The 117845-nt window shown below is 51.3% G+C and overlaps 5 protein-coding genes and 1 long non-coding RNA gene across 11 annotated transcripts; 3 read left to right on the top strand and 3 right to left on the bottom strand.

Moving 5' to 3' along the window:
• Positions 1–11437: 11437 nt before the first annotated feature.
• On the bottom strand, positions 11438–16517 carry LOC308547872. The gene is made up of 6 exons (XR_013997563.1): positions 16439–16517; positions 16150–16352; positions 15433–15621; positions 13038–13141; positions 11851–12055; positions 11438–11736 (listed from the first exon to the last, which is right to left on the bottom strand). It is a non-coding gene; the product is annotated as an uncharacterized lncRNA (long non-coding RNA).
• A 12264-nt stretch (positions 16518–28781) lies between these two features.
• Positions 28782–41966, top strand: ACP7 (acid phosphatase 7, tartrate resistant (putative); the record flags this gene model as incomplete). The annotated part of the gene is made up of 12 exons (XM_081118485.1): positions 28782–28902; positions 34039–34239; positions 34543–34725; positions 35606–35729; positions 35957–36019; positions 36121–36235; positions 36339–36446; positions 36539–36596; positions 36685–36752; positions 36836–36907; positions 39854–39991; positions 41081–41966. The coding sequence occupies 12 exons, from the start codon at positions 28782–28784 to the stop codon at positions 41144–41146; spliced, it is 1317 nt and encodes a 438-aa protein (XP_080974611.1). The 3' UTR covers positions 41147–41966.
• An 8726-nt stretch (positions 41967–50692) lies between these two features.
• Positions 50693–87781, top strand: PAK4 (p21 (RAC1) activated kinase 4). Of its 6 annotated transcripts, none has more exons than XM_081118712.1 (11): positions 50693–50845; positions 77512–77619; positions 78163–78236; positions 79101–79316; positions 82188–82646; positions 82863–83300; positions 83934–84067; positions 84212–84338; positions 85389–85514; positions 86232–86366; positions 86792–87781. In XM_081118712.1, the coding sequence occupies exons 4-11, from the start codon at positions 79113–79115 to the stop codon at positions 86945–86947; spliced, it is 1779 nt and encodes a 592-aa protein (XP_080974838.1). In that variant the 5' UTR covers positions 50693–50845; positions 77512–77619; positions 78163–78236; positions 79101–79112; the 3' UTR covers positions 86948–87781. The 6 variants fall into 6 exon arrangements, with proteins under 6 accessions (XP_080974838.1, XP_080974839.1, XP_080974837.1 ...); XM_081118714.1 differs by having other exon boundaries at positions 50712–50845; positions 82188–82376; XM_081118713.1 differs by lacking the exon at positions 77512–77619 and having other exon boundaries at positions 50706–50845; positions 82188–82376.
• A 7260-nt stretch (positions 87782–95041) lies between these two features.
• Positions 95042–98065, top strand: NCCRP1 (NCCRP1, F-box associated domain containing). The gene is made up of 6 exons (XM_081119112.1): positions 95042–95394; positions 95878–95940; positions 96029–96080; positions 96726–96821; positions 97314–97452; positions 97577–98065. The coding sequence occupies exons 1-6, from the start codon at positions 95079–95081 to the stop codon at positions 97715–97717; spliced, it is 807 nt and encodes a 268-aa protein (XP_080975238.1). The 5' UTR covers positions 95042–95078; the 3' UTR covers positions 97718–98065.
• Positions 98066–99070: 1005 nt separating this feature from the next.
• LOC308548080 (syncollin-like) lies at positions 99071–100342 on the bottom strand (the record flags this gene model as incomplete). The annotated part of the gene is made up of 2 exons (XM_081119092.1): positions 99071–99108; positions 99948–100342. The coding sequence occupies 2 exons, from the start codon at positions 100340–100342 to the stop codon at positions 99099–99101; spliced, it is 405 nt and encodes a 134-aa protein (XP_080975218.1). The 3' UTR covers positions 99071–99098.
• A 6088-nt stretch (positions 100343–106430) lies between these two features.
• Positions 106431–112672, bottom strand: LOC308548034 (interferon lambda-3-like; the record flags this gene model as incomplete). Its single annotated transcript, XM_081119050.1, has 8 exons — positions 106431–106529; positions 106622–106705; positions 106809–106952; positions 107227–107304; positions 107605–107786; positions 111339–111594; positions 112221–112390; positions 112645–112672. 8 exons carry the CDS (start codon positions 112670–112672, stop codon positions 106431–106433), a joined length of 1041 nt encoding a protein of 346 aa, XP_080975176.1.
• Between the last annotated feature and the right edge of the window lie 5173 nt (positions 112673–117845).

The following is a 117845-nucleotide window of genomic DNA, read 5'->3' as shown; positions in this document are numbered from 1 at the left end:
GGCCCGATGGAAGAAGCGCTTGGATGAAATTCCCATCCACGTGTATTTTCAGTGTGTCCCTGGCGTAGATTCTCAGAGACTCGGACCCCCGAGGGAGAACTCTGAACCTTCCTCTTTGGCTGTGCCTAGAGAAAAGCAATGTAGAAATCAAAGAACCAGTTATTTGAGAGAGGCAACATCAAACTACTAGTTTTTAAATAGTTTAACTGCTTCTGGATCAGCAGAGTACTGATTATCTTTCCCCAAGCTGAAAGTGCTGCATCGATTACCATTTTCTGGGCATGACCTATTATGCCCATGGCTCCAGCCTGGAAAATAATTACCTAGGAAAAGCAAAATCTTTATCAGTGGCTTCCAAGTATTCCACAGAAGCCCACAGTTCTACTACGGGTTCCCCTTTTTAGAAAGCAGTCCTTGAAAGGTACCATTAATAGTCATTAACGCATTGGCAGGTGTTGTTCAGTGGTTAGACCCTCAGTCTGCACACTGAAGGGCCTTGGGTTGGATTCCTTGTCAAGGGCAGGTAGCTGGGTTGCAGGTTCTATCTGCGGTCCCCTCCTGGCGAGTGTGGGAGGCAACCAATCCATGTGTCTCTCTCACATCAGTGTTTCTCTTTCTCTCTCTTTCCATCTCTCCCTCCCTCCCTTCCACTCTATGTAAAATCAGTGGAAAAGTATCTTCAGGTCAGGACTAATGCACACACACACATAGTCATTACCGTGTACAATAAGCCCACTGTGATATGATTTATAATAAAAAATATATATTTGGTCTTCATCACTATTCCTGGCACAGAGCTCCTGATGGTAGCAATAAAGGTGTCTTTTGGAAAGGCCCCAGGTAACCTAAGTTTGGGGGCTGGTTGCCTGGGGGCTCAACCAAGTGATTAGAGGGTTAGAACTTTCCATCCCACCCACTCCCAACCCTAACCTCAGAGAAACGGAGAGGGGCTGGAGGTGAAACAAAGGGCAATGATTTAATCGATTATGACTCTATAAGAAAACCTCCATGAAAACCCAAAGAACAGGGTTTGAAGAGCTTCTGGGTTGGTGAACACATGGAGATTGGGGGAGAGTGGCATGCTCAGGGAGGTTATGGAAGTTCTGAGCCCTTTCCCAATAAGCCCTACACATCTGGCTGTTACTGAGTTATATCCTTTTATAATAAACAAATAATATGGTTAAGTTAAAAAAAAAAAAAGCAGCCCAGGCCTGTTCTTAAATTGAAACTTTAAAGCACACATCCTATTTTTTTTTGAAAGATTTTTTATTGACTTTTTTAGAGAGAGAGGAAGGGAGAGGGAGAGCGAGAGAGAAATATCGATGTGAGAGGGAAACATCTATTGGCTGCTGACTGCATGTCCCCACCTGGGATCAAACCTGCAACCCCAGGCATGTGCCCGACCTGGAATCAAACCGGCAACCTTTCCATGCTTGGGAAAACGCCCCACCAGCCAAGCCACCCTGGCCAGGGCACCACACATCCTACTTTAAAAGCCTCCCCACTCCCCTAAGTTGTAGACAGAATTAATCTGAAGGTTCGGTACCAGTAAAAATGGGGTCACGACCCATTTCTCCTTTGACTTCTGCCCTTGGCCCTTCGAAGTTCCTTCTGATTGTCCTAGATTGCCCAAGGGACCTCAAATGACTGATCTTAGACACCCCAGAGCCAAGTCTGAATTCCAGGCCTCCCACACCTAGCAAATCGTTGCCAGCCGGTTCCCCCAGCCGTCGCTCACATCAGGCACTGTGCTAAATGCTTTATGTGTATGACCCCAAGGACACCTCTCCTGGGAAACTGAGGCCCAGAGATACTTACTCTGCAGATGCAGTGCAAGCTGCTTGCTTTGGGGGGTCACACCACGATAAAGGATTTGAGCATGGGGTCTCCAGGTCCCCTTTGTTTAAAAACATAAGCAAAGCACCACAGCGCCACGGTGAGGACGGCGTGATATCTTAGTGCGCTTGCCGAGGAAACGGTGCCACTCATTTCTAAAAACTGCCTTTTGAAGCATTTTCTATTGCAGGTTGTGAAATTATTGTGTTATTGGTGGAGTTTTTAGTGTAGATCTACACACAGTCCCTTATATGAAAGGCTTAGGGATAGATGGTTTGTTTCTGTTTTTTGTTTTTTGTTTTTTAAATTTTAGAATACTTCAATATTCCCAGCAGAGTGGGCAGCACTTCATTATCACATGATACCTCTGCTTCAAAGCTTATGTAGAGAGGAGAACACAGTTATAAATAACCCGAGATCAGTTCAGCCAGATCTGACTGCTTAAATAATTTGAGGGGGTTCTAACTTGTGAAGAAAGGTTATGTTTGTGGATAAGAGATTATATTGCTGCCAGTGCGATGATTTTTTAAAAATTGATATTACTTATTATTAAGCACCTGCTGTGAGTCAGACTACATAGAATCTGTACATTCACAGGAACTAAATGATTTATTTCAACAAAAATACCTGTGCATTACAGATAAATTAGGAAAAACACAGGGGTCCCCAATAAAATAAATAACTGGATCGTGAAAGGATGCTAAAACCATTGGTGAAAGGTTTCGGGGGAACAGTCCAGAATTAACACTCAGCAGATGACTTATTCATTGCAAAGAGAAAAATTGTACCTACCTAGTGTGTGTGAGGGGGTGCTTTCTGGCAGACACCCTCTTCTTAACTACGTGGTCAGACAGCATCCCCAATTGTGGGACAGCTTGATATCAAGTGTCTCTTGATATGACACTATAGGAAGTACACAAAATTGCCTACGTGGAATTCTTTTTTTAAAAAAAAGTTTTTATTGATTTTAGAGAGAGGAAGGGAGAGGGAGAGATAGAAACATGGATGCCATAGATCAGCTGCCTCCTGCACACCCCCTACTGGGGACTGAGCCTGAAACCCAGGCCTGTGCCCTGACCTGGAATCGAACGAACGACCTCCTGGTGCATGGCCGATGCTCAAACAACGGAGCCACACCGGCTGGGCAAATTCTCTCTCTCTCCTTCTCTCTCTTTCAAATTAAATCTCTATTTAAAAATGACAAAACAATCAGGCTTTGAAAATGGGGGATATACCCAAAATAACTAGCCAGGACTTCTCAAAAAAAGTCATGTGAAAAACAAAAAGAGACCAAGGAGACATAACAACCAGATACAGTTCATGACCTCACTGGGGTCCTGAATGGGCTGTTTGCGTTGGGCGCGCTCTTGCTCGCATCTCAGGGCTGCTTTTCCTTTTCTGTCTGGTGCTCTTTGCTTGTTCCTTGCCATCCTCAAATGAGGGACAAGCCTGCAGGTGACAGGAGTGTGGTTCCTGCTATAAATGTTGCACTGTTTTCCCTCCAGGCCTCTGCCCTGAGTCGGAGCATGAATGGGAGCTTTGTGCCTGGCTGTGGGCTTGCCCACCGGCTGGCTTCACATGCGGGTGGGTGAAAGGCCAGGAGCCCCACTCTGGCTGCCCATCCCTTCCTCCGCAGTGCCAGAATAGGACTGGCTTTTTTCAGAAGCCAGTACCCACCCTAGTTACCACCTCAAGCTGTCAGAGAGCTGGATCTCTTTAGGGAACTGCCCTTCATCCTTGTTTTCCTGTGTGTGAATGTTGGGTGCCCTGGGCCCTGGGGGATGGGGTGGGAAAGAATGCAGGAGGCCTGGACAGACAATTATCCCAGCTTGTCTTGACTATATTTTCTCACTCCTGCCTACTCCCTACAACTCAGGTGGTGCTGGGCTCCCTCTTCCCTGCAGCCCCCTCCAGAATGCAATGACCTCTTCTGATTCATGTCCCCAAGCCTCTGGTAGACTTGTCTACCAGAAATGTATTGGAATCTCTCAAGTGTGGATGGTCTCTAGTAGGCTGAATAACTATCCCCCAGATATCCATGGCCTAGTCCTTGGAACTTGTGAATGTGACCTTACAGGGCAAAAGGGACTTTGCAGTTGTGATTGAGTTAAGGATCTTGAGCTGGGGAGACTGTCCTGGATTTTCTGGGTGCATCCTGAATATATAATCACATGGTCCTTATAGAGGGAGACAGGAGGGGGAGGGGTCAGTCAGAGGGATGGCAATGTGATGACCGAGCAGAATAAAGGTGGCCACTAGAAGCTGAAAAAGGCCAGGACTCGAATCCTCCACTCAGCAGCTCCAAAAGTAACCAACCCTGCCAACACCTTGACGTTAGCCCACTGAAACTGATTTTGGATGGTAAAAGAATAAATTTTGTTGTTTTAAGCCATTAAGTTTATGGTAACTTGTTACAGCAGCAGCAGGGAACTAAGACTATCTCCTTCCCAAGCTCTTTGCCATTGTCAGCTGATTTCCTTTTTGATTCCATTACTTTATACAAATGAGAGTGTGTAAGTGTCCTGTGGAGTGCTAAGGCGGTGGGCTCTGGGGTCACCTTATCTTCCGGTGACACCTCCGATTACTGAGTGACCTGAGGTAAGTCACTTTATTGTGTGGCTATGTCATCAGTTTCCTTAAGGAATGGTGGTCAGGTTGGACAATGCAGAAGTCAGGGCCTGGCAGCCTCCAGTTTACATCACAGATATATTCTTTTTAGCTTTCAGTGTTTTAAATTTCTCTTTGTATTTATTTTGAATCAGATAATATATTTACATTGGGTAAAAATGTAAAAGTATGGCCCTGACCGGTGTGGCTCAGCTGGTTGGGCGTCATCCTGTACATCGGAGGGTTTGATTCCTGGTCAGGGCATGTGCCAGGGTTTCAGCTCCATCCCTGGGGGGGGGGACATGGGAGGGAGCCGATCCATGGTTCAATTTCACATCGATGTTTCTCTCTCTCCCTCTCCCTTTCTCTAAAGATCAATTGAAAGTATTTTTTAAAAATTTAAGTATGAAAAGGTGTCCAGGGCTAATCTCTCCTCTACCACTGTCCTCAGCTGTCCCAGCTTTTCCCTCCATTCTCTGACACGTTCTGGCAGAGGTGTTTTATACACAGCAAGGAATTTCACACACACACACACTTCAAACAAACAACGACATATCATACACTCGATGCTGACACTTTGCTTTGCCCATTTACTGTGTTTTGCTGGTCTTCCCACATCACTGTGTAAACCTTCCTTATTCCCCTCAGCAGCCGCACAGATCTCCATTGTATAAATGCACCTGGTGTTTTCCTCTGGTCCCTTACTGATGGCAATATAGGGTACATCCAGTATTTGTTATTACAAACAGTGCTGCCATATACGTGTGTCATCAGAGTAGACATTTCTAGAAGTGGATCTGCCGGGTCACAAGGTATGCGTGTGGCTAGAATTTTTTAAAGGAACAGCAGCGAGTGCTGCTGAGGCTGTGGAGACACTGGCGCCCTCCCACGCTGCTCGGGGGAATGGAAAATGGTGCAGCTGCTTTGGAAAGCAGTCTGGCGGTTCCTCAGAGTTGAACTTAGAGTTACCTACATGACCCACAATTTCACTCCTAGGTAGACACTGAAGAGAAATGGAAACATATGTCCACCCCAGAACTGGTACACAAATGTTCATAGCAGTATTATTCATAGTAGCCAAAAGTAGGAAACAACCAAAATGTCCATAAATGAACAGACATATCCACACAATGGAATTATTCAGCCAAAAAAAAAAGAAATGAAGCATACAGATCCACGCTACAACATGGATGAACCTTGCAAACATTATAAGTTAAAGGAGCCAGATACAAAAGGGCACATCTTGTACTGATTTCATTTATATGGAATGACTAGGATTAGACAAATTCATAGAAACAGAAAGTAGATTAGTGGTTGCCAGGGGCTGGGGGAATTACAGAGAATGGGGTGATGAGAATGTTCTGGAATTCGATAGTGGTGATAATTGTACAACATTGTAGATATACTAGAAACTGCTGAGTCATACACTTTAAAATGATTTAAAATTCCATGTGAATTATATATCCATAAAAAAGTGATATTTTAGAAAAGGTATATGCAGAAAATCTTAGTTGCAAAATTACCCATTACTCACCAGAAATGTGCGTGAGCAGCCCTTTCTCCACGCTGCTAGACTCCCTAACAACCATGGGACTCGTGTGCGGACAGGAATACTAACTAACCTTTATTCTTTGACAAAATCATCAAACAGTGATTCTTTGAAATCAGATTTTCGTAACCATTTAAACACTCATCCCAAAGGCAATCACTTAAACCCTTCACGAATCTAACAGCAGCTGCTTGCAAACATTGTAAGGTCCTTAACAAATACTCAAAGCAGTCGTATGATAGTATAATGGTGATAAAACTAGTTCCTTGTAGCACTGACACATGTCCCAAATGTGCTGACGCCATGGATTTGGATTTGTGTCTTTATTATTGCTATTTCCATTTGTAGTCTGTCCTGCAGGGAGCATCATCTGACCCGCCCAACATAAAGAAAGACTCGGTTACTGCCTCAGAGCTGCTGGGGTTTTAGGTGGAGGTGACGAGACCAGTCATGAGACCGGGGAGCTCTGAAGTAGTCGTTACTCAGAGACTGTCCTAGAGATTGGCCCGGACCAGCAGGTGGGTTTCGCTGATGGCCAGGCTGTGCCCTCCTCTCAGGGTCACTTGCGGGCCTAGTGTCTTCTCACAGGGCGCAGGCCGGCCGGCCTACTCCGAGCTCTTTGTTCTGAGCAGGACCGGACTTGTTTCTATCTAGTTAAATCCAAAGCCTTTTGTCAGTGTGGCTTAATAAAGCCCTAGCTTTCCTTTGCTGGGGTAAAAGAGATACAACACATATGCCAATTTAGCCCTTTTTAAGTGTAAGATGTCATAGTATTAATTGCATTCGGAATTCGTTGCAAGTGTCACCCTTCTGTCCTAAATGTTACATCACTTCAAATGGAAACTCTACCCATTCAGCTTCATCCCCATTCCCTCCTCCCCCGACTCCAGCCCCCGCAACCGCTCATCCACTTTCTGTCTCTGCGAATTTGCCTCCTCTAGATATTTCATATAAGGGGAATCTTACAATATGTGTTCCTCTGTGTCTGGTTATTTCACATGGCATAATGTTTCAAGTTTCACCCATGTGACAGCATGTGTCAGCACTTCATTCCTTCTTACGGATGAGCAAGGTTCCATGGAACGAATGTGCTGTATTTTATGTATTCATTCATCATGTGTTATGGGATGTTTGGGTTGTGGCCACCTTTTGGCTACTGTGGATAAAGCTGCTATAAACATGCACTTACAGGGATCTGCTTCAGCCCCTGTTTTCAATTCTTCTGGCTCTGTATACCCCCAGGAGTGGAATGGCCGGTCATACGGTTGTGGTAATTCTATGCTTAATTGTTTGAGGGCCAACCAAACCATTTCCCACAGAGGCTGCACCATTTTGCATTCCTACCAGCAATGCACAAGGGCTCCAACTTCTCCACATCCTCACCACCACTTATTTCCCATCATCATCATTATTATTAATTATTGCCACCTATTAGGTGTGAAGTGGTATACAACCAACCCCAACCTTTATTTTCCCCAGCCATTAAGACCTGAAATATCAAAACCCTACACGTTTGCCGACTCAGTGTATCACCAAATGTTTTAAATCTTTGCCTGAGTGGTGGAACGTGGTCCCTCGCCAGTCTTATTTGCATTTCTCCTGTGAGGAGGAAGATGACCATCTTCTCTGTGTTTAAGAACCACTGGCATTTCCTTCCCATGATTTGTCTGTTAATCAAGCTTCGCCCACCTTTTTGCAGTTACTGGTTATGTGCTTTTTTAAATGGTGTATTGGTTGCAAACATGGGAAAACCACAGGAGCGACGTCACATTAAAATATGATTTTTCAGCCCTGGCCGGTATGGCTCAGTGGTTGGAGCATCGCCCTCCCACTGAAGGGTTGTGGGTTCGATTCCCCAGCCCTGGTTGGGGTACCAGTCGATGTGTCTCTCTCACATCGATGTTTCTCTCTCTTCCTCTCCCTCCATCCCTTCTGCTCTCTCTAAAAATCAATGGAAAAAATAGTCTTAGGTGAGGATTAACAACAACATCAACAATAAAATACCTAATTTTTCAGCTTCTCTTGGAAATGGAAAGGCCAGCTAGGCCTGGCCCACACTCAAATGATAGGGAGTGGCTGTGAGTAAGGACACAGTCTCCTGCTGTCATGGTCCCCACCCTGAGCTGTGTCTAGCACCGTTTCTTGGGAAAATCAATAATTTACACTGACAAGGGGGGTGGCTTCCACATACCAACAAAGGACAGTGTCTGAGTGAGTGTTCTGGGGCCACTGGGGCAGGCATATGTGCACAGAGAAGACTGATTACTTCATGTTTTAAGTTAACCTTCAATGTATTAAAACTACCAATCAAGAACACCATCCTCCTTAAGCTTCAAAGCTCAACTTCCAAATATTATTCTATTTATAAATCTAGTAAATTCAAACAGTCACTTTCAGGGCGGTCTTTGATTAATGTTCAACCAACTCCAGTTTCAGCAGCTTGCCAGCCCATGTAGAATCTTAGTTAATTAAATTTCCTTAAATGTTCTGCTTTCACAAATTTAAATTGTTCCATTTTCTTCAGAAACTCAGCAGAAGCTTCTGAGGAGGTACACCTTCCCAAGTACTTAACTCTTCTAATAAATTACAGGAGTATCAAGATCCTTTAAACATTCCAGGGCCATTTAGTCATTTAGAAAAATTCTCTTTCACGTTCCCATGAAAAATTACAAGTCTAAAATAATGAGTGACTCAATTACGCACTTTATGCTGGAAGACTTCCATTTACAGGATAAATTTGTCATATTTTCTCCTATGCCAAATTCTCTTAACCATTGCAAATAGTACTCTAAATACCAATATCCTAGACGTCTTAAACATAACACAAAGGTATTAATTCTGTGGGTTTGGTTGACTTTCTTTTTCTATGTAATTGTATGCCTTCCTTAAAACCAGGCATTAAAAGGCACTCTCAAGGAAAATTTTACTAGCAAGGTGAAGTTAATCCTGGGCCAGAGATGTGGGATTGGAAGGTGAGCTCTGACTTTCTAGTTATGACAAAAGAGCCTCTTTTAAGTAGCTACCATAAAAAAGGGGCTTCATGGCTACCGTATGTGGGTGTCTGGCCTGCGCCCCAGGTCGGGTGGAGCATTGCACACGCGTGTACCATTCACAGCCAGTGAAATCAGAGCTAGCCTGTGGGCTGCCCGCCGCTACAGCTGGCCTGGCGTCAGCTGGTCTGTGGACCGCCCCCCTCTCTTCTGTGTTCTTCCCGAGGCTCGCTGTCTGGCCTGCCCACAATCCCTGGAGACGGTTAAATGACATCCAGTGTGTGGATGGCACAGCCCATTATCACTTTGCCTGCCTGTGCTCCCGGCCAGGCTAAAGTAGGGGCTGTGACCCAACAATAAACGGGGAGGTCTCGGAGGGTTCCCTAGGGCACTGGGGATCTAGAGATTGTCCCTGGGATGGATCGTGTCAGTGGAACTCGGGGAGGGTACAACCAGCCTAGAGTTGACAAGCCTGGGCAGCAGGGTGTGGGGCAGCTGGGCTTAACTTCTTAAACACCCCAGAGGCCCTGTGTCCTGGAGGAGGGGAGGGGAGGGGCCCACTTGGGGGCAGATCAGATAACAGGCTCTGATGGTGGGGGGCAGGGGGCTGGAGGCCCAGACCTGCCCCTTTCACATGCACAGACATGAGCCCAGGGAAGCAGTTCAGGTTCTCACCTGGGATGAGTTTGCCCAGAGAGAGGCAACCCTACTGTGTGCGGCACCTACTACGTGCCAGGTGCTCTTCTTCAGTCCTGCTGTTGTAGAGTAGAGGTAAGCAAGTCATAGCCCAGATGAGAGGGGATCCTGCCCGGGACCAGAACCGGGTGGCGGCAGAAGTGGGGCGGCTTCTGCATATGTTTTGAAGGAAAGAAACAGGATACGCTGTGGGATTGGATGTGGTGGGAGAGAGGGAGAGAGGAGTGAGGACAAGGCCAAGGTCTTGGATCTGAGCGGCTGGTTAAATGAAGGGACCTTTTCCTGAAGATGGCCTAAGGAAGAGGTTCAGAGGGGTGTCACATCCGTTCTTCCCAGGCAAGTGCTGGGAACTTCAAGGCACAATGTCTTCCTATATGTTGTGGCCATAATCTGAGTAAGGAATACCTTTTCCATGACGACCACTACACATGTAAGTAGACAGAATATTTTGCAGCCATATTTACCCAATCTATGTGCAGGGTACTCTGATAAATCAGCTTGGGGTGTTTTTTTTTTAAAGGGAGAGTGGAAGGGAGGGAGAGAGGGGGAAGGAGTGAGAGAAACATTGATGTGAGAGAGACACATCGATTGGTTGCCTCCTGCATGTGCCCCGACTGGGGCTGGGGATTGAGCCTGCAACCGAGGTACATGGCCTTGATCAGAAATTGAACCTGCCACCCTTTGGTAAGTGGGCCAAAGCTCTAACCACTGAGCCACACTGGCTGGGCCATAAATGCAATTCTTAACCAGAAGATGTAGAAAAATGTGAGCGAGAATTTTTCTGGTCATGTTACATGGTCATGTTTGGAATTTCCTAGTGTAAATGCAGAACACATCTTCTGCCCAGGTGTTTCTTATTTTACATTCTTCAGAACACCATCCCTGCAGTCCTAGAGTCTTTCAACCTTGACCATGCCCTTGCCTCCCACACACCGCCCCCAGTGAGGAAAAAGGAAGCGAAATGAGTTGTCTCATGTCCTCCTGCATCTAGCACAGCCCAAGACTGGCCTGGGGGACCATGTTGCTGCGCACCGCCTGGAGGGCTCATGGGGTTGCAGAGTCATAGTCTCGACAGCACTGGGAGGAAAGTCTTTTACCATTTGCCGAGTATGGAGAAGACACTGGCCAGTCCTTTAAGAACCTGTTGTCTCTTCCTGGCAGCAGGAGTTACAGGCCATGAATAATAATAGTTTCTGGAGTAGAAATGCAGGGATCATCACAGATAACAGAGAAAGAAGTTGGCATCCGCTCTTTGAAGGGACATGGCCTCATTGTAAATTCAAATTTACTAAATAATTAGCCTCCGCATTGAAAATTGGGGAAAGCGTAATTCTCAGATAATAAGCCATTTAGATGAGAAGAACTCGCTGAGCATTTATAATCTGTATTTTGATCAGGAAGCATATGGTGAATTTTGATGATGCTTTATTTAGGCTAGTAAAGAAAAAACCTAGATTTTTCCTGCCTACCCGGGGAAAACCCTGTTTTCCCCACTGTGTTTCTCCTTTGAGTCTCCTTTACTTTTTCACACAGAACACTTCACTTCTGATACTTTGGCCACCAAATGCGTGGGTGTTTTCCCCACCGGGAGCAATTCTCCGCTGACACCATCTACCCAGAACTAAGCGTCAGATCCATAGGTTAAGGGCTGAGTCCCACAAACTGCCCACCTGTGCTTCTGACCAACTGACTATGCATCGGACACGCCCAAGGCCACCTCCTCGGGTTCCATTAAGTTGCTAGAGCGGCTCACAGAACTCAGGGACACACATTTACCAGTTTATTAAAGATAAAGGACACAGGTGAAGGGATACAGAGGGTGAGGTCTGGAGGGTCCTGAGCACAGGAGCTCTGTCCCCGTGGGCCTGGGGTTCGTCACCCACCTGCAAGCTCTCCAAACTGCTTATTACATTACAGAGGTTTCCTCGCCTGGGCACAAGCAACATAAACTCCATTTCCAGGCCCTCCCCACTCTGGAGAAGGAAGGAGGGGTGAAAATTCCAAGTTTCCAAGCGAGGCTTGGTCTTTCTGGTGACCAGTCCCCATCCAGGAGCCATCCTGGGGTCAAAGACCAAAAATTAGAACATTAGATGCTCTTAGTGTTCTTATCACTTAGCAAATTACAAGAGTTTCAAGAACCCTGGGGCAGGAACTGGGGGCAGAAAAAGACACCTGTGTCACCCCCACCCCGCCCTGGGGTGCAGTGGGCTGGAGGCAGGCAGCTGATGTCCCAGAACCCGAACTTGTCCCGTGTTTCCGGGTGAGGCGTCCAAAGTCAGCATGCCAGCCCTGTTTGGGCAGCTGGCCGGTGGGAGCCATCAGCTTGCCAGGCTGCTCATCTGGAGCTGGGGTGCAGCAGCAGGGCCCTGGGACCACCCTGTTAGGACAAAAGGCTTCGAATTTTTCAGGGCTTCTGGAGGATCCCATGCAAAAGTGGGGGAGGGTGGGGAGGGGCAGGGCCTTCGAGGACATCTTAAAGGAAAGAAGCAGGATGGGACCCACACGGGGCCTGGTTGAAATTCGGGGTAACCTGCCCTGACAGCACTGCAGCCCTGGCTTGGAGAATGTTGAGGAAAGTGCTGCAGAGGGCAGGGCCCCCACTTCCCACTCTAATAGAGGAGGCTCCTGGTGGGGTATGAGAGACAGTGAAAAGTCCAGGTCAACTCCAAGGTTTCGGGTCCAAGGACAGAAGAGAATGTGTTGCCACTGACTGAGCCGGGAAGTATGAGGGGGAAGCGGGTGGGGCAGGGTGGGGAGATCAGGACTCAATTTTGGGGAAACCGAGGCTCAGAAAAGTTAAGCCCAAAGACGCAGCAGTGTAAGGATGTGAACAGATTGTGTCTCGTCACCCCAGGAGACACTGCCTGTCCCAACCCCACGTGAAGTACCATTTAAAGCATTTTTGATACAACAGGCCTTGTGCTGTGCATGTTTTACAAATGATCTGTTAGTCTTCCCAACAATGGGCATTCTGATCTCCTTTTAGGGGAAACAAAAGAGGCTCAGGAAAGATCTTGCATGAAGCCCCAGACTAAGGAGGTGGTGGAGATCAGTGGGCCTGGAATCCAAACCCACATGTGTGCTCCCAGAACCATTTCTCCCCTTCTGTCCTGGGCCGGTTTTTCCTGAGTTTCCCTCCTTCCCTCCCTCTGGGAGTCAGAGAGCTGAGGGACCTCATCTTTGCCTCCCCAGGAGCCACAAGGTCTCGTTCCTGCTCTTTTATTTGCAGGCAGCCTTGATTGGCCCTGACCATCATGTTTACTATTACTACCTACCCTTTCTATGGCCCTGACCCTGCTCTGTTTTCCTCGGAAGCCTCCATAGGCTTCTCCCCAGCTGCCCTTCATGGTCTCACTTACCCAGCTCCTGGGCATGGCCACCTTCCCAGGCTTCCACTGCACCTGTGCTCTAGGGCGGCTGGTCAAGTTGGTGACTTCAAACAGAAATTCATTGTCCCACTGTTCTGTTAGCCAGAAGTCCAAAATGAGCTTCACTGGGCTAGAGACAAGTATCAGCATGGCTGCATTCTTTCTAGGGGCCCTAAGGGAAAATTCAGTCCTTGACTCTTCCAGCGGCTGGCACTCCTTGGCTTGTGGCCGCATCACTTCAGTCTCTGCCTCCGACATCACATTGCCTCCTCCTCTTCTGAGTGTAACCTCTGTCTGCCTCTCATTTATAAGGACACTTGTGGTAGCATTTAGGACCTGTGGGGATTATCCAGGAAAATCTCCCCATCTCAAGATCCTTAACTTCATCACACCTGTAAAGATCCTTTCTCCATATGTGGGGGGGGGGATCATTTGCACCTTGGCTGGGTGGCTCTGTTGCTTGGATTGTTGTCCCATAAACCAAAAGGTTACGGGTTCGATTTCCAGTCAGGGCATGTACCTTTGATTCCCAATCGGGGTGCATACGGGAGGCAACTGATTGCTGTTTCTCTCTCACATCTATGTTTCTCTCTCTTCCTCTCTCTCTCAAATCAGTAAACCTGTCTTCAGATGAGGGTAAAAAAATCATTTTCTCTCTACCCTTCTGAGTTCTTGTCTGACACCCCTCCTCTAATAAGAGATTAACAAGAGAAAAACACACAAAAGTTTATTAACATGTACACCTCACTCACACCTGGGAGAGACCCAGGGAAGCAGAGTAACTCCCCAGGTGGCCCAAGCCACCACCTTAAATATCATCTCCATCTAAAAACAAAAGGATGGGTGGATGGGAGGCAGTTTTGGGAGGTTACCAAGAAAAGCAGGGCAAACAATGGGTAAGTTGTTTGTAGATTTAAGTGGGTGCCTCCTCCATTGATAAAATTCTCTGGTGGTTTACAGTCTTCTGTCTCTTCCTGGGACAGAGAAGGAGGCACCCTTACCAAGGGCGATTTCATTACAGGTGTCCTTTAGAAAAGGGTAACTTCTACCCTGGTTTCAGAGCTTCTCCTGTGTCCACAGTTTCTCAGAATGATCAGCTCAAAATAATTCCTACACCCAAGAGGCATATTTTACGGTGGTGTATTCTGCTGCCCTTCAAATATAAGACAACATTCATAGTTCCAGAGTTTGGGACCTGGATATATATTTAGTCCCTGACTGGTAGTTCACAATAGGTAGAGGCACAACAGTTACTTAAATTGCCACCTTTGGTCACCTGTCATTTACAGGGTCAGCTCCAGTCCACGCTGGTCTCCTTGTTGACCAAGGAAAAAGGCCATTGCCAATCAAGGCTGCCTGCTTCCTTGTTCTTATTTCTGTTTTCTCCCTGAAGCTCCCCTGAAGTGCAAGGGCCTCTTGGTACAGAGCAAACTCTCCTGGCTTGCCATGGGCTAGATGGTACAGTGGGTACTGGGGAGCCCAGCACATGTCCACCTCAGCAAAGGTAACGGACTGGCATGTGGGAAAGCCTGTTGTGGATGTCAGACACTGTGGAGGTCTCCCCACATCCCTCCAACCTCTTCTCTGGTGAGGAGCCCCCCAGGGGTCAGTTCTGATTAGGCTGATCGGTGAACCACATCTCCTTTGGCAGTTATTGGTTCAGGTATGGGCATCAGGTCTAGTTTTAGCCAATGGGGTGCAAAGGGAAGTTTGCTGGGAGGAGGGGGTCCAGGAAAATGTAGAAAAAAAGGATCACAGATCTAAGAGGGTTTGTGGTTTTCTAGAAGGACATGGAACGAATGAGGAAGGACACCTGCAAGTTGAATGACAACCACACTCCCATTCCTTGAGAGGTGACAGACACAAAAGAGGGAAGTAAAAGACAACGGGTTTCTTTTAGGATCATAAATCATGGGGCCAGCTGGTAAAATTTTACAATGTTGGGAAATAGTGTGGGCTGTTGACTTGGCAATCAAGCCACAGATTAGCCACCGTTTTGTAGAGCTGTCTGCAAAGGTTCTGATGGCACACTCTTGAGGGGATCATAGTATTGGTCCACAATGAAGAAAACACAGGAATCTATCATGTGGATTGAGATCTTAGATTTTCTCTAAATGGAGGTCTACCCAACACGTAGATCCTTCTATTAAGTCACCAGAATATGCCACCCCAAAATATGCACCTTTGGCACATCGATTATTTTAGCTAAAGGCCATTGAGAACCAGCAGACACAGGAAAAGTGCTAAAACACGGCACAAGTTTTCCTTTTGTAAAGTGTAAAATTTAATAAAGGAAAACCTTGCTAAAATGGAGTTGGGAGGCCAGAAGGGGAGTTCTCATGCCCTACCAGTCATGGACAATTACCCCAAACAGGAAAAGGCTTACCTTGCATATCCAACAGGAAGATGTTTTCTACTTTGCTACCCCCAGCAGGAGGAAGATTTTCTCCTTGCCAGCCAACAGCTCAGCCAATGAGGGACTGTCACAACTCAGTCAATGACAAGCCACTACATTGGAACTCCCGGTTCCTCCAATGGACCATTGGTAGCGGCCCTCCCATCTCTCTTCTTTCCTCTACAGAAGAACACACCTCTCCTTTGATCTCCAGACCTGCCTAAGGTTTTGCCATAGCTCGCATGCCCCAAATTGCTATTCTCTACTGTTCCCCAAAAACCCATTTTTGCTGGTAACGTAACTAATTGTTTTACTTTTTAGGTCAACAAAAGGAAATTTACATTTATAATGGAAATTTTCATTTGTAGAAGGTCTCCCTCTCCTTACCAGGAACAGGAGGTCTCTTAAGAGCTCTCATCAATGGAGAAGGCAGGACCTCAATCCGTATAATAAACCTTATTAAACAATCTTTTTTGGCCATACCTTTCTCGGTCAACTTCCCTTAACTTGCCTCCCCCGTCCCCCAAAGGCCCAAACTCCTTTTCCTTTGTTTCAACCCAAGACGATATATAAAGCTGAGTTCAAACCACTCCTTTGGCTTACTCATCAATGAGCGTGTCCAAGTGCACATGTGCGACGCACGTGCTACTAAACTTCTGTTCGTTTTTCTCGTTAATCTGTCTTTACAGTGTAATTTACAGGGCTCACCTGGAGAACCTCCGATGGGTAAAGGAAAAGATTTTTTCCGGCCCCTACACTTTGCAAAGTAACACTCATCATGTTCCCAAATAAGGGGGATGTTTTCCATTCTCTCGCCGGGGGGAGAAGCAGGGGAAGAACATTTCTGCCCTTCACGGTTCCCCAGGAGGAGGAAGGATGGTTCACTGGAGCTCATCCCTGCGCTTCTAATCCTGCCAGAGAGAAGCTTACATTTCAGAGAGTAAGTTCAATTTGGGGGGATTGGGAAGCCCGCTGTGACCACCCATTTAAGCCTTACCAACAAGCAGAACTTCGAATCTCTGTCTGTGTGGTTTCTGGGTCGACTTCTCTAATGGTACATGACACCGAGCAGTCACATGTCTCTGTCAGAAGCATCAAAGAGACATTTACATGATTCAAAGTCAGCTGCAACTCAGAAAACGTCTGCTGAGGTAGCACGTGCGGGTAATGCTCACCCTCCCGTTTCTCAATGCCCGTGGGAGCCTGGGGGTGGGGGTGGTGGCTGTGGAGGACTGGGGTAAGCTGTGGAATGCGAGAGGCCGCAGTTCAAGTCCAGGCTCTGCCACTGACTGGCTATGTGATATGGACAAGCTACCTAATCTCCCTGAACTCAGTTTCCTCATCTGTCAAGTGGAAATGACTAATAATGAAACCTATTTCCTGTGCTGTGAGCACTCAGTGAGATAAGAAATATAAAATGCTTTGAGTGCCTTGAAATCAATAAGCCTGGGAGGAGAGAGAGACAAGTTAGGTGACTCCCTGAGGAAATACTCAGACAAAGCCAGAATGTGGGACACTAGAAAGAGCAGCCATCCTGGACTTCTACAGAAAGTCACTATCATCGAAAATAAAATTATGTCGATGTGGGAAACTCTTCTAAACTCCAGTGGACTAAAGGAGCATAACAACCGAGACCATGTCTAAATCTTGATTGAACCGTGACTGGAAAAACTTAGGAAGGAAGGGAGCGAGGGAGCAAAGGGAAATAAAAGCCACTGTAAAAGACAATCTTGAGACCATTAAGGAAATCTGAGATGGACTGAGTAGAAGATAACACAGGATTCCGTGGGATAATGGCAGCCCAAATGAGTAGGAGAGTGACCTGATTCTAAGAGGTGTGCTTGGGTACTTAGGGTGAACAGTCATCGAGTCTGCAACTTACTCTCAAATGGTTCAGAAAAAAACAAGGACAAGACAAATAGGCCTTGAAATTGATGACGTGGATTTGGAGAGGCACTTAAAACAAAAGCGAGAAAGAAGAAAAGAGCCAAACTCAGCCAGCGTTGCCTGTGGACGGTACTGCGTTGTGAATCCTACACAAGGTATATTAGACTTTCAATTAAATAACAGACGCAGAGATGTGTGTGTGCCGGGTTGTGATGTGAATACACTTCTGATTCTGAACTGTAGGCAAGGAAGTTTGAAAACCACACTCTAAAATAGGAGTCACTGCCCTAGCCTGTTTGGCTCAGTGGTTAGAGCCTTGGCCCACAGACTGAAGGGTCCCAGGTTGGATTCTGGCCAAGGGCACGTACCTCGGTTGCAGGCTCGATCCCGGGCCCCGAAGGCAACCAGTAGATGTGTCTCTTTCACATCGATGTTTCTCTCTCCCTCTCTCTCCCTTCCAATCTCTTTGAAAAGCAATGGAAAAAATACCCTGGCACCCAGCCGGGCGTGGCTCAGTGGTTGAGCGCCGACCTAGGATCCAGGCGATCGGGGTTTGATTCCTGGTTAAGGCACATGCCCCGGTTGCGGGCTAGATTCCCAGTCGGGGGCGTGCAGGAGGCAGCCGATCAATGACTCTCTCATCATTGATGTTTCTATCTCTCCCTCTCCCTCTCCTTTCCTCTCTCTGAAGTCAATAAGGATATATTTAAAAACAAAATACCCTCAGATGAAGATTAAAAAAAAATAAAAATGATAATAAAATAAGAGTCACTGGATGTTCAAAACGATCAGCTGTCCTTCAACACAATACCCACTCAGGGCAAAGGTTTCAAATGGTGGGACCTGTCACATAGTTTTCTTGATAATTTCTGATTCTTTTACAGCAGCGTTATTGAATGTGATCCCATCATCCTGGCCTTGCCCAAGAAGCCTGCCAATCAGGAGCTTGTGTTTGTAAGAGGATTAAATGTGGTAGCTTTAGTTCTCATAACAGGAATCACAGGGGAGGGAGAGAAAGGGCAGTGGGCTAAGAAATCTAAATCTTCTTTTTTTTTGAAGACTAGCTTATTGATTTTTAGAGGGACAGGAAAGGAGAGAGAGAAACACCGATGTGAGAGTGCATCGTTAATCGGCTGCCTCCTGCACGCCCCCACTGGGGATCGAGCCTGCAACCTGGGCATGTGCCCTTGACTGGAAATCGAACTGGCAACCTCCTGGTGCACAGGACTATGCCCAACAAACTGAGCCACACTGACCAGGCTAAATCTTCATCTTTTATAGAGAATATAAAAATTTCATCTATTCAGAATTAACACTAATAAAATGGGAACAATACAAATCATATCATACACTAAGGGCCAATTTTCCTAATATGTATACAAATTTCCCACAACTCAAGAAGGAGCAATCCTATAGGGGAAAAAAATGCACAGAGAATATGACAGATAGCTCCTAGAAAAGGAAATAAATGTGACTCTTCAATATATGAGAAGATAGAAGATATGACTTAAAATAAATACCCTGAATTCTATAGCCAGCCAAACTATCAATCAAGGAAGTTGAAGACATTTTCCGGTGTGCAAACTCTCAAAAATTGACTTCCTGAGAAACCTTCCTTAAGAAGCTACAGGATGTGCTCCACCAAAATGAGAGCATCACCAAGAAAGAGGAAGGATTGGGGGATCCAACACATGACAGAAGTGAGGGGAATCCCCAGGGTGATGCAAATCTCAGCATGCCAGCTGGGTATCAAGGTTAGAGGTCAACCAGTCCAAATAGGTTCATGTAACTCAAGGGATAGTCATGTTGAGGGCTGTCAGCACCAGCAAGCCAACTGCCATTGTACTGTTTTGGTTTTAATCTGAGGAGATAATGGCTGGGGGTAGGTGAACAGCATTCTGTCTGTACTTGACTTGTCTTGATCATGATGAAGACCCTGTTTTCCCTCCATGACTGGCTGCTGGATCCACTGAGGATGCTCACTTCTCCTCCAGTAAATACACTGCTTGGCTCCCACTTGTGAGAGAGCTTGTAGGAGGCTGGAGTGTTCTCAGAGGTGGAAAACATACAGCTGAACACATTTCTGCTGGCCATGCAGAACGTGGCCCACATTTCAGCCCTGACAGTTACTCTCATTTGTGGTTAGCCATGTGCTTTCTAGGATTTACTCATGCCCTTGCCGCCCACTCAGTTCACCAGAAGGGGTTTGTGTAGATGCTCAGGTAAGCTGATATCAGGTTGTGACCTGGATACGGCCCAGCTTATCCTCTCCCAGGGACTTCTACTTAAGAGTGGCCAGCCTGCCTTTTCCTAACACAGATAGATGGTCCTTGCTCTCTAACTGGTTTTTAAAAACTCAACCATATAGTGGAAAACAGGTAAAATCTAAATAAAGTCTGTAGTCTAATTAATAATATTGTACCAACAAAAATTGTTTAGTTTTGCCAAATGTACCATGGTTTTGTAAGATGCTAACATTAGGGGAAACAGGGCGAGGGGTATATTGGAACTTTCTGTACTATCTTTGCAGCTTTTCTGTAAATCTAAAATGATTCCAAAATAAAAATGTTAAAAAGTAACCTCTGCCCAGCCAGCATGGTTCAGTGGTTGAGTGTCGACCTATGAACCAGGAGGTCACAGTTCGATTTCTGGTCAGGGCACATACCCAGGTTGCGGGCTTGATCCCCAAGAGGGGCATGCAGGAGGCAGCAATCAATGACTTTCATCATTGATGTTTCTCTCTCCCTCTCCCTTGCTCTCTCTGAAAAATCAATAAAAAAATATATTTTTTTAAAAAGTGCATATCCCATGGACACAGACAATAGTGTGGTGAAGGTCTGGGGCGGGGGATGGGTACAGGGTAGAAGGGATCAGGGGGGGGGGAAGGGGACATCTGTAATTCTTTCAGCAATAAAGACAATTTTTTAAAAAAAGTAACCTCAACCATGACATGTAATGGTTACAGGAGACTTGGTGGGCACCAGGCAGTGCTAAGGCACTGATAACAATCTGGTTCCTTACGTAGGTGCTAAATGTACAGGTTTTTAAGTTGTTATTCAGCAAGCTGTATGTATGGGCTTTATACTCTGTTCTATGTTGTATGAAACATAATACAATATTTGGATAATATTACGCAATGCCTAGTTGTAATCCACTACCATTAATGACACTCCCAGCCAGAGTGAACACACACGTCACAGCATTCAATTCTGTGTTCTTGGGAAAATTCTCCCCTCCAAAACAAAACCCTAATGGCTATTCCACTTGGTGAGCTTGTGTTTCATGTTTTTCTTGTTCCTTCTCATAGTACGAACATCTTTCTCACAGTAAATGTCACCCTAGATATAATAATGTGTATATTTAAGAATCCTAAATGCAAGCCAACCATGCTCAGTGGTGTTGTCTTTGTTCTCAGATTTTAACCTCAACTCAAGCTTTATCCAGACCACTGTTCAGTGATCAACTCCAATGTTTGGGAAAACCAAGCCATCTGTGTGGTGACTTACCCAGAGGCAGGAACTTTATGCTTGATTTTCCTCATCTGTGAAATTGGTATAATAAAATCCCTACCTCACAGCCTTGTTACGAGGGTATATAAAGCACTAATAATGGCACTGGGAACCCACTGATTGCCCTAGAAATGTTTGTGTGTTTTTTTAAAAGACATATGAAGAGCTTTTTAAAAGGTGATTTTAATAACACCTGATTTTAACTCTTACATATTGACGTACAATCCTCCCCCATCCTCAACATGACTCCAACAGAAAATGTAGCCAAACTACAGTACAATAAATAGTTGGGCAAATACTGAAGAGAGCTTACATTTGTTGAGGGCCTACTCTGTCCCAGGCTTCAACCCTGGATCTTGTAGAGCCACCATTCCCACCTCATGATTGGACAGTGTTGGGAGATGCTACTGGACTTGAGGCCTGAAATCTAGGATGTGATGGCCGATGACTCTGTGCAGAGGGATGGAGACAGTGGAGCCCAGTGGTTAAGGCGGGAGGCACAAGGCCCTGGGGATGAATTCCAGCTCTCCTGCTTATTAAGTGTGATCTCAGGTAAGCGAGCTCAGTTTCCTCTTCTAGAAAGTGAGGGTATGAGGGGGGGTGTATGGAATCCACATAGTCACACTCATGGTACCTGACACATAGTGAGTGCCCAACTGACTGTGGACATGATTATGAGGATGAGACCTCAGGTGGGAGGGAGACTAAGTGTCCAAGGGGGCTGCCCTGGGTCTGTCATAGGAAGCTGCCATATCCAAGATGGTGAATCACTTTTCCTTCCTGCCATAGTTTGAGGCAGGGTGGAATCTCCCAGGAGGTGAGCTGTGCCCTGGGCATGCCCCTCACCTTCGGTGGCTCACAGGTCCCTGACATGTGACACCATAATCAGGATGATGTCATGGAGCCCAAATGTTGGGATGAGAGGAAATGGTTCTCTGACTGCCTTTTCCTCTCAATCTCAAATTCCTGGACCCAGCACTTAGCTGGGTTCCTTCTGAAGCAGCGGGCCCTTGGGCGTGGGCACTGGCCGTGTAACTCCCAGTTAAGAAGGTGGTATGGAAGTCAAGAGTGGGTTCATGCTTTCCATAGTCAGTAGGACTCATTCATGCATTCAATCGTTTAATAAATCTTTATTGTGCACCTACATGTGCCAGACAGACAAGCTCCCTGCCTTCCCGAAGTTGACGGTTTAGTGGGGAAGTTAGACGATAAACATAACAGATGTGCTTTCTCCACATATCTGTATATTCCTCTATTCATCCATCAGTCCATTTAATTTTCTTATAATGAATTTCAAAATCTTGAAATTTTTTTTGGTTTTTATTAATTTTAGAGAGAGAGAAAGGGGAAGGAATAGAGAGAGAGAGAAACATCGATAGACTGCCTCGCTGAGGACTGAGCCCCAACCCCAGCATGTGTCCTGACCGGGAATCGAACCAGTGACCTCTTGGTTCATGGGTCAATAGTCAACCACTGAGCAACACCAGCTGGCCTGAAATCTTTTTATTGTATTTTGAGGATTCAGTTTACACTAAGCACCATTTTTAGCACTGTTTTTAGTTCATTACATCCATTCATTCATGGAATTCTCATAGCGGTTCCCTGAAACATGTCAAGGATGCAATGTGATATATTATCCCCATTTTACAGATGAGGAAGTTGAGGCACAGAGAAGCAAAGGAATTTTAGCTACTAAAGTTTGGAGTTGGGTTTGCACTCAAGCCATCTGGCTCCAAAGCCTTGGCTTTTGTCCCTCATGCCATCTCTCTTTGCCTCAGAATGGGTGAAGTATGCCCCCAATGGAATATCATGCAGTGTAGAAGAATGTTTAGGAGAGTCCAGTAAAAATAACACTGGGCTATGGTATGATCATGATTTGACACAGATCCTGCATCTAAGAAAAAAACAACGCTCCAAGGAGGGGCACTCACTGTTACCAGAGGTAGCTTAGGGGTAAATGGACACTGAGTGATTAAATGAAATCCTTTGTTAATAATTGCAGCTACTACTAATTGAGCTCTTTGTGCCCCACCCTGTATTACAGGTTTTACATGCTGTATCTTTCCAAGCACTGTGAGGTAGGCACTGCTATACCCAATTTATAGATTAAGACACTGAGGTTAAGAAGGGCAGGACTCGCCCAAGGTTCCCCAACCAAGTGGCAGAACCAGGATTCAAATCCAGGCTGGTCAGTTCCCTGAACCATTCATCTCTTTGGCTCTTTCTACTTTCTTATTTTTCAGTAATAAGATAATATTTCTTTCATTATGGAAAAATACATTTTTACAAAGAAGTTTCGCCTGGCCAGGTATGGCTCAGTGATTGAGCATTGCCCCATGCATTGAAAGGTTGCCAGTTCCTATCTCGGTCAAGTCTCCATCCCCAGTAGGAGGTGTGCAGAAGGCAGCCAATCAATGTTTCGCTCTCACATCTCTATTTCTCTCTCTCCTTTCCTCTCTTTTTAAAAATCAATTTTTAAAAAGCTATTAATATTCTGAAATAAGATGTAAAAGTAACTAACCTTAAGGAAAAAATTGAGAAATTGGACTACTCTAAAGTTAAGATCTACTGTGCATTAAAAAATGTCATTAAGAGAGTGAAAAGGCAAGCCATAGAGTAGAAGATGTGTATAGTATATACAACTAACAAATGGCTGGTGTCCAGATATATAAAGAACAAGTCCATTTAAAAAATGGACAACCCAATAGAAAATCGGGCAAGACACTTGAACAAGCACATCATGAAAAAGGGTGCCCAAAAGGCCAACGTGCACGTGAAAAGGTGTTCAATTCTATTACTCATCAGGGAAATGCAAATTAAAACTACAATGAGCTACCACTACACACCCAACAGAACAGTTAAAATTAAAATGTCTGACATGGTCAAGTGTTGGCGAGAATGTGGAGCAATGGAAATGCCCTAACATGGCTGGAAGGAGAAGAAAGTATTACAACCACTTGGGAAAGCTTTTGATTGTAACTACTAAACATTAACACACACACACACTATGACCCAGCCAGTCTACTCCTGCCTTCATACCCCAAAGAAATGTGTATATGTATATATGTTCATTTATGTTGTGAATGTACTAGAACAGAACATGTACCAGCATGTTAGAGCAAAGAGCCAACAAATGGAAACAATTCAAATTCTCATTAACAGGTGGTATGTAAATAAATTGCAGTGTCCTTCCACAGTGGACTGCACTCAGCAATGGGAAGGAATAGACATTATTAACCCAAATGTCACTCTCTTAATGACATTTTTTAATGCACAGTAGATCTTAACTTTAGAGTAGTCCAATTTCTCAATTTTTTCCTTAAGGTTAGTTACTTTTACATCATATTTCAGAATATTAATAGCTTTTTATTAATATTAATTGCATTTCACAATCATAATGTTGAGTGAAAAAAGCCAGGCACAAGAGTTCATACTGTATAATTCTGTTAACATCGTGTGGAAAGTAGGAAAATGAAACCCCTGTGTACAGGGAGGCATACTTAAACCTAAACCAGGTAAAAGTCAGTAAAGTGGGGACCTTCACAGGGAGAAAGTAGTGCCTGGCAGGAGGCAGGAGGGGCCCAAGGAAAGCTGGTAAGATTTGTCTCTTCACCTGGGTGGTGAAGACACAAGTGTGTTCCCTTCGTCATAATTCATTAAGTGGAACATTTATATTTGAGATACTTTTCTGTTTGTGTGTCATATTTTATAATAAAAAAGATTTGAATAATATAAACATGACTTTGAAAAGTGGGTTCATCATAGCCTTAACTTACAAACTGGACAAACTAGATGTCTTAGGTACAGTAAATAACTGGAAGGGATGTGCGTGGTATTTGCTCTGTTTAGGTACTGTTCTAAGAGGTTTATAGCTCCTGCCTTATCATTATTATTTTTGTTAGCCCTCACCCGAGGATTTTTTTCCCATTGCTTTTTAGAGAGAGTGGAAGGGAGGGGGAGAGAGAAACATCAACGTGAGAGAGACACATCGATTGGTTGCCACTCACACCAGCCACAACCTGGGAGGAGATGAACTTGCAACCTAGGTACGTGCCCTTGACAGGGAATTGAACCTGTGACCCTTTGGTGCACAGGCCAATGCTCTGACCACTGAGCTACACCAGCCCGGGCACTCCTACCCTATTTAATCCTCACAACAACACTTTGAGGTAGTTACTATTATTATCTGCACTTAACAGATGGGGCCACTGAGGCATAGTGAGGCATGCTCAAGCTAGAACTAAACATAGGCCATCTATTCCTAGAGTATATGCTCTGCTCGCCACCACCAGAGTGGACTAAAGAGTGGAATAAAAAACAGAGAAGTGGAAGTATATTTCTCAAAACACAAAGGTATCTAAAAAGAGAAACTAGAAATAGTTTGATGGCTGTCCTGAGAGTAGGGGAGGGGCCGTAAGCGAGCTGTGAGCCTCACCCACCATGATTCCAGTGGGGCTTTTTAACCTGCGTGGTGCATGCAACTCAGGGTTGTGTGAACTTGGGTGGGAAAAACAATGACCTCTTTGCTTTTCGTTGTTGCTAATCCTCACCTGAGGATATTTTTCCCATTGATTTTTTTTTTCTTTAGAGAGAGTGGGAGAGACGGAGGGAGGGGTAGAGACACACATGCACCCTGGGGCAGGGAATGAACGGGCAACCCAAGTACATGCCCTTAACTGGTAATGGAACCTGAGACCCTGGGGTGCACTGGCTGATGCTCTAAACACTGAGCATGCTGGCCCGGGCGACCTCTTTGCTTTTACTATCCTTTAACTCAGCAGTCCTCAAAATGTAGCTTGGGAAACCCTGTGAGTCCCCAAGACCTGTTTCAGGGGTTAATGAGGTCAAAACTATTTCATAATAATAATAATAATATGTGTTTGTCCGTTTCACTCTCCAAAGCCTATCTGACCAGTGCTAATGGAACCTACGCATGTGTGTTCTTATGTTTTTAAACTTTTCAGTTTCCTTTCTTTATTTTTATTTCAAAATTTAAATTATAGTTGACATACGATAATATATTAGTTTCAGGTGTACAGCATAGTTTAGTTGGTCAATATTAATATTAGTACCCAAATATACAAAAGCTCTTCGGGGTCCTCGATTATTTGTAAGTGGGCAGAGTTTGGCTGCCTGTGCAGTAGCCTTCTCTCTGTCCCGCTGCTTCACTAAGAAACTCTCTCACTTTAAACTTAAAAACAAGCCAAAAAAAAAAAGGGGGGGTGAAGACTGAGAACTGCTGATGTAATTGCAATTTAGCAGTCTCTGGGGGGGGGGGACTCGGGACGTGCCGGGGGACGGATGGGAACAGACCAGGGGACTATCAGCAGCCTGGCTTTGTCATGAGAAGAAACCACAGGTGTTTTCAAATCCCGTACAGTCACCGCAGGACTCCCAAACATCTACGCACTCATCAAAACTTCTAAATTACCATAATTTTGGACCTGTCACTAGGTCTTGAATTTAATGCATCAAGAAAGAAGAACATACTATGTTGTACACCTGAAACTAATGCAAAATAATATTGAACGTAGCCCTGCCTGGGTTGTTCAGTGGTTAGAGCATCAGTTGGCGGACTGAAGGGTCCCGGGTTCGATTGTGACCAAGGGCACATAGCTCGGTTGCAGGCTGGATTCCAGGCTCAATCTGGCCCCATAGGGGTGCATGCAGGAGGCAACCAATGGGAGGCAACCAATCCATGTACATCTTTCACATCATGTTTCTCTCCCTCCCTCCCTCCCTCCCTCCCTCCCTCCCTCCCTCCCTCCCTCCCTCCCTCCCTCCCTCCCTCCCTCCCTTCCACACTCTCTGAAAAGCAATGGGGGGAAAATCCTCAGGTGAGGTTTAAATATATATATATATATCTTGAATGTAAATTGTCATTGAAAAGAAAGCAGCATATAATTCAACTATAGTAGTGTTTTAAAAGTTAAATGAAGAATAAACTCAAATGTAAAAGCTCAAAAGAAAAAAAAGCACATACATTACTGTGTCACATATTTGTTTTAAAATATTTGTGCATCTGTAATTCAGACATTTCCTGCTGCTCCAAGAACCCCCCAAGCATATTTTGTGGCAAGTCACTCAGAACCTTCCACCAGCGCCCAAAGCTTTACAAATTCCCACTTGCTTCCTCCTAGAGCCCAGGGCAGTTTCTGGAGTTCACGCATTAGTAGAAATAACAGCTGATCCTTAGGCAGCTCTCGCTCTGGGCCAGGCCTCATCCTGGGCATGCAATTTCATGTGTCAACTGGTTTAATCCTCACAACAGCCCATGGGGCAGGTACCATCATCACCTTCATTTTACAGGCAAAGAATCCCAGACCCATCGAGGTCGGGGAACCGGCCTAGGGCGCAGCTCAGAAGCAGCACCGCCGTTCCTGCATTTCGATTTTGTGTTTTCTGCATGCCGAGCGGGGGTGGGGTGGGGGTGGGGGGTGATGGTGGGGGGTGGGTGTCTGGGGAGGAATCAGTGGGCTTAGCTTGCAGAGGGAGGGAGGGAGGGAGGGAGGGAGGGAGGCAGAAGGACCTGCGAGGAAGATGAAGCCGGGGCGACGAGAAGGGGCCCCCCCTGGCTCGCAGGCGCTGGTGCCAGCACACCTCGGTACCGAGGGATCCGGCCGGGCCAGGGTGGGGGGTCGGGGTCCGTACCCTGGGGGCTCCGCAGTTGTGGGGTGGGGCGCCTGGGGGACGGCGCAGCCTTACCGTCCCGGCGCTCACCTGGTGGCCGGCTTGGAGGCGGCGGCAGTGGCGGTGGCGGCGTAGCAAATCTTTCTGGGTCTCCCTTCTCACGCCCCGCCCTGGGGGCGGGGGGGGGGCGGTGGGCGTGAGGCGCCCAGGACCGGCCGGACCTGTGGGACCCGGGGCCCCGGCTGTCTGCGGCGCCTGTCACCTGGAGAAGGCAGGTCCTTCCGGGGGCTGGGACGGCTGTGGGCGGCGGGATGCCTCGGCCCGAGCCTGCAAACTCATAAATACCGCAGCCACACTGGTGGCCGGAGACGCGCGCGGGCAGCTGGCGCCCTCGAGGGTGAGCCGGGGACCGGGAGGGCGCCCCCGCCCCAGCTCCCGGCTGTGCCCGGCAGGTCCTCGGGGAGCTGGAGACCTAACTGGAGCCGGCAGGGAAGGGCTGCGGAGGAGGCGGGTGGGTATGCAGGTGGAGATGGGGTGGGGATGGAGATTGGGGTCCCAGAGGCGGGATGGGATGCTGGTGGGGGGGTGGCAGAGGGGACGGGGCGCTCCGAGCAGGGTGGACCTGGGGACGGGATGGAGGGTCGAGGTCACCAAGGCCAAAATGGACGCGGAAGGACGGGGTCCCCGAGGGCTGGGCGGATGCCAGGGATGCAGGGAATCGGGCAGAAGAAACTGGGGTCACTAGAAGCAGGATGGAATGCTGGGGGTGGGGTTGCCAAAGGGAACTTCCTGATGAGCCCCTCCCCCCCACCTCTTGTGCTGGGAGTGAGCTGCGGCCGAGCCAGGGCTCGAGCCCGGGGCCAGGTCCCAACCTGGGCTCCATCACCTCGGAGCCGTGCACCTGAATCACTGGGTTGCTAATTCTCCTAACCTGTGATAAGGGCTGCCGCTCGCGGTGCCACCGCCCGCCGGAATGCTGCGAGGCTCCCCCGAGCTAATCTATGCAAAGTGCTCAGGCCCAGGGAGGCCCAGGGAGGCCCAGGGAGGCCCAGGGAGGCCCAGGGAGGCTCCGAGAGGCTGGCTGCTCCTGCTCCTTAGAGACCAGTTTTTGTTTGTTTGCTCTCCAGCATCTGGGTAACCAGCCCCTGGAAGACCTCCCCTCCACCCGCCTCGCTCCTAGTGACATCCTGAGGTCGCCTGGTCCACCTGCACTCTCCACCCTCCCAGCCCCTCCTACTGTCCCTGAGGGGCTCTGACCTTCTGCGGCCCCCAGTCCCCTTCCCCTCCCCTCCCCCTCGCTGCCCCGCCCCCACCATGTGCTCCTTTCATCCATGCTGGTTCTGTTGCTCTCTGCTGCTGTTTTTCTCCCTGGGAGTCCAGGGGATCCCAAAGGATCCCAGCGCTGCCCCGGAGCAAGTCCACCTGTCCTACTCCGGTAAGTGTCTGTGACCCCTCCCAGGGCATTTCCCAGCGAAGCCCATTGGGTTGCGGGCTCAGGAATCCCACCCTGGTTGCTGGCTCTTCCTGAGCCTCAGTTGTTTGGCTCTGTTAAATGGGGATTACAAGCAGTGGTGCATCTGGCTGTGTGGGATGATCCTGGTGCCCAGCCTGTAGTAAGTGCTCTCCAGAGGGGGCTGCTATTGCTCTTGCTCATTGTGTCCCCATAAAGCTGCCTCCTGATCCCTGATCATGAGGTGGTGGTGCCCTGGGTATTGAGACCTTGGACCATGGACCCTTTGCACCCACACTCCCGGGGTTTGAACCTCAGCTTTGCTAACTACCTGCTGTGTGACCTTGGGCAAGTGACTTAACTTCTCTGAACCATGGGATAATAGTGTGACTTCATAGCGAGCAATAAATGAGATGTTACCTGTGAAGTGGCTTGGTGTGTAGCAGGCTGTGTGTGATCCAGAGATCATAGCTGTCCTGTGGCCCACAAAAATGACAGTCACATGTGTTTGTCTCAGGGCCCCTTAGAGCAGCTAAAGGTACTGAGAACCTCAAAGAGCTTTACTTTATGTGAGTTGTATCCATAGCATTTGCCATATTAGAAACCAAAACTGAGGCATTTGGAAATATTTATTGTCATTGAAAATGCACAAGAATAAACCCATTCTGCATTAAGGTAAATGACATTTTTCATGAAAAATAACTACACTGTACAGAGAGAAGAAATCTAATGAGAAGAGTGGCCTTGAGTTACATCTTTTTAAGTCGCTTTAATGTCTGGAGACCGCTAGGCCGCCTCACACCTGCTGCTGCCTCAGTCTGTTTCAATATGCTGCTCTGGAGGATACATACGGAGATTTGGTCTCACACAGACATGTGGTTGAAACAGAAGAGGATTTTAAAAGGGGTTTCAAATAATTGTGGCTATTTCTTTTTGCACCACAACTCAACCCTCCCTCCCTCCCTCCCTCCCTCCCTCCCTCCCTCCCTCCCTTCCTTCTTTCCCTTCCTTCCTTCCCTCCCTTCCTAATTATTTTAGCTTTTTATTTTGAAATAATTCTAGACTTACAGAAAAGTTGCAAAGATAGTACAGTTCCTGTACATCCTTCACCCAGCTTCCCTTAATGTTAATCTCTTATGCATCCATGGTACCATTGCCAAGCTAAGAAATTAACATTAGTATCATATTACTAACTAAGTCATGGATTTATTTTTATTTTTTGTTTTTTGGATTTTACTGGTTTTTGCACTGATGTCTTTATTCTAATCCAGGATCCACCACGTGTCTAGTCCCCTCCTATTTGGGTCTCTTCCTCAATTTTTCTTCATTTTTTTGTGTCGTTGACACTTTGAAGGAAGACAGCTTCTTAAGATTAGTTGCATTGTGGAATCGGAAACTGCGTGAATGAACTGGCTTTGGCACTTGCTGACCCAGTGACCTTGGACCAGGCACTTTGCCTGGAGACCTCTGTAAAAGGGACAACAATAAAATCCGTCTCACGGAGCTGCTGTGAAAATCCAGAGATCACAGCTGTCCTGTGGCCCACAAAAATGACGGTAGCGAATATACTCTTTGACTAAGTGCTTCAGATAGGTAACTCAATTAACCTTATTTTGGACCTTAAGCTGTAGGTACTGTTGTTACTCCCATTACACGAAAGAGTAAACTGAGGCTCATAGAGATGAAGAGCCTGACCCAAGCTCACACAACCTGGAATTTGAACCCAAGCAATTCAAGAGCCATGGTATTTGTTCTAAAACTTTAAGTTTTGTATGAATTTCAGATTTAACAAATTTTGCAAAAATATGACAGTTTCTATATCCCCCTTTTCCAGTCTCTTCTAATGTTAACATCTTACCTAACCAGGGCACTGTTATTTATACCAGTCACATTAGTGCAATGTTATTAACTAAACTGCAGATTTTGTTTGGACTTCACCAGTTTTTCCGTTGATTTAATTATTTAACATTTAGTTTTCATGTCTCCTTAGTCTCCTCCAATCTCCAGTTTCTCAGTCTTTCCTTACCTTTTGTGATTTTGACATTTTTGAGTACTGAGCAGTTATTTGTAGGATATCCCTCATGTTGGGTTTGTCTGATACTTCTCATGACTGGAACTAAGTTATGTGTCTTTCTGGCAAAATGACAAAGATGGGATGTCGTGTCCTTCCTAATGCCTGATGGTGACATGGCTTATGGCTGTTACTGATGATGTTGACCGTCAATGCTTAGTTCCTGGGTTTCTCCATCGCACAGTTTTTGTTCTTTAAATATCCTGGGGAAGATTCCTTGAGACTACAAAAATCGTGTTTCTTTGGAAACTTTTGCCCGCTAATATTAGTACCCATCGGTGAATCTTGTCTGCAACAATTATTAGTGTGATGTTCGCCTACTTGTGATTTTGTAATCTCCTAATTCTCTCTTTCCATCTAATTCAAATTTTACTCTAAGGAAAGGCTGTCCCTCCCTCCTCCATTTATTCATTTATTCGATTACTCATTTATCTCACAGGTGTTTATTTTATTCCATGGGTTAAAATCCTGTACTATCGTTATTTTGTGGCTCAACTTGTCCCTGACCTGGTCTTTTGCAATTCCTTCAGATTGGCTTCTGTGTTCTTTTAACAAAACCCCATCATTTTCTGAGCACTTCTTCACTATCTGGCCCCACAAATCATTCCAGGCTCATCCTGGATATTTCCTGCCCAGCTCTGGAATCGACAGCTTCTCCAGAGAGCCCTGATTCCTTCCATTGGAGAATGGGTAATTAGAAACCAAGATCTGAGCACTAGGTGCGCTCATTGCTACTGAGGAGACCTGTTTCTTGGCCCTCACAAATGGAGCTAGGCCACACACGTGTGTACGTTTATAAGCACATGCCACGTCTGTGTTCTGTCTTTCTGTATATATATTAAATACCATGGGATCGTACCGATACCTGCGATTTCAGTCCACCTTCAAGGGTTTACTTTTGCCTTCTTTCGTTGTTTGTAACCCTTTTCTCCAACACTGAGGACCCAGCTCAATACGCTGTCTACAACACACTTACCTACTTGCTCCGTGCTAGTATAGGCATGAAATGGTTTCAGAACTGTTCATCCGCATCCCTGGAGAACACCTACTGGATGACGGCACTTATGTGCAATAATTTTTCTCTGTTATCGTACAGTGCCCAGTCAAGACCTATTTCCCAAGGTTACTTTCCTTCCCCACCCCTTCAGCACGGTTACTTTATTCATTTTTTTAAAAATAGTTATATCCATTTGTTAGTGTTTATATTCCATGCTAGCTTCTCCCCACATCCTGGGTAGTTTTGTTAGTTCATTTTTCATTTGTATGAAGGAGATATGAAACATGGTTATAGTTCTAGGAGTCAGAATTTTTATACAAAAAAGATAGACTCAGAGAGGCATCCTCCCTCCTCATTCCCACTACCCCATTTCTCCTTTTTTCTACCTCTTTCTTTCCCATCGGTGGATGGGAAAAGAAACTAATGAAACTAATCCACCTCATGAAACTAATCCATCTCTTTAGTTTCTGGTATATCCTCCCTGTATTTCTTTTGTACAAACAGGCGTATCCTCGTGTATTTTCTTATATCTTCTTCCATGAAGAGTAGCTGACTCTATATACTCTTGTATAGTTTACTTTTTTAATTTAACTGTTTGTACTGGACATCATTCCATATCCTAGAGTTCATAGAGCTTGTCTTCTTTCTTTTTGATAGCTGCATAGTGCTCCACTGTATGCACATTGTAGAGTTTTATTCAGTCATTCTCCTAGGTATGGTCGTTTCTGATGTTTCTGGTATTTTGCCATTGCTCACAGTGAGGTCATGAGTAACCTTGTGCACGTGCGTTTTCATGTTGCTGGAGGAAGAACCCTTGCTCTTAACATTGCATTATACCTCATGATATTTTTTATATATTTTTATTGATTTTAGAGAAAGAGGAAGGGAGAGGGAGAGAGAGGTAGAAACATCAACGAGAGAGAAATATCAACACTGGTTGGCTACCCCTGTACGCCCCCCACCGGGCATGTGCCCTGCACTGGGAATCGCACCAACAACTTCCTGGTTGCAAGGGTTGATGCTCAACCACTGAGCCACACCAGCCAGGCCCTCATGATATTTTTAAAACCTTGATTTGGTTACTAACATTTAAGAATTTGGAGCAATCACTTAGAAGTCTGGATTTTTATATCTACCTATATATGCTCCTGGAGACATAAAAACCTCCATATAAAGATTTGATTTAGGGACTGACAGATTTGGTGGCACTGGGCCTGCTTCCTGCATGGCAGGTATCCTCAGAGCTGAGCGATGGCTGCCCCTTTTAGACCGTGCAGGGTCTGCAGTTTGCCACCCCCCACACAACTCCCTACTGCCTAACTCTTTACAGCTGGCCTTTTCCCTCATTTATATTACCTAGCTGGCCTCTAGACATCTGATCACCCTTAATGATCATGTATGTAAAATGTTTGGCACAAGGCCTGCACATAGTAAGTAATAATAATAATAATATCCATTCACTCATAGAACCCTAACTGTGCTAGGGACTGTTTCAAGTGCTTTACTTATATTTATTTATTTTTTTATTTTATTTTATTTATTTATTTTTTTAAATATTTTTTTAATTGATTTCAGAGAGAGGAAGGGAGAAGTAAAGAGAGATAGAAACATCAGTGATGAGAGAGAATCACTGATCGGCTGCCTCCTGCACTCCCCCCTACTGGGGATCAAGCCCAAAACCCAGGCATATTCCCTGACCAGGAATCAAACTGTGACCTCCTGGTTCATGGGTTGACCACTGAGCCACATCGGCCGGGCTTTACTTATATTTATTAATCTATGCCTCATAACAACTCCATAGAGTAGATATTATTATTATTCCATTTGACAGATAAGGAAACTGAGGCTCAGAGAGGCAGTGACTTGCCCAAGGAAAACACAGATTGGAAATGGCAGAGCTGGGATTGAACTTGGGAAGTTCCACAGACTTTGTCCTTAACTAATGAGTCTTCAGGAGCTGTTAATCATTGCCTCCCCCTCTGCCCCCCTGCACATCCCTCCCTGCCCTGCCCAGGCCTCACTGTCCAGCCCCATTGTGTTCCTTTCTGCCCAGGTGAGCCAGGCTCCATGACTGTCACCTGGACCACGTGGGTCCCAACCAGCTCTGAAGTACAGTTCGGGCTGCAGTTATCCGGGCCCCTGCCCCTCCAGGCCCAGGGCACCTTCAGCCCCTTTGTGGACGGGGGCATTCTCCGGCGGAAGCTCTACATCCACCGCGTCACGCTGCGGGGGCTGCTGCCAGGGGTCCAGTATGGTGAGAGGGGTCCCAGGCCCAGGTGAGGGGGGAATGGAAAGAGGAGTGGGGTATGGATTAGAAGCTGCCACTGGCAGGCGGCTCAGGCTGGCTGGTAATGCCTCTGCTTATCTGCAAGCCTATTATCTGAGACCCTGGGATAAAAATGGAAGGTGCTGGGGACCTGGGGTGAGATGGACAGAAGGGACATGGGTCAGGCCTCTTCAACTCCCTACCTCCTCCCCCTACTAAATGAAAATGGGTGGGGGCGGAGGAGACATACTGGGGGCCCCCAGCTGACTGTGGCCTTTCCCTTCCCCCCAGTTTACCGCTGTGGCAGTACTAGGGGCTGGAGCCGTCGGTTCCGCTTCAGGGCCCTAAGGAATGGGCCCCACTGGAGCCCACGTCTGGCTGTGTTTGGGGACATGGGGACAGACAACCCGAAGTCCCTACCCCGGCTGCGCAGGGACACTCAGCAGGGCATGTACGATGCTGTTCTCCATGTGGGTGAGGCATTGGCAAGGGTGTGCCTGGAGGTATGAGGGGGGGGAGCTTGCTGGGAAGCAAAGCCAGGACAGTGGAGGGGCCTGGGGCAGGGGCCGGTGTGGTTCTGAAAGGACTGGGGATGAGACTGGCCGTGGAGATGGTGTCTGGTTGCTGGACAGCCCAGGTTAAATCCCAGCTCCCCTCCCTTAGAGCTACGTGCACTGGTTATCTCCTCTGAGTTATCAGAGCTAAGACGAGTTCAGAATTCATAGGACTGTTGTGATGACTAAGTTGACACTACCTGGAATGTTGTAAGTGTCAGTTATTACCATGCTGTTGCGACTCGAGGGAACAGGAGCCAGATGGGAGGTGAAGATTGGGGCTGCTATGGTTCAAAGCCACAGACTCTGGAAGTGGACTCCTAGGGCTGATTCCTGAATATTCACTAACCTGCTCTGTGACCTTGGGGCAAGCACTTAACCTCTCTGGGCCTCAGTTTTTCCACCTGAAATGGGATAATAACAATAACACCCACCTCAGAGGGTGTTTTAAAGATTCAGATGATGAAGCATGTAAAGCATCTGGAACTGGAACTGGTGTAAAACCAGTACCAGACTACATTAGGCTTAATGGTGTTGCTCCGGGAGGGCTCAGGATGGTGCGGGCAGAGATGGAGGCCGCTGTGATCAGAGCACAGGGGACTAGCATGGTCCTGTGGGGGTCTCAGGGCCAGAGGTTCAGGAAACACTTCAAGTGGGCGTGAAGTAGGGATCAGAGAACTGGGATGGCTTGGAGGCAGAGGTTGCCCAGCCCACACCTGAGCAATCAGGTCTCTCAATTCTGGTGAAAGCAGAGCTGGGTCTGGGTCCTCACTCTCCCTGCCCCCTCTGGTCCCCCCCAGGAGACTTTGCCTACAACATGGATCAGGACAACGCTCGCGTTGGTGACGAGTTCATGCGGCTCATTGAACCTGTGGCTGCCAGCCTCCCGTACATGACGTGCCCAGGGAATCATGAGGAGCGCTAGTGAGGACCAGGGGCTTCGGGGTGGGCCCAGGTGCGGCCAGTGAGAACAGACGTGTCCTTCTTAGTGTCTCACCTTAGTCCCTCATGCTTCAGCAGCCCATGTGTGGTAGTGAGAGGAAAGGAGAGGAGGGATGGGTGGGAGCCAGACTTGACCTCAGGGTCCTCGGGAGATGGGGTGGGCAGGGCACCCAGGCCCTCCCCCCACCCTTTCACTTCCTTTTCTCCAGCAACTTCTCTAACTACAAGGCTCGCTTCAGCATGCCAGGGAACAACGAGGGGCTGTGGTACAGGTAACCTGGGGAGCGGAGGGCTGGGGGGCTGACTTCCCTCCCCTGAAGAATGGGAGATGAGCGCAGACCCCATCTCTGATCCATGCCCTTTGACCCCTCAGCTGGGACCTGGGCCCTGCGCATATCATCTCCTTCTCCACCGAGGTCTATTTCTACCTCCATTACGGCAAACACATGGTAGAGAGTCAGTTTCACTGGCTGGAGAGAGACCTCCAGGTAACCTGGGTGGGGGTCCCCCATCACCTCTTGGCCCTGCCTCCCCTCCCCTCCCCTCCCCTCCCCACCCACCCTCTCCTCTCACTCGGGGCCTTCTCTCCAGAAAGCCAATAAGAACAGGGCAGCTCGGCCGTGGATCATCACCATGGGTCACCGGCCCATGTACTGCTCCAACGCCGATGTGGATGACTGCACGTGGCATGAAAGCAGGGTGAAGACCCTCCCCAGGGCAGGGTGCTGGGAGCCAGGTGGGGGTCTGCCTGAGTCACTCCCTCACTCCTTGTCGTCCCCCCCCCCCCCCAGGTTCGAAAAGGCCTCTACGGCAAGTTATTTGGATTAGAGGATCTTTTCTACAAATACGGTAAGTGACTGGGGGGGGGCAGTCCCCATCTCCAGGTCCCACCCTCCACCTGCATTCAGGGGCCTGATCCCCACTTGCTCTGTCTCAGGAGTCGACCTGCAGCTGTGGGCTCATGAGCACTCGTATGAACGGCTGTGGCCAATTTACAACTACCAGGTGAGGCCCAGGGAGGCCGAGGGCTGTCAGACCCTCTGTTCTGGTCCGGTATGACTCACCCCTCTCCTTTGCCCCCTTCCCAGGTATTTAACGGCAGCCAAGAGATGCCCTACACCAACCCTCGAGGCCCTGTACACATCATCACAGGATCCGCTGTGAGCAGGGCGGGGAAGGGTGCCTCTGGCTTCCCTCTTCTTGCTCTTTATTGAGGGTCAAACTTGTGCCAGCCGGGGTTCTGTGTGCTTCATATGACCACTCTCACTAACTCAACCCTAGAGCTTATGTACACCTAGCAACATGCCCATTGTACAGATGTGAAAACAGAGGTTCAGGCAGTAAATTCCTCATTCGAAGTCACAAGTTCAATAGGTGGCAGGGGTTGTGGGTGCTCGCCCTGGGTCGACTGATGGATTCCTGGGCAGAGGGCTTGTTGTTATTATTCTTGTAACTAAACTCCAGACTTTATTCACATTTCACCCCCTTTCTCACCAATGGCCTATTTCTTTCCCAGAAGCCCACATTGTATTTAGATGTCTTCTTAGTTTCCTCCAACCCGGGACAGTTCCTCAGTCTATCCTGTCTTTCATCTTTCACATATTTGCAGACCTTGTGTTTTGCAGAATGCCCTCAGTTTAGGTTTATTTGACATTCTCTTGGGCTGAGACTTGGGTTATGCATTTTGGGCAAGACGATCACAGCAGTGATGTCGAGTCCCCTCAGCGCATCATTCCAGGGAGTACGTGATGCAAGAGTGTCTCTCCCCTGGAGGTGTTTTTCTGAATCATCAGCTTAAGGAGGTGTCTGCCGGGCTCTCCACCATAAAGTTATTATAACTTCCCTTTTAAGTAATAAATATCTTGTGGGAGATCCTTTTAGACCATGCAAGTGTCCTGTTTCTCCTCGAGCTTTCACCCATGAATTTTTGACTGGCAGTAGGTCTTGCCTGCAACAGTGAACACTGTGGTGTTCTCCTGGGAGCTTCTACTTCCCTCACTCCTGGGCTTATTAGAAGCCTCTTGCAAGGAAGAGCTGTCCCTCTGCCGCCTTTATTTGGTTGGTTAGTTATTGATCTATACTGATGTGGACTCATGGGGAATTATTTTATTCTGTGGGCTATGATCCAATGCTTTTGTCTATGTTGATGCTCAGGGTGCTTGCTCTGGCCCCTGGGAACTCTTCAGGTCGGTCCCCTGCCGCTTCGATGTGCGCACTTCCTTACTCTTTGGCACTGCAAGGTGCTCGGCATCTTCCTGTGGTTTTCTTGCCCCCACCTCGGAATCAATCACTTCTGCAAGCAGAGAAGGCTCATTTATTATTATTATTTTTTAATCTTCACCCAAGAATATTTTTTCCATTGTTTTTGAGAGAGAGTGGAAAGGAGAGAGAGAGAAACATTGATGTGAGAGAGATACATCGATTGGTGGCCTCCCGTATGTGCCCTGACTGGGGCTGGGGATCGAGACTATAGCCGAGGTAGGTGTCCTTGACTGGAATCGGACCCGAGACCCTTCAAGCTGCAGGCTGACACTCTAACCACTGATCCAAACTGGCGAGGCCTAACCACACTTGTTTTAATCTCTCTGTCTCTCTCTGTATATATTTTTTAATTATTATTTTCAGATCCAATGAAGAGTAAGTTGCAGAAGTTATGCCCTTTCCCCCCTCTGTCCGTATTTCCTAAAAAACAAGGACATTATCTTATCTCTTATCTACAGTATAATCAAATTCAAGTAGTTAACCTTGATAATATGCCATTATTATCTACAGATCTCATTCCGATTTAGCCAGTTGTCCCATTCATGTCCTTTAAATCAAAGCAAAGAATTTTTTTTCTGGCCCAGGATCCAGTCTAAGATCACATGTTCTATTTTGGTGTCTTGTCTCTTGCGCTTCTTTAATCAGAAACATTTCCCCACTCCGTCTTCATTCTTCCTGACCTTGAAAATTTTGAAGAGTACAGCAAAATCGTGCAGAATATCCCTCAGTTTGGGTTTGTTTGATGTTTGCTCAGATTAGATGGAAGTTAACACCTTTGTGGTAAAAATACACAAAAATGATACCATGTTCTCTCTCAGGGCATCCTCCCAGGAGGCACGTGGTATCTCTTTAAGCCTCAGTTTCCCATGTGGATGTGGTAGGGATCTGTCTCATTACTGATGTTCACTCTGATCACTTGGTTAAGGTGGTGTCTGCGGCCTCTCCACCATAGTTACTTGCTTCCCTTTTACAATTAACAGGTGTCTCCTGGAGAGATACTTTGAGGCTATGCAAATATCCTCTTACACCTCAGACTTTCACCACTAGTTTTACCATCTATTGATAATTCTTGCTTCAATCAGTTATTATCATGGTGGCTGCAAAACGGTGATTTTTTGCGCTCCCTCATTCGCTGGCGTATTCTCCTGTAAGGATGAGCACTGCCTCTGCCCCAGGCATTGGTGATTTTAAAAAGTCTACTTGGAGTGTCTACTGTGCGGCGAGGGCTAAGACCCCCCGATTTCTTCTATCCTGCAATTGTGTTTTCCCTTTAATGACGTGTCCTGGCCTCTTTCTGTATTATGCTGCTTTGTGATGCTTGTGCTACAACCTACTTAACTGATGGGCATTTGGGTGGCTTCCAGCTCATGGCTTTCACAGAAAATGCTGCTGTGGACAGTCTCATATGGCCATGCACTTTCTAGAAGGCCTGGGTACAGGAAGCCTGGCTGGGTGAAAACACTCAAGTGTGAGCATTATTGAGGTCAAGTCTTTTTTTTTTTTTAAATATATCTTTATTGATTTCAGAGAGGAAGGGAGAGGGAGAGAGAGAAAGAGAAACATCAATGATGAGAGTCCTTGATCGGCTGCCTCCTGCACGCCCCAGACTGGGGATCGAGCCCACAACCCGGGCATGTGCCCTGACCGGGAATCGAACCCCAATCTCCTGGATCCTAAGTTGATGCTAAATCGCTGAGCCACACCTGGCTGGGCTTGAGGTCAAGTCTTAACTGACTTTGTCTCCCTTGGGGACAGCAGGGTCCCGGCTGGCAGGTTGTTTCTGCTCCTCTGCGGGTCCTCCACCTGCCCCAGCCCCCCCGGGTCTGAACGGTTGTCCCCCGCAGGGCTGCGAGGAGCGACTGACCCGCTTCACCCTCTTCCCTCGGCCTTGGAGCGCCGTGCGGGTGAAGGAGTACGGCTACACGCGGCTACACATCCTCAACGGGACTCACGTCCACATCCAGCAGGTGTCCGATGACCAGGTCAGTGAGGGTGCCCGCGTCACCAGCCTGAGTGGCCAGGCTCAGCGTGCTCTGGAGCCGAGGATTCTGGAGCCAGGGATCCTGCCTCTGCTACTTACCAGCTAGGTGACCTCAAGCAACTTCATTTTGAGCCACAGTTTTCCTATCTGCCAAATGGAGACGTTTCATAGTTTCTACCTCACAGGATTATATGGGGGTTAAGTTAATTATTATATATAAAGTGCTTAGAACAGCTTCTAAAATGTGGTAAATTCTGTAGCTATTTATCAACATGAAGCAAGGGGAAGAAAAAGCTGGATGCTGGGAGGTGGGTAAGGGAAGCCAATACCATGTGGGCGGTCCAGGTGGCTTAAGGTTCAGTGGACCCAAATAAGCATGACACACATTTCTTTATTTTTGCCATTGTAATTTTAAAATAATGATAATCACTATGATTTGTTGAGCACGTATTATGTACCAGATGCTGGGCTAGACACTATATATATTTAGTAGCACTTTAATCACAACAATGCCATGGAGAGGATTTTCTTTCCATTTTACAGATGAGAGAACTGAGGCTCCGAAAGAGGAAGTAATTTTCCCCGGGGTCACACAGCCAGGGGGTGGCAAACCTGGGATCTGACCCCAAAGACCATGCTCTTTTTGTTACAAGTAATTACCATTTGTTGAATGGCACATGCACCAGGGCTGGGCTTTTGTGTGTATTATTTTTTTCAGTCCTCCCTGTTTATAGAGCATGGAAGTTTGGCTCAGAGTCGGTTCATGTGCTTAAGGCCACACACAGGGTGGCTGCACTGGGATTAAAGCCAGGTTTGTCTGACTCCAGGGTTTGCGTTCCAATAGCAAGAACCTATATGTACACAGGCCTTGCCAAATAGCTCACCTCATTCCCACAACACCTATGAGACAGGTACTATTACTATCATCCCCACCTTGCAGATAAGGGAAATGGAGGAATGGAGGCTCAGAGATCTGGCAACTTGCCCGAAGTCACACAGCACATCAGAGACAAACCTGGAATTTGTACACAGGCTACCTGACGCCAGAGTCTAGGCTTTCAGTCCTTATGTCTGTTTTTGTTCCTTGTAGGATGGGAAGATTGTGGATGACGTGTGGGTGGTGAGACCCCTGCTCCACCGGATGATGTACCTCTAGGGATGGGGCAGCTCAGAGCCTTGCCACCTTGGCTTGTATAACCGGACACTACCCAGGCCCGGCTGGGGGGTCAGGGCGGGCCTCGACTCCCCTGCCTTCCTGAGGACCCCTGTGGGTGAACGCAGCCCTGAGGGAGCTGGGCAGCTCTCCCCTCCTGGAGAGGTGGGGGGTCCTGGGGCTGTGTTGGAGGGCAGTTGTGGACAGACAGACACACAGGTGGGTGGCACCGCCCTGCCCTGCTGCATAGCACTGACTGGGCGGGGTGCCCACAGGGCCTCGGGAATAAAGAGGCTTATGGCTGCGGCTCCGGGGACTCTGCACTTCTGCTGGGGATGCCCGCTGGGGCGCCCCCCATCGTGCTTGTGGGGGGCGAGAGGCATCGCCAGCCCCTAGTGGGCAAGGTGGGCACGGCTGTCATGACACCACTGTCCAGCAGGTGGCGACAGTGACTTTCTCCCCCTAGGCCAGCCCTCAGTGCGCCAAAAGCCAAAAAGTGCTAAGGACTGTCTGTCCCTTTGTGCCACAGTGTCCCAGCCTGGCACTGCCTTATCCTGGAAGCTGAGAAGTGCTAACTCACCCGCCTCCCAGCTGGGGTGGCCGATAAGCCTTAGGTGCTCACAGCCCTGCGTTTGCTCCCCCCTTTTCCCTCCTTCCCGTTTCCCATCTTCCTTTCATTTATTGACTGTTATTTATTCAGCACCTACCATGTGCCAGACCCTGTTCTCAGTACTGGGAGACAGCCATGAACAGGATAGAGACCTCTGCCCTAGTGGAGCTGACGTTCTATCCAGGTGACAGACTGCAAACCCAATAAATAAGTAAAATATATAATGGTGTCACTGTTTAGTGATAAGTGCTCCGAAAAAGCAGGGAAAGGGAGGGAGAGTAGGGGAGGATGTCTGAGGCAGGAGCCACACGAGGAACCACGTGGCCAGTGTTCGGGCAGAGAAACAGCCAATGCAAAGGTCCTGAGACAGAAATGTGCCTACCCTGTCAGAGGATCAGTGGGGAGGCCAGTGTGCCCAGAGCAGAGAGAATGAAGGAGAGATGGGGGCAGGGAGGTGATGGGGCAGGTTGTGTGGGGCCTTGTGGGCCACAGGGAGGACTTCCTCCTCTATCCTGAGTGAGATGGAGCCACGGGAGGCCTCCCCCGAGGAAGCCCAGGATTTCCAGCTCTGCTGACCTCACATCTGCTCTTCCACTGTGTGGACACTGGCAGCCTCCTCATATCTATTCCCACCCACTCCCCTCGGCCCAAGGCACACTGGCTCCAGCAGTTTCTTCTTTTTAACCTTATTTTTATTGTTGACACTATTACAGATGTTCCCATCCCCCCCTTTGCCCACTTCCACCCAGCCCCTGCCCCCCTTCCCTCTGGCCATCACCTCGAGGTTGTCTAGGGCTATGGATTGTGCATATATGTTCTTTAACTAATCCCTTCACCTTCCTTAAGCCAGTCCCGCTCCACCTCCCCTCTGACAGCCGTCAGTCTGTTCCATTTGTCCATGCCTCTGGTTCTGTTTTGTTCGTCAGTTTATCTTGAACCACTCCAAGCTCCTTCTCGCTGTGGGGCCTGTGTGACTGGGTCTTTGTCCTTTGAGTCCCCTCTCCCCTGCTCATCCCAGGCAGGCACCTTCTCAGCCTCAGGTCCCAGCCTTTCCTGACAACCCAGCTAAAAGAACCACAGTCACTCTGTCCCACCCTGTTTACTTCGTTTCTAGCTCTTAGCCTTGGACAATTCTCTCATTGATTTGTTAACTGCTCATTGTTAATCTGCCTGGCTGGGCTGGGGCTCTGTGAGGGCCCCAAGGCCATCTTGTTCATTCCTGGGTCTTTCACCTCCACCAACCCCTCCCAGACCTTTCTCGGACTGGGTTAGGATCCTGCCCCCCTCACCCATTTCAGCCCAGCCCTTTCTGGGCCGGCACTGTCTGGGGGTGGGTCTGTCTCCACCACTGGACTGTCAACCCTGGAGGGTGGTGTCTAAGGCTGATCCAGCCCAGCCCAGCCCAGTGCAAGATAGATGCTTAACAGATACTTGTCGCCTTAATGAAGGCTGCCACATGCCAGGCGCCGGGCAACGCCAGGACAGTGGTGAGTCAGAGCCAGTCAGGCCATGTGGGAGCCCAAAGGCAGATGAGGAAACCTGGTTACCCAACATGGGTGACAAGCAATAAGAGAATGCCATGGAGGGATGCTCCAAGCCCATGAAGTCACCGGCTGGGGAGTCGTTCATGGCACAGTGCAGGCAGGCTGAGCAGGTGTCCGTGCGGCCTGGCGGTCTCTGTGCGCGCTGGGTGAGGTCCGAGCATGCCCGGGCGATGGGGCCCCCAGAGAGCAAAGGCCTGGACCGGGAGCCACACAGAAACTGGTTCCAGTCTCAGCTCTGCCACTTCCTGCGGGACGTGGAGCCACCAGCCCTCTCTAAACCTGTTTCTTCATCTGTAACAAAAGGATGATCCTACTCTGTGGGTTTGTCTTGGGATTAAATGAGTTGAGAGCCTTGGTCTGGTCCTTGACTGCTCTTTTGTTCATGCCCCACATTCAATTACCTAGTATGTTCTATTGGCTTTGTCTTTAAAAATCCATCGAGAATTTGTCTCCTTCTCCCACTTGCAAGGCCCCCCACCCCCCGCTCCTGTGTGCCTTAGCTCTCACCTCCCGCTTGGTCTCGCAGCTCCTGTTCCTGCCTCCACACTCTGTTTGTCACATGCAGCAAAGGGACCTGTGGACACCTGCGTCAGATCATGTCGCTCCCTTGCCTGAGACCTCTTGTGACTCCATCTCACTTGGGGTAAAAGCCAGTGTCCTCCCTGTGGCCCATCCCACACGACCTGCCCCCGACACCTCCCTGCCCTCACGTCCCACTAGCTGCCCTCGCCCACTCTTCTTCAGCGACAGTGGCCTCACGTCTACCAGGTTACCCTCCTGGGTTTGCACTGGCTGTTCCCCGGGCCTGGGACTCTGTCCCCACGCACTCACCTGGCTCCCCCCCACTCCTTCAGGCCTCCGATCAAATCTCATGTTTTCAGTGAGGCCTTCTTTGCCACCCGTTTAAAAAGTGTTCCATCCCCCACCTCCCACCCCCTTTCCCTGCTTCATTTTCCTTCGGGCCATTCAGACTCTGTGACCTACTCTATGGATACATGTTTAATTACGTATTTATTTATGCTCCGTGAGAGCCAGGGCGCAGGGGATTCTGCAGCCCTGGCAGCCAACACATAGTAGTTGCACACTGCAGTTGTTTGAATGGATGGAAGCTCGCGGAAGGAAGGAAGGAAGGAAGGAAGGAAGGAAGGAAGGAAGGAAGGAAGGAAGGAAGGAAGGAAGGAAGGAAGGAAGAAGGAAGGGAGGAAGGAAGGAGAAATACAGGTAAAATGCTTAACACAGCAGGTGACAAATAGGGATGACAATGATTTAGGTGAACCAGATAAAGGCCCAACCCTTGGGGCTCCCACTGCTGGGTGCACAGGAGACAGGCACGAATGGCTGATTGCGACACCTGTGATGTGTGACACGCACGGGAAGTGACAGGTTGCAGTGCCAGAGACTCAGGCTTCTGGGAGACAAAGCTAAGGCTTTCGGAGGCTACACAGAGGCCTAACAGGACTGGGATGAGCGCTCCCAGGAGCAGCAGCAGGGCCCAGGGGCAAGCAGGAGGTGGCCGATCGATGTCTCTCTCTCTCTGTCCCTCTCCCTTCCTCTCTCTCTAAAATCAGTAAAAACATATAGAAAAAAATACTGTACTATCGTGCTCGCTTTGGCAGCACATTGCTAAAATTGGAATGATACAGAGATTAGCACGGCCCCGCCGAGGGTGGCACGCAGTCGTGAGGCGTCCCATATTTCTCATTTGGCAATAGATGCAAATATTGATGGATCATGTTGTACGTCTAAAACTAACACAGTGTTATATGTCAAGTATATCTCAATTTTTAAAAAGAAAGAAAATACTATCATACGATACGGGTGAGTTTGTAACCTGTTTTCCTTTCCCACCTAAATTAACATGGGTATAATATCATCTCCATTCTGTGTTTTGGTGTTTTGTATTTTGTTTTTCATTTTAAAAAATAAACGTTATTTTTGAAACAGTTTTAGATTTCCAGAAAAGTTTCAAAGATAGTACAGAGTTCCCATAAACCCCACACCATTTCCCCTGTTATTAAAATCTTCACCTTAGTGAATACATTTGTTACCATTAAGGAACCACTATTGATATATTATTATTAACTGAAGTCCATACTTCATTCTACTGAATTTGAAAAATGTTTAAATGTAACTCTATTGAGATGTAATTTAATACAATGAACTTCGCTCTTTGAAAGTGTACACTTTGAGTTTTAACAGATGTGCATTCCCAAGATACCACCACCCCAATGAAGATTCAGAATATTTCCATCACCCCACTTTCCCTCCTATCCCTTTGCCGTTAATCTTCCCCTCTGTCCCCCAGCCACAGGCAACGACCAATCTGCTCCCTGTCACTATAGATTTGCCTTTTCCAGACGCTATCAGTGGAATCAGATAGCATGCAAGCCTTCAAGATTGGCTGCTTTCACTGAGCCTAATGCATTTGTAATCCACCCATGTTGCCCGGCTTATCAATAGTTCCTTTTATTGCTGAGTAGTGTCCCATGAAATGGATCTGCTGCAATGTATTTATCTGTTAACCAGTTCAAGGACATTTGGGGTTGTTTCCAGTTTGGGACAATTATGAAAACAACTGCTTTGTCCACCCTTGCATATATTTTCATTTCTCTCGAGTAAATACTTAGGGGTGGGATTACTGGGTCCTGTGACTTCCTCATTCTGTGGCTGTGTGGGTGTATTTCATGGCATGTTTTGAGCTTTGCCATCACCTTATTTTATGTTATATTATTTATTTGTTCATGTGTTTATTTGTTCATGTTCATTTTGAGCATTTGTTCTCTGAGAAAGAAGAGAAATAGGGGCCTAGACTCTGAAGCCAGGCTGCCTGTGTGACTTTAGAGAATTTACTTGACCTCTCTGTGCTTCAGTTTGCACATTTGTTGAATGGAGATAACAATAGTGCATAGGGCTGTTGCGGAAATTAAATGAAGTTGTAAAGGGCCTGATATATAGAAAATACTGTTTGGAGTTATCATTATTCAACATGTTTGGCACACAGATGGCATTCAATGAATACATTTATTGAATGAATTTGAGCCGTCTCGTCAGCTTTGAAGTCAGACCTCCTAGTTAAAATTCCAGCAAAGCTGCTCAGAGGTGGTGGGACTTTGCTCCACTTCGCACCCTACTCCCATGCCTCAGTTTCCTCACCTGTTAAATGGGGCTAAGGATCCTATCTTCTAGATAAGTGAGGAGGATTAGGTAAGATCATATAGTGTTTAGAGAGGCTGCAAAAATGGAAGCAACCTAAGTGTGTAAGGATTGGGGAATTGTTAGGTATAGTATAATACACCATTAAAAAACAATGGTGATTTAGAAAATTCTTACTAAAAAGGAACACCTAATGATGACTAGCTGCTCATTTGCACCTCTGTCTGTCTGTCTTTCCCTTTAAGAACAATTTCTAGAAGGAGAATTGCTCTATCAAAGGGTGGGCAGCCTTGTTAAGTCTTTTGATGGATATTGCCAAAAGCCTGCCCCAGATCAGTGGCATACGTGGGGTATGAGAGTGGCTGTTATCTAGTATTTCATCAGCACTGATTATAATATCTAAAAAATATTTTTAAGAGATGAAAAAAGGGGATCTTTTTGATAGTGTTAAAGAACAAAATTCAACCAAATAAATTTGAGGATCTAATGGGCTTTGTTAAGTGATTCATGAATGAAGCAGCACCCCATCTAGCAACTAGAAGGGAACTCTGAGGAGCTGGAAGATTTCAATAGGCAGAAGGAGGGTGGAACTAAGAAAAGAGTGGGTTTTTTTCAGGCAAGGTCACCCTCACCTTCCCTTAGGGGAAGGCAGGGAGGTCTTATCAGGCAGATTACCTCAGTAGTGTTGATCAAGAAATTCCTGACTGATTGGTTTAAAACTCCACTCACGGCAGAAGCTGGAACTGCAATTAGGTTAGTTATTAAGTTTTGTTTTGGTGACTGGTTTAGCAAAAGTGACTCCATTTTGTCTCGCTCTTTCTTTCTTCCTTTCTATCTTTCTTTCTTTTTTTTCTTTCTCTTAACAATACCCATCTCATTAGTTTCTTGTTCGCCAACTCCATTTTTTCTTATCTTTTGTTTGTATTTTTAGTTTTTGTTCATCTCCTTTGCCTATTTTTCTATTGTATGTTTGCCTTTCATATTGATTTTTAAATGCTCTTTACATATGGTGAACAGAAAGCTTTGCTTGCCATTCATATATTGTCACTCCTCTTTTTCCTTGATGTATTGAAATGTATCATTTTTATTAAGCCAAATCCGCCTCACCTTCCTTTTCTGTTTCTGTCCTTTGGGGGTCACCTTCTCACCACCACCTTTAGAACCTTTCTCTGTAGAAGACTCTTTGGGGCTGATTTTTTCTCCCAGAACCCCAAAGTAAGAGGGCCTGATCACCCATCCTGAGTAAGCCCTTGGAGCAGGTCTGTCTCCAGGCTTGTTCCAGGGGTCTGATCTTTGACTGAGATCCCCAAATAAATTACAAGGGCACTTACTTAAAGTCTAATCCTTTGCAATTTGTGCAGGGCATTGAAGAGGCAAAGGCTGCACCTGGCCCTCCTCCCATCACTGTGACCCGAATAAAGTGTTGTCATTTCAGTTACTAGCCTTGTTTTTTGTTTTTCTTTTTTTAAAAGCGTGCAAAACCAAGAATGTTTAATGCTGGCAAGGATACTTTAAAGGGCACATTTCCTCTGAATGCTGGTGGGAGTGCAAACTGGATCCCTGTAACACAATTGGGCGATGTGTGCTCCTGACCGTGGGGAGGCAGCAGAGGGCAGTTAGCGAGCACCTGGGAGTCAGCTGGGGATGAGCCCCATTAGCTTGTGCGACTTTAGCAAATGAAATTACTTCTGTAAGCCTCAGTTTCCTCTGTGAAACAGGGATAGTCAGAGTCCGTTAAAATTGCATGGCCTAGAACCATGCATAGAAATGCTGGAAACATGGAAACTGTCACTATTATTAAATGTTAAAGACGTACATTTCTTCTGACCCAGCAGTTCCATTTGTGGTAATCTATTCAAAGGAAATAATAATAACTATTATTATTTTAATTTTAGTTTATTGATTTGAGAGAGAGGGAGAGAGAGAGAGATTTTGTTCCACTTATTTTTGCATTCATTGGTTGCTTCTTGTATGTGCCCTGACTGGGGATCGAACCTGCAACCTTGGCATATTGGGATGATACTCTAACCAACTGAGCCATATCTGGCCAGGGCCAAAGGAAATAATTATTGATGTGCACAAATATTTGGATGCTTGGATTTATTTATGGGGGGAGGGGAGATTATTTATAGCAGCAAAATATCACAGCTTAGAAGGTCAACAACAAAAAGTGGTTGAATAAACTAGAGTTCATTGATAGAATGGAATCCTACAGGGCCATTAAAACTAATGGTCGCTCTGGCCCAGTTGCTCAGCTGGTTGGAGCCTCCTCCTGTGCACCAAAAGGTTGGTGTCCCATTCCCGGTCAGGGCACCCATCTAGGTGATATTTTGATCCCGGTTGGGGCGTGCATATGGGAGGCAGGCACAGATGTTTCTCTCTCACATCTCACATGGATGTTTCCCTCTCTCTCTTTCTCTTTCTCTCTCTCTCTATCAAGATCAATGAAGGCATATCCTCAGGTGAGGATTGAAAAATCCCCCCAAAATTAAAACTAATGGTTTTGAAGAATATTTAATGGCATGGGAAGATACTGGTGATATAATCTTGTTTTAAAAAGATGCAAAATTCTTTACTATTTTCCCTTTTTTATATGTTTTTAATTTTTCAATTATAGTTGACATCCATTATTATATTAGTTTTAGGTGTACAGCATAGTGGTTAGACATTCCTATAACTCACCAAGTGATCCCTTCCATGCATAGTTATTGCAATATTATTAACTATATTCCTTATGCTGTACTTTACATCCCCGTGACTATTTTCTAACTTACAATATGTGCTTCTTAATGTCTCCACCTTTTTCACCCAGTCCCCCAACCCCACTCCCATCTGGCAACCATCAATTTGTTCTCTGTAAAAAGACACAAAATTCTTTATAAATGTGTTTTTGGTTTTTTTAAAAAATGTAGTTTAAAATACAGGAAAAAAATGACTCATCATGCAATCATTCATTCATTCATTCATTCATTCATTCATTCAGTGCTTCTGTAGACACTAATTAAATGCCTATCATGTGCTAGATAGTGTACTGGGGCAGGGGAGATGCACTAAACACGTAAGAGTATTTCTGAGGAGATGGAATTACAATTCATCCAACCATCCATTCAACAAATGTTTATTGAGCATCTAATCTACATGCCAATAATGCCAGTGCACTGGGCATACACAGTGAACAAAAACACAAAAATCCATGCTCTCATGGGGCTGACATTCCAGCAGGGGAGACGACCAAAAACCAATAACTACACATAGCTAATTATCCAGTATGTTAAAGGTGATTTGAGCAACGGAAAATAAGAAAAAACAGGCACCGTAAGGGATTTACTAGCACGTGAGAGGGATGTTTGCTGCTGTAGTCAGGGTGGAGAGGAACAGTCCCACTGATGAGGTGACATTTAAGTAAAACTCTGAATGAGGGGAGGGAAGGAGCCTTAAGAATACCTGGGGGGGAAGAGTGTATTCCAGCCAGAGGAACAGCCAATGCAAAGACCTTGAAGTGGGAAAGCACCTGATATTTTCCTGGAAGAGCAAAGTCCTGAAGCCCAGTGAATGAAATCACAAAAGACGTTGTCCGAGTTTAGTTTATAAATTTCTGGTGTGGAGTTTTGTTGTTTTTGTATTTTCGTGCGTGTGTGTGTGTGTGTGTGTGTGTATACATATACATATATATAATAAATTAATTACTATTAAAAACTAATTTAAAAGATTAAGATCAAATAGTATCTTGGTTCCAGGTAAAGTTCCTGGACTCAGACAAACCATCGTCCAAAACTCACTATTTACTTCCTGTAATCCCAAACCAGCTATTTCCCACTCTGAGCCTCAGTTTCTTTATCTGTGAAATGGTCATCAACCATGCAATCGGGCTGTAGTGCGCATTCAGCAAGACAATGCAAATAAAGCACTTGGCTGGGTGTCTGGCAGGTAGTAAACGCTTAGCAATTGTTGCTGGTCCATTACTGCCTTCCACCCCCTAACGTCTTTCCGGGGAAGGTGGGAATCACTGTTACCGGAGGAGAGTCACTTCCCCTTGAAGGACTCGAGTAGGCTGGGAGCCAGCTTTCCCGCACCCTTTCCAAATTTCCCAATCCCCGCTTGGCATTTTCCGCCCGAAGGTCTCCGATTGGACAATCTGCACCAATCAGAGGCTGGAGCGGGCGCTGCCCGCCCTTCAGCTCCGCCCCCGAGCGGGCCCTGCCCCCTGCCCGGTCAGCCCTGTTGCTATGGAGACAGGTGGGCGGTGAAGGGGGAAAGCCCCGGATGTTCGTTGGGGATTCAACATGGCGGCTGCAGTGGCCGCGGTGGCGGCGGCTCAAGAGAGCTGAGGGCGACGCGAGGGCGCGGAGTTCCGGGCCAAGCAACTAGGCCGCGAGCGATTGCAGTGCCGAGCCGGTAGGATAAGCGGTCTGGCCTGGGTATTGGTGTAGGTTGGGCGATGGCGGTGAGAGAAGGTTAACACAAGTAGGGGGCGGGGCCGCTGGGGTCAAAGTTCATTCGTGGAGGGTAGGGTCGCACGGGGGGGTTGTCTTAAGTCAACGCGGGGGGGGGGGAGATAGTGCAGAGGAGGTCAAAGGTCAAACTAACGAAGGGGGCGTGGCCAAGGGGCGCGCAAAGTTTGAAATTTGAAGTGGGGGCGTGTTAGAGGGGGTTGCGGCGAGTGTCAAAAAAGGGGGGGGTCGGAATTAATCATTTGAGGAGTGGGTCCGCCTCCGATGGCCAGAGATCACAACTTTGGGGGCGTTGGGTGGGAAGGTTAAGGCAGCAGCCGGCGGATCGGATGAATGAGATTTTGGTTGGGGGGCATCTTTTATGGGATCGAAGGTGGGCGTGGCCAAAGGGGACCCAGCAGAATCTGATGGCCGGACTGATCGTGTTCTCAGGAATCAAAAGTTAACACCCAGATGAGACATATTACCGGTAGGACATCCAAGAGAGATCAAAGGTGATTTTTGGTGGGGGAGAGGGGAGCCCCCTTCTGCAAATAATGAAAATAATAGCAAACACTCATAAAGCATTATGTGTCAGGCCGTGCTCTAAACAAATAATTATATATTGAATCCTGACAACAACCTTACGGGGCCGGGGCTATTACTAAGAGGCTAAGTGACTTGCCCAGGGTCACCTGATGAGGAAGTCGTGCAGCTGGGATTCAGTTCTGGAGATCTGGGCTCCGAGTTCTATGCTTTACTGCCTCTTAAATAATCATAGTATTGGTTAATATTTAATGAGAGTTAACACTGTGCTCAGTGCCCTGTGTGCCTGTTCTTAATATACCACAATCCTGTAAAGTGGGTACGAAATAGAACCACTTTACAGACAGAAAAAGTGAGGTTCCAAGAGCTCCTGCTAAGTGATAGAGGCAGAGTCCAGGATGGGCCTGAATCCCAGAGCTCCGACCCCTGGTGACTGCATTGTAGATTGCTGAAGGTCTGTTTCTGGGCAAGGCTGGGCCACTCCCTGAGCAGGAAAGGATTGTCTGTTTGGCCTCCATGGAAGGGTGTGATCTGGGAGGAGAGGTTCCCCTGGGCCTATGGGATGGGGTGTTTGTGGGTGGCCCAGAGCCCAAGTGTGTCGAATGGGCTCTGGCTGGGAGGGTGTCCTTGGGTGGTACCCTATACAAAGTTGGGTATTCTCTGTACTTAAAACCCCAAGCTCTCATCATGGTCCTCAGTCACTCCCACCTCATTTCCTGTTGCTCTCCCCATCCCTCGCCTCAGTCCAACCACATTGGCCTCTGCTGTTCAACTCTAGGCTTACTCCTTCCTCCAGGTCTTGGACCTTCCTGTTCTCTGTCCCTGGAATCCTTTCCCCACCCTGCCCCCTCTCACTCATCTGTCACTCACTCACAGCCCTACCAGGACCACCCAGCTCTCTCTGCCCTCAGACACTTTCTTTCACAGTTGTTTTCTCCCCAGCCCTCACTCCTTACTCGGTCCTTACCTTGTGAGTTTTCAGTCTCTCCCACTAGAATGTGAGCCCCTCATTGGGCAGGAATTGCTCCTTCCCTGAATCCCCACTTGAAGCGCTGCCTGGCCTGCAGAGGATGCAGAAGATAGGAGTTGAATGTTGGGTACTGTGCTGGGTGCTGGGACAGCAGCAGTGGACAAGACACATGGAGCCCCTGGGGCTCTCAGTGTACCTTGGTGGGAGCAGACTGGACCCAGAACTCTAGCTGGTGATACAGGGCTACATCTCTACCAGCAGAGACATAATCTATAAGGACCTGTTCAGGGTGCAAGGAAAATGCCCCGACCCTGGACCCCAACCTAGGCTGAGGACTGTGTCCCTGGGTCCATCCTCTGAGTAAGTTCTGAAGGATGAGTAGGAATGATGAAAAATGGCAAGCTAGGCAGAAGGAAAAGTCCTGTTTGTGAGTGGAGCTCAGGGGATGGGTACAGAGGTGAGGGCTTGTAGGTCACATGTAGCCTGTGTGAGACCACTAGGATGCCTGGCCTGGGTGAGGGGTGGAACAGGGGTGGATGAGTAGCTTCCCGTGTCTGTGGAGCTGTGAGGCAGTACTGGGGAGTAGTTCAGAGAGCGGACGCTGCAACAAGGATGCTGGATTCACACCCCACTCCATTACTCATGGGGTGTGTAGCCGTGGGCAGGTTGCTTACCTTTTCTGGGCCTCAGTTTCCTCTTCTGCAAAATGGGCCTAGTGATAGGATTGCTGTGAGGATGCGTAGTGTACAGTGTGCCCAAGGCCTGGCACATAGTAGGTGCTGTGTATGTACTAATCTTGATCCTGCTGCTGCTCCTGCTACCTAGGGAGGGCCCCAGAGATGGTGGAGGGTCTCTCCACCTGCCTCCTGGCTTTCTCTGGTAGTTACCCCACCCCTGGCTCTGGCAGGGTCACTGAGTGGGTAGACTCTGCAGGCAGCCTTGTGAGGCCAGCCCAGCCTCGGGCCCTTTCGTGCAAGCTCACTCAGCATCTCAGGGCTCCGCACAGGGAAGGAGAGGTGGGGCTTGGCACTGAAGACCCACATTCTGGTCCCTGCCCTGCCACTTACCAGCCATGGGACCTTGGGCAAGAGATTTCTTAATGTGCCAGTTTTGTTCCTTATGATACATTTTAGACTATCAAAAAAAGTAGCCAGTCTTGTCCCTTCTGATACTTTTTCTGATACATTTTAGACTATCGAAAAAAGTAGAGTTTTAAATATACCAAAACACCTACATCTCCAGCATCCGGCCTGCGACAGACAGTTAAAGGCTTCATCCTCTGCCCACCCCTCTCAGCCGTATCAGTGATAGCTTCTGTACTGGAATTTGGTGTATAGCGTTTCTTTGCAGGCTGTCATACTTTTGCTGTCCTTGACTGTATACACAAATAATAAAGCAATAGCTCTCAACCCCAGCTGCACATTGCTGCGTATTGCAGTCACCTAGAGAGCTTTCAGAATGCAGATGCCCAGGCCTGCCATAGAGATTCTGGCCCCGGTTCTTGGTCCGGGATGGAGCTGGCAGCAGCAGAGGTTCCCATGACCAGGGCTGACCACCCCTGTTTCACAGGTCACATAAATGGGATCATGATAAGCAATCTGCTTCTAGGCAACATTAGGCTGTGGGTATTTCTCTGTGTGGATGTGTGTAGGTCTAGGGCAGTCATTCCTTTTCCTTGCTGTTGAGTGTTTCTTTTTGTGATTTTGGTGGCCATCGAAGTGGTTTCCAGTTGGGACTGTAATAAGCAGCGCTGCAGTGAACCTTCTAGAAGGTGTTTCCTTTTATACTGTATAGGTCCAGAGTCTTTCTTGGGCAGATGTCTTGCTGGCTTTCCAAATTGCTTTCCTAAATGCTTCTACCAGTGTTCCCACAGGACCTGAGGGTTCCCTTCGCTCCACATCCTGCTTTGGGCAAGTTAGTGGCCCTTGCTAAAATGATTACTCAGCCAGGAGATGGTAGGTTTTGTCGCCTCCCAGGCTGGTGGGGAACAGTTGGAGAGATGGTTCCTGTGATGGGCTTAGATGGGGCCTGACACGCACCATTGAGCCCCAGAGGACTTCAACCTTTGCCTGCTAGGGCCTCTAGGGCAGTGACTGCAACTTTGACCCAACTGTCCTTGGGGGGCTTCTCCCAGGCTGACAGTTGGGGAAGGAAACTATACTGACTTGAACCTCCTCAGGAAGGATCAGGGAGGAAGAAGGCAAAGCTTGGAAAGGGAAGGGCAAGGCCTTGCTACACTCATGTGTCTGACCATTGGTCCCAGGGGTGACCAGCACAGCCACTGGCCCATCTCTCTTTCCCTGGCCCATTGTATTATAGTACAACAGGCAGCAACAGCCCAGAGTGGTCAAGGCTGGCATAGGGGAGGCACAGGGACTGTAGCAGTCCAGACAGAGCAGGTGCCTGACCCAGCCTGGGCAGTCATCGCACACTTTTCGGAAGAAACATCTGATCAGTGAGAGTGAGCCAGGCCTAAAACGATGGAAAGTATAAGATAGTTAGTGAGTACTGAAAGTGCAAAGGCCCTGAGTTCCAAATTAGTTTGGGACGGTCAGATCCCATCAATGAGGCCAGAGTGGCAGAGTAGGCAGTGAGGCGGGGGAGGTGGAGAGGATGCGGCAGGTAGCAGGGGCTTTCAGGCTGAGGAAAGGATGGGTTTCACGTTGTGTGTAGTGGAGAGTCACTGGAGGCTTTAAGCAATGTCTGGTTTCCTTTTATAAAGATGCTCAGGCTGCCCTATGGGGAACAGATCATGTGGGCAGCGGCAGGGAGACCCAAGGGGAGGCTGCTGTGACAGTCCAGCAGAAGAGGGGGCAGGATGAGGGTGGAAGTAATGGAGGAGGGTCCTGTGTGCTGGCCAGGATTATGAGTACTCTACCCACATGAGCTCATTCATCTTCACAACAGCTTGCAAGGCAGGTACTGTCATCTTCCCCATGTTAGAAATGAAGAAACTGAGACCCAGAGAGGTACGTGACTTGTCTAAGGTCACACAGCAGGCAAGTGACAGAGGCTGGACTTGAACGCCACACCTTCAGGCTCCAGAGTCACTGCTTTTTGCAGTTACCTCCAGTGGTTTGGAAGTGGTTGTGACAAGACAAGGCCACTTCTTGTCCACTCAGTTCTTACTCAGGCTGCCCTTTAGATGGAAGCTCCTTCGGGGCCTGTTCAACCTACATAGTTTCTGGACACTGGGTCCCTACCTCCCTCAGGGGCCCCCACAATCTCTTCCCTTTTTTGTCTATCACCTTACCCCTCCTTGTCCTGCTGGCTCGCAGTGAGCCAGACTTCCTGGCCAGACGCTGCTCGGGGTGTCCCCAGCAGCTGTTTCTCCCATCAGCCGAGCTGGGTGGCCACAGATGCAGCCAGCAGGAAGCAGTCTCCTTCCAAGGCACAGTTAGGGAAATGGGACCCTTCCCGCCCCAGCCACCCATCCGGGGCTGGGGCTTATTGTCTGCCAGCTGCCTTGGCCCACAAGAAGGGTGGGGGTGGGGGTTCAGAAAGGGAACTTTCCTAAGTCCCAGGGGAGCCAGCTGTGGTAGATGGGACAAGCTACCACTCACTGTAGCCTGTCCCATGGGGCCCTCTGGTCCTGCCCTGACCTTCCCCAGGGTGTGAGGCAACTTCCCTGCCAGGGCCACACAGACCACACGCCTCCTTCAGCCTGACCCGCTTTCCCCAGCTGGGGGCCCCTGAGGAAGAGACGTTTGTAACCTGTTGGGAGGATTGGAGATCAGACCATAAAGTGCCTGGCACACGGCGAGCTGGTGGTAAGTGGCCTCCTCTGGCTGCAGCCTCCTGCCCTCCTGCTCCCTGCTCACCAGGTGCTGGATGCCTGCTTTATGACCATCGTCACCCTGCCACCACCCGCAGACCCTGAGGCAGAGGTGTTATTAACCTCATTTCTCTTTTCCTGCATTTTAATGTTAAGGAAGCACATTTTTGCTCCATGTGCTTGTATTACCTATTCTCCTAACTAATCACTGAAACACAGCCCAGTGCAGAAGGGCCCAGTGATGAGGACAACTCTTTCCTACTAGGTTGGTGGTCCCCGATTGAGGCAGCCATTGTTCCCAGTCTCTTCTCTGTCTTGTGATGCTGGTTCCCGCATGTTCTCCCTGCTTTGTTTTGACTCCAGTGGAGCCGGTGTCCCATGTTTGTGTTCTGTCCTGCCCCCTTGCACTTTTCACTCTTAAGTTCTGTGTCAGGACCGAGTGCTTCCTTGTTCTCGCTGTGGCTGTCATGTTCCGTGGCATGCACATGTCCCGCAGATGGCCATTCCGGCCCTTCCGGGCTTTCCCTCCTCTGAGCAGGGCTGCACGTGCCTGCGAGCACAGCTGTGGACTCACGTCTACAGTTGGGCTGGGGCTGGGATGAGCTCCGGGAGCTCCGCGATGGTGTTCCCGCCTGCCTGAGAGCACGTGCCTGTTTACACCCCCACCCTCAGTGGTTGATGGCACCAAGGTTTCCTCACATGCTGGCCATGTGGACAGGGTGTCATCTGATGCTTCAAACTCTGCCTGTCAGATAGGTACCAAATGGCCCTTGTCGTGGCTCTGATTTTAATATGAGGAAAGTGGAGCTTCTTTGCATTCATTGAAAACCATCTGAGCTTCTGTCTGTGGGAGCTGTCTATTTATGATATTGTTACTTTCCCTGAGAAGTGGAAACTGAGGCACAGATTGGAAACCCCACAGCAAGTAAGTGGCAGATCCAAGACGTGAACCCAGCCTTACCTGGCTCCAATTTGGAGCTCTTAACCTGTCTGACACAGAGGAGGGCATGGACTCTGGAGCCAGCTTTGCCACTACTGGCTTTGTGATCCCAGACAAGTCACTTCCCCTCTCTGTGCCTCAGTGTCCTCATCTGTGAAATGGATGTTAATGGTACCTCTTCATAGGGTTGTCTTGAGGTTATAAATGCATAGCATCAGGCAGAATGCATAGCAAGTGCTCAAAGACTGTTAGCTGCTAGCATTAGTGCTCAGTGTTAGTCTATATTGTTAGTGGTCACAGAAAGTACTATTCTTTCTGTGAACTAACTTATTGAATCTTCCCAGCACCCCCAAGTTGTGGGTGTTACTATCCCTCTGTCAGAGGGGAGGAAATTGAGAACTTGAGAGACTTGCCTGGGGTCACAGCCAGCAGGGCTGGGATTTGGCCCCAGGCTGCTGGCTGCCCAGTCTGGCGCCAACCACTATGGCACACCACCTCTGCCACCCCCTTAACTAAGTCTCCCTCCCGCCCCTCTATTGTGTCCTCAGTCCAGGCAGGCTGCAGCAGAACTTTGAAGGGGAACACCTTGACAGGTGGGGTCACCAGGCAGGGTCCCCATACAGAGCCTCCCTCTTGGGCCCTCCCTACTTCCTCCCTGGTGCCCCGGCCTGGAAACTCCTGATAATGCGGCATTGTGTTACGGTTTCGGCTGGCTTCCCCAGTCTGGTTTCAGCCACTCCCACACCAGGGAAGTGGCCTGCTGTCCTGGGCCTCCTCCCCCGCGCCTCTGCTCCCCCTGCCCTTCCCTCCTCGGTCAGTGCTGGGAATGGGGAGAAAGTAGGACAGTGCAGGAGGGCAGGGCTCTTCTATATATCAGCCCCCAGGTGAGGACCCTCATGGGAGTTTTGCCCCCCTCTCCTTAGGAACCCCTCCTCTGCTGCCCGCAGGGCCCTCCATAGCCCTGTTTCCCCTTCCCCCACACTTCCATGGCACCTTGGCCCCAGGTCACTTGACTCTGAAGTGCCAAATAGACACACATACAGAAGTCAGTTTGATAGAGAAGGGCAAGGTGAACGGACACTTCCCCCCTACACCAAGGTGAGGGCAGATTGCTCAGCGTCCTAGAAGCCCCGATCACCCTCTTGGTCACAACTCCAATAGTGATCACTCCCCTGATCCTGGGGGTTACCATGTTCCTGCTTTTCCGGGTGGTGTTTACCAGGTATGCATCCCTGAATTCTAGAGGGCCACCTTGCCTGCTTTTGAACTTCACGTAAATGGGACCCTTTGCGTGTCTGTGCTTGTATCTGTCTTCTTTCACCCTCTGTCCACATGGTCGCGTGTACTGGCAGTTCGTCCACCCTCATTGCTGCTTAGCATTCTGTGCTGTGAACAAACCATACTTAGTTGTCTGTCTCCGGCCATGCAGGTGCGAGCGCCCTTTGAATGTGCCTGCTGGTGTGTGTGCACGCGTTTCTCCAGGGAACAGGTGCAGGGCGCGTGGCTCGGGTCAGAGGGCAGGGCATCGTCACCTTTGGTGGAATTGCCACTCGGCTTTCCAGAGTGCTTGCACCTCTGTACGTGCCCAGCAACTGCTCTACATCCTCACCAGCACTTGGTTTGTCAGACTTTTGAATTGACCTTGAAACATTTTATACTCTGTTCTTCTGCAAAACTAACACATGCTTGTTACTGAGATGAGTCCCTTGTGTCATTTTCTCCTCCCTGTGTTCCCACCCAGGCGGGCTCTTACCTGTCCTACCAATTGGAGTCAAGTGCTTATTCCCCGGATAAGCCCTGTGCTGGGGCCCGGGACAGGGCTGGTAGGGGACACAGACCTTGACCAAAGAGTGACACAGAGATAGGCAAAAAGCCCCCATCTGCCCTCAGTGACCTTGATGGGTAACAGGCACCCCATCCATCCTATTAATTGGGCCAGGAATCTGGTGTCATCCTGACTCTTCTTGCCCTCTTCCTCTGTGTCCATGGGATCAGAGAAGCCTGTTGCTCTACCCTCAGAATAGACCTGGTGCCTCTCACTCTTCATCATCACCCCAATTCGAGCCACCCTCATCTCCAGCCTGGACCGTTTCAGGGTCTCCTCGCTCCCTTCCCCACTGGCTCCATAGCCTGCTCCCACGGAAGCCAGAGGAACCTAAGTCAGTTCATGACCCTTTCCTGCCGGGGACCCTCCCATAGCTTCTTTTCTCTTGGGAAAAGCCTCCAAGGCCCCACAGGATTCTGGCCCAGCTTTTCTGCTCACATTGCTGTACCATTCCTAGAACATTCCAGGCTGGGGCCTGTCTCAGGGCCTTTGTTCGTGCTGCGCTCTCTGTGACCTGTCCCTCTCTTGCCCCCCACCCTCCCCTGCTTGATTTTCCCTGTAGCACTCATTGCTACTTATGTTACATTATGATTTGTAGTTCTGTTGGTTTATTGTCCCCACTACCCATAACTTAGCTTCATAACCTAGCTTACTATGTCCCTTGGCTGTATCCTCAGGGCATGTATAGTAGTCACTCAATAAATGCTGGTGGACTGAATGTAAATGAATGAATGAATGAGCTATAATAAGCAGTGAGTGTCATTGCCAGAGTGTAGGATTGGGGATCTGCGCTGGGTGCGGAGTACAGGGCAGGCTTCCTGAGCAGGAAATGGCACTTGGTGTTAGCTTAGAGAGCTGGAGGGTAGGGCACTGGAGGCTGAGGGAGCCGCCTGTGAGGGTTCCAGATGGGAGGGTGCAAGGGCACTTGAGGAAATGAAGGAAGACTAGCATCAGTGTTACTTCTCAGGTGGGCTGGATTCAAGTGTTACAGCCACTCGGTCCTCTCCATGTCTCAGTTTCTTTCTCTCTAGAACTGAAGCTGCTCTGGGTGGCCTGGGGCATCTCTGAAGTTCTGCTCCTAACATGCTCCTCCAGTGCCTGGCCTGTGAACTTGAACTTAAACAAGATTGTTTTTTTCTTCCCACAAACACTCTGGAGTGCTTGGCCCTTAATGGCCTCCAGGGACACAATGATGGATAAACAGACCCAATTTGAAGCCTGTCTCTTGGATTCTCAGCCTTCTGAGGCACCCCTGCCTCGAGGCAGGAGAAGGCCTGAAATAACCTTGGGTCTGGGGAGTCCTTATTCCTTAAACCGAATTGAGGATTTGCATGCGCCACGCCCGGTGGGCTGCACAGCACTCCCACACTGTGGCCTCATCCTTCCTGGCATCCCAGAAGGTGGCTGCGACCATCCCATCCGACCTGCTTCACAGATGAGGAGGTTGAGGGTGACACCAGTGGTGTGTGCTTGGCTAATCCTGCAAGCTGGTGCTGAGCAGATGTGGTGGCATCTCCTCATGGCGCTAATTTGCATTTCCCTGGTGGCCAGTCACGTGGAGCAGCTCTCCACATGTCCCTCGCACATCTGGAGCGCCTCTCCTGTGAAGTACCCCTTCATGCCGCGTGCCTGGTTTTCCCTTGGGCTGTCTGCGTGTTTATATTTTTATCTCTTTGAATTAAATCCTAGATTCTGGAGGAGAGCCTTTGTTTCTCAGATGTTATACTACCTTCTCCTGGTCTTCGGCTTGCCTTTTCACTTTTTAAATTGTCTTTTGATGAACAGCAGTGCTTAATTTTAATGTAGTCAAATGTGTCACTCATTTCCTTTTCCTTTATAGTTTTACGGTTCTGCTTTTCACATTTCGTCTATTCGTTCTGGAATTGGTGTGTGTGTGCATGTGTGTGAGGTAGGCATCCCATTTTATATTTTCCACCCGGATCCCCATTTATTAAAAACAGACTGACTCTGCCACTGCGACCTGATCATAAATCATGTCTCTGTAAGTGAGTCTGTTTCTGGGCGCTCCCTTCTTTTCTCGCTCTGTCCTGTTCCCGCAGCAATACCACACTGTCCTAATTTCTGTAGTTATAATAAGTCTAGATATGGGAGGACAAGCCCCCCCCCACTTGTCTTGGCCATCCTTGGCTGTTTAAAATTGTGTTTAAATATTAGACAAGCACCTGTCACACACACAGAGATGGCATTGAGCCTTGCAGTCCATGAATGTGGTCTATCTCTCCATTTATTTATGTCTTTTCTGAGGTCTCTCAGAAAAGTGTTATGCTTTTTATCACAGTCCCTGCTCACCTCTTATTGGATTTATCCCCAGGTGCTTCATTACATGGCAGGGGGAGCCTGTGCCCTCCTCTCCCATGAGGTGCCTTGCTCCCTAGGTTGGGCCTTGCTGGGTGAGGCTCTCATAGCAATGGCAGGGCCCACCTCCCCCAACCCCTGCTTCCTCCCTGGCACCGCCCTGGGCCCTGGCAGAGGGCAGGCAGGACGCCCGCAGAGGAGGTTGTAATTTTCCTGAATGATTTTAAGGGCTAATTAAAGGTTTTCCTTGACTAATCAGCTTACGTTTAATTAACTGGGAACAGGCTCAGGGATGCGGGAAGCAGCTCTGGTGGGAACTTCTCACAGCGTGGCTAGAAGGAGCCAGGGCTCAGCCCCACCTGGGGGGTGGCAGGACTGGGTATGCCCCACCACCCTGTGGTGGGCTGGCTGGACTTCTCCATGCCTGAGAGAGAAGAGGTGGAGATAGCAGGTGCCCATGAGGTTAGAGTGGGTCCTTCCTGCGTAGGATCCTTCCACAGCTCCCACTGCCCAGGAGGAGGCCAGGACCCAGTCCCTCCTCTGGTCCACAAGGACCTGCCACCTTCTGCTTGCTGGCTGCACTAATGCCTCTTTGTTCAGTGCTCTCACTTCATTTGTTCTTTGGGTCTTGGCCTGAAGGTCACTACCTCTGGGAAGCCATCTCAGGCTGGTCCAGAGCAGATGATGAGCTCTGCTGTCCCCTTGCCTGCTGTCAGGGCTACTCATTCCATCACTGGTAAGTGCTTCTTGAAGGGAGTGCTGGGGCTGGGCCCTGTGGTCCAGCACTCGAGTTGCAGGGAACCCAAGAGGAGAAGTGGTTCAGGACTGGTTCTCCTGAGTGAGGCTGGGAGTGGGTGTTCAGGCCTGGAGGACTGTGCGCTGGCTGAGGCCTTCTCCAAGGAGGCTGCTGGTTGGACTGAGGATGTGCTCCTGGGGGTTTGTTGAAGGGGGAGGGGACCTGGAGATGGCCGTGCCAGGCCTGGCTTCATTCCTTGCATTCCTTAGCCTGACCAGACTCCTGGTGGCCCAAGGTGGGGGAGGGTGGGCAGGCAGAGAGGAGCCTCTTGGACGCTGACCCTGTCCCTTTCCGTCCCTCCCTTTCCCTCCCCCTGCCTGCCTCATCAGTCTATGTCACTTTGTACCTACCCCCTCCAGGGGCTCAGGCCTGGGTCTATGTATCCAGTCCCCCTTTACCCCCATCCCATACTCACCCTTGGCTACACATTACAGTCACCTGGTAGGGCCTCTATACAGGGGCCCAAGCCCAGACCATTTGAACCCAAATCTCTGGCTGTGGGGCCTGAGTGTTGGTTTTTTTTTCTTAAAGCTCCCTGGGTGACTCTAGTGTGACACTGAGCTGGGATGACAGCCACTGGCCTACAGGAATGACAGCAAACATGTATTCGCTTTTGCAATGTTCAGGATGCTTTTCTAAAGGCTTCTGACATGACATGGTTAAGTCATGTCACATTATAGGAAGATATTACTCCCATGTTATGGATGAGGCAACTGAGGCCCAGAGAAGGTTCCTTCTGTCCCTGGCGGTGTAGCCTCTGGTCTGGACTGCATCTCCCTGTCTCCCCCCACCCTCTTTCTTTCTCCTTGTCTCTCTCCCTTCTCCCCACCCTCAATTTCCCCTTTCCTCCCCCCCTGGCAGAAGCCTTCCCAGGCTTCCCTATTTAGAGCCAGGATCCCTCTGAAGCCACAGAAGAGAGCTGGTTTCTGCAGGCCCAGGGCAAGGATGGGAAGGATGCTGATGTCATTGTGTGCCAGCCTCCCTCGATACTCCTGGAGTGGAGGGAGTGGGAGAAGGCACCCACTAAGGTTGTGGGTACTGGGGTCAGCTCTGCAAACTTTCAGGGAGGACTGTCCAGGCCTGTGAACCCTGATAGATCCTGTGACCCCCAAATCTGGTGTCATCTGTTACCATCACCATTTCAGGCTCCTGTGAAGTGGCTGATGGTTTAATTTCAGCAAAGGTTTATGCTAAGATGTGATAATTGTATTGCAAGAGCCTGTATTATTTGATGGGAATGAGGGGGAATGAAAGCCCAGTGCTCCCATGCTCGGGCAAGAGCAAGCCCCCAGGTTCCCTTCTGCCTTTCCCAGCTCAGGCAGAACTTCCTCTGTGACCTTGGGTCAGTCCCTAAGCCCCAGGTGTCTCTGCTTTGGTTCCCACATCTGGAGCAGGAGAGGATTCGCGCTGCCTCCCAGGGTAGCTGGGCGGATTAAATGAGTCAGTGTGTGACGCTCAGCAGAGGGCTGCCCTTCATTATGTCGTTATGGTTGCTGTTGCCTTGATTACTGGTACAGTTATTAGAGGCAGGTACATGTTTGGATTGAATAGTTAAGATTCACGGGGTGAGTGATCCATAATTCTTTGCTATTATCACTAGGTCACATTTCCTGTTTTATCCTGTTTAAAATCTTTGTGTTATGGAAATGTTCACATACACTCAGAAGGGTGGTCTAATGTTTTCTCCAGATCCCATCACCACCTTCAGCAGCTACCAGTCATGACCAGGGTTTTTCATCTGCACTCACCCCCCACCCCCACCTCCCCGATTATTTCGAAGCAATTTGTAAATATTATATACTTTAGCTATAAATATTTCAGCTTTTCCTCTCATAAGAGATAAGAAATCTTAAAAAAAAAAAAAGCCACAATACCATTGTCACAGGGAAAAAAAGAAACAATAATTCCTTCACATCCTCACGTTTCCTGAATCGCCTGCCACCCTTTCTTTCAGTTTGTCCATTTGCGTTGGAGTGTAGACAAGATCTGTGCTTTTGGATTTGGTTGATGGGCCCCTATGTCTTCTGCAGTCCATAAGATTTCCTCCTTCAGTGCTTTTGTGTGCTTGCTGTTTGGGTCATTTATCTATCAAAAACCCTGGCCTTTTGTCTACACCTGGCTGATGCTTCTTTGTGGTTTCATCTAACTTGTTCCTCTGTCCCCTGTGCTTCCTTGGGACTTCGGTTAGAGACTTGATTATAATCAAGCTGTATTTCTTTCATGGATGGTACGTGCCTGGGTGATTTAAAAAATAAATTTAATTAAGTATTATAAAAAGTGAGCGGATTGAAAAAAAATCTTCAGTTGCTCCTAGTAGGGCTGGTACCCAGATACAGCCAAGTAGGCTGGGGGACCTGAAGGACTGCAGTTTGGGAACTCCTGGACAGAGGGCTCAGTGTTAGCTCCCAGCCTCCAGTGAACCATTGTAATAAATGCACAGCTTTGGGCTCCTGCTTTGCTAGGCCTGTAGGGCCCCAGATGAGAACTGTCCCCAACCCCTATCCCCTTCAGCCTGGCTGGTGGTTAAGCCTGAGAGACTAAGACTCTTGCCTGGCTCTGCCCTTGGCCAGCTGGGCCACCCTGGGAACCTTTCTCATCCCTCGCCTGCTTCCTCTTCCAGAACATGATGGGGACTCTACCTCCCTTGGAGGCCTGTGGTCAGGACTCAGTGACCATGCAGAAAAGGGCTGCTGCCTGGCATGCGCTTGGAGCTGCTGTTCTGCATTTAGTGTAGATCTCTCTGACCTCAACTGCACCACTCTACCTTCCAACACTCCCTCCCTGCACCCAGCCTTCTCGCACATCCTGAAATGTACCAGGCGGGCTCCAGGCCTCGGGCCTTTGCAGTGGCTGTTCCCTCCATCTTCACTGCTCTTCCCTAGATCCCCACATGACTCTCTCACTTCCTCTGGTCTTGCTCACATGCCACTCCCCAGACCTCCCTGACCGTACTCTCTGGCCCCTCTCTCACATGTTATATACATTCTTGTTTACTTGTGTATTGTCGTATCAGCTCCAAGAAGAGGGATGGTCTTATTCACTGCTGTGTCCCCAGTGCCTAAAACAGTGCCTGGCAACTGAGTGCTTAATAAGGAATCGCTTAATGTGTGAACCAATGAGAGAAGGACCATGGTTAAGTGAGCAGACTGGCACAGGTCAGACTTGCTGTGGAATCCTGACTCTGGTGTACACTGTGTGACCTTGGGCCGGCACGTGTCTGCTCTGAGCCACACATTCCTCCTCTGCAACATGGAGGCGTTAGCAGCACCCTGCTCACTGCCTTATTTTGCACCAGCGTGCTACCCACATATAACGCTTTGTAGCTGTCCTCACTGCTGTCCTATGTCTCCAGCACAGGGCACAAATGAACCAGCCAGGGCTGTCCCTGCCATGGGGACAGTATCAAATCTTAAATAATGCCTTCTAGTTTGTGTGACCAGCTGTGGTGCCCCGGGACAGGCCAAGGACATGGATAGGTGAGTTCCTGTGGCCAGAAAGGCTCCCTGGGGAATGTGACTCAGGCAGGACATAAGAGTGCCAGGATGTGGAGACCTGTGTGTTGTGGCCGAGCCTGAGGGTTCTGGAGCTGGCTGCTTCTAGGCCTTTGTCTTCTTTGCAGGAAGCAGGCAAAGAGCTGCAAGGAGCCAAGGACTGCTGCTGCTCTGATTACAGTAGCAGTTACAGCCGTGTGTGTGTGTGTGTGTGTGTGTGTGTGTGTGTGTGAGAGAGAGAGAGAGAGAGAGAGAGAGAGAGAGAGAAAGAGAGAGAGAGAGAGAGAGTCAGTGCACACATGTGTGTGTAGATGAAGCTTCCAGCTGTCAGAATTGCTATCGCTGGTGTTTCCTGTGTGGGAGTGTTAAAATGACGTGTACACAAAAGTGTATAAAACCTCCCTGTTCAGTTTAATGAATACTTATAAAGCAGACCCCTATCTATCAACAACCAGATCAAGACAAGCATCACCAGTGCCCTAAAAGTCCCCTCCTTCATGTGCTCTTTCTAGTATTATCAGATAAACTCAGCCATCTTTTCTTCGTTTAATTATCTTCTCTTTTTGTGAATTATGAAAGATTTCAGATGTCCTAAGAGAATAGAGAATCACCTGATGAACCCCCAAGGGACTGATGCACAGCTAAAAGAGAAAACACTCTTGCCATGGTTAAAGCCCCCCAGATGCCCTTCCCAGGTACCCAGAGCTCGCTGTGGTCCCTCCTGGGCTTCCCTAAATAGCGTACTGGATGGTTCTCCAGGTTTTAAAACTGTGTGTAAATGGTCCCAGGCCGCCAGCACTTGGCTGCAGCTTGCTCTCAATATTTTGCTCTTGAGGTTTCTCTGGGTAGAGAAATGAAGTTCTGTGCCAATAGGGATGCTCACAGTGTGGATCAGAGTCCCCCCCACCCCAGCTAAGTGAAAGTAGGCATTTCCTGGGGAGGGAGCACTGCTGGCTTTGCAGGTTGCCAAATGGTATTCAGTTGCAGGACCCTGATTTGTAAGGGGCTTTCCCTGAGCGCCTGTGAGGTAGGAATGGGGCTCTGTTATTGTCTGGTGTCTGTCTGGAGAAAGCAGAAACCTCCCTTACATGTGGGAATGGATTAGGGGCTTGGATGAGAGGGCTTCTTCCCCTGTCCCCTGTGCCCCTTGGCTTCCCCTGAGGGCCCTGCTTAGTGATCTCATCTAACCTTTCATGGAGAGGCCCTCTGTGTTGGAGATTATTATCAAAAGCTCTGGATCTGGAGACCTGGGTCTGCTACCTACTAGCTGGGTGACCTTGGGCATGTGGCACCCTCAACTCTTTGGCCTGTTTCCCCATTCATAAAATGTAATTGTATAAAGGTTATTTCATCTGTATAAAGCACTCAAAAGAGAGCTGGCACATAGAAACCTCTTAATGAGTTCTAGCTGTCAGTATTATTGTCATTATTGCCATTCACTCATTCATTTTGTAGATATTCACTGTGTACCTCCTGAGTCCAGCCCTGTGCTGGCTGATGCCTGGGAACAGGCTAGTGACCTGAGAGCCCAAGGTCCTACCCGTATGGAACTTGAGGCAGTGACAGCCCAGAGTCACCTTGGGGAAAACACAGTCCAGAGGGTCATAGAAGACTGTGGCAGGCCCCGACTCCAGCCTAGGAAATCAGAAAAGGCTTCCTGAAGGCTTCTTCGCACCTATTCAGGCCCTCTTGGCCCCATCCTCCACAGACAAGGCAGCCAGAGTTACATCTTCCAGATGCAGGCCTCCTGGCTTGCCTGTAGCCTGGCTCCACCATACCCTTGTCCCTCCAGCCAGTAAGCCTCGGCTGAATTTCACATTTCACTTGTGTGATTCTTGACCCTAAGCCCCAAAGGGCAGGGACCACGTTGCACCCCCGCCCCAGCCTGGCCAGCACATGGTGGACACTCATTGGACTTCTGTTGGTGGAATCCATGAATGTGGGAAGGAAGCTGCATGCTGCTGGAGCTGGTGACTGGAGGAGGAGTGTCGGGAAATTAGGCCAAAAGGTGGCAAGAGCCTGGGGAACCTGGAGAGGAGTTGGCTTTAGCTGTGCTCATCCCAGCAGGCTTTCTGCAGGTGAGGGACATCGAGTTTACGAAAGTCTCCCTGACCTCGCAGAAAAATAGGCAGTGACTTTGAAGAGACACTCAGCAGAGAAGGAATTCTGCTTGCTTTTATAACTGAAAGGATGTACATCCTGCTAAGCAGAAAAAAGCAAATGACAACTAGGCTGAGAGGGGACAGACTTCACCTGTCTGACTGACAAGGAGTTTGCCAACACCCTGGGCTGTGAGGCCCTCACACGAGACAACTTGGCAGCGCTGAGCTTTGCCCACAGTTCCACTTCTGGGCATTTGGCCCACAGGCACACCTGTGAAATGACATCTGCACACAGTTGTCATTGCTGCACCGTTTATAAGAGCTCAAGGCTGGAAACCACCAATGTGGCCTCATGGCAATTGGCCCAGGGCACCTCAGCCCTTCCACACAGGACTGTACTTTGCAGAGATTGAGGCATGCAAAGATTACTAAGAGATATATATTTTTTCTTTAAAATTAAAATAAGGTTTTATTAATAAATAAAAAACATAAAATACAGATGATAAATTATAAATAAATAACTTGAGTAAATATAATATTTTATTTTATTTTATTTTATTTTTTTAAAATATAGCTTTATTGGTTTCAGAGAGAGGAAGGGAGAGGGAGAGAGAGAGATAGAAACAGCAATGATGAGAAGGTCATCATTGATGGGCTGCCTCCTGCACGCCCTGACTGGGGAGGGAGCTGGTCAACCTGGGCATGTGCCCTGACCAGGAATTGAACCACAATCTCCTGGATCCTAGCTTGAAGCTCAACCACGCCCGGCCAGGCAATAACACTTTAAAATAATATAAATTGTTAGTATACATGCTGGAAAGTGCATAAAGCATAAATATATAGCATAACCAATTATCATAAAGGGAAGACCCTTATAGGCCCCGCCTCCTCAGGCCCTCCTGCTCCCCTAAACAGTGTATTTTGTCTGGTTTCAGACTTTTTCTAAACAAAATCCTAGGATGTGTTTTACGTTTTGCTTCTCTTGTTAACTTTGTTTGCTATTCTTGCACACGTAGCTGTGGTCATTCGTTGTCACTGCTGTGTACTATTCCATGGAGCCAGCAGGCCACACTTTATTACCTGTTTCCCATGGAGAGCATTTTCAATGTTTCCAGTCTCTGGCAGATTCAGACTGTGCTTCGTGAACCTTCCCACTCGTGTCCCAGGGCCCAAGGGCCGCATTTTGCTTGGTAGGTGCCCAGGAAAGCACTTGCCAGGTCCCAAACGTGCGTCTTCACCTTCGCCTGATGCTGCCAAACTCCTCCTGGTGCCAGCAGCACAGGAGAGCCAAGGAATGTTCTTGAGAAAAGCAGGTACATAGTAGACTGTGTGGTGTGCTGCCATTTATGGGTTTTTTAAAAGAGTGTGTAAGTATGTGTGTGCACCCGCTCATACACACGTGCATTTGTGGGTTCTCTCAGAAAGGAAAAAAAAATCAGTAGAGGTTGTTTCAAGGGCCGAGCTGGGACAGGGCAGGAGGGGCCATCTTGTCACTGTTTACCCTCTGGTGCCGTTGACTTTTGAACCACGTGCCTGTATTATAAAGCGACAGACACAGAGAAAGAGAAAGGAAAGGAAAGAAGGCAGATATGAAGCCCAAACGTGGCAGAATATTAATAACTGGGAATCTGAGTAGTGGATTTTGTGGGGGTTCTCTGGTTTAGTCTCTGTATTGGGGTATGTTTTAAAAGTTTTATAATAAAGATCAGTTCCTGCCTGGACGGGCGTGGCTTAGTGGTTGAGCATCGACCTAGGATCCAGGAGATCGCCGTTCGATTCCCGGTCATAGCACATGCCCAGGTTGCGGGCTCGATCCCCAGTCGGGGGCATGCAGGAAGCAGCTGATCAGTGACAACTCTTTCATCATTGACATTTTTATCTCTCTGTCTCCTTCTCCCTTCCTCTCTCTGAAATCAATAAAGATATATTTTTTAAAAATAAGATCAGTTCCAGTGTGAGAGGATCTTGGACGGCCTCTCCTGGCCCCTGAGGCCTGTCACCAGGAGAACCCCTTGTTTCCAGTGACACTTCTGGAGGCTCTGTGCACCTTCCTTCCTCCCTTCTCCTTTTCTCCCCTTGGGACCTCATTCCCCTTGGCTGGCCATAACTGCCCGATCCCTGACCGCCTCCCCCACCAGAGCCCAAACCAGCCTGTCTGGTTTGGGGAGGTTAGGGGAGCCGCCCCACTTGGCTCCTGTCTGGGTGGCTGCCTAACAGGTGCTCCACCCTGGTGGGGGAGGGGTGGCCTGAGATCTGGGACTTCTGGGGTCCCCCTACGTGCCCTGCTGTGGACCCAGGCTCAGCCCAGGTCCTGCTGGGAGCCTCTGGCTTGCTGAGCAGGTGATGGACAGGAAGGTGTTTGAGGGATTTCCCGGCCTCCTGTCTGAGTGATGAAATCCTGTGGAGGACTTCACAGCGTCCTGTGGAGGAGTTGGCCACTGTGGGGGAATGGGAAGGACACAAGTGTCTGTCCCCCTGCCTGCCTGGGCTGCTCACTGTTCTCACTGGGCTTTCCAGTGACTGGGCACCTGTCCTGGGCCCAGCCACCTACTTGAACCCAGTCCAGGTCACTCACAGGACCCCTCAGTGAGGGAGCCCCAGGGTGGCAGTTTTGTCTAGTTTGTGCATTGCTGAATTCTAAGGGCCTCCAACAGGCCTGCCTGGTATGTGCTAGGATCTTGCACATGTATGAACCAGTGGAGGCAACAGACATTCAGAGACAGAGGCAGCCTGGAGGGGCAGCACTGGGATAGGGCCCAGAGAAGGCACCTGACCCAGCCTAGGATGTCAGGTAGGGCATCCTGTGGGAGCAGCCTGTGGTAGGGTCCAAAGGGTGAACAGGAATGAGCCAGGCAGCCCGACCCCTGCCCCCCAAGTCCTCCATCATGGATGAGACACACAGAAAGAAACAAAACTGTGCACCAGGAGCTCTGACCTGGGCCAGGGAAGGCTCTGCAGAGGAAGTGAGATCTGAAGGGCGAGGGTTGTAAGGCAGGGCCAGTGTGGCCCCTTCTTAATTCCCCTCTGAGTGTCTTTCTCCTGTTCTGGAATGGGTGTTCCAAACAAGCTACCTGCTGCTCAGAAAAGCTGGTTTAGGGCACAGGTACTGGGACAGATGACAGGCACCTAACTTCCTGCCATGTGCCTTGGGCGTGTTACTCAACCTCTCCAGGCCTCAGTTTCCTCCATTGTAAATGGGCCAGATAAAGTACCTGTCCATTGAGGGCAGCAGTGAGGTAAAATGACTTAATGTGTCAAGGCTAAGCTTAGGGCCACTTATTTTCAGAAGGGTTAGTTGCATCCTGAGAAGACAGAGCCAGCATGGCACAGCCCTCCCCACCTTTTTCTCTCCCCATTCCCTCTGCATCTCCCAGCCCCACTCTCACACCTAGAGGTGGTCATGTAGGGGCTTCACCATGAACTCAATCTTCCCCTCCTGGTTAGGCTGCAAGTCTCAGGTTCATCCTCATGCGTGAGTGGGGCAGAGCTGGAGAGACGACCTTTGTTGTGCCTTCTTGAAGCTCTTGCTGGACTCAAAGCCTGGAAGTGGGGGGAGCAGGGAACACAGCGAGCCCCAGATCTCCAGCCACCCCTCCATATCAGAGTTCATTCATCCCCCTTCCCTCTATCCTGCCCCCAGCCCGGGTCATTGTTTCAAACCTAGCTGCCAGCCAGCTGCTCTCAGGTGCTGGGCAGCCACTGCTTCCCTGGCCCCTGGCACCTACCCTACCATGGGGAGCGAGGTGGGGGTGTTAGTGGAGGACTGGAGCCCTGAAGCTAGGGCTGTGGTTGGAGTCCCCTCTTCCTGTGTCCCTGCCTAGCCCCTCCCTCTGCCGGGACAGTTGTGGGTGATGTGGCCCAGGCTCTCCAGGCTCTGCCCCGCCTCCCTCTGTCCCTCCCTCCCACTGTCCTCCCTCCCCCTCCCCCTCCCATGGGCTGGAGCCACAGCTAGCTCAACTCCTGCCAGGGCAGGGCCGCGTCACCACTGGCTGCCAGGGAGGCTGGGGCACAGAGCCCAGCCAGCTCTCCTTGGTGGGTGTGCGTATTGAGGGCCAGAGGAGCCCCTTGATACCTGCTCCCTGCTCTCCCAGCTGGAAGCCTCTGTCTGTGGCTCACCCCACTGAGGGTGTCTGAGGACCCGAGGATGGTGGAGGTGAGCTGGCCCTGGCCTCAGGCAGGAGGGGAGGGGTGGGGAGGGCGGCACTGGGTGTGAGGAGGGCAGTCCTGCTGCCTGGTCACCTGAGCCAGCATGAGCATGTGATCAAGGGGCCACACCTTTATTGGGGCCAGCAGCAGGGTGGCCATGTTTCCACGTGTTGGTGGTGATAGGTGTCTGCTGGGGTTTATCACGTCTCAGCACAGGTCCCTGAGCACCTCAGTGGGGCACCTTCCTGGGGTCTGGTTTGCACAGGGTTGTTCTGAGGGGCTGGGTCTTTCTGGGTGACGTACTCTGGGTTGGCCATGGGGGCTCATTGCCTACTGTGTGTGGATCTAGGCTTGTGTGGGTCTGTGCTCTACCTGTGTCTTGGGGAGTGTTCTTGGTGTGTATATGGGGTCCTAGGTCCGCCTTTCTAGGGAAGTCCAGCAGTTAGGAAGCGTATGGAATTGTGTGTATGTGCAAGTGTGCCTGCCTCTGGGTGGTGGCTCAGGTCTGTATCATGCATGTCATTGGTATGTGTCTTTGGGTCTCTTTCAGGAATACCTGTATGTCTGGGATGTGTGTGGCTCTTTACAGTGGTTTTGGAGGGGTCGTGGGTCCATGGGAGCTTCAGGGACCCAGCTGTGGCTGTCCTACTGTCCCGACCCTTCCATGCTGATAGCTTCCTCTGAGCCAGGCCCCCCTTTAAGACCTCTCCCCCCACCTTCTCCCGCCTCACATTTCCCCAGGACTCACTCTGTGGGGGCCCATATCTAAGCGGCAGGAGCTGAGGCTCAGGATGCGATGTCCTGTCCCATGCCCAGGCTCCTGTACAGCTGCTGCCTCTCGGGTTGGGTGGCTGCCGCTGTCTCTGGCCGCTCAGGGAGTTTTCTGTACAGCCTCTGTGTGTGTTCCTGTGTGGCTGGAAGCAAATGCTGCGTCTGTGTCATGGTCTCTGCAGATGACCTGTGCACTGTGGAGCGTCTTCACGTGCTTCTGTGGCTGGGGGTGGTGTGGCAGGGAATTGCATGGCAGGGGAGGGCTTGGGTTCTAGGGGACTGGGAGGGCTCCAGAGCCTCCCTTCTGCCTGTACCCTCTCTCTCCTTCCTGCCCTGCCTTAGGGAAGAATGAATGAAGTCTAATCTGATTTCCCCAGTCCCTGTGGGCTCACCTACACTCAGGCTTGTTGTGGCATTCATCCTGGGCGGTGAGGGAAACCAACAGGGCCCTTTGTGTCTGTACCCTGTTCCTGGCCAGGAGGGGAGGGATATTTGAGCCCGGGGCTGCCAGAGGAACCAACTGGTTTCCCTTGGGGCTCTGAGCGCCGGCCTGGGCCCAGCTGGGTAAAGGAAGTGGCATCTTTTCATTCAACCACACTTGAAGCTGTGCACCTCCTGTGCTGGGCAGTGCTGGGGGCACAGGCTGGCTGAGATGGCCCCAGGCCCTGTCCTCTCAGGCTCCCAGTGCAGCCAGAGAGGCAGATGTGTCCTCAGAGAGCGGCAGCCCGTTACACTCCCCCCACCCCAGCCCTGGAGAAGGGAAGACTTTACAGAGATATTAAGACTGGCACGTTTGCTCTGGCAGGGACAGAACCTTGCCCAGCATCCTCTTTTATTTATTTGTCCCTTTAGTCATTCAGCAGCAACAACAGCAATGGCAGTCATAGTAACAGCAGCTAATGTGTAGTGAGGACCCACTGGGTGCCATGCACTGTTCTAAATGCTTTGCACATGTCACCTCATTTGATCGTCTATGTTCCCGGAGAAAGGAGACTGCCACTATCCTCAGTTCACAGATGAGTACACTGAGGCCCAGAGAGGTTGAGTCACTTGCTCAGAGGCACACAGCTTGGCAGTGGTGGAGCTGGTACCTGAGCCTGGGCAGTCTCCTTTTAGCCACCAACTGCCTGCTGAGCCCTTGTACTGGCACAGTCTGTGGCGGAGGCCTGGTGGGGAAGGATGGCACTGCATCTGGCCCAAATTCAGAGAGCAGGGCTGCTCCTCACTCCCCAGACTGGTGACTCCAGGCTCAGCTTCCCAAGGCCAAGGCGAACCCAGTGTTTTTATGGGATTTCACCCATTGCGGGGAGTCATGGATTTCCAGCGGCATCCTCCACTGTTTGACTTGCTTTTTGCCTATAGCCCAAATGTGCTTCCCCTTCCTCAGATTTCCAGCCTAGGCCACATGGCTGGGGTGGGCTTCCCTGTGGTGGGCAGGACCTGGGATGGGCTCCCAACAGGGTGCTTCTTGTGTTTGGAGCACACACCTGGCTATTTACTAAGTAGCTAGCTTCACTCTCTAAGGACTTGGGCCCCAGTTCCTCCTCAGGCATCAGGTCAGACTTCAGACAGTGTGGGATGGGCCTTGGGAACTCCTGTCTGCCCTCTGCCCCAAAACCCTTCCCTGTGTCTCCTTGGGATCCAGACTCATCACACTGGCAAGGGTGTCCCTCCTGTATTCCACTGATATTTACTGAGTGCCCACTGTGTGCCCAGGCCCTGCTCCAGATGCCAGGGATATAGCAAGAACAAGACATAAAGGCCCCTGCTCTTCAGGAGCTGACATTGTACTGGAGGAGGGGTGGGAGAGGGGACCAACAGTCCAAGTAATAATAAATGCCATGGAGAAACATAAAGCAGGGGTGCAAATTGCGTGGGGGGGGTCAGGGAAGGCCTCTTTGAGGCACTTTTATTTACACTAACACCTGAATATCAAGAAAGGGTGAGCCTTGCAGTTCTGGGCAGAGAGCATAGTAGGTGCAAAGGCCCTGAGGCTGGATCAAGATTCCTGGTCCAAAACTAAAAAAGAAACCACCAGTGTGGTTGGAGTGAAGTGAGGGGAGGAGACAAGGTCCTGAGGTTGGCAGAGCCCACTGGGCAGTGCCATGTTAAGTCACAGTTTGAGCCAAGGAAGCCCTTGGAGAGTTTTGTTTAACTTTTCTTCAGATTCCCTCCTAACCAAGGTAGTCTTTCTGATCCTGATTCTGCTCATCACTAGTGAAGTTGTCTCTGTCCTGCTTCTTGTCCCATAAACCTCTGGGGTCTGTTGTCTGGAGTGGAGGCCTTCCTGGAGCCAGTGCCACTGGGAAGCAGGAGGCTGAGGCGGCCTCAACAAGGCCTCTCTGGGTGAAAGTGGGTGCTTCTGTGACCCTGGGTAGCCCTGGGCAGTGACTTCCCTTCTCTGGGCCTGTTTCCTGGTTTGGGAAACAGGAAGGAAGACGACTCCATACCCACCTACCCACTTATCCAAGAACTGTTTGGAGGGTTCAGCGTGGCCCGGCCTGCATGCCTGGCACAGGCCCCTGGGTTCCAACTGGGTCAGCTCCCTCCACTGCCAGGGGAGCAACTTTATACAGAGCTTGGGGAGATTGGGGCTGGGGGCCAGAAGTAAGAGTTTTACACGCGCTCACGCACACCCAAGCAGCTTTGTCACACAGCGGCTCCTGCTCTTCCACCTGGGCTGACTTCCCTGGTGGGGGGTGTTGGGTGGGTGGGTGGGAAACATTTTCCTCTCATGAAGGTCAGAGGGCAGAAGAAGCCGGTGCAGGGTGGCTGGAAAATCTGAGGCTTTTGCCAGAACAGGTGGGAAACTGCCTGTTCCACATGAGAAATGATCTAATTAAAAAATTGTTTTTAATTGAAACAAACATTTTAGAGTAGAATGCAAAATGTGCCTGCATTCTTGGGATCAAACCCCGGACTTCGGAGGCGTCTGTGTCCTGGCTGGTGGCTGCGGGCTTCATGCTGTCCTCCGCTCCACCTCTGAGCTCACTGGTTCCCATCTTTTCAGCTGCAGGCTTCATGCCAAATGCCTGTGGAAAGGGCGGATAAGAAACCACAGGGGAGGGGGTCAACTGCTGGGGGCCACTTTGTGCTGCCCCTTGCTACTCCTGGGGGCTTGGGACAAAGCCATCAAGGAGGAAGTAGGACCCTCCCCCCAGAAGGATTCAGGGCAGGAGAGGAAGGGCAAGGTCTGGGTGGGGTGGGGTAGGGGAGGCCAGGACCTACCTTGGAGATGGTGATGATCATGACAATAGCATCAGTGCAGCCCTCAGGGGCAGAACAGGCAGCTAGAAGCCAGGACTTTGGTGTCCACCTCTCCAGGTTCAAATCCTGGGTGTCCTGAGCAAGGGGCTCTGAGCCTCAGGGTCCCCTCTGTGAATTGGGGATCACAAGAGCACCTGTCTCCCAGGTTATTGTGAGGATGGAGTGGGATTAGGCACAGAGAGCACAAGCAGAGCCCGGCACGCGAAAATCTCCCCGGAGGCAGCTGCTGCTAATTCCCAGAACTGGGCTGGGCAGGCCTGGAGCCTCATGTCCCCGCTGCTACCAAGCTGTGTCACCTTGGCAAGTGGTGTTTCCTCGTCCTCTCTGTGCCTTGTGTTTTTATTTTGTTTTTGTTTTTTGTCTGTAACACGGGGTCAGGTCTGTAATCTGGGTCAAGTGTGCAGATTAAAGGAGGGACTCTGGGTTGAGTGCTTAGAAGAGGGGCCAGAACCCAGTAGGTGTGCAGTAAGTGTTGGCTGCTACTCTATGGGTGACACACTTCCTGCGTGCACTGGGGCCTGGCCATCAGTGCCTGTGCTGTCTGTCACTCCTTATAAAAACTCAGGGAAGCTCGCACTGTCGTAGCCCCTCTTTTAACAGAGGAGGAAACTGAGGCACAGAGTGGCTGAGCTTCTGGCACAGGGCCACACAGTGAGCTCTCAAGGTGGGTTGGCTCATGCCACTTCATGGGCACAGAGGTGGCACAGTGTGTAGCAGTGGAGCCTGAGTTTGGGCCTGGGCTGTCTTTTGAGTTCCCAGCACCTGCTCTCTGCCCACCACCCACCCCCATTCCTGGTACAGCCCCTACCTTTAAGTAGCAGCTCCTCTCCCTTTTCTTCTGAGGCCCCAGAAGGTTAGGAGCTTGGGGAGTTGGTGGGAAGGGGGGGCCTGGTGAAGGAGCTGGCTGGGCTTGGAGCTGCCCCAGGGTGGGGCTCCCGCCTGATCATTATAAACATGGTCAGTTCCTCTGTTTGTCCTGCCCTCCCCGCCGTGCCCAGAGGGAAGGGGTGGCCCCCGGCAAATATCCGGAGGTGTGCCCCTCCACCCCCTTCCCCTGTGGGGCCACACTTGGCTGGGGGTGGGACTGGCTGCACTGTGCAAAGATGGCTTGGTGGTTTATGGGTGGGGGTTCTGGGTTGGCTGCTGCATCTCCAGGCTGCCTCCTGCCCACCCCATCTGGATCCTGAGCTCCTCTCTCCTGGGTTTAGTAAGGGGTCACGTGGCTAATCCTATCCTGTCGAGGCTGTGGGCTGGGAGGTGGAGGATGGGCAGGGCAAAGAGTGAGAGAGGCCAAGGGGAAGAGAGGCTGGGTCTGGGGCCAAAGGGGCACATCTGGGAAGACAGTGAGGGGGTAATAGGACATAGGGCGAAGATCTGGGGTGACAGAGCAGGGGTGATGGGAGAGGGTCAGGCATAGGGACAAAGCAAGGAACTGGAACTAGAAAGAGGTGAGGACAGAGAAGCTGAGAGAGAGAGAGAGAGAGAGAGAGAGAGCGCGCGCGAGAGCGCGCGCGCGCAGGGTGGGTTGGGCCGCCAATGGAAGTGTGGGAGGGAGGGCTGGACAGTGTTCAGAGGGCTGGAATGGGGAAAAGACACTGAAGGGGCTCCTGGCTTGGTTGGGGCTGTAGAAGGGGCAGGGGCAGAGGGGCCCCCTTCCTGACCAGGGCTGTCCCACCCCACTTCCAGGCAGCTGGGGTCCCTGGAGCATGCAGGACAGTGCGCTGGTTGGGGGAGCCCTGGCCAGACCTGATTTTGGCCACCTGCTGGCCGAGAGTCCCGGACCAGTTGAGACAGGTTGGCTGCTGGGTCCCCACCTCCTTCCCTCCCACTGCCAAACCGGTTCCCCTGGAGGCTGCCCATTGATGGTTCTTCCTCTGAGCAAGGGGTGGCAGCCTATTTGGCCTCACCCCACAGAGCTGCTCCCACAGGAAAGGAGCAGCTCTCCCATGGGAGGAGAGCCAGGGGCTGGAGGGGCCGCATCCCAGACATGCTTCTGAGCCTCCTCATAGGTCATAAGACTCATTGAGCTTGTGGCCCACCCTGTGTTGGGCACTGTGCCAGTCACTGGGAAGCCAGCCATGAACCAGACAAAATCCCCACCCTGGGTGTTTCCCCTCATCCTTTGGATATAAGCTTACAGGGCACCTCTTCTGGGAAGCCTCCCCTTATTTCCACCTGCCATCCCTCCAGGCTGGGTTTGGTGCTCCCTGACCCCAGCCACCTCTGTGTCCCTAATACCAACCATCACAGGCTAGGCACAGAGGAGTGAGTTATTACTGAATGAGTGAGTGAATAAATGAATGAGTAGATGAGTGACGTTTTCTTCCCATTTTACAGATGAGTAACCCGAAGCGCCAAGAGGAGACGTCACCTGCCCAAGGGCACTTCTAGCACAGCCAGTGTCAAACCAGGTCTGTGGACTCCAGGGCCCATGTGTGTGATAAGAAAGCAGGACCTAAGCCCCCTCCTCCTTCAGGCACTGCTAGGAGTAATCCTAACCATTTGTTGAACAAGTAATCAGAGGGGTGTGGTGTTCCTGGCCCAGAGTCCAGGCTGGGAAAGCAGGATGGTTGTGGCCAGGCCGTTAGGAATGGGTTGCTAAGCACACTGTGTGCCAGACACTGTGCTAGGCGGGGGGGGGGGGGGACACGACACACGTCGGGACACTGGGCAAGATGAAACCTGGCCTATGGCACTGATATTCTAGTGATGGGGCCGTAGACACTAAACTGGTCAGCACAGGAACAAACAGAATTTCTAGAAGTTAAAAGTGCTGTGAAGTGATATGGGGGAAGGTAGTGGGCATGGGGGATCTTTTACTTGGGGTAGTCAAGAAAGGGTTTACCAAGGACTCAGACCTGAAGGAGGGGAGAGAGGGAGCCATATATGGATACTGGAGAAGAGTATCCCATGAAGGGAACAGCCAGTGCGAAGGCCCTGAGGTTTGAAAGCCAGTGTGAGCGAGGGGGAGATGCAAGTAGAGAGGCGATGGGGGCAGATCATGTGGGGTCGGCCACAGGGAGCACTTGGCTTTTTCTGGGTGAGATGGAGCCACAGAAGGCGCTCAGCAGAGATGTGACTTGACTCAGGTGCTCATGGGATCTCTCAGGCCATGAAGGACAGACTGTGGAGGTGGTGGGGGGAGTGGGATGGGAACAGGGATGGACAGGACCAGGGCAGGGCTGGAGAAGCTGGGAGGAGTGGGCAGGTCCTGGTGAGTGGCCCCCCCTGCAGGCCTGCAGCAGGAGCCCACATCTGCGCCTTCTGGTTTTAAGAGCCTTGGCGCCATGTTTGGGAAGAAGAAGAAGCGGGTAGAGATCTCGGCACCATCCAACTTCGAGCACCGGGTGCACACGGGCTTCGACCAGCATGAGCAGAAGTTCACGGGGCTGCCCCGCCAGTGGCAGAGCCTGATTGAGGAGTCAGCTCGCCGGCCCAAGCCCCTCATCGACCCTGCCTGCATCACCTCCATCCAGCATGAGGCCCCCAAGGTATGCTGTCACCCATCGCCGCCTCTCCTGACCCCCACTAACCCCCACAGAGGGGCCCCAGCCCTTCACCCCACCCGTGATCCTGTGGCCAACATATCCTTGCTGACCCCCATCCCTTGTGACCTCCAAACACCCCCCCACAACCTTTCACACTCATCCTCACCCCTAATGCCGGTCTGTCACCCACCCCTCCACCCACTGACACCTTACCTTGCCTGTCAACACTGATCCCCAGCCCTGAGAACCCCACACTTACCTTGATCCCTCCAGCAGTCCCTCTATACCAGCTCCTAAGTCGTGCTCTCCCAGAGCCTCAGGCCTAGAGCTCTGTGTTCCTGACTCCAGTGCCACAAACTTATCCTTAGGTCTTCATAGAGCTCCCATGACAGTGGGGGGACAGACCTGTTTCCAGATGTTGACTACCCCAAGTAGTCAGGGCTGGGCTGGGGAAGTCCAGAGAAGGCACCTGACCCAGGCCGAGGTTCAGACCCACTGAGAGGAGGAGACATCTGAGCTAAGCCCCGAGGACTGAGAAGGAGGAGTCCTGAGGCAGATGGCGGGGCAGCAGGGCTTTTAGCAGAGGAAGAGGCCCATGTGAGCATTGGAGGTTTTGGTTTAGGATTGTGTTTTGTTTTCTGCCATCTTGAGCAAATGGGCAGAGCTGGGATTTGAACCCAGGTCTGTTTAAAAGGCTCATGCTCTTAACCCCCATCCTGTCTCCATGGCTCAGGTGCCCAGGCATGGCCTGCAGCGAGGCCGGCCTGATGGCGGTGTAAGGCAAGGCCACACCTGGCCTATGAAGCCAGCCAGGGAGCATGGACTTTATCCCGAGGGCAGTGGGAGCAGGAAGGGCCTCAGGCCAGGGGAATGAAGCCAGGTTGTTCCAGGGGTAGAGGTGGGTGTAGCAGACTCAGTGCAGGGACCAGGCCTGCGGCTGACTCATCCTCTCCAGCTGCCTGGCCCAGCCTGGCGGGAGGAGGCCCCAGGGTCAGCGAGGTGGGTGCAGACACACTCCCACCAGGGTCTCAATCTGATGGCCCACTGAGGTGTTCCTGTGTCCCATGCAGGGTGGTCCTGAATATTTTGAATTGTTTGTCACTGCTTTAAAAAGCAAGAGATTTCATGTCCAAACCCCTGTTGGAGTGGCAGCTGCCTCCACAGGCAGGGCACTAGCTCCTCTGAGCCACAGGCCCCACCCGGCTACCTCAGTTCCATCTCCTACCCAGTCCTATGGCTGCTTTGGTGCTGGTTATGCCCTCACTAGGGTGCCTCCTAAGACCTCACCCCTGCCTGGCCTGCCTGCCATGGGCCCTACTTGGGGCTGTGTCCACCAGGAGGAAGGAGCACCTTGTCTTAATTCACACACAGGTGCCACACAGGCTGGCAGTGTCCTGAGGCCCCTGGGGCACTTGTGCTTGCTGCCCAGTCCTCTCGGGCCCTCCCCAGCCCCCAGGCACTTCTGACACTGAAGCCTGACCAGCTGTCTGCCTTGCTTTGCTGGGTCCCTGGGCAAAGCCAGGCTTCCAGGTTGGCAGTTGAGGCCCAGCAGAGGCAGGGGCAGGCCCCATAGGGGCATTGTGGCCAGTGGGTGGGTTTTGTGGGATCAGTGTTTTCTACACAGTAGAGATAGTTCTGACTTGGGTGTCTCACAACCCTGGGCCCATGGCCATGTGTGTTAGTGGTTGACAGCACAGGGGTGGGGGCTATGTTCTCTGCTTCCCACAACCTCCACCCAGCTCCCCTCACTCCCTCACTGGTTCAATAAATGCTTATTGAGCACCTTCTGCATACTGATGCTGTCCTAGGTGCTCAGATTTAGCAAGAGCAGAGACAGGCAGACCCATCGCTGCCTGCACACATCGCACCCGGGGAGCTGTAGGTGTGTTTCTGTCCACTGGTTTTTAGTGTGCTAAAGAAAAGGAAGGAAGGGGGATAGGGAGTGTTAGGGGCTGGCATTTTAGATGGCTGGTCAGCAAAAGCCTCATTCTGAAAAGCTGTTTCCAGCAAAGACCTGAGGAGGTGAGGGAAGGAACCATGGCATACTTAGGGGAAGATGTTCCACGCAGAGCGAACAGCCAGTGCAAAGGCTCTGAGGTAGGAGCTGCCTATGTGTTTGAAGAGCAATGAGGCTCATGTGCCTGGAGCTAAGTGGGGGGCAGGGAACCCTGGAGGCCATGACTCAAAGAGGTGGCCATGACCCAGATCAGGGTGGTGGGCATGGAAGGTGAGCTCTGGGTGGATTTGGAACACACACTCTGCCTAGCCCCAATGGGCATTCTTATTGCCACCCCTGCTCCTGGGGCACTCTTGCCTTCTATGTTGGGCCCAGTCCTTTCTGACTCTCCCTGTACCCCACCCTTGGCCTCCAGGGGAACAGAGAATGTGGTTTTGGGGTTAACAATTCTGGCAGGCTGCAGGGGAGGAAGCGCCAAGCTGGGCCCTGGCCCCAGCATCCTGTAATTTGCAGCTCTCCAGGGCTGATTATGGAGTGGTGTGGCCTCTGCCCTCCTTCCCCTTCACCCACAGGGCAGGAACCTCCCCCAGCCAGGAGAGCAGGAGAGGCAGGAGGGTGCTTCTTCGGGCATCCAGCCTCCAGGTTGGGGGTGGGGAGGTTACAGCCTGACTGAGGGGAGGCCACTCCTTCAGCCCCCTTCCTGCAACTGATTTCTCTGTGCTGGGGGCAGGGGTGCTGCGGGGGCTCCATGGTGCTGCCCCCACCTGCCCAGCCCCATCATCACTCCATGGCATTTCTTCATTTGTCTCTGTCTTGTCTCTGATGTGTGTTGTGTTGTCCTGTCCTTGTGTGTCGGTTACATGTCCTTTGTCCCGGTCCTTGCCCGGCCCCTACCCTGCCACTGCCCTGGACCCCAGACCATCGTGCGGGGCAGCAAAGGTGCCAAGGATGGGGCCCTCACGCTGCTACTGGACGAGTTTGAGAACATGTCGGTGACACGCTCCAATTCCCTGAGGAGAGACAGCCCGCCGCCGCCCACCCGAGCCCGCCAGGAGAATGGGATGCCCTCGGAGCAGGCCGCCCCGGCCAGAGGGGGCCCGGAGAAGGCAGGCGGCCTAAGCCGGGGTGCTGGTCGCAGCGAGGGGGGTGGCGCCAGTGGTGACCGGCGGCGGGCGGGGCCGGAGAAGAAGCCCAAGTCTTCCAGGGAGGGCTCAGGGGGGCCCCAGGAGTCCTCGCGGGACAAGCGTCCCCTCTCTGGGCCTGACGTCAGCACCCCCCAGCCTGCTGGTGTGGCCAGTGGGGCGAAAATGGCGGCTGGCCGGCCCTTTAACACGTACCCACGGGCCGATACGGATCACCCATCCCGGGGCGCCCAGGTAACTGATCCCCCGCCTCAGGACCTCCCCAATGTCCCCTTGTCCAGAGCTTTCCCTGTCCCCCACCCACGAACTCCAACCTGTGCCCAGTCCACTGTCCATCTCCATCCTGACCACCATGTGTCTGTGCACGGCCGGGAGGCCCCTGCCCTGCTCAGGAGAGCAGAGCCAGCCCCTGGCCCCTCCACTGACAGCCTCCTCTCTTTTCTGTTTCAGGGGGAGCCTCACAACATGGCCCCCAACGGGCCATCAGCGGGGGGCCTGGCTGTCCCCCAGTCTTCCTCCTCCCGGCCTCCCGCCCGAGCCCGTGGCCCCCCCAGCCCTGGAGTGCTGGGCCCCCATGCCTCTGAGCCCCAGCTGGCCCCACCAGCCCGAACCCTCGCTGCCCCCGCCGGTACCCACGCCCCTGGACCTCCCGGCCCCCGCTCTCCGCAGCGGGAACCCCAGCGTGTGTCCCATGAGCAATTCCGGGCTGCTCTGCAGTTGGTGGTGGACCCTGGTGACCCCCGCTCCTACCTGGACAACTTCATCAAGATCGGCGAGGGCTCCACAGGCGTTGTGTGCATCGCCACCGTGCGCAGCTCAGGTCGCCTGGTGGCTGTCAAGAAGATGGACCTGCGCAAGCAGCAGAGGCGCGAGCTGCTCTTCAACGAGGTGGGCTCCTGGCCGCCCTGTCCTGCCCCCACCTTGTTCCCAGTGCTCCTCCACCCAGTGGTTTTGAGGCCCTAAGGAGGTGGGGCTGGGAGAAGGTGCTTCAAGGCTGGGCTTCCCAGGCCTGGGTTCCTCTCTCCTCACAACTCACACCTACTCCTCTCTCCCCACGATACCCACAGCTCCATCTCTGTCCCTCTCCTGGCCCCTCTTGAGCCCCGGTCTAGGACCCTTGGGCCCACTGAACTCTGCCCTCTAAGTGTGTTCCAGGCTCCTCACACCCACTGAGTCCCACATTGGTTCCAGAGTGTCTCCCCCAAACTCCCTCTGGTTCCCTGTCTCAGAGAGGCCCCACCAACCCTGTCCCCAAGCCAGAGCTCTGGACCTCCCTGGGACCTGTCCCCTCTGCCCTCCCCCACCCCTCCAGCCCCCCCAGCCCCATCCTCTCTCACTGGGCCCTGGCCTGGCCTCTTGGGTGCCCCTGGGCATTCCCCACACAGCAGCCAAAGGGCTCTTTATGACGGCAGGCCAACCACACCAGCCTGGCCCGAGAGTGAGGCAGGAGGGCAGCTGGTGGCTGCGTCTGAAGGTAGGGGCTGGCAGCTCCCCACCATGCTGACCAGCCTCCCTCACCAGGTGGTGATCATGCGAGACTACCAGCACGAGAACGTGGTGGAGATGTACAACAGCTACCTGGTGGGCGACGAGCTCTGGGTGGTGATGGAGTTCCTGGAGGGGGGCGCCCTCACCGACATCGTCACCCACACCAGGTACTGCCGAGCAGCTGGACCCTGGCCGGCGCCCAGCCCACTGTCTCCCCTGGCTCCCTAAGGTGGAGCTGGTGCCCTCAGACTCCCAGAGCAGGGCTGGGTCCAGTTTGCTGCAGTTCCCTGCTCCCCCCTCCCCCACTACAGGATGAACGAGGAACAGATTGCTTCAGTGTGCCTGGCTGTGCTGCAGGCCTTGTCTGTGCTCCACGCCCAGGGCGTCATCCACCGGGACATCAAGAGTGACTCCATCCTGCTGACCCACGACGGCAGGGTAAGGATTTCATGGCTTGGGCTCCCTCCACCCTCCCCAGCTCCCTTCTGCCATCACGTAGGCCCTGGCCCCCAGTGCAGTGTCCTGAGAAGCCGTTAGCCTGTTGGTTCCTCATGCGACAGCCCAGAGTCGGGTCATTGGTGACCCAGGCTGGCGGGGACTCTGCCATCAGCACAGGACACTGGCACCTGTACTCTTGCCCTAGGCTCAGAGAGAGGAGAATGCATTTGGGCAGCAGCCACAGTCCTGCCATGTGCTTTTCCCACCCCTGAGACCAAGCACCTGGGTGGGTCGTGGACCCTGTCCTGCCTCCCGCCTTCCCGACTGAATTTCTGAATCTGAGGTTTGTGGTTGCGTGCAGAGCGCCCAGAACCTGCATTTATAGTCCAAGAGTAGACTTTCAGTGGGAGCCCCTTGATACCAAATTCTTGGCTATTTGCCCGCCCTCCCCCAGGAAAGTTAATCCAGGCAACAGAGGTGGCAGCTTGGAGCTCACTTTCACTGGGAGTCCCACTCTAGGGCCTGTGAACACCTAAAGACATCTACAGATGTGTTTTAGGGATACCTATGAGCCACCTGAACTTGTACACACTCTGGCCAGGCTTTCTGGGGTTGAGAGGATCTATAGATATCCTCAAGAGTCTAAAAGGGGCCCACAGCTCCAAAAGAGGTTCTGCGGACCTGGTTGTCACAGAGGCAGGCCAAGTGTCCCCAAACTCCAGGGAAGCAGAGACCCAGGGCTTGAGCTTTGGGAGCCAGCTCTGGTCTCATCCCCTGCACCAGCCTTACTACTTGTAGGACTCAAGTCACTTCCCCCAACAGCCCCAGGGCAGACCCTCTCTGGAAGAACAGATGGTGTGATCTTGGGGCAGCGACACACCTGCAGGCTCCCTGCCAGAGGTGGCAGAGCTACCCATGATCTGGCTGTGACCTCTGGGCTACACAGTGGAGACCCAGCACGTCGGAGGCCAAGGAATTAAATGGGTGGACACCTCTGCGCACCCTCCCCACACCAGCACCTCTGACCCTGCTGCCCGTGCCCTGCCCCAGGTGAAGCTGTCAGACTTCGGGTTCTGCGCCCAGGTGAGCAAGGAGGTGCCACGGAGGAAGTCACTGGTCGGCACACCCTACTGGATGGCCCCGGAGCTCATCTCCCGCCTCCCCTACGGGCCAGAGGTAAGGCAGAGGCAGCTGGTCCTGCTGCCAGCACCAGTTCATGCTGACAGTTCACAGCAGCCAGAGTGGGGGGGAGTGGGAGGGAGACTGGCGTGAGATTCTGAGGGGACATCTCAGGACAGCCTGTGAGTGACAAACCCAGCTCCAATGGGTTTAGCAAAACATGGAAGCTATGCCGTTAGGGGGTCATGCGCTTCAGGCCCGGCTTCCCGCATGTCTCCCTTTGTGCCCTGGTTTTCTCTGTAGTGTTCCCTCAGGCAGGTGCTCCCCTTGTAGCAGCAAAGATGACCCCAGCTACTGGGACACAGCTTCCCGCCTGTGGGCACCATAGGATATTTGGCTTAACGGTCTCAGGGTTGATTCTGATTGGTTCAGCTTGCATCATGTGCCTGTTCTTGACCCAGTTACTGTGTCCCAACAAATCTGGTCATGCCCACCACCCACCCGGCCTGCTAAGAGTGAGGAAGGGCAGAGTCCACCAGAGGAAGCCAGTGGTGCTTAGCAAAAAGAAGGAGGCCAGAGGCTGGGTGGGCAGAACCCTTTAGAAGGTTCCCTGGGTGAGAAGTGCATGGCGTTGGCAGGCCATGTGTCAGAGCAGGTGTCCAGGTCCAGGGGCTCGGGTTGTGGAGAAGCAAAAGAACTGGGGGATCCCTCCCCAGGCTTCTCCAAGCCCTGGCCTGCCCAGCACAAGCCCTGCCATCCCTTCCTCCTATGCAGGTGGACATCTGGTCGCTGGGGGTGATGGTGATCGAGATGGTGGACGGGGAGCCCCCCTACTTCAATGAGCCACCCCTCAAAGCCATGAAGATGATTCGGGACAACCTGCCACCCCGACTGAAGAACCTGCACAAGGTGGGTCCCCCTGCAGGCAGGTGGTGCGAGGAAGATGACACATAAGCCTGCAGGGTGACGCCCCTGCACCCAAGCGGAGTGCTGGGTGTAGACACCACTGGGGCTTTGACGTCGCCTGGGGTGGCATTTACTGGGTTCTGGGCTCATCGCCCTTCTCATCCCACCATGGTGCTCAGCTGAAGGCACACAACTTAGCCAGGCCCAGGATAGGGGTGCCTCCAGGGCCCAGCTGCTGCAAGCTCCTCACCAAACCTTGAAAATAGGAAGGAAATGAGTCTGCAGGCCAAACTCTGGACACCTGGCACCTCTTTCCCCCAGACGTGGGCAGTAGACGGTCAGCCCCTGTGACAGAGAAAAGACCGAGGCCCCAGAGCAAGTGAGTAATGGAGCTGGCACTCAGGCCCTTTCCCCTGCTTTCCCCACAGGTGTCACCGTCCCTGAAGGGCTTCCTGGACCGCCTGCTGGTGCGGGACCCGGCGCAGCGGGCCACTGCAGCCGAGCTGCTGAAGCATCCGTTCCTGGCCAAAGCGGGCCCACCTGCCAGCATCGTGCCCCTCATGCGCCAGAACCGCACCAGATGAGGCCTGGCACCCTGTCCCTGAACCAAAGAGGCCCTGGGGTCACCCCTGCCCTGCCGGAGGCCAGTAGGGGGCTGGCCCCTGCTTCTCCTGGCCTGGGAGACACTCCGAGTGGCACTGCCTTCCTTACTAGGGGCAGTGTGTGGGACCCTACTACTGAACTCGTTTTGATTTTGTGACTAAAAATACGGGACTTGTGGGAGCAAATGAGGCTCCCAGCTCCCCCACCCCCCGGGACAGCCCCTCTGCGCTTCCCTGTCTCCGGGAAGGGAAGGTAGCCCTCCCATCACTGGAACTCTGCAGTGGGGGCTGCCAGGGGTGGAGAGAACACTACGAGAGAGGTGTGCATGTGTGCGTGTGTGTGTGCGTGCGTGTGTGTGTGTGTACGCGTACACATGGGTGTGCGCACAGTGGAAGGTCCAGCTCCTCTGTCCTCCAGGCTGCGAGTGGGTTTCTCTGAGACCTTGCCTCACATACAACCCCCCTCCCCCTGAGCCACGGCAGGGGGCGATCGTGAATGTCTGAAGAGTGGCCTTCTCCCTAAGCCCTGCATCCCCTTTCTGTGGTTGTATGGGGAGACAGGTCAGGGCTTCCCTCCCACCCCAGCCTCTGCAGAAAGTGACTACTGCACCTGGACAGCCTCTTCTTTTCTAGAAGTCTATTTATATTGTCATTTTATAACACTCTAGCCCCTGCTCCCAGCTGGGGACAGGTGGTCCCTGTCCTGGGGGGCCACCAGGGCAGAACCACTGCTTGAAGAATCCGGTTCCTGCCCCCTCGGCACAGCCCTGCCCACCCCTTCCTCAAGTTAGTTTTACAATTAAAACATTTTCTTGATTTGTGTGTATATGTGTGTGGAGTGTGTCCAGGGGGAGGGGCTGGCCAACCCCAGGGTTCCAGCCCAGCTTGGGGCAAGGGCCTGTCTGTGAGCCGGTGGGGAGTTCCAGGTGGAAGAGCAGCCAGTAAAGCTCCTGCTCATGGAGGCAGGATTGACACCCGCCCTCAGGCCTGGAAGGAGTCAGTTTACCAGTCCGTGTGCTGTGGTGACCAGTTTACCAAATCTGCCATTTCTTGCAACTTGTTTTAAAGGTTGTCTTGAGCATATTCAGTGGGTAGGAACTGACCCATGGTGAGTTGATGTTAGTAAATTGGTCAACGGGCAGGTGGACTTTGGAGCTTGGCAGAGGTGGATGGACCTGGGGCTGCCAGCTTCACAGAGACTCCATCAGTCTCTTCCCTCCAGGCCCGAGCCCTCCAGGCCAGTGCTGGGCTTTGTGTGTCTTCAGCATGCTGAGAGGTGTCCGGCCGGGAGCAGCTTCCTGGGGACAGCTGGGAGCAGCTTCCTGGGGACAGCTGGGAGCAGAGGGGAGAGCGCCTCTCCACATCCTCCGGCAGCCCTGGCATCAGCAACCTCAGCCTGGGTTGTGGGTAGCAGTGTGTGGTAAGGGCGGAGAGATTCCAGCTTGGTCTACACTCCCACTCTCCTCCACTGTTACGTGACTGTCCCCACAGCCCCCCCCTCCACTGGCCCTGAGCTCCCCCAAGGATTGGGGTGCTGTTTCTGTGACAGCCTGGCTTGATCCATGCATGGTCTAGGTAGATAGTCACAGATTTAAACACCAGCGCCAGCAACCATTGCTATATGTGAATATGTTTGGGAAAAAATATGCCAAAATTGGCTTAAGGAGAAATAACCAAAAAGACCAAAATAACTAACCCCCCTCCCACACACACACGTATTTAAGAAAAAAAAAATACTTTGAGCATGAATGCCTGTACAAATCAGTTCTAGCAGACTTTGAAGGATCAGGTAATTCCTACCGTGTACAAATTGTCCCAGAAAACAGGAAGAGGACAGCCACCCGCCTCATCCTAGGATCCTAGAATACCTGCGGTCCCCAAACCAGATAAGGACAGTGAAACAGCGCTGCAGCTACTGCACACGCTGGGCGCCGGGAGGTGCTGCCGTCAGTGGAGAGGCCCATTCAGACCGGGCGGGGGCACCTGCCCCCTCAGGCTGTGGAGGCGGAGCCCGCGGCAGCTGTTCGCGCTGTGTCTTCCCTCACATCACTGCAGTTTTAAAGAATGGCTTTGGGGAGCCTTTCCTCCCAGCTCCCTGCCTCCTGCTGCGGATGCCCATGCTGAAGGCTCCCACGGTATCAGTCAGAAACAACTCTGGTTTCCAACGGGATTTAATACGGGGGTCGGTTACCAAGGCATTGGGGAGGCTGGAGGAGCCACAGAGGGCCAGCCGTCACTAAAGGCAGGAGCCTCCCCTGTGGGGCAGGAGACGGCAGGAGTCAGTGGCACTACCAAAGCCCACTCGTGTCCCCGCGGCAGGGAGCAGAATGTCCAGCCTCCCACCCTCTGCTCCCACTGGAAGCCTCCTATTGACAGGACCTTACTGCCTCCAGCTGGCAAGGGAGTTGTACAAGGCGCTGTTTAGGCTTCCAGCCTCTGGAAAAGGAAGCACTCGGGAGGGCAGGTGTGCGAGGCAGCAGATGTCATCTGCCCAGGCAGGGATGTGGCACGGGGATCTCGCTTTGTCCACACGTTCCTGTCCAGACATGGGGCTCCACAAGGAGTGAGTGTTAGCTCAGCCACAGCAGAGACCCAGGAGAGGGAGTTGGGGACATGTGAAGGTCAGACAAGTCAGACCAGTTGTTCTCATGGTGTGGTTCCTGGACTGGGGGCATCCCTGGGAATTTAATGGGCATGCACTGCATCACCAAGCCACGGGCTCCTGAAAATGGGGCGGAGGCCCCTCTACTTTGGCGCCTGAGGGACCACGTGTCTGAACAACCTCTGCCTTCCTGGGTGGCCAGTCAACTAGGGCCAGGCCCCAAAAGGGGGACTCTGGAAGAGAGATGGTTGCTCAAGGAGAAAATTTGGGACCTAGAGGTGTTGGGGCTGAGACATGAGATGAGGCAGCATATAGGGTCCTGGCCTCTGGGGAGGGGGGGACAGCTCGGAGCCTTCTCCAGGAAGACCAGAGGCAGCTATAGCAGTTTGGGGCCTCCTGGGTTAAAGTTCAACTCCCTTTCTGCCTCCCTCTCTTCCCTGTTCCTTTATCTCTGACTTTCTCTGTCTCTCTGTCTCTCTGTCTCTCTGTCTCTCTCTCTCTCTCTCTCTCTCGCCTATCGTTTAATCTTATTTACTATTTGAACAGGTAACCCAAGGACATGGCACAAAACACACAAGATTCTAAGGGGAAATTACAAAGTCCACTTCCCTTCCTATTCTGGCTTCTCCACCCCCCCCCCACCCCCCCACCCCCCACCCCAGAGGCAGCCACCAGTGCAAGCTTCTTGTACCTCCTTCCAGAAATGCACGCATGTACCAGAAACACCCACAGGCATATACAGACCCATGTCCTACTTTGCACAGCTCAGCAGAGTACACCTCCTGCGCCTTGCTTTTTACTACCTAACATTGTATCTTGGTGGTTGGTCCCGGCTGTTACATAAGAAGCAACCTGTTAATGGAGCATATGAAACATGATTTATTAATACCGTGATTTATTGAACATCCCTGTTGATGGCCGTTCAGGAAGCTGGCAGTGGTCCGTTGTTCTGATCGATGCCACAGCAGATCTGCACGAACTTTGTATTTGTCACGAGGGCGCACATTTCTCTGGGATGCGTAAGCCTTGCCTCCTCCCTGCATGCTACAGGACTCCCACCTGTGCTCTGCCCCGGGTAATGCTTTCTGGGTGTTTCTGACCTCTGGATCCTTCCCTGGCTCCTGTCGACCCCACCCCAATGTCTGTAAGTCTGTCTCTATGCTTCGGCCTCTCTAGATCTCTCTACCTCTCCTCTTTATCTTTCTCCCTCCCACCCCCTTCCTCCTCTCCCTCTCTCTGCCCCCTCTCACGTCCTTCCTTCTACCCCAACTCATCCCTGCCTCTCTGTTGCCCCCTGCAGGTGAAGCTGACTCACAGCAGCCCCCACTCCTCACCCCTGTGATTTATATTGGAGGGAGACAACACCCAACCCAGCCCACCTTTTACCACTTTCAGCCCCCTCCTGACCTGGCTGGGCTTTCCCATCCCCCACAGTCCTGGCTCCCCTAAACCTCCCATTTCCTGCTCTCCAGGACACCCCACCTCCCCTTCTCTCTATCAGCCGGATTAGGAACTGACAAACCTGGCGGTGATACTGGCTTTGCAGCAGGATGGTGAGAGCTAGACTCAGGTGTGTTGAATGTGGTTCCTTGGCTGGACAGAGCCTCGTCCTCCTGCCTGGGGCTGGGCCTTCTTGGCCTCCCTGTCAGCAGAGAGCAATCAGTCTGTGTCAGCCCTGAGCTGGGGACAAATGATAAACAAACCCACCCAAGGCCCTGCCCTGGTGAGGCTGACATTCTCATGGGATGACACAGTTCATGACCAAGTGAACATAATCACATACTCGAGGTACTTACAAATCATACTAAGTTCATGAAAGAAAGAACAGAGTGTGGCAATAGGTAACAACCAGGGAAGGCCCAGATTGCTGTTGATGAACCCATCGGGACTATCACCAAGATATATTGTTATGTAGAAAAGAGCCAGAAGGATGTGTGCATTGTGGAGCGGTGCCATCTGAACGGAGATGAAAGCAGCCATGGAAACGTGGAGTGTAAAGCCTTGCAGGCAGATGTGGCAGCATGTGCAAAGACCCTGAGGTGGAAGGAATTTGTAGAATAAGGGCCAGTAAAACTATGGGACGCCATGAGCGAGGGGGAGCAGCACTTTTACCAATGAGAAACTAAGGCTTGAAAAGGGAAGTCCTTTGCCCGAGGACACACAAGGTCAGGGTGGAAACTGTTGCTCAGGCAGCCTTATGCTCTTAACCATGAGGACAGTGGATCTTAGTGAGGAATCCCAGACCAGCAGCATTAGCATCACCTCCCGGGCCCCACCCCAGAACTACTGAATCAGAAGAGGGGGGGGAAGCTGGGTTGTGGAGCCCAGCAGTTTGCATTTACCAAGCCTTTCCGAAGATTCTGACTTGCAGTCAAATTTGAGAACCACTGAGTCTGGCTCTCTGGCCTCCCCAAACTTTGCTCCTGCCCTCTGAGGGATCCCTGTCCACTGTGGGTTGAATGGTGCTCCCCAAAAAGGTATGTCCACATCCTAATCCCCAGAACCTGTGAATGCTACGTACATCATATGGAAAAAGGGTCTCTGTAGATATAATTAGGTTGGGGACCTTGAGGTAAAGAGGTCATCCCAATGACCTGGGTGGGCCCTAAAGTCAATGACAAGTGTCCTTACGAGGGTGAGGCAGAGGGAAATTTGAGAGCAAAGAGAAGGCAGTGTGATCACAAAGGCAGAGACTGGAGTGATGTGGCCACAAGCCAAGGAGTGCCACAGCCACCAGAGGCTGGGTTGGAGAGGAAGGATTCTTTGGTTAATCCTCACCTGAGGGTATTTTTTCCATTGATTTTTAGAGAGTGGAAGGGAGGGAGGTGAGAGAGAGAGAAAAAAAAAACACATCAATGTGAGACACATATCAATTGGTTGCCTTTCACATGCACCCTGATCAGGGCCTGGGATTGAATCTGCAACCCAGGTACACGCCCTGGACCGGGAATCCAGGGCCTCGGATGCAGCCAAAGATCTGAGGACACTGGGGAGCCCCGGCTGGTTTAAGTGAGGGAGGGAGTGGTTGGGTTTGGGCTTTCATAGGATCCCCCCCTGCCCCGCAGCTGCCTCTGTGTGTGTGTGTGTGTGTGTGTGTGTGTGTGTGTGTGTGTGTGTGTGTAACCACTCACTCTCCGGGAGGGGCTGAAACCATGGCAGGCAGGGGGCAGGCAGAGGAGGGTTGTTGCATTTCCAGTCTTCAGACTCTCCCCTGCCCTTATTTTTAGGTGTTTGGCTCCCGGCCACTCCCTGCCCTGGATTCTGACCCGGGGACAGCTCTGACTCCACGGCCACACTCTCGTTCTGGCTCTGCCTCTTCCTCCTCCGAGGACAGGTGGGCAGATAGGGTGTGGGCTTGTGGTGATGGGGGAGTGTCTCCAGTTGTTTGGGGTGTCATGAGCTCTTCTAGTGTTTGTCTGGGAATCTCCTGGGAACCTCCAGGGGCAGTGGGGCTAGGCGCTGTTACCCAGTGGTTGGTTTGCCCGCCAAGGGTCCTCCCCTGGCTAATTCCTAATTTCCCAGGACAGCTCACTTCACCTCTCTGCCTCTGATCAGTGAATGGAGGTACTATTACCTCCCTAGTTTCTGCCTCCTGGGCTTGTTGAGAGGTTCAGTGAGTTAAGACAGTCCATTATCTCCCGTCTGCATCTGTGTGAGCCCGTGTTTCTCCCTAGGTGCGATTTGAATCTGGGTCCCTGTGTGTCTTATCTGACTGAGGCTCTGTGTATCCAACTCGCCACATACCAGCTGTGCAACCCTGGGTGAGTTACTAGACTTCACGGTCCCTCAGTTTCCTCGTTTGCAAAATGGGTTTAACCATAATATCTATTTCCTAGGGAGGATGCGGAGATTGAATTATTACCCCACCTAAAGAGTTTAGAACAATGCCTGGCACTGCCCTCCGTTGCATGAGTGTCATCATTGGGGTGTGAGCTCAACTCCCAGTGTCTGCAGCACGTGTCTCTCCCCAAATCTGGAGCAAGAAGGCCAGGAAGCATGTGGTTACCTGGAACCAGGCCTCTGTTGCCTCATCTGAGAAATGGGGATACCAACAGCACCCCTCACAAGGTGGGTGCACAGGCGAGATGGGAGCTGGAGCGCACCGGGCGGCACACAGCTCCACACACACCTTCGCTGTCACCTCTCCTTTGTCACAGTAGCACCTCCCTCCCATGGCCTTAGAGGTTGAAAGGAACTTGTGCGCACTTAGACCAGCGCCTAGCAGGCAGTAAGCACTGGCTGGTGGCTGTTACTGGTAATCTGCGTGGAACTCTGCGCCTGTGCTTACCTGGTGTGGGATGTGGTGTGGGTAGGATGTGGCCATGGGCATCTGGCCCTACAGGTTTCTCCGTCACCCCACTTCCTCCGCACCCCTACCTCCTGCCTCCCCATCATCCCATCCCTCTCTCCAAACTCCCGGTGACCTCTGAGGGAGGAGGTTTGGCGGTTTGTGTTGCCTACCCCAGCCCCAGGAAGGGGTGTAGGCACCCCCAAAACCCAGATAGTGTTGCTGCTTCCCTCTCTGCTGCTATCTCAGTGTCTCCCCAGGGTCCCCCATCTTGGTGAGTCCCCATCAGTGGCTATAGGACTCTTTCTGCCCTGCACTCCCCACCTTGGTTTCCAGAACAGGAAATCTCAGGGTCCCAAGGGTGTGTCCCAGGTGAGGACACAGGAGGAAGTAGCCAAAGCAGGACCTCCCCCTCTACCCTCTCACTCCCACTGCTTTGGGGGGAGGCAAACAGAGGGGGGTCTTCATTAATTAACCTCCTGCCAGGCTGGATCTTACTGAGGTGGATGGGCCTTGTTAGAGAGCAAGGAGCCCTAGCATTATTAGCTCATTTGTCACACCCCAATCCCAGGGCCAGGGCCTGGGTCCTCGGCTGGCTCTAGGGAAATTGGAGCAAGAGGCTTGGGAAACTGAGGAGCGGTTGGAGGCCTGGACTCCTGGGTCTGAGACAAGGAGAGGGCCGGGCCCTGGACTCCTGGGTCTGAGACAAGGAGAGGGCCGGGCCCTGGACTCCTGGGTCTGAGACAAGGAGAGGGCCGGGCCCTGGACTCCTGGGTCTGAGACAAGGAGAGGGCCGGGCCCTGGACTCCTGGGTCTGAGACAAGGAGAGGGCCGGGCCCTGGACTCCTGGGTCTGAGACAAGGAGGGAGCCGGGGGCCTGGACTCCTGGGTCTGAGACAAGGAGAGGGCCGGGGGCCCTGGACTCCTGGGTCTGAGACAAGGAGGGAGCCGGGGGCCTGGACTCCTGGGTCTGAGACAAGGAGGGAGCCGGGGGCCTGGACTCCTGGGTCTGAGACGAGAGGGCCGGGCCCTGGACTCCTGGGTCTGAGACAAGGAGGGAGCCGGGGGCCTGGACTCCTGGGTCTGAGGGAGGAGGGGCTGGGGACCCAGATCCTTCCCCCAACACACCTCTCCCTTAAATGCCAGCCGGAGAGCCCCGCCCCCTCCCGCCCCAGTTAACCCGAGACCTGCGGAGGAGCCGGACAGTCGCCCCGACCCGAAGGATGGAGGAGGTGCCGGGCGGACTCGAGCTCAGCGGCGGGATGGGGGCGAAGGAGCCGGCGAGTCCCCAGGACCCTCCGTCGCCACCGTTGCCGCCGTCGCCGCCCCCACCGCCGTCGCCGCCGTCGCCCGCTGCCCCCGAGAGCCCCGGGCTGTCGCCGTCTGAGCAGCCGTCGGAGGCCCACGCTCGGCAGCTGCTGCTGGCGGAGTGGAGGCCGCCGGGCGGGAGCCTGCAGCTGCCTCCGGGCGTCACCTGGACGCTGCTCTTCCTGCGGCGGCCGCTCTACCGCAACCTGCTGCGCTCGCCCAACCCCGAAGGTGCCGCACCCGGCGGGCGGGGCGGGGGCTCCCGGGGAGGCTTTCCCAGACCGGCTGTCTCTTCTTTCCGTCTGTTTCCTTGTCTCTCTATCCCTGTTTCTTTCTCTTTGTCATTTGTGCCTTTCTCTCTCCTTGAGGCTCTCTGTCTCTTTTTACATCATGTGTCCCTGTCACCCTAGCTCTCTCCTTCCCTCCTGCTCCCTCCCTTCCTCCCTCCGCCTGTTTTCTAAGTCTCCTTTCCTTGGTGCCTCCCTGTGCCTCTGTCTCTGTCTCACCAGATGCACATGGTCCTTCTCCCCCAGGACATTCTCAGAGCTCTCCCTGGGCCCTGCCTCACTGGTTCCTGCCAGGCTGGTCTGTCCTGGTGGGTGGGGCACAGATTCCTGCCCTTCCAGAGGAGCCCTAGGGGTAGGGGACAGGGAGAGGGTGGACAGGGACAGCCTCAGTAGGCCTGAGGCTCTATCTATCACCTGCCCATTTCAGGCATCAACATTTATGAGCCAGCACCCCCTACTGGACCCACAAGACAGCCCCTGGAAGCTCTGGGTGAGTGCTTGGTGGCTGGGCCCCAGGGCACAGTCAGTCCCGGAGAGGAGACGGGGACCTTCTAACCCTGTGCTCCTCCACCTGGCAGGCAACTTCCGTGGGTGGTTCATTAGGACTGAGCAGCTCCAGCACAACTGCAGGTGAGTGGCCAGGACCCCGCGCCTGCATTTCATTTCTTCCTCTAGCCTTCCTTGCTGTGGGACCAGGAGAGAAGGACTTTCCCTCTCAGGGCCTTAGTTTCTTGCTCTGTAAACAGAGTTAGTCACCAGAGAGAATGCTCCTAACACACACAGCATAGGCTCTGGTCAGGTCTGGCTTATACATAGCAGGTGTTCAATAAATAGCCGCTATTATTGTTCCTCTGCTGAGCCTCTTTGGGGGGGGGGGAGTCCCTAGGCCTCCTCTGTCTACGAGAAACCTGGAAACCGAGCCCTGCTTCTGGAGGTGGGTGAGACTGTGTAACTCAGAGGCTCAGAGTCACTAACACCCAGGGTTGGGATCCCGGCTCTGCAGCTTCTTTGCTGCTTGATCTTGGGCACATCACTTCCCTCCTTGAGCCTCAGTTTCCCTATCTGCAACACAGGGTTCAGAATGCATCACCCTCCCAGAGGATGATGGGAACCGAGATTGTAAGGTGCCGAGTGTGGGCTCAGCGCCCATAACTGTGTACCCTGGATATGAGGGAGCTACGATCAGGGTTTCCTGCTCCCTGGAGCGGGCTGACCTGGGAGATGCCCAAGAATGAGAGCAGGTCCCAGAGCCCACCTCCCTGTGCCCTCTCTCAGCTGGACGGTGAAGCATCAGTGTGTGGATCTGCTGGCCGAGGGCCTGTGGGAGGAGCTGCTTGACGATGAACAGCCAGACATCACGGTCATGGACTGGTACGTGCCACTGCCCCACCCGGGTGTGCACAGTGGATCCCCAAAGTGCAAGCCTCGCCCCGTCCTCCCCTTTGGTCTGAGCTTCCCACCAGGACCCCCTGCCCCTGCAGGACCCAGCCCTGCCCACCTCTCGGGCCCCTTCTCTGGCACTTTCAGGTTTGGAAATGTGCCAGGCCCAAGGCCTGTTCCTTCCCTTCTCAAAACGGATCCCTCCCTACCCTTTAGGAGTCAGTTACACACGGCTCCACCAGGAAGCTTTCCCTGACCAGCCCCCATCCAGGCCTTCACCATTCCTGCTTGTCACTGCCTGGTGACAGGTTGGCCTCCCCCACTGGGCTATGACTCGCATAAGGGCAGGGTGTGGGGCTGTCTTGGTCGCTGCCTCGTTGCCAGTACCACCTAGCCCACGTGCACAGACTGGGTGCCAGCCAGAGGTTGGGGTGGGGATGTTGGGGCTGCGGTGGCAGCTGAAGGCCTGAGCCCCACCCCCAGGTATGAGGACAGCCGGCTGGACCAGTGTGTCTATGAGCTGCACGTCTGGCTGCTGGCCGCTGACCGCAACACCATCATTGCTCAGCACCACGTGGCGCCCCGGACCTCTAGGAGGGGCCGCCCTGGCTGCTGGTTACAGGTGAGACTCCGTGCCCCAGCTGCCACCCCAGACATGTCCCAAGACCTCACAGAGGGAGGAGGAAGGGGAGCAGGGCTCGTGGGTCCCTAACAAGGACTTCTTTCTGACCGCGGTGCTGCCACAGGTGTCCCACGTGTTCCGCCAGTACGGCCCTGGCGTGCGCTTTGTGCACTTCCTGCACAAGGCCAAGAACCGCATGGAGCCTGGTGGCCTGCGGCGAACCAGGGTGACCGACTCCTCCGTGTCTGTGCAGTTCAGGGAGTGACGAGCTGCTGCGGGTCTGTTCTGATCCCTTGTCTCATCTCCCTACCTGCCTCTCAGCACCTCCCTGACCCTTAGCACCACCCTGTTCTCTCAGCACCTCCCTGATGCTCAGTACCACCCTGACCCTTAGTAGCTTAGAGGCTCCTCAGCTTGGCCCTGATAGCTCACCGCCTCCTAGGCCCCTTGATCCTGCCTGGTCCTTGGCTTCTCATTTGACACATCCTGAAATGCCTGACTCTTAGGCATTTCCCCTGCACTCTCTGGGCTCCATGGGGGCAGGAATCACATCTTCCTGAATCCGTGCTTGACACATAGCAGGAGCTCAGTACATCTTGGTTGACTAAACAAATAAACGTGTGCCCAAGGATGCAGAATATTTCCATGGTCTTTGTTCCTTAGAACTTCACTGAGTTCCTGGTCCACTCCCACCTCCTCTCATCCCTGATCCTCCAGCACTTGACAACTCCTCTATCTCCTGCACCACCCTTGACTTCTGATCTCTTCCAATATCCCTAATTTATGGTCTCTTAGCATCTTCACCTACCTGTTTCCCCATCTTGCTTAGCTCTCAGAATCTCCCCCAAGTCCTCCCCAACCACAAGGTGTCATCCCCCTAAGCAGTCCCCATACCTTTCCTTCCCCCAAGACCCTCATTTCTCTTCTTTAGTTTCTCCTAAGAGCCCCAAACCCAGGTATCCATCAGGGGCGCCCAGCCCTGGGGGTGAGAGTGGGAAGAAGTTGCAAACTCACATTTGCAGAAATATGCAAATTTGCACTAACATGTCTTCCATGTGTCGGGGAAGAGAAGGTTGAAAATACTGAACAACACTTCAGTCCTAGGCTCTGGCCAGATCTCACTACAGACCCTGGGCTGGGCTGATTCCCGAAGGCCTCCTACTGCCTCACACATAAATCCTGACTCTGGAGGTCCCTGGCAGGCCAGAGCAGCTGGGTGGCACTCAGGAAAGGCCATCTACCAAAAAGTCGGGGGAGCATGTCGATGTTGAACTATCAGCTGGCAGCTTCATTGCAGGCCACACATGCTTCCTGTGGGTGTGTGTCTTTGTGCACACCCACATCCATGTCAGAATCAATGGGTGTGTGCCCACCACAGCACTGTCACAGGTAGGGGTCGATCTGGCATGACCACCCTGCTGTCTCCCCATCCCACCCCCGTCCTCTGTGGACGTGGGCCCAAGTGCACACAGATGGCAGACAAGGACAACGTGATAAGGGCTATATTACAGAAAAGGCAGGGTGGGAAGGGGGGCAGGCAAAAAGCTCTCTTGCTTTGGGATTGGGGCCTTCAGCAGGCCCCAGGGACAAGGCCAGGTGAGGGGCCCATCATTCTGTAGGGGCTGAGATGAGGAACCTCTAAGGCATCAGTAGCATCTGCAACAGAATAAAAAATTATCACCAGGAAGTGCCAGAAACTCAGAGATCCAGGGTGTTGGGGGGGGCTCTAGAAACTTGAGATGAGGTGCGGGCTGGGGCTGGGCTCCAACTTCAGGAGCTAGGAGTCCTGGCCTGGGATTTTGGGGCTGGGGGCTCTTGGAGCTCCTGGGGGTAGTGGGCGGGGGGAGGGGGTTTGGAGAGTCCCAACCAGAGTCTATGAGCTTGGATACCTGAGTGCAGGGTGGGCTCAGAGGCCTCCAAATTGGGTTTGGGGCTCCAGAACCTTACCAGGGACCCTAGGACTGGTTTGTAGGGTTGAGGCTGTCTTAGAGGGTGTAGGTGGGTAGGGAGCATAGGGCTAGATAGGGTGTCCCTCGAATTGGGTCTGGGGTCGAGGTCTGGGTCAGATGTAGAGGCCTGGGAGGCCTGGGGAAGCTCAGGGATCTGATGATTTGGGGAGGAGGTGGGACTGCCTTAGGGGGGGCTCCAAGGTGAGGGAGGGGATGGCTCAGCATCCCCAGGCTAGGCTGGGCAACTGCGGAGTTAGTGGCCCTCCCTGGGGAGCGCAGCTGTGGGTAGGCAGGTGGGGGAGTGGGACAGGAAGGTGGGGGGGGGGGATGGGGTGAGCTTCTGAGTGTGGGAATCCCAGAACTGGGCCTGAGAGATCCAAGGGGCATGGGCTTAGGGGAGCGGTGCAGGTGAGAAGGGGGACCTCCAGGACTGGGCCCAGGGACTCAGGGCTCTGGACAAGCCTGAGGCCTGGACGGTGGGGCTGGGGCCTGGGCTGGGCCCTGAGCTCTGGCCACGGATGTGGGCACGGGCGGGCAGGAGGGCACCTGCAGTAGAGGGAGGAGATGGCGTTGGACCAGTGGCCGAAGATGCCCCGGCGGTACTCCTCAAGGCGCGGGTAGGTGCCGGTCTTAAACTTGTGAGTCTTGCCGGCCTTGCCGCGGCGGGACCACACGGTGAGCTCGCAGCGCGGGGCCACCACCAGGGAGGAGATGACGTTCGTCCAGTCAGAGGGCAGGAAGGGCAGGTCTGTGTCGGGCTGTATGGACAGCTCGGCGCCTCCGCAGCAGTTCTCGTAATAGGGGTCGCTCTTGTCGAAGAGCTTGGCGCAGGTCCGTGTCCCATCGGGGTTCTTGAGGTCAGCGGCTGCGGGACAGGCGCCTCGGACGCCGGGGATGGCCACCAGGGCCAGGGCCAGCAGCAGTGGGCACAGCGGGGACATCGTGACACTGCGGAGCGGCCACACTGCGGGGCCGCGCCCCTGTGCGCTTTTATGCTCCTGACCCGTGGGAAGGGACAAGCTGCGAGATTAGGCCTCGGCAGGGAAGGGGAGGGCGACCCCTCCCGGGAGCGGGGACAACTTCCTGGCCCACGTGGCAAACGCACGACCCAGAAATACAAGGTGCACATATTTGTGTGCAACGGAACAGCTGAAGTTTTTATGAGGCAGCAACGATACACGGGGGGTCGATACACGGGACCCGAGGGCAGTCACCTGCCCACAGCCCGGTGGCAGGGTGACCAGGCTCGGGCGGGAAGGGCCCTGAGAAGGCGCCAGGAGGGAAACGCCGCACTCCCCTGGGCGCCCGGGAGGCTGCGGGGGGAGGGGCGGGGCCGGTCCCAAGGCCTCGGGAACCCGGAGGCTGGAGATAAGGGGAGGCCGGAGGGAAGGGGGCCGGAGGGGAGCGGGGAGGAGCCCCCTGCCTCGGGCGGGCCTTTCTCACCAAGTTTGGAACCAGAGTCTGCGAGGCAGGAGCAGCCTATTAGTGTAACGCGAACTACCAAGCCAGGCCCCGGCAGGTGGGGCTCGGTTGGTTGGGCTGCGGTCCAGGGCACCCGGGCACCCAAAGGTTTGGGGTTCAATTCTCTGTCAGGGCTCATGCCCGGGGTTTCGGGTTCAAGCCCTACCAGGGGGGTGCAAGAGGCAGCCAGTCTAGGTTTGCTCTCACACAGATGTTTCTCTTTCTCCCCCCCTTCCTCTCGCTCTCTAAAAAAGCAATAAAATAAAATAATAAAATAAAATAAAATAATAAAATAAAATAAAAATAAAATAATAAACTCATTGCAAAACACTGTGCAAAGGCTTGGGGGAAATTGCTCTAAAAGTAAAGAGTGCTTACAAATGGACAGGAAAGAAGATATGGAACAGCCCCCTTACCCCTAAGATGGATAAGCCCAGGAGGCCGAGAGGGAGGGAGAGAGGCTGCCAGCCCCCCACCACTTCCTAGGAGCTAGAAGGTTCTCCACCAGGTTGGAAATCTTGATCTCTAAAGCAAATACGATCTATTGAAATGTATAATATTTCTTAAAATAAGTTTTTATTGATTTTAGAGAGAGGAAGGGAGAGGGAGAGAGATTAAAAATCAACAATGAGAGTGAGTCGTTGACAGGCCGCCTCCTGCACACTCCCTCTGAGGATCGAGCCCCCAACTGGGGCATGTGCTCTGACCCATTACCACGGATTCCAACCATGATCTCCTGGTCATGGGTTTACACTCAACCGCTGAGCCACGCCAAGCCGGCTGAAATGTATACTACTTTAAAACTTTTGTATAGCAAAAAAACCCAAAAACCTAATCTGGGGGAAAGATATGATTCCTGTAACATACAATAAGTGCTACCAATCAGCACATTTCACTGAAAATGTTTTTTACATTTCACCAAAAAAGGTTTATTGGCCTTTTGGGTAGAAACGGGAATTTTTTTGCCAGGAAGGGTGATCCCGTCCTGCCTCTGCTGGAACCAGCATGTGGCCTCCTCGTTGCTGACTCTGTGTTTGGCCCCAAGCAGCCTGTCCTGCGATTCTTGTCTGAGATGCTGAAAGCTGGCCACCCAGCACCACATAAGCCAAAGGAAAAAGTAGGGAGCAGGACAGGAGGTGGAGGGAGCCTGGGATCTCGGGTGGGACAGGCCCCGGGCACCTGGGAGCCTGGCCAAGGCCCTTCAGAGGCTCTTTGGCACTCCTGGTCTCCTGCCAGACAAGAGCAGGCTCCCAGTGGATGAGCTGCTCTGACAGACAATAGTTCACACCTGTGGTTCTGTGGGTGAGTCCAAGTCTGGACCTCAGTTTCCGCATCTGGAAAATGGGCAATATTTCCTCCTACGCTAGAGGACTGTTTTGAAGATTATAAGGGATAATTGAAAGCTCGAGGGTCAAAGGAACAGCCTGGCACCAAACCCCAGCTCCTCCACCAGCTCTCGCACAGGCTTCCACAGGGTGGAGACGATGGTGGTGCCGCCTCGGAGCGCAGGTGTGAGGAGTAAATGGGCCAAGCCGCGTAACAGCGCTGACAGCAGGCCCACTAAGCGCCATAGGAGCACGTGCCATCGACAGTATTAGAGAGCCTGGCACACAGTAAGGACTCGGTAAGTGTAAACCAGCACACAACACTGATCTACTGTCCACAGTCACTCAGCTCAGACTCCCTACCGGTCCCCTCAGATGCCATTGCCACTTTGGCCAGGGCAATGCAGTGACTGAGGGCCAAACGCTGTAAACATGGAGGTGGGTTCAAATGGGACTCTGTCACCTTGCTGAGTGACCTTGCTCGCTGTGTGAACTTGGGCAAGAACTCACTTCTCTGAGCTTCAGTTTCCTCCTACCTTCAGTGGGATGATATATATGATAATAGAAATAGAATATGATGGTATAAAATCATTTTATACTCCAAAGTAACTTAAAACTAACATAACGAAATATTCATAAACACAAATACTCTACATAATTGTTCTTTATAAATGTAATATGAATACTTAGTATGCACTCTTGAATGAGACAGTGGCATAAATAAATAATATAAATATAAATATAGCTAATATAAATATAGAGAGCACAAAGTATAGTACCCAGCACACGGTAGGTGCTCAATAAGTGGGACTATTCTTAGAATGGTTCTGAGACCCCGGCCCTTAGCCTGGCCCTTCGATAACCCAGTTCTGGATCCTTCTACCTCCTTTCCTTCCATGACTCCATGAAATCTACCCTCCAGCTGCTAACTTCCCAGGGAGGCCTATTGACCTCAAGGACACAGCAGCCCCGCCCTCCCAGCTCTGTAAGGGCCCAGACACAGGGATGGAGACATGGTTTGTGTAGCACCCTTGGGCACAGTCACCTAGAGCTCCACCTGCCCAGGAGGGCCATGAGCTTCACACACAGATGGCGACGTGGGTCAGCAAGGAGACCCAGAGAGGGTGGCAGACCCAGGGACAGGAACACGGGACCCACTGGGCCACAGCACACAGCCAGCATCAAAGAGAAGCCATAGAGATCACAGCATCCCTCATCCAGGCACACACAGGGGCGGGGGGGGGGGACACACTCCTCCACACAGCCAGCCGCTCATGGTCACTGAATCTCATTGGTGACTGTATGCATTGAGCGCAGACACATGCTTGATACACAGTCCCAGACAATGTCCCCCCACAGAAGCACACCCCCATCACCGACAAGAGCCCAGCCCCCACCCACTCCCACCCTACACCCCACAAAATCTCAAACTCAAAACACACTGACATGCCCGCGTGAGGACACACAGCATCTTCATCCAGAACCAATTTCCTCGCTGTTTATTGACACAAACAGGACCAAGAGTAGGAAAATAAATAACTCCTTACCACACATGTCTTTTTCCAAATGGAAGAATGCCTGCCCTTGAGGAACCCATGAGCCCTTGAGAAAGTCAAACTGTAAATCAATAATTCAAACACGATGTAAACCGAGTTATGACAGAGGCCTTGCAAAGGATCCTGGGAATGCAGTGGGAGAACAGCCGGTTTGGGTGGTTGTTTTAGCCACTGATACAGTTTGATTCAGACAATAAGGAAAATCCCTCTTTTCAGATCTCACAACCTTGACATCACATTTTCACCAGCCCATGAGAAAGGAGCCTGGCGTGTGCCTGAAATTGCCAAAAACAGCATTAGTCTCAATCAGGGTAGGGCCTGAATGTAAACAACATTACTGGTGGCACACAATTTAAATGGAAATGCTGCCCGTTGCATAAATACAGGAAAATATTCAGATCAGTACTTAAGTTCACGCTGGTTCATCAGAACTCATTAATTACACTTCTGTATTGATGTCACCGAGTGGGATTATTTCTTAAGGACTAACATGATTCTCCAGGGCAGCTGTAACTGCGTGGTTTGGAAAGAGTGGTCCTCAAAGTGTGGTCCCTGAACCAGCAGCATCAGTATCGCCTGGGAACTCCTTAGAAATGCAGGTTCTCAGCCTCATCCGGGTCCTACTGGGTTTGAAATTGTAGTGGTGGGGAACCCAACAACATCCAGGGTAAACAGGGGACCCTGGTCATCATCAAGAAATGCCCCCTGGCCCAGTTCAGTGGTTGAGCATCAACCTATGACCCAGGAGATCGTGGCTCACATGCCTGGGTTTCGGGCTCAATCCCCAGCAGGGGGCATGCAGGAGGCAACCAATCAGTGACTCTCATCATTGATGTTTCTCTCTCTCTCTCTCTCTCTCCTTTCCTCTCTTTGAAATCAATAAAGATATATACATATACACATATCCCTCTGGCTCTAGCTTGTTTGGCTCAGTGGTTAGAGCACTGGCCTGCAGACGAAGGGTCTCCAGTTCGATTCTGGCCAAGGGCACATACCTTAGTTGCAGGCTTGACCCCGGCCAGTCAGGGCATGTGTGGGAGGCAACCAATCGATGTGTCTTTCTCATGTCGATGTTTCTCCCCTCCCCCCGAAAAAGCAATGGAAAAATATGCTGCCAGTCGTATAAAATTATAGCACATGCGTGGCCAGGTATCTCAGTAGGGTTCTCAGCTGCTTAGAGCCTCATCCTGACACTCCAAGACTGCAGGTTAGATGCCCGGTCCAGGGCACACAGAGAATGCAAGCAATGAATGCATAAGTAAGTGGAACAGCAAACTGATGTTTCTCTCTCTCCCTCCCTTCCTCTCTCTCTAAAAATAAATAAAATAAATTTAAAAATTAGTGTTACTCTCTTCCTCTTCCTCTCTCTTTTTAAAACCAATCAATCAACCAATCAATAAAAGTATAACACATACAGTTGTGTATAGTACATAACACTTGATAATAAATGGCTATGTTTCTGTATTTACTATACTTTTTATCATTATTTCAGATGCACTCTTCTACTTATGTAAAAAACTTTGCTGTAAAATAGTCAGAGGGTTATGTCGGCAGCAGCCTCGCACATCCCGTGTTTACCGTGTTTCTTGATTACACCATTTTCTCTTGTGCTTGATTTAATATCATGTTTTATTTATTTATTTATATCTTTATTGATTTCAGAGAGAGAGAGATAAAAACATCAATGATGAGAGTCATTGATTGGCTGCCTCCTGCACGCCCCCCCTGGGGATCTGGCCCCAACCCCCACATGTGCCCTGACCGGAAACTGGGATGACCTGGAGCAGAGGCCAACCCTCAACCGCTGAGCCACGCCCAGCTGGACAGTGTCCTGTTGTTTTATACATTAGTGTGGCCTAAATGTGCAGACTTCGTAAAGTCCACAGTAGAGGACAGTAGTGTCCCGGCCTTCACATTCCCTCGAGCCTCACTCACTGACTCACCCAGACCAACTTCAGTCCCGCAAGTTCCCTTCCTGGCACGTGCCCTGTAGAGGTGAACCATTTTTTATCTTTTATACCATATTTTTACTGTGCCTTTGCTGTGTTTAGATGCACAAATACTTACCATTGTGTGACCCCTGCCTCCAGGACTCAGCACAGTGACCTGCTGTGCGGGCTTGAGCCCGGGAGCAGCGGGCTCTACCATACAGCCGAGGTGCGTGCGGGCCACGCCATCTCTCCGTGGGAAACGCCCTCTATGATGTCCCCACAGGGCAGAATCGCCTAATGGGGCATTTCTCAGAACAAAACCCCATGGTTAAGTGGCGCGGGACTGCAACTGGGATCTTTGACATCTATGTTCTCCAAAGGCCTCAGAAATCAGATCTACTCAAGTCGGGTCAGAAATTCATAGACCCTCAGAGGAGGCATTTGGGGAACTAAGGCTGGTCCAGGGCGCGTGGGTCAGCACCACAGTGGGCGCACGAATCGGGTCTCCTCCAGACCAACCCTGAAGATCCAATCCACACAAGCACACACATCCCACAGCACAAACAGCATCTTGTCATCATTGTTTATTTGCACAATTTGTACAAAAAGTAGAAAAATAAATATTTTATCTTCTCTGAGTTTGATAATTCATACACATAAATAAATAAATAGTGGTTGGGTGGCAATAAATTAAGAAGAGTCGGGGATGCATAAATAAAATCTAAGTCGCTGGGACAGGTGCAGGCGGGTCTCGGGTCAGACACACAGGTCTCCATCAGCAACACATTTCAGGTCACGGGTGAGGAGGCGGAACAGGTTGAATGTGACAGAGGCTTCAAGGCAGCCACGGGACTCCTGTGAGAGGAAGGGACAGGTACAGGTCGGTGTCTGTCCATCATCGGGGCTCCCGGTGGTCCCCAGACACTGGTCACTCCCTGGGCACTCACCTTGTCCCGAGCCTCCTGGAGGCGGTGGAGCCAGTGGCGGAGGTGGCCCCGGGGCCTGGCGCCTGCTCTGGGCTGAGCTGGGAGCTGTGGGCAGAGGAGGGCGTGTGAGGAGGGCCAGGGGCAGAGGGGGACATATGGGTGGTGGGAGCCCACAGACATGGCCTGGGAGGGAGCCCAGGGCACTCACACAGGCCTGCAGATGGGAGTGGATGTGGCGCAGCATGTGAAGGGGCTGGTCCAGGATGTCCCCCAGGGTCGAGTTAGCCACAGTCGCCAGGACCTCCAGTGTGAGGTCCAGCTCAGCCTCCAAGGCCACAGGGCGCTCCCACACCTGAGGAGGGGACACAGGGACAGGTGAGAGCTGCACGTGAGAGGACAGGTGAGGAGGGTCAGGTGAGGAGGACCCAGGAGGGAGCAGGTGAAGGGCAAGGTCAGGAGAGAGGGGACAGGGAAGGCCAATGTGGGCAGGCCAGGGGAGGAGGCCAGGGGCCTGCTGGGGGGACAGAGAGACAGGGCCAGTGAGAAGAGGCGGCAAAGGGGCCACCTCAGAGCCAGAGGAGCCGGCCCAGGTGAGGGCAGGGCTGGGCCTGACTCTCCCAACTCACCTGCAGCTGCCTCAGGTCCCGGGTCCTGGGGAAGGGGCGGGCGCTGCAGCTCCAGCTCTTCAGCAGGAGCGCCTCCTCCTGGACGGCAAGGGCACAGGTCAGCCACAGCCTGGGCTGCAGCTTGACCTCTGCAGTGGGATTGGAGGGGGGCTAACACAGGAGCAGGGCCTTAACCCCCAAAGGATGGCAGAGGCTTCTCCCATGCAGAAGAACCCGAGTCAGCGCCCTGCAGCCAGAGCGGGACAGAGCCCTGTGGCAAGGCTGGACCTTAGCCAGACAAGGAGGGTCCAGGTCCACCTTGAGCCACATGGAGCCCTGTGACCCACGGAGGGAGGGGGGAGGCTAGCCCACAGCAGGTGGGGCAGTGGGGACACTCACCAAGGCGTCCTTGGCCCTCTTGAAGGCCTTCATCTCTTGTGGGGACAGAGACTTGAACTGGGCCATGTGGCAGCCCCTTGCACCCGGGAGCATCCTGAGGGGCTCAGGGACAGGAACGGCTCCTGCCCCGCTCAGCACCGCGGTCAGCAGCAGCAGCACCAGCGTGCAACCCACAGTCAAGTCTGTGTTAGGGAAGGATGGACAGATGAGGGGACAGTTTCAGGGGCTGCGGGTGGAGGCTGTGGGAGGGGGTCACGGACAATGATGGGGGCTCACCCAGCTTCATCCTGGCCTCTGGTCTCGGGTTTTTCTCAGCAGGTGGGGATCCAAGTGTCCTCTCAGAGGCTGTCACCCAGGTCTCACTCAGCCTTGTTTGGTGTCCAGACCTCAGTCTCTTCTTCTGGGTTTCAGGCCGCTGCTCTGTGTGTGTCTGAACTTGCATCTCTGCTGCGATGTGAATCCTGCCTGAGCTCCCTGGTGCATCTTTTAGCCTGGACACCCGGGCAATCCCAGCTGATGTAGGAAAAGGGAAAACACACCAGCCACTAGGGGAGCCCGGGGCTGGGGAAGCCCGTGGGGGCGGGGCCTGGGGCCAGGTGAGCAGCTGGAGGGAAAGAGAAAGTGACGCAGGCTCAGGTGCACCTACTGCAGTGACGTCCTAAGAGGAGTCTCCGGAGGGGCAGCCTCAGCCCCTGATGGGAGGGGACAGAGGGACCTGTCTTTTTGCAGGATACCCCAGTGCAGGCAGGGGCTTGACTAACGTCTTTAATTGTCTAGACAGAGGGACCCAGGAATAGGAGGCTCTGCTAGGGAACTGGGACGGGGCCAAGGACTTCAAGGGACCCTGCTCAGTTTGTGACAAACGCCTTCATTCATTCACCAAGTATCACTCAGGCCCCACTTTGTGTCAGGCTCTGCTCAAGGTGCCAGGAAAAGAGCCTTGAAAAAAATCCCATAAAACAACACTTGCTGGAGCCTTTTACTAGAGAGGAGAAACGGAGAGTGGGAGGGAGGGGTCTGCGTGGTGTATGTCACAGCAGGTGACGGAAAAGGAAAGCGCTTAAAGTATAGGAGGGGGGTGCATTGACTGTGGGGTCTGAAGAACCACATTTGAGCCAAGACTTAAAGGCAGTGAGGGGGAGCTACGTGAAGGTCTGAGGGGGAGCAGTGAACGCAGAAGGAAAAGAAAGACGCCCCCTCTTTGGCAAGTGCTGTATGTGTCACCCCATCACCGAGGCTTTGCCACAGTGTGGTATTGAACCTGCAGTAACATCAAAGGCACACTGTACTTTGCCTACATTTAAAATATGGAGTAACGTTGGTAGAACCCGCCTGAAGCTTAGTGTTAGGACCTGTTTTAAAAACCAAGTCTCGCCTGGCCGGGTGTGGCTCAGCGGCTGAGTGTCGACCTAGGATCTAGGCGATGGGGGTTCAATTCCCGGTCAGGGCACATACCCCGGTTGAGCGCTCCATCCCCAGTCGGGGGCGTGCAGGAGGCAGCTGATCAATGACTCTCATCATTGATGTTTCTGTCTCTCTCTCCCTCTCCCTTCCTCTCTCTGAAATCAATAAAGACATATTTTTAAAAAAAATGAAATCTCTACCGCTGGCCGTTGCTCAGTTGCTTAGAGCATCCTTCCCATATACCGAGGTTTGTGTTTGATCTGTCAGAGCCCATGCAACAATCAACCAATGAATACACAGCTGAGTGGAGCAAAAAGTCCACGTTTCTCTCTCTCTGTCGCTCACTCTCAAAAAATCAATAATTTTTTTTAAAAAGTCAGTTTCTTAAAATAATAAATAATAAGAAAAGAAAGAAAGGAAGAAAGAAAGGAAGGAAGGAAGGAAGGAAGGAAGGAAGGAAGGAAGGAAGGAAGGAAGGAAGGAAGGAAGGAAGAAATACAGGGACTCAGAGATCTTAAGAGGCCAGCCCAAGGTCACACAGCAAATAGGTGGTGAGGGCAGGATTTGAACCAAGTTTTCTCTGACACCCAGACAATAACCACTATACCCACCAGCTTCTGTGTAGCTACATCTTCAGGACACGGAGATAAATTTCTTGCACAGAAGGTCCCAAGTACTTTTTGACACTGATTCCCACCCCAACCCCTTTTCCCATTATTCATAATTCCAGGGAGAGAATGGACAGGGGGTTGCACTGACTGAGGGGCCTGAAGAATCCCCTGGAACTGGGAAAATTGAGCTCTGATGCACAAAAATGCTCAAAGCCAAGAGCAGGGATGTGCCCAAGTCGCCTCCCAGGGCATTGGGCAGTTTCTGTCCATTGCAGGGGCCTTAACCCAGGGGAGGGGGCATTGCATCAATAGCAAATTCTGAAAATGGACATAGGATCTCAAAATTCCTAAACTTCATTCTTGTTTTTGTTAGAGAGGAAGTTCAGTGAGGTGGTTAAGAGCATGGGCTATGGAGCTAAAGGTGTGGGATTCAGACCTGGCTCTGACCCTCACTAGCTGTGTGACCTTGGCAGAGAGCCCTGCAGTTAGCGGCAAAGATCCCCAGCCCACAGACTTGGATAAATAAAAAAGTGCAATTGTTTGTGTATTTATGTGTGTGGTATTTAATAGAGACCATTAATTAAGACCATCTTATGGCCTCAGCTGGAAGCTTTATACACAGGATTTCAATGGACGTTACTCCTTTTCAAGGGAAAGATAATTATGCCATTATACAGATGAGGAAACTGAGGCTCAGAGAGAAGTAATTTGCCCAGTCACACCATAATTAAGTGGCAGGGTCTGAATTGAAACTCAAGTCACCTGATTTCTCTGGCTCAGCGTTTTTAACTGAAAAGTGCCCCTCAGAACGATCACAGGGGGACAATCAATGTAAATGCAAGAACATTTAATAATGGCAATAAATTAACATGGGAAGACAGAATAGCAAATTACACAGGGATTTCACAAATACAAGACACATGGGTAACAGAATCCAAAATACTGCAGTAACCTAAGGACTTTGGGCCCTTTCACTGCCAAATCCCTTAGGGGATGAGGCCTCCCCAGTGGGGAGATCCAAGAGTCACAGATTCATAGAATCTCCAGGCAGACTCTGAAGGTTCCAATCAGGGCGTGGGACCTGCCATGGGAGACAGGGTCCTGGGCTTCTGGTAACCAGAGAAGTAGAAACTGGTCCGTGGAAGAGGGGTCAGCGACCCAGGTGGACCCAGGACTCAAGTCTCTTCCTGCCAGACAAGGCCCCTGGAAGATCTTAGGGCAATGCATTCCCCAGAAATGTCCCTGCTTCAGGGGCACCCATTGTCGTCACTGGAAAGGTATCCCCGCTTCATCTTGCACCCAGTGCAGGCCATTGAGGTCAGGCCAGCAGCGGCAGAGTCTCCTGAGCTCAGCGCCCGCTGGCTGCAGACCGGCCTCAACCGAAGGGCGACACAGAGCTGCCCTCCAAGCCACCCGCCGGCAGAGCCGCGGGTCCTGCTGAGCAGTCGCGGGATCAGAGACAAGGCCGGGAGGGAGCCCCCAGCTTCAGGTCCCAGGGGAGCAGGCGCAGGAGGTTGAAGGTAACGGCGGCTCCGTGGCATCCCGGCGAGTCCTGGGACCCGGGAAGGAGGCAGAGCAGGGCTGGGGCAGGAATTTCCTCCGGAGAAGACGCCCCTCCATCGGTCATCAGTGGATCCTCGGCTCCTGGCGGGGCTCCACCTCACACGCAGCTCCCTGCCCCCACCCCCCCCACCCCCCCCTCACCCCCCCCCCCCGCACCGCCCGCTGCACTCCCAGCTCTCGGGGTTGGGGGCGCCTCCTGCGCGGTCGGAGGGGCTTCCTCCAGGATGCCGGCTGCACCCGCTGGAGCTGGAGGGGGGACAGGAGGTAAACGACGGCTGCGCAGGACCGAGTCTCCCACCGACTCCGCACTACAGCCTCCCAGCCGCAGACCAGAATCCGGATCTTCGGACGTGGAGAGGACGCGAAGTGTGTCTGGATGGTTTGGAGGCCAGATCGCGTTTCGGGGGCCCAGCTGCGGGGCCGGAGGGCACACAGGAACCTGGTTGGGGTGGAGGGGCCGAGTGCGGCACACACACACACACACACACACACGCCACCACGTCCCTCCTCTGGGCCGCCAGCAGCTCCAGGGTCGGGGTGAGGCCAGGGAATGAATGCCTCAGGGCGGGGCAGGCTGAGCACGTCCTGGGTGTCCCAGAGGCCCCGGGCCACCAGGCTCTTCCTCCTGGAGGGGACAACGGAGGGGGTGAGGTTGGGCCTCCTCGCTGGCGCCCCTGAAGCGCTGGGGTGTCGGGGTTTCCTGGACGTGGACCGGGACTGACAGGTACAGTCGCGCAGCTTGTGCACTGAACCCCGGAGCTCTCGGGGGCGTGGACGCAGAGCGACATGATCCCTTGGGGAGCTTGCACCCCGACGTGAGCCGAGTCCGCCCAGAGGGGGCGCCCTTTTGTGACCCGCAGGTAGGCAGTTTCTGCGTTTATGATGCTGGCGGCTGGGAAGGTCTTGTGGTCAGAAATCGGGACCCTGAGGTCCGAGATGGGGTGCTGGCCGCTGGGATGCCAGGGCCCCTGGGACAGGGCCAGCATCTTGTACCCAGAGGCCCAGCGTCCCCGGCCCTGGGGCCTGGGCATCACTCACGTAGTGGTCCCTCAGCTCCCTGACGGCGGCCAGCGCCCTGGGCTCCAGCCAGCGGTAGTGCGAGAGGAGGCAGCGCCTGGGTTCAGCCAAGCCGGTGTCCACCACCATGCTCACGGTCACCAAGACCCACACGGACACTGCGGCTGTGCCGCTTGGTCCCATCTCTGCTCCTGCAGGAAACGAGGGACTCAGGGAGGCCGAGGGGGAGGCCTGGAGTCCAGCCCCTGCCCCTGGTTAGACTGGCAGAGGGACGGATCTCAGGGCGCTGGGATGAGCACCCCCAGCGGAGAGAGGCGCTGGGCCTGAGACCCCCCCTCCCTCAGCCTCTCCCTCACTGCTCACCTGCAATGTGCCCTCGGCGCCTCGTGCTGGAGCGGGGCCTGCCTTCCACTGTCCTCTGCAAAATGTCCAGAGTGGCGCCCACCCTCGACAGCGCTTTCTGCACCCTCCATGGTGGCTTTTATGTGCCAGGCTGATGAGCAGCTGGGCTTCCCCGGTCAGGTGAAGTTTTCCAAACATCAGCGCTGGCCCCTGGCCCAGTGGGATGCTGGCCTGGGCGCAAGGACTTTACCCTGGTCCCACGGTGCCAGCGATGGCTCTGCCCCAAATCTCTATCCTCAGGCAAGTGCTTGTTTCTGTTTTCTGGACATGTGTTTCTTTTCTGCCTTTCTTGGTTTTACTTCTACTTTTGAGTGAATTGACATCAGTCAATCTAATCCATCTCTTGCCTCCTGGAAGTCTCCTCCCCCAGCTCCCCATAATCACTTTTTAATTGATATATAATTGACATACAACATTATATTAGTTTCAGGTACAACATAAGGATTCAATATTTAGATATATTGCAAAATGATCACCAAAGAAGTCTAGGTCACGTCTGTCACCACACAGAGTTACTTCTTTTTTTCCTTGTGATGAAGACTTTTAGGATCTACTCTCTTAGCAACTTTCAGGTATGCAGTACAATATTATTAACTGTAGTCACCGTGCTGCACATTACAACCCCATGACTTTTATTTCCTTTATAACTGGAAGTTTGTACCTCTTGACCCCTTTCAGTCATTTTGCTCACCTGCGACACCCCTGCCTCTGGCAGCCACCAGTCTGTTCTCTGCATCTCTGAGCTTGATTTTTGCGTTGGTCTGTCTTGCCAGCTGTCCCCTGCAGCTTCCAGAAGGAATGCAGCTCTGTGGACACCTTGGTGGTGGCCCAATAAGACCTACTTTGGATTTCTGACCTCCAGACCCATCAGATAATAAATCTAAGTTTGTAGTTATTTGTTACAGCAGCAATAGAAAACCAATGCATAATTGATCCACGCTTCTTCCTCCGAATCTTTCTGTCTTTAAGTCCCCTGATTAATAATTATAATCAAAACCAACACCAGCATTAACAGGCTTTCAGAAAAAAAGGCTGAAAATTAGCCCACTAAACACCTCAGGTGTTAGGGCGAGAGCACAATAAGCTCAACAAAAGCAGAGTGGAGGAAAGAATAAAAACCAAATGCACAAGAGAAACTGATGCTGTTTATTAGTAGTAATGAAATAAAATGAAATTTAAGAAAAATGAGGTATATAATCGAGAGGACCTATAAGCTAAATACCAGTTATCATCGGTAATTGGAAAAGACTAATAAGACTGTTGCAAGTATATCTTAAAGCTGGTACAGTGAAAAAGGAAACGTACCAATGACCAATATAAGCAATAGTAAGGGAAACAAGTGTCCCTTACAAGCCTCAAAAATAGGGGCTATACCTGGGGCCACCTCACGAGCACGTCCCACCTCCTCTAGCCCGCTGGGCCACAAGCTTACTCAGCTCAGGGTGGCCACCGCCTGCCCACAGGGACACTGGCGCCAAACCTGTTCCAGCCCCTAAGAGTTTCAGATTCCGCTTCCTCCTGAAATTTCATTTGCATTTTTCTTTCAGTCGCTATCACTCCCATGTGCGCCCCCCCCACCACCACCACCTTGCTCACCTCTGAACTGCTGCGGTGCCCTCCTTAGGGCAGGTTCCCAGCTTGGAGCTGAATTGGCCTGGGCTGTGCAGAGCCACTTACTCGGCCCCCAGCAGCCCGGCCCCCCTGAGAGCTTGCAGGAAATGCAGAACCCCAATACTACCCCGACCTGTGAATCTCCACCTGGGTTTTAACAGGTCCCCACCCCCACCACCGAGCGGTGGGCAGCACAGTGGAGGTTGAGCAGCTCTGGCGTAGACCAAAGGGACGCCGTGGGACCCAAGGAAACTTGGAAACAGGGCTCCTCAACTGGGGCAAGTGCATCTGAGAAAGTGGTCTCAGCCTTGTCCAGAAGTTAGATGATGAACGACCTATCGTCTATGTTGGAGAAGTTCAAGTTCATCCTGGGGATTTGGGTTCCAGGCACTAATATGATTAATGAAGCGCTTTATAAACGAAGAGCTTGATTAATAAAGCGTTTTAATCTAACCAAGTGCTCTGATCTAATCAAGGGCTTTAATGAGAGAGAGAGAGAGAGAGAGAGAAACAGCGATGTGAGAGACACATCAGTTGGCTGCCTCCCGCTCCAACCAGGGCTGGGATTGGGCCTGTGACCAAGGTACGTGCTCAGGCGCCAGAATCAAACCCGGTCTGCAGCCCAAAGCTCTAACCACTGAGCAACTGGCTAGGGGAGTGGGCTTCCATTTTAAAGCACTTCATTTGAAAGCGCTTCATCTAATAAAGCACACCAATCTAATCAATCCTAAATTTAATCAAGTGCCCTAATCCAAGTATTATCCATGAAGCGCTTTACAAAGTGTTTTAATTAATGAAGCACTTTAATCTAACCAATTACTCTAATCTAATCAAGCACTTTAAGGTGCTTTAATCTTATCAAGCACTCTGCTGCAGTAAAGCACTTTAATCAAATACTCTAATCTAATCAATATAACCACCGGATCTAATTTAATTAAATTGATCAACTCTGATCAATTCAATCTAACTAAATCAATCTTTCCAATATAACTTTGATTGCCACTCACAGATTTTTCAATTGTGTTCTGGTTTTCAGTCACGTTTAACTAATGTATATATTAAGGATTTCGTTCCTTAACACATGTTGATCAAAGGGAGCACTGAATTAGAATTCAAATATTTGATGTCTATTTTACTGTCACTCTCATCAAATAATTTGGCCTGTATATTTTCTGCTTTGGGGAAAACATTACTGGAAAAAATATTTTCATCCCTTCCTACTTTAACGTCTGTGCTTTCAACTGCCCGTCATTATAGAATTCCCCACCTGGGACCCCTAAGGATGTCCCTCTTTTCATTTGCTTATGGAATTTTTTTAATCAGGAAAATTATATGAAATAAACTTTATAGGAACTGAGCAAACTGAGGTATCAATGCAAAAAATTCTAGATGTAGCAAACAACCAGTGACATATGAAACCTTAGAGGACCAGAGCCCTAAACTAGGGGTTCTCAAACTCCAGCGTGCATCACAATCACTAGAAGAACATGTGAAAACTCAGCCTGTTGGGCTTCCTCCCTAGAATTTCTGACTCAGTAGAAATTTCTGCATTTCTCAGGAATTCCCAGGGGATGCTGATGCTGCTGGTTCAGGGACAACACTTTCAGGACCACTCTTTCCAAATCACTCAGTTACGACTGTCTTGGAGAATCATGTTAGTCCTTAAGAAATAATCCCCGTGACTGAGCATTGACCTAGGATCCCGGAGATCGAGGTTTGGCTCCCTGTCAGGGCACCTGCCTGGGTTATGGGCTCGATCCTTGGTGGGGGGCGTGCAGGAGACAGCCGATCAATGACTCTCTCATCATTGATGTTTCTCTCTCTCTCCCCCCTCTCCCTTCCTCTCGGTGAAATTAATAAAGACATATTTTTTTAAAAATATTCCCATTCAGTGACATCACTACAGAAGTGTAATTAATGAGTTCTGATGAACCAGCGTGAACTTAAGTACTGATCTGAATATTTTCCTGTATTTATGCAACGGGCAGCATTTCCATTTAAATTGTGTGCCACCAGTAATGTTGTTTACATTCAGGCCCTACCCTGATTGAGACTAATGCTGTTTTTGGCAATTTCAGGCACACGCCAGGCTCCTTTCTCATGGGCTGGTGAAAATGTGATGTCAAGGTTGTGAGATCTGAAAAGAGGGATTTTCCTTATTGTCTGAATCAAACTGTATCAGTGGCTAAAACAACCACCCAAACCGGCTGTTCTCCCACTGCATTCCCAGGATCCTTTGCAAGGCCTCTGTCATAACTCGGTTTACATCGTGTTTGAATTATTGATTTACAGTTTGACTTTCTCAAGGGCTCATGGGTTCCTCAAGGGCAGGCATTCTTCCATTTGGAAAAAGACATGTGTGGTAAGGAGTTATTTATTTTCCTACTCTTGGTCCTGTTTGTGTCAATAAACAGCGAGGAAATTGGTTCTGGATGAAGATGCTGTGTGTCCTCACGCGGGCATGTCAGTGTGTTTTGAGTTTGAGATTTTGTGGGGTGTAGGGTGGGAGTGGGTGGGGGCTGGGCTCTTGTCGGTGATGGGGGTGTGCTTCTGTGGGGGGACATTGTCTGGGACTGTGTATCAAGCATGTGTCTGCGCTCAATGCATACAGTCACCAATGAGATTCAGTGACCATGAGTGGTTGGCTGGCTGTGTGGAGGAGTGTGTCCCCCCCCCCCCCGCCCCTGTGTGTGCCTGGATGAGGGATGCTGTGATCTCTATGGCTTCTCTTTGATGCTGGCTGTGTGCTGTGGCCCAGTGGGTCCCGTGTTCCTATCCCTGGGTCTGCCACCCTCTCTGGGTCTCCTTGCTGACCCACATGGCCATCTGTGTGTGAAGCTCATGGCCCTCCTGGGCAGGTGGAGCTCTAGGTGACTGTGCCCAAGGGTGCTACACAAACCATGTCTCCATCCCTGTGTCTGGGCCCTTACAGAGCTGGGAGGGTGGGGCTGCTGTGTCCTTGAGGTCAACAGGCCTCCCTGGGAAATTAGCAGCTGGAGGGTTGATTTCATGGGGTCATGGAAGGAAAGGAGGTAGAAGGATCCAGAACTGGGTTAGGGAAGGGCCAGGCTAAGGGCCGGGGTCTCAGAACCATTCTAAGAATAGTCCTACTTATTGAGCACCTACTGTGTGCCGGGTGCTATACTTTGTGCTCTCTATATTTATATTAGTTATATTTATATTTATATTATTTATTTATGCCACTGTCTCATTCAAGAGTGCATACTAAGTATTCATATTACATTTATAAAGAACAATTATGTAGAGTATTTGTGTTTATGAATATTTCGTTATGTTAGTTTTAAGTTACTTTGGAGTATAAAATGATTTTATACCATCATATTCTATTTCTATTATCATATATATCATCCCACTGAAGGTAGGAGGAAACTGAAGCTCAGAGAAGTGAGTTCTTGCCCAAGGTCACACAGCCAGCAAGGTCACTCAGCAAGGTGACAGAGTCCCATTTGAACCCACCTCCATGTTTACAGCCTTTTGCCCTCAGTCACTGCATTGCCCTGGCCAAAGTGGCAATGGCATCTGAGGGAACCAGTAGGGAGTCTGAGCTGAGTGACTGTGGACAGCAGATCAGTGTTGTGTGCTGGTTTACACTTACCGAGTCCTTACTGTGTG

This window comes from Miniopterus schreibersii (genome assembly GCF_964146895.1).
Source record: "Miniopterus schreibersii genome assembly, chromosome: 18".
NCBI classification, from domain to species: Eukaryota; Metazoa; Chordata; class Mammalia; order Chiroptera; family Miniopteridae; genus Miniopterus; species Miniopterus schreibersii.
This window is presented reverse-complemented; position numbering and strand designations above follow the sequence as displayed.

Coding starts and splice junctions, on each gene's coding strand:
- PAK4 (XM_081118712.1), top strand. CDS start 79,113: ATGTTTGGGAAGAAGAAGAAGCGGGTAGAGATCTCGGCACCATCCAAC. Junction 84,068..84,211: donor GACATCGTCACCCACACCAG/GTACTGCCGAGC, acceptor CCCCCACTACAG/GATGAACGAGGAACAGATTG. Junction 85,515..86,231: donor GCCTCCCCTACGGGCCAGAG/GTAAGGCAGAGG, acceptor CCTCCTATGCAG/GTGGACATCTGGTCGCTGGG.
- NCCRP1 (XM_081119112.1), top strand. CDS start 95,079: ATGGAGGAGGTGCCGGGCGGACTCGAGCTCAGCGGCGGGATGGGGGCG. Junction 96,081..96,725: donor CAGCTCCAGCACAACTGCAG/GTGAGTGGCCAG, acceptor GCCCTCTCTCAG/CTGGACGGTGAAGCATCAGT. Junction 96,822..97,313: donor GACATCACGGTCATGGACTG/GTACGTGCCACT, acceptor CCCCACCCCCAG/GTATGAGGACAGCCGGCTGG.